The 144,179-nt window shown below is 36.1% G+C and overlaps 3 protein-coding genes across 6 annotated transcripts in view; all 3 read right to left on the bottom strand.

Annotated features, from left to right (window-relative positions):
* Positions 1 to 7,872, bottom strand: part of LOC125646686 (Na(+)/citrate cotransporter-like) — a 22,471-nt gene extending 14,599 nt beyond the window's left edge. For both annotated transcript variants that reach the window (XM_048873184.2, XM_048873186.2), the window contains exons 1-3: positions 7,690 to 7,872; positions 5,628 to 5,777; positions 832 to 947 (exon numbers count right to left, since the gene is read on the bottom strand). In XM_048873184.2, coding sequence (XP_048729141.2) covers positions 832 to 947; positions 5,628 to 5,777; positions 7,690 to 7,800 — 377 coding nt within the window. In that variant the 5' untranslated portion in view covers positions 7,801 to 7,872. The remainder of the gene's footprint in view (positions 1 to 831; positions 948 to 5,627; positions 5,778 to 7,689) is intronic.
* Positions 7,873 to 48,371: 40,499 nt separating this feature from the next.
* LOC125648284 (uncharacterized) lies at positions 48,372 to 89,071 on the bottom strand. 2 transcript variants are annotated; one of them, XM_056142338.1, is made up of 3 exons: positions 80,866 to 89,071; positions 67,242 to 67,495; positions 48,372 to 49,395 (listed from the first exon to the last, which is right to left on the bottom strand). In XM_056142338.1, the coding sequence occupies exons 2-3, from the start codon at positions 67,354 to 67,356 to the stop codon at positions 48,719 to 48,721; spliced, it is 792 nt and encodes a 263-aa protein (XP_055998313.1). In that variant the 5' UTR covers positions 67,357 to 67,495; positions 80,866 to 89,071; the 3' UTR covers positions 48,372 to 48,718. The 2 variants fall into 2 exon arrangements, with proteins under 2 accessions (XP_055998313.1, XP_048731217.2); XM_048875260.2 differs by lacking the exon at positions 80,866 to 89,071 and having other exon boundaries at positions 67,242 to 67,726.
* Positions 89,072 to 89,133: 62 nt separating this feature from the next.
* On the bottom strand, positions 89,134 to 127,813 carry LOC125645999 (D-beta-hydroxybutyrate dehydrogenase-like). Of its 2 annotated transcripts, none has more exons than XM_048872083.2 (9): positions 127,668 to 127,813; positions 121,749 to 121,917; positions 118,118 to 118,239; positions 112,752 to 112,877; positions 101,085 to 101,188; positions 94,782 to 94,854; positions 91,738 to 91,799; positions 91,049 to 91,099; positions 89,134 to 89,366 (listed from the first exon to the last, which is right to left on the bottom strand). In XM_048872083.2, exons 1-9 carry the CDS (start codon positions 127,696 to 127,698, stop codon positions 89,274 to 89,276), a joined length of 831 nt encoding a protein of 276 aa, XP_048728040.1. In that variant the 5' UTR covers positions 127,699 to 127,813; the 3' UTR covers positions 89,134 to 89,273. The 2 variants fall into 2 exon arrangements, with proteins under 2 accessions (XP_048728040.1, XP_048728041.1); XM_048872084.2 differs by having other exon boundaries at positions 89,205 to 89,366; positions 121,749 to 121,928; positions 127,668 to 127,786.
* Between the last annotated feature and the right edge of the window lie 16,366 nt (positions 127,814 to 144,179).

Here is a 144,179-nt window from a genome sequence, read left to right as displayed (position 1 = left end):
TTGTTATCTTCACTTTCTTTTCACCTAAAGACAGGTTATATTTGCAAATACGAATTTCACTCTCCATTATAAAGTTACGAAAAAGATTAAAGTTCTTCAGATAAATCAAAACTAAATGTTGCATATACAAAATAAATGCACTTACTTATAACCAAATTGTATAAAAGTTTCCTTTACTGCCACCCCCTCCCCACTTCTTTCGTAATTGAGAGTCGCCACGAGTGTTCCATTTCCCATATGTAATATTATTACACTTCACCTCATACTTAGATATTTTATTAAATGTAGATATTAACGGCAAACTAACAACTTTATGACAAACGGGTTGATTTCGGTGTTTATATCTCTTAACTGATTCGATACGCAAGAGATTGTTCTGCGTATGATGAGTTTTTAAATCGAGGCAAGCTACACATGTGCTGACAAACAAGTTGATGGTGTAGAGGTTTTAACAGTCTCGTTTAAAGTTAGAATTTCGGAAATTCTATGGTCGATGTAACGATGTAGTTTGCCAATACAACCTATCACTGGGTCAACTGCTGTCTGACGTGTTTCATACGATTGTTCGACCGTACTTGGTACACTAATTTTGACTACGGATGACTCCGTTTACCTGATCAAGATATAGGGCTCATGGCGGGTGTGACCGGTCGACAGGGGATGTTTACTCCTTCTAAGCACATGATCCTACCTTTGGTGTGTCCAGGGGTCCGTGTTTGCCCAACTCTCTATTTTGTATTTCTTGTAGGAGTTCGGTCACTGTTTGTTATCATCAGCTCTCATTACATATCATCCCCAATCTATATCTTTTCTAAAGTTAAGACAACTTACCACTTCGGTTCTGATCCTACCATTAAAAGGGCTCGCAGAGCTATTCTTTTGTGTAAGTTCCACTTTTCTACAGCAATAGCGATCATCAAACCTCCCAATCCAAACATAGACGATTCCTTCAATTTAAAAAATATTCATACACGTTTATACATATACCATGTAGAAATCTATTGTAATCAGGTGAAGATTATTCCGGGACATGGCATATTTTTCTGAATATATTTGCTAGGTATTGATTGATTTCTTCCGCCCCTATTTTCTAAGTATAATCCACTGTATCGCCATAATTACAAATCTACGCTTCTGATTCCCATTGCAGTTATGGCTCAGACAAGATGACCTACGGAAGACAACATATACTATTTTGTATTGCTTATAGGAGTTATGAGATTGATCACTGTTCGTCATCTTCACCTTACATATAGCAAAGATACGGGAATGGTGACTGATGTATATAAACTATCTGTATAATGTACTAAAATGTATATGTGCATTACTTTGTTTATAACATGGACAAATTAAAGAGCAATACAGATTAAGTACATTTTAATTGATTTATCCCCGACCAGACTGGGGATTCATGAATTTTACAATTACAGACGTTAGTATAGTGTAACTGTAGTTGAAGGGCCACAAATTCAGACCTTTGTAACGTCCAGGACCGTATATTTTCTTGCAAAGATACTCAATTCGACTTTTAAAGTCTCATTCAAAAGCGCGGTGGTCTAGAGGTAGAGCATTCGCCAGGCATGTGGAAGGTCGGGGTTCGAATCCCGGCTACGACAGACCTAACTTCTCAAAACAAGTAGTGACAGCTCGGCATCAGGTGTGAATGTCAGGTATAATCGGAGATGACCTTAAAAACGAATGTTTCGTGTCACAGTAGGTATGACACGCTAAAGAACCCTCACTGCTCAATGGCCATTTACGCCGAGCATAGGCCTAAATTTGAAGTCCTTTACCAGAATTGGTGACGTCTCCACATGAGTGAAAAATTCTCGAGAGGGACGTTAAGCAATATACAATGAACTCACAACCTTCTAGTCACGAAGTGAATGCTTTAACCACTGCCTTACCGCAGCTGGTCTAAACAATCGATTTTCGCAAACTGTTCCATAACCTTTTATGGGTCGTAGTGACTCGGCGATTAAAGCACCCACTTCATGACCATGATGTTTCGAGTTCTAGCAAACTTTGTTAACTACTGCATGAAAAGGCGAAGACAACGAACAGTGATCTTGTAACTCCTAGCAGGAATACAAAATAAAAAGCTGGGTAATCACATACCCTAGGACATATCGGAGGTGGGATCAGGTGCCTATTAAAAGTAAGCATGTCCTGTCGACCGGTCACACCCGCCGTGAGCCCTATATCTTGATCAGGTAAACGGATTTATCCATAGTTAAAGTCAGTGTGCCGAGAACGGCTTAACAATCAGTATGAAACACGTCAGACAGCATTTGACCCAATGATAGGTTGCATTGGCAAACTAGATCGTTACAACAACCATATAGTTAGCGAAAAGCTGATTTTAAACGAGACTGTTGAAACCTCTGCACCATCAACTTGTTTGTCCGTAGCCTGCCTCGATTTAAATCCTGACCATGCGCAGAACAAGCTCTTGCGTATCAAATCAGTTTAGATATATAAACAACATATGCAGATGATAATGGAATATTGCTACATGTACATGAATATGGGAAGTTGACGACGAAGAAGCTGAAATCATCCCGTTTGTCATAAAGTTGAGTTGTTAATTATCCATTATTATCTACTTCAATAAAATATGTAAGTATGAAGCAGAAGTCGACGACTCTGTGGTGTCTTTTATTTCGAGTTCACAATGATATATCGAATCGACATATGAATGAAAGTTATCATTGTTAATAAATAAAATGTCTATATATCTAAATGTTGAATTGAGGGCCACAGGAAGAGCTATTTTCTTCTCACGTAAAAGTTTGTGAATAAATTGTATTTCATAGGAATATAAAAACAGGTCAGCTAACAAAGGAGCACAATTTGTGCCCATGGGAATTCCATCGACCATGGAATTTTCGAAATGCTAACTTCAAACAGGAATGTTAAAACCACTGTAGCATCAACCTATTTTCAGCAGCTTGTCCCTATTTAGAAAATGAATAATTCGGATGTCTAAATATTTATAAAGACAAAATGGTTTGTCAATCGTATACCCCATTTGGTAACATAGTCTGCGATGTTCATTCCTTATGACTCGCACCACTTTAAAGGCCTTCTCTCATGATTGACAGTAATCTCTATACATGTATGTAAAACTTATACGGTACCAATTTTGATGCACCACATTGTTATGATTATGACAGTAACCTTTACACATGTATATCACGTGTAGTGTGTCTCTAATCATGGTCACTGGGTCGATAGGCATGGTACAATATGCACAGTTGGAGAAGCCATTATGATGATTCCATTGAAATGTAGCCTTCTCACTTACCTTTCAAAAGTTAAAAGCAATGTTGTAAGTTGTGACAGTGGAACAAAAGTCAGATACTTGCACTGTTGAAAGACTTGTTATAATGAGCACACCTTATAAATATCCAAACTCTCTAACCTCTCCAGTGCAATAGTTATAGACAAAGTTTCTGCTACAGATATGGTCAGGTGATAAATATGTTCTTGAAATTTAGATTCCGGAGTATAAAAGAAAATCTAATCACTATTTTCAAAATTACTGAACATTCCTTCGACATATAGAGTATTGATATTAAACCAAGTAGAACGAATTTCTCGGTAGCCATCATGGCTTATAATTAGAAAATGTTCATGCGGTAGTAATAAATAATACGCCATAGTACTGCATTATTCCTCTGTCAATGTTTAGGATCGGATAAATAATCAATATTGAACCTTGTAACATTCTTTAGATTTCATTCCTATGACAATATCAATCTTATAGATCAAATTCGTATAGCCGATTAACATGATTAATAAACTCAATACGTGGAAATATCAGACCTGCCCATCCATGTAATAGTTGTATGATTTGGTGTTAGCTGTTGATCGTAAAGTCGTCTATATTACCATGATCAACTGGATCATCCTGTAGACTGAATTTTATTCAATACCTTTGTTAAATGAAGTTTTTTCTCTGGTTGGCAATCACAAAACTTTCTTTTTCAAATCAACATCAAAATGTATGGCTTTTCAACACTTTATATCACCATTTCTCACTTTTTGAGATCACAGACAATCGCTTTTTCATTAAAAATGGAAAAATAATATTCATATTTTCTGATCAGTCATCAAAAATATTACTTTGTTAAACACCTCTCTGATTAAAGGAACAAGTACTCTGAAGTTGATATTGAAAAGATACTGGAGTTCCTAATTGACAATATCTTCCTAGTCTTTGGTGATCAAGTCTTCCAACAGTCTGTTAGAATTCCCAAGGGCACGGGTGGTTAAACCGTTTTTTACGTACTGATTTTAACTACGAATTACTTCGTTTACTTGATCAATGTATGGGCTCAGGGCAGATGTGACCGGTCGACAGGGAATGCGTATTCCTCTAAGACATTTGATCCCATTTCTGGCGTGTCCAGGGGTCCTTTTTCGCCATATCCTTGACTTTGTGTTCTTTTTGAGAAATATAAAGTTGATCACTGTCTATTATTTTTACTCTTTGTTGATTATTTTTTAAGTGTCTTATGCTTCATAATTACAAATATCTTGTATGGTACGAAACAAAAGTGTTATGGATATATCTAATCCCTAAAACTTCCTTTCAGTGTTAATATCTTATGCTATCCAATAACATGAAAGGTGAAGATAACCAACAGTGACCAATCTCACATCTCCTTCAGTTGTATAAACAATACAAAATAGATAATTGGGCAAACACGGGCCCCTGGATACACCAATGGTGAAACCGGGTCCCTAGAAGGAGTTCGCATCCCCTGTCGACCGGTTACATCTGCCGTGTCTGCTATATCCCGATCAGGTAAACGGAGTTATCCGTAGTCAAAATCAGTGTGCCAAGAAGGGCCTAGCAATCGGTATGAAACAAGTCAGACACCATTTGACCCAATGATAGGGTGTTTCGGGTTTCTCGCATAGTTACCAGACTATATCTGTGAACTTAGTCCCTCCGCCTAACCTATGGATCAGCCGAGGGTTTTTTTAAAAAAGCGACATGCACAGTAAACAAGACCACATTGTTCACATTGGTAACCGTAAAGGTAACTTAAATTGAAGCATGGAGAAAATATGTTCATCTATCTTATCAGATGAAAAACCGTCCGTAAAGAAAGTGGTGTCAACATGAATCCCTCAAAATACTTAATAGCATATATACATGTACGTCGTGTGTAATAGGTTGCTAGGCTTTTTCGTAAATAAAACAGGATTTAATTAGGAAACAAACTTGAGAAACAGGCTAATCTCACAGGATTTTCGAGCGGATCCAGAAGTCCAGTGAACATAGATTGATATAGCATATGGTATGTAAAAATTTTAGTAAGTAGAGATCGACTGATTGTATATTGATTAACGTCCCACTCGAGAATTTTTACTCATATGGAAACATCACCATTGCCAGCGAAGGGCTGCAAAATTTACGCCTACGCTCGGCGCTTACGGCCTTTGAGGAGGGCGGGATATTTCTCGTGCCACACCTGCTGTGACCCAGGGCCTCGGTTTTTGCGATCTCATCCGAAGGACCACCACAATTAGTCGGCTCTTACGACAAGCAAGGGGATACTGAGGACCTATTCTAATCCGGATCCCCACGGAATTGTAAATAGAGGAAGATTAACCTTAATGTAGTTACTGCTTAGTTCAGACGCTTTCATCACACCAAGCAGTGGAAATATGAGCACCGGAAGTAATGCTGTGGCCGCCAGTGGAAGTGCTTCTGTTACCCAGTAAATTGCCATCAGTAAGAGTCCGTAGGCACATTTTCCCTCCTAAACGAAATAAAACATTTAAGAGTTAATGACACTTTAAAGATTTAATGTAATAAGTGTATTCTCCACGATTTTGGAGATAAAACACATCATAAAGTTATTTGGTTAGCGGGATTCTTGTCATGTTATCTGATAAAATGTAGAATTGCTTGAAAAGTACTTCTAAGGAGATTTTGAAGAATTTATTACCATGTTTCTCGTCACATAGAAATGTCTTTTGTGTAGATATATACATGTATACAGTGTTTAAAAATGTTCAAGGTTAGTAACGTAGGTATTTTACGGTAACTTATTTTTTTTTTTTTATTATCATTGACATTGTTTTTCGAAGGAAAGTAAAACAAACAAATTGCTAAATCATAAGATCCTTGAGTTAAGTGGATTTAGAAATGAAAATGTGTGCGTGCGTGGTTGTGAAACATGAAGCTTGTAGACACTTTAGAAGCTGCTTGTTTTGCTCGATTTATTTTTTAAAAACTTCACATCTTACTTTGTTATCTAGATTCTATTGATATTAGGCCAAGGGTCAAGGTCAATCGATAATCTAGAGACTGCAATTTTCGATTGAATTCAATCTTCACATAGAACTTTCTTATCAAGAAAGGGAAAACTCTATTGATTTTGAGATCTAAGGACATAAGGGGGCTTAAGAAAAAAAAGTTTGTAGACACTCTACAAGCCACATAGTTCAACAAATCTGCATTTACCTAGATGCATATATTTACTGATGGTCCACCTTGCGAAGCTCTTATTTCTTATCGAGTACTTTAACTGTAAAGGCCAAATCCGTTTATTTTTCAAAGTTTGAAAGATGCAATTATTGTTCCAAGACCCTGCAGGTCTTCTGGTACATGCTTGTAGTTGTGAAATACTCAGGTAATACCATTAACAGGTTATACCATTACCATTAACGGCCATGTGTTTAATTATTGTATCATAATGTTCTAATGAAAATGAAAAGCAACGTATTTTGTAATTTCTTAGTAAGACACACTGGTATACAAAAATATTTATGTTAAAATTTTCTCTTACTCCAAGGCAACATTGCAGCTGTTTGTTTCCATGTAAATCATAACAGAAAAACATGTTAGGTGTAAAAGATTGTCATTTATTAGAAACGACGAAAAATGTGAGTCCTAAAAATACGGAACGAAATTGGCTGGGAGACATACCCGCATCTTGACTAGAAATGCAATAGATAAAAGTAATACACAACATCGTTCTCCCAACCACAGCTTTGTTACAACAACAACAAAAAACACCAAACAAATGCGATAAAATACAATATCATTTTATTGCATTTCTAGTCAAGATACGGTTATGTCTCCTAGCCAATTTCGTTCTGTATTTATAGGACTCGCATTTTTCGTCATTTTTAATAAATGACAATCTTTTACACAATTTTTTTCTTTGTAAAAAGAAATACGCAGGACTAATGATTTCTATGAAATATTTTATTAAATATTAGCCCTATATCATACGGTCCTCGCATTGAGTACCTATCAATACATGTAATATTAAACTCTTTCTCGATCTTCATGTGATCGTTGTCTCTTATATCGGAAATGAAAACGTGATTTTTTCAAAGGTGATAACTTTCCTAGATGTGTTACACTTTCTTACTTCACTATGTAAACGCCACTCCCCTCAATCATGCATGCATGTCTGACATGCCTACTGAGAATGACAAATGCATGACTATGCGTTACCGTGTTGACTTCATTATTTAATAAAGATGAGTTAAGTGTTGCAAGCACTTTTCCGTGTCATTCTATCAAAATTAAGGCACACCAAGCATGAGAAAGCAATTTTGTCTGGTTGTATCCGAAGCAATTATATCAGACTGTATTGATATATGTAAACATATGTCAATGTCAACTCCAAATATCAGAGACGATTTATTTTAACTTACCGTAGTATTCCATGTTGTCGGTACCACAATTAGAATTAATGGCGTAATAAGCACAATCAATGTTTTGTAAACTGCGAGTAAGTCTCGCAGGATTCTCGTAAGTGACGGCATTATGTTTGTTACCGGACAAGGTCGACCAGCGTCTAGCGGGTGATGTTTACACTTTGTGGTTTTATTGCAGTCTATCCGCTATTATTACCTTCATGTCGTAATTTGTCACCAGGAATTTTCCCGTCAAACTGCACCTAACAAACCAAGCGAAAGAAAAATTTACTTTATAAAAAATATACTAAGTTAAAACTATTTCTGGTATACAATCCCATATGAATCTCCCTTATGGTGATTATAGAGTCGTTAGTGTCTTCGTATTCAACATTTTCGTATTGAAATACATGATGTTACACCTTGTTAGTTTTTGTTCGATTTCAGTTTTATTAATCGTTTGATATGGATATTTTTGTATTGGTTGCTGTGGGTATTTTTGTATTGGTTGCTGTGGGTATTTTTGCATTGGTTGCTGTGGGTATTTTGTATTGGTTGCTGTGAGTATTTATATATTGGTTACTGTGGGTATTTATGTATTGGTTGCTGTGGGTATTTATACATGTATTCGCTGTTGTGGATATTTTGTATAGGCTGTTGAAGGTATTTATGTATTGGTTGTAGGTGTTTTGTATTGGTTGCTGTGGGTATTTTTATTTTTGTTTTGGCTCCTGGTATGGACATAACGCGAATATACAATTCTTTGAAATCTTCATATTAACATGATTTCATAACCGGCTCTTGCTACATAGTTCGTGGTTATTACTTTCTTGAAAAGATGAAAATATGCCTTTCCTTTATGTTAGCGACTCTGTGACACAATTTTATTTTTTTTTTGGAATATTGTTTCATTCACTTTCTTGAAAACAAATGCCAGAACCAATATCCGATATCCTAGAAATGCGTTTAACTTTATTAGGTTATTGTTAGGTGACCTATTTAAGCTACAATTACTACAAACTGTATAAATTTACTCGAAATGATTTTCATCGTGTCAACACCGATCGTGTTTTTATACTCGTTTAATACATGGTATATAGTTGACTTTCACATATAGTACTGCGCGACAAGGTACGGGAAAAAGACCTTACTTCGTCATAAATCACAAGTCTGTTTGTTAAAATTACCCTAACATCTCCAGGACAAGAGTACCGCAAACGGTACAATATGCGCCCGTCGGACATTGAGTCTTTGACTAAATATCAGGGCAATATATGTATCCGTAATGAAAAAAAAGCCTGGAAAACTGTCTGACCTATTTTAAGTCCAAAAGTAGGGCATAAATGGACCAATCCAGCTGATATGCAAACTGAACTTGTATCCCTCTAAGAGGAAACCTTTGATTAAATATCAGGGCAATATCTGTATCCGTAATGGGGAAAAAACCGGAAACTGTTTGAACTATTTTTTTTCCAAATTTCAGTGCAATAACTGTATCCGTGATGAAAAAAAGTCCGGAAAACTGTCTAACCTATTTTTACCAAAACGTAGGTCAAGGATGGACCAATCCAGCTGAAATACAAACGGATTTTGTATTCCTCTGAGAGGAAGCCTTTGACTAAATATCAGGGCAATATTTGTATCTGTAATGAAAAAAAGCCCGGAAAACAGTTTGACCTATTTTTTTTCCAAAAAGTAGGTCAAGGATGGACCAATCCAGCTGAAATGCAAAGTGAACTTGTATTCCTCTGAGAGGAAGTCTATGACTAAATATCAGTGCAATATCTGTATCCGTAATGAAAAAAAAGCCCAGAAAACTGTCTTACCTATTTATAGCTTAAAAGTAGGTCATGGATGGAACAATCCAGTTGAAATGTAAACAGAACTTGTATTCCTTCAAAAGAAAGCCTCCGACTAAATTTCAGGGTAATATCTGTATTCATAATGAAAATAAGCCCGGAAAACTATTTGACCTACTTTTAGTCTTAATGTAGGTCACGGACGGACAGACCAATCCAGCTGAAATGTACACTGAACTTGTATTTGTCTCAAAGGAGGTTTATGTGTAAATTTGAGGGCAATATCTGTATATGTAACGAAAAAAAGTCTGGAAAACTGTTTGACCTACTTATAGCCCTAAAGTAAGTCAAGGATGGACCAATCCAGCTGAAATGCAAACTCACTTTTACAATTCTTGAGGGAGATATTATGACTAAATTTCAAAGTTGTGCATGCATCCGTTACGGAAAAAAGTCCGGAAAACATGACCTGGGACGGACGGTAGGTAGGACGCACGGACAGCGCCATAACATAATATGTCCCGTCTAATATAAAAACATTAGATTGTCATTCTTATGCTTTGAACTTGTGGTCTAACGATAAGTTAAAAAATATCTTCTGATTTGGACAGTGCATACCTGTAATTTGTCATTGTTTCATTCAGTCCTAGGGCTATTAATTTAAAAATATGTACTGCTGCCGATGTGTTTGTAAGTAACACTTCATTCATGTTTGTGATTCTCGATGAATACACATCAGATGGTTGTGATATTTAAACTTGATACAAAGACAAATGATTATGGGATCCAAACATAGCTTTATAGTTTTAGATAGTTAATTTTTCTATCGTTGTAATAAATATTTTAAATTGTGTTGTCAGTTTACACTATCATAAAGTGTTCATAAAGTTGATTACTACCGTTCTATAAAATTTTATAGTAGGCTACATATACAAGTAGCAGTCATCCTTTTAAATAAGTACACGTTCGTCAAATTTATATAGACGTGTAAAGTCACGTTAGTTAAAACCATGAGTGAGCGTAGAATCGCAACAGAATTCATATATTTAACCAACCCTGATGAACGGTTTGCATTATGGTATGGTGCAATGTTTTTTCGTATCTGTATGTTATCTGCCTGCTAACCCATCATGGTGTAAGTAGAAGAAGGCTATTACTAAGGCTGAGATAATGAACCTGTTACACATGCTCCTCGTGATGAGAGGAATATACCTAGCACTAATAAGGCAAAGATCATCAAACTTCGTGAAGATATTCCCCAAGGTGTTTATACCAAGTATGTTTTGACAAGTAATAATTTTTGCCTTTCAAGTTATACTTTATTAGAGTGAAATATTTCATCAATTTTATATCTAACACAGAAATCTATCGGAGCTAAAATATTAACAATACGTTCCGGTTTCAGAGAAAATGTATGCGGAACACTATCAGAATAATGTTTTGAACAACGATAGGTTTATTTGGATGTTATTCCTTCCTTTGATTATACAATATTGGTAATGTTAAATATATTGGACATTTTGTGTTTGCAGCGTGGGCGTTTGTCTTACAAACATTGTGAAGTATTTTCCTCTTTAAAGATAACAATCAGGAGCAGACAATGTCCTATATTATAGGACATAGGAAATCATAACAGTTTTCTAAAATCAACATCATGAAAACGTACTACATTTCAAAACTTTGCATCACCATCCCTCACAATGAATCAAAGGATAGGCTTTTTGACTTCTAGACAGATACTTCTTCAATAAATATGGAATTCATAAATATTCATTTCTAATGCTCACTCATCCAAAAAATTACTTTGTTAAGGTCGGTCCATAGTCCTGGATTTTTTGGGGTTTAGGTAGCATTTTTTTGTGTTTGGAATCAATAAATTAACATTCAGAATAATGCAAAAAGGCAAAACAGTTAAGGATTTCCATATTGATTTTCATTACAGATATTAACGATGTCATGTACCCCTACGTAGATTTTTAAGAAATTCATTGGAAACAATTTTTTGTTGTTACTTTCAAATAAAAACAACAAATTATTTTTAAAATTACATTTATTTATCAGGAAACATTTCAATAACTAAAACACGTCATTTTCAATATGTTCCTCAAGTTTTAGAATAATATGTGCAAAATTATTGAATTAGCGTTATTCTCCAAAATGTTTAAAAAAACCAAACAAATATGGACACGTTTTCCTTATAGCATGGTTTACATATCATTTTTCTGTTTATATTAGTAGATGTACATCTGTTATAGTTATTTATGAAAAAAATCTTTACCTTTCCTTAATAATTTCAAATGTATAGCTTCCAGAGTATGTATAATCCCTCATTGAAAAAACAACAACACGAAGCCTGGCACCATGCAGTTGATATATAATTTAATAAAATCATAATCATTGTCCTTGGATTAAATATTTTGAAACATATCATTGATTATTCAAATATAACTAAGACTTTTAAAACATTTTATGGCTAACAAGATGTTTTACAATAAGTATTGAAAAAGACGCTAACAGAATTTATGTTCCAGTCATGCATAAATCTTATTAAATTATTGACTTTGCAAAATTTTATGACGTCGCAGGAGGGTGTAACTACGTTAAACGCAACTCTGATTCCACGCACAAGTATTCTGAAGTTGAAATAAAAATATGATACAGTTCTTCATTGACAATATCTTTGGTGATCCGGTCTTCTAACAGTCTGTTGAAATTCTCATGGGCACGAATTGTGCTCCTTTGATAGCTGGCTGTTTTTATATTCATATGAAGCAGAATTTATTCAGAAACTTCTTCCTGAGAAGAAACAATCTCTTGTTGTGGCCGTCAATTCGACATTAATATATATCGACAATGTTTTATCTATTAACAATAATAGCTCGAAATAAAAGACGCCACAGAGTCGTCCGCTTCTGCTTCAAACTTAGATATCTTATTGAATGTAGATATTAACGGCAAACTAACAACTCATCTTTATGAGAAACGGGTTGATTTCAGCTTCTCCATCGTCAACTTCCCGTATCTATGTAGCAATATTCCATTATCACCTGCATATGGTGTTTATATCTCTCAACTGATTCGATACGCAAGACCTTGTTCTGCATATGGTCAGGTTTTAAATCGAGACAAGCTACTGCCAAACAAGTTGATGGTGCAGGGGTTTCAACACTCTCGCTTAAAGTCAGCCTTTCGCAAATTCTATGGTCGTTATAACGATATACTTTGCCAATACAACTTATCATAGGGTCAAATGCTGTCTGACGTGTTTCATACCGATTGTTAGACCGTTCGTGGGACACTGATTTTGCCTACGGATAACTCCGTTTACCTGATCAAGATATAGGGCTCACGGCGGATGTGACCGGTCGACAGGAGATGCTTACTCCTCTTAGGCACCTGATCCTACCTCTGGTGTATCCAGAGGTCCGTGTTTGCCCAACTATCTATTTTGTATTGCTTATGGGATTCGTGAGATTGATTACTGTTCGTTATCGTCACTTTTCATTGAAAAGAATTCTCATTGGCCATCCCTTGTTATGGCTTTCAAGTCTAGATGCATTGGCAATTTTATCTATCAACAATATTCATCTTCATTCACATATCGAATCGATGTAGCCCAGTAATCTCAAAATAAAATATACCACAGTCTTCCATATTTGCTTCAAATATGAATGTTTTACTGAACTTATGCGTTAATGGCAAACTAACAACTCAACTTTATGACAAACGGGATGACCTCAGCTTATACAATGTCAGATTTCCATATTTATGTGGCAAAAGTTCATTATTACTTGCACATGGTGTTTATATCTCATTGAATTTGATACGTGAAAGCATAACTTGTGTATAATCAAATTCGAAAGCGAGACAGACTTCCGACAAATACGCTGGTCAGCAATTCGCAAAATATATGGTCTTTATAATCATCTTAAATTTACAAATACAAACTTGTCATTAGACCAAATGCTATTTAGATTTCTCCTTACAAACTTGTTTTAAGAAAAATATTTTATAATGCCTTGTGGAGTTTTCAAGAACATCCCTGAACAAATGAACATGCCGGAGAAAAAAAAGAAATAGAGTAAAATCAATACGTTCCCAAACTTCGTGTGCGGAACATAATTAAGTGGTAAAAATTACAACCACTGGGGAAGTGTTGGAATCATTTCTGGACTAGTGGAGTACGGTTTGCAATAATCACAATACCATTATGATAATATTATTTCCAAGAAACCACAAATAAATAAACATTAATAATAGAATTGGCTACATGACCATGATCTGGCCTGAGGCATCTCATAATTAACTGGAAAACTAATTTGACTGTAATGTATATATGTAGACAGCACATCCAGCTGTGAGACATTTGGCCTACTGCCTGCATTGAATGTGACCTTCACCTACATGTGTAATGTGATAAATTAATCAAGTAGGTATGTCCACACTTAGCTGGCTACCCTTGTACTCCTTGATAAGCTGCTTTGCAGGAGGATTAAGAAAAGTGATCCAAGTTGAATATTTTTGAAATCATCAGAAACAGGATGCAACAATAACATACATGGTGGAAAAGTTCGCATACAAACTGTTTGTGGGGACCTGGGGAGGCGACTAGTGTACCAGTTTAACTACCAAAGTAGGGGTAACACCGGGGGCCTTATGTGAACATTGGTGCCCAGCCTGAACGGGTGACCACCTTCTAAGGGGGTAGAGATCTCTGCGCATCCCACCTGTTGCCTTCGTGCTATCTGGTTTATTTAGCAAGTGCGGTCCAAGCTGTAGACCCTCCTACAGTTGTCACAACATGCACCAACCTGTAGCGCTCCCCTCTCGTGGTGGGAGGTGGATGTGGCCCCACCTATGAACTAGCTGAGAACCTCACGAAATAAACTTTACCAACTTATTCAAGAAATTACTATTTTCATGAAAAGTGAAGACGACGAACAGTGATCAATCTCATTACTCCTATAAGTAATACAAAATAGAGAGCTGGGCAAACACGGATCTCTGGATATACATGTACCAGAGATGGGATCAGGTGCTTAGGAGAAGTAATCATCTTCTGTCGACCGGTCAAACACGCCGTGAGTCCTATATCTTGATCAGGTACAAGGAGTTATCCGTAGTCAAAATCAGTGTGGCAAGAACGACCTAACAATCGGTATGAAACAAGGCAGACAGTATTTGACATTATGATAATTTGTATTGGCAAACTAGATCGTTATAACGATGTATTTATTTTTCTTACTGATGTGCCATTGTAGAAAGGAAGATTATTGAAAATGCGTACAAGTTTTCTCCACTCCACGCTTAAGTCTTGGGGTTGCAGGCCTGAAAGTCGAAAATCCTGAATCTCAAAAGTCTAAACCTGGACCTAAACCTGAGAGTTTACTAAAATTTTGATTGCTCAAATAGGACAAAACTCAAACTTAAGTTTGAGATTATGTTTAGATATCCAAGCCTGGAGTCATGATATTTAGATTTCAAGCCCCCCCCCCCCCCCACACACACACACCTATGTTACAAAGATGTTTTATACCAAATTTGAAAAGCATTGGAACCCCAGTTCAGTTAAAAAATGTTTACTTGTTAACGCACAAAGGAGGACGCAGGACAGCGCTGGCGCAGACCAATACATGTAGCAATAGGTCACATGAGTGACTCATGTGACCTAAAATCACTTCATTCGTCTCAGCCACATGTATGAATACGCATTAACTGTACACAAATAACTCTATGATTATTTAATATTATTTTTCAAATGCGATCGTTTGTCACTTAACGTATTCGTGTTTGTGACAATAGAATATTATTGGATCACATAAAATATTCAATCTGACTAACGTCAGACCTTTGTTTATCCTTTCAGGCTTTAATAAGATTGTAATATTATTCTGAAGCAGCTTATAATCGGGGAACAAACTATCAAAATTACTTGCATCTTCAGTTTAGATACTACTATTAGTATTTCTAGGATCCCTAAAAAACAGTAAAAAACAAAAACAAAACAACAGTATATCAAATTTCATCAATATCACACATAATATCTCAATAGTACATATCCTCTTAACAGCAAATCATATACATTGTATGAAATATCCAGAGAGCTCCGAACGACTATTGAATTATTAAGTAAATCTATACAATGACTGTGATTTTACCCTATTGTTTATCAGTAATTCTAAAGCTTGCATTGTCGCATGAATTTCGACCATTCCGTTTTTATTTCAAGGAACCCACTGTTTTACATCATAGGTAATATCGTTAACGTTTTGTAATGAAATCTACGGTTTCATTTGAAGTCTGGTGTACCTTTGATATACACGGTTTGCTTCTAGACATTTGCACTATATATAAATACAGGAAATAATAAGTAGTATCTAATACGTGTCAAGCGCACCAAGAACAAATTCTTCAGTCAATGTCCTCAAGGGACCTGTACTCTAGTCATTTGCATTTGAGAAATCTAATATTCCATTCTCTTACATTTTATGTCGGACTGAATAGTTCTCTGCCATTGTTTTTACCTCCGCAAACCGATCTCTTATATATTTATCCGTTTAATACATTCTATTACAGCATTCGAGTTGTTTTTCAAAGACTGGATATGTTCTCTCGGTATTAAGGTCACTTGGTACTACTTCATTGAAACTCCTCTGCAAACGACTCCCTGACAATTGAACCGCTAATCTGCGTGTATAATAATGATCACAGGTGTCTCTACTAAAGTTTTGTAACGGTGAAGATAACACACAGGAAACAAGAACTCCTGAATGCAAGGTGAAGATAACGAACAGTGATCAATCTCATGACTCCTACAAGCAATACAAAATAGATAGTTGGGCAAACACGGACCCCTGGACACACCAGAGACGGGATCAAGTGCCTAGGAGGAGTAAGCATCCCCTGTTGACCGGTCACACCCGCCGTGAGCCCCATATCCTGATCAGGTAAACGGAGTTATCCTCAGTCAAATCAGTGTGCCAAGAACGGCTTAACAATCGGTATGAAACACGTCAGACAGCATTTGACCCAATGCGAGGTTGTATTGACGAACTAGATCGTTATAACGACCATAGAATTTGCGAAATGCTGACTTCAATCGAGACTTCAATTGAGACTTCAATCGATATTCATTCGAATATGTCAAAGGTGGAATCAAGTGTCAAGGAGAAAGCATCCCCTGACGACTGATCACGTTCGCAGCAAGCCTTTCATATCGAACGGGTCAACGACCTTAATTTGTATGAAACATGTCAGACAGCATTTTACCAATGACAAGTTGTATGGGTAAATTAGATCGCAAGATTTGCGAAATGCTGATGAGACTCTTGAAACCCCTGTATTATAAACTTAGTTGTTAGTAGCCTCCCTCAATTTCAAATTGACTATACCCAAAATAAGCTCTTGCATATCGAAGCAGTTTAAAGACATAAACACCATATGTAGGTGATAATGAAATAGTGTTACATAAATATGGGAAGTTGACGATGGCATAGCTGAAATAATCCTGTTTGTCATAAGGTTGAGTTGTTAGTTTGTCGTTATTATCTACATTCAATAAGATATATAAGTACGAAGCAGATGTGGAAGACTTTGTGTTGTCTTTTATATCGAGTTCACATGAATACAAATGATTCTTGTTATTAGACATAACGTCGATATATCTAATGTCAAGTTGAAGGGGTAGCAAGAGTATTTTTGTCCTATCATATAGAATGAGCTTTTGAATAAATTCTGCCTCGTAAGGATATAAAAACAAATCAACTAATAAAGGAGCACAATTCGTGCCCATGGAAATTCCAATAGACTGTTGAAAGATCGCATCACCAAAGACTACGAAGATATTGTCATGGAGGAACTCTAGCATCTTTTCAATATCAACTTTAGAGTACTTTTATATAGAATCGGAGTAGAAAATTGTTTGTTCAATAAGAATAAGAAAGGGAAATGTTCAAAAATTGTGATCAGTCATTTAGAAAATCTCGAGTTTAGCGTGAGGAATGGTCGTGCAAAGTGTTGAATTTGTTTTTCGATGTTGTTAATTTAAAGAAAGTTTTGCGATTTCTTTTAAAAGATCTTTATAATTTTGGAAAATATACGTTTGATTTTCACTACTTCTGGGTTATAATGTAAATATTATACGGTACCAATTTTGTTGCACCAGATGCGCATTTCGACAAATAATGTCTCTTCAATGATGCTCAACCGAAATCTTTGAAATACGAAGTAACTATGAAGTTTTAGAGCTAAATATAGCCAAAAACAGCGTGCCAAAAAGTTATGTCGTGGCACAATACGGTTGACATTTCTCCTTCACATCAGTTGATATTTTCATGAGTAGCGAAAATAGGGCTTGGACCAGTGTTCAAGTGGCAGGATGTGACACTTGTGAATCGTTAGAAATATTCATTATTTCTCCTAAACTTTTCTTGTCTCCGACACATGCAAAATTCATACTGAGTAAACGGTAATAATAAAAAGAGAAGTCATCAAAAGGTATGGAATTCATGTCTAGAGGCAATGTCACAAATCTTTAAGCGTCATGGAAATTCCATTATTAAGTTGGAAAATTGATATGGACTATTAGTTGAAGATCTCGCTCTGTAGATAGCAACTAAAGCTGTATGAAAACTTACCAATATTGTGAAATTCATAACCCCATGGTCATAGACGTTTGGTGCTAGAGTGGGGGTTCTATTGCTCGTTTAGTGAAGATGGAAGACGCCATTCCACAGGACATTCAACAACTGAACAGCGTGAGATATGCAATGAGTCCTAAATTTAACCTATGTTTTATAACCTAAAGATGGGGGATTCATCCCCCGGACATGGGTGCATGGATCAATTCTTATACGCCCGATATTAGACGTGACGTGTTATAGTAAAGCGATGTCTGTCTATCCGTTTGAAAGTTTGTTTCTATTTTTATTTCTCTGTCACATATGAAGCAGAAACTTTTACTGTAGCTTCGTCGTTGGTCAGTCTAGTTATTGTTGCAATTTTTATACATTTAGATCTCTCCAGCAGGAGATTTGTCCCTTTATTTGAAATATAATGCTATATGGACGCCACATAATTGGGTCAAGTATACTATATTGTATTATAGTTGCTGTGGATTTGTAAGTAATGAAAGGTCAGTAAAGGGTCGTTCTTTACATAATAAGTGATATAATTAGTGATCAACTTATACTCCAAGTTACCTATCAAAATTCAAAATTCTTCAAGATCACGCTTCAACTTAAAACACATGTGAAATCCGAGTCAATGGGACGAATATATAAGAGTTACCATACCTATTCCTGGATTGAAATCCTACAAAGTACAAACACATACATTACTGGATTCAGAAAATTTTCTTCCAAGCCCTTATCTTTGCTTCTCCAAGAAATATTAATTGCTTTGAAGGAGGAACGTAGGTATTGTATCACAAGACATGTGAAGAGTAATGTAAATCAAATGTGGATTCTAAAACATTCCAACGGAATTTTAGTACATTTTAAATCGTGAAACTATTCCCATATCAACAGCATCAAAATGTACGACTTACCAACACTTTACACGACCATTAGTCATGATGAACAGTATTAAAAAGTGGGCTTTTTGAAATCATAGACACGTGGGGTTTTTTTCCAATAAAATGGAACACGGAAAAATTCATATCTTATGACCAGCCATTCAAACACTTAATTTGCCACTCTGATTCAACGCACAAATACATATACTCCTTTATAAGCTGACTTAGTTTTCTATATTTTTATGACAGAATTTATTTAAAAGCTGCTATACGAGAGAAAAAATATCTTTGAATAAAATATATTAAAATGTGGCCTTCAACTCAACTCGCAAATAAAATATATCAAAATGTGGCCTTCAACTCAACTCGCCAATTTATGGTCGTTATGATGCTCTTATTTGCAAATATAGCCTGTCTTTAGGTCGAATGCGGTCTGACGTGTTTTGTACTAAGTCGCTCTTTGCAACCTGTGGTTAGGTCAAATGCTGTTTGACGTGTTTTGTGTCAATTCTTAGGGCACTCTTTACATATATTTACGGATTCATCAATTTTTCAGGGCCCAGTTTTCAAACGATGGTTAAGTTTAACACGGTGTTAACTCATTGCTAACTTCTCTGTTAAAGTTAACCATGTGATGAATTTTTTTAAAGGCGAGTTTGCGTTAACACTGTGTTAACGTTATGTTAACTTTAATCCACCTCCAGTACCTGCGTTAAGTCTTAATACCGTGCTTAAAAATGGCCACCGACTTCATTTTCTGTCCGCCTCAGACCAAAAATCATGACAAGTTCGAGGGCTCAGACATTTTGAGGTGTGTACTGCTGCTGAACTCTAGTGGTGTGTTGTTTGTTGTCACGAAGTGGTATATTCGTCAACTCTCATGAAATGTACCTTGGGGGAACAGCTAATGGAAAAACTAGGACAGTTGGATGATGGTGTTGCACTTTTCTGTCAGTGGCAATATCTTGCACGTATCTATATATACTTTCGACATAAACTTTCAATGAAGTCAATAAAACTCGTATCATATTCACTTATAAATAATCGTGTAACAGGACCCACGCTTAAGATGTAATTTTGCGTATTTTCTTCGCTTCCAAATACCAAAGTGCATACAGGCCCTTAGGTCATCTGACAAAAATATCCATTGAAACAACAATAACTTTAAAAACATTATCGTCTGTGCTGGCCTTGACCTTTGGAAAATCCTTTGTATCAAAAACTGATTCAAATGAAGATTTGCATGCATGAAACTTAAATATTCTCGTTTTAAAGGTTATCTAATATAAACAATATTCGATTCAGGCTAATACTGAATAGTTGGTAAAATAAACTCAGGAAGAAGTGCTTTTCATTGTTGATATTCCAGATTAATCTCCCTTAGTAGAAATTGAGTGGTGGATCAGGTATTATGCTTTAAACAAAAAGAATAATAAAATAAATAAATTCATAAAAACCATAGATATAAAATTTTAAAATGATAAGGTAAATTGATTTATCATTTTCTTCATGAATATTTAACTGTTTCGGGGGGAGAGGGGGGGGGGGCTAACAGTATAAAAGAAAAAGAAATTTTAAAAATATTTTTAGAAATTTAGATATTTTTATATCATCGTCGTTAAGCCTCTCCCACAAATTTTATCCGATTATGAATTAAACAAAGTAGAAAACCATATCTTTTATTTGTTATATTGATTTTCAAGACATGTTGCGCCCCTCTTTTTGACAAAGTACGTTTTACTGTTATTTTTACATGCAAAATCGTACACCCCCTTCCCCGTTTTTTTTTTTTAAATCATAGCACTAGTGATTGGTAGTTGAAATGTAAGCTTGAACTGATGAATTGAACCAGTATATTGCACTTATAAAGGATTAATCTTGCCTCCTCCCTCTTCACACAACTTAAGATTTGAGGTTCTGCTCGGACAGATCTAGAACAACTCATTTTAGGGGTATGTGTATATATTATTATTTTTTTGACTTGTCAAGTATTTTCAGACAATTGTGAATTCAACATGTTGCCCGACTCCCTATATACTTCCCATTTTGATGAACTATGCAATGAGCCTGCTTTCTACAACATAAGTACCGTTTTTCTAGGCTTAGGCCTAGTACTAGTATATATCATTATATAACGCTCTAATACTTAATTCAAATTGAATAGACTAATGAATGCATTTCAATTATATGAGCATCAGTGCATAGCCCACAGTCACTGTCATGTATTTCGAAACTAACCAATACGTGAACATTTCAACAGCTACCCCTTAATTCTTATTGTTTACATAGGAAGTAAATGTGCATTATGGGTAATCAAATGATCATCGAGTGGCTAACTCGGTTAACTAACCACTGTGTTAAATTGCTTTTGAAAAACAGAATTTAACCATTGCATTAGCTGATCACTTGGTTAGGAGTTAACACTGTGTTAAAATTAACCACTGTATTAAAGTTAAACAGTTTTTGAAAAACCAGACCTTGGTCAAGATAGAGGAGTTACAACGGGTAAAACTAGTCAGGAAGGTATACTTACTCCTCCAAGGCAACTGATCCCACCTCTGGTATATCAAGGGGACCGTGTTTGCAGGACTCTTACTATAGGAATCATCGCTTTTCGTTATCTTCATTGTTCGTTATCTTCACTTTTCGATTTGTCAAGAGTTTGATCTATTAAGATTTTCATAATTTAATGATGTTGAGACGAAATCGGGTCAACAGTTTAAAAGAAGATAGGAGGTCAAGACGTTATCAGGTCAGCAGGTAATCCAGCCTGTAGGTCGTCGTATATAATGGAAACAGGTCAGCAGGTAAAATCTATTAGGTGTTCAGAAGGGCTGGGGAGCAGGCCGACAGATCTACAGTTGACAGGTCTCTTGGTCAGATGCCAGTAGGTTTGGCTGTTAGAAGGGAAATCAGATTAAGAAAATTGTGGACAAGTACTTGTGCTAATACAAACTCATGAGCAGTTTGTAGATTTAAAAAAAAAACTCCTTTAATGAACGACCAAATATTGATTAATTCATGACGCAATATATTTAAACGTTATGATGACTAGTTAATAATGGAACAAAAAGTTGTAATTCAATGTTTTATTATCCAATATTAGCTATGAATTTGTGATACATATCATCTTTGAATGCCAAGACCAATACATATTCTTTAATGCAAAATCTCTTTCATTGTTTAACTTTAATTCAGATCATTTCCCATTCCCCTTCAGTTTTGTGTATAAACGCTACATCATGATCAATTGATTTAATTTCTTTAGCAAGATGTACTGTTTTATGCACAAATCTCTCAACTAAAAACAACTGTAGGCTGATCAACAATCAAAATGAAAAGTAGACCTCTCTGTAATGATAGACATTAATGCGGCTTTGTTTCTTCTATTCATTACTTCTAGTGTTCTCTTCTCCAATAAAGACCATAATATATTGTCTACCTGTTCCTCTATTGTATGTTTTCGTCTTTCCATACATACTCTCGTCTATTTCAATAACGCCCATGTACTGTACTAGAATAATGGGATTTTTTCTCTCTAAAAGTTTGTGATATTAATTTGTGTACCATTCGATAACTGTTTTATAGATTCTCTTCATTACTTTTTCAACTTCATACATTTAAAAATCTATTCTAAATCAATAAATAATTCCTTCAAAACATCTTGGAATTCTAAAAAAAAAAAAAAAAAAAAAAAAAAAAAGAATACGTTTTATATTGAAAAAAAAAGATAGATAAATATGAATTTTTTATATTTATTAATATATCAATATAAACTTCAAAATATATAATTTCTATAAGGATGCTTTATTCATACAGCGTTGAGGAAATTGATATAAACATCTATTTGAAATATAGATTGTTATTTACAATGAACAAGTTGAAAGACAAAGATTACATTTCCATTACTTTCTTTCCTGAAATATTTTCACTGGATGTTCCATTTATTCCGGAGCTGCGACTTTCGTACTTATTTGATTACAAACGGGATGATTTCACCATCTCTATCGTCAATTTCCCATATTTATGTATCAGTATTCCATTACCACCTGCATATGGTGTTTTCCTCTCAATTGATTTGACACGCAAGCGCTAGTTCTGCGTATGATCAGTTTTTAAGAGGCAAACTACTGATAAACAAGTTGATGGTACAGTCTAGTCTAAAGTCGTAAATTCTATGGTCATTATAAATGATCTAATTTGCCAATATAACCTACCATTGGGTCAAATGCTGTCTGACGTATTTCATACCGGTTGTTAAGCCGTTTATGGTACACTGATTTTGACTACGGATTACTCCGTTTACCTGATCAAGATATAGGGCTAACGGTTGGTGTGACCGGTCGACAGGAGATGCTTACTCCTCCTATGCACCTGATCCCACCGCTGGTATGCCCAAGGGTTCTTGATTGCGCAACCCTCTGCATGTATTTTGTATTCATTTTCGTAGACAACGAGATCACTGGATCAGGAATCTCGGTACTGCATTTCCATATGGATGAAATAATAATATATATGATGTGGGAAATTTGACTAGTTCTCAAGGAAATAACGGGAATGTGATGGGACTCTTTCCTAATATCCAGAGACGGAAACACAGTCATGGACATCGTCCATATAAAAGATTGTCGCAGGCATTAACATAGTAAGTGTTTATGACTAACATGTATACTGTTGTAATACATTCGATTTATAAACAAACGTTCATTATCATTTTCTGTACTTCGAAAAGAAGTGAAACGAAGAAGGGATCTCTGTCCAAGGTATTAAAAGTTGATTACTATTACTAGATTATCTACATGTACATATTTTACATCAATGCGGATAAACACGCTCGCACCCGGCAAGTGCTACACCCAAACGAACTGCACTGGATTTAAATGTTCAAGAATATCTTTGAACTATTCACATACCGGGTACTATGGAAACACATTGAGATATTTAACTATCAAAAAGGATAAAGACCCTAACATCTATGGAGCTATAGTCGGAAAATGTATACATTGATTGATACAAAGACCAAATATAAATGATGTCACGTTTGATTCACTTTTACCTTACGTCAACAGACAATTAGATCCACATCATATTCACACAAAACTCTACTCTTTTCCTTTGAGAGTTTTACATATATGTACGTTATTTGAAAAAGCCACAGTTAGTCTATACTTGGATTTTTAACACCTGCATATTGACTGAACACTATGATTATGGATGTTACAAATCACAGGTTCTTTAAACCACCACGGGTCTTGGATTATATTCCTTTAAAATAATGCCGCCAGTTCCTTAAGCTTACATTTACAAACAAAGGACTAGATGCCGTCAACATAAGCAACATTCTTCGTCATAAAAGAGTTCAGGCTTGTATTCCAACTGATTTCAAGTTCAAATCTACACCCTGTATTTCCTACAAATATACATTTACTATTGCATCCAAACTTTTTAATTATAAACAAACTTTGCAGTGCCTAGATATAGACCATCTCACACCTAATCCACCTAAGTGGTGTTTTTTTCAACTATAGTTGAACTGGACATGTCATTACTGGTGATGTTGATATAGTTGAAAATGAGGGCTTCAAATAACTTTTTCTAAAAAGTCCTAAATACATATAACCTCGGTCTTTTCATTGGTGACAGACCTTCATCTCTTTTATGGATTCTGTCGACGATCATGCCAGACGATGGACTAAATATGAAAAAGAAGAGCTCGATACATTGTCAGAATTGATTAAAAGTGTAAGAGGAATATTAAAATCCCGCATTAGAAACATCAAAACAAAAATATGTACCATCTATCCTTCTATGTTTAGTAAACCAGAAGGGATAAAAGAATTAGATAGGTTACATAAGGAATGCTTTGGTTCCAGCTGACAAAGCTTGTAACAACATTGTCTTTGTAAGGCTCATTATTACGACTGTATTTTAAACGAACTTGGCATTAATTCCACTTTTGGTAATCGTACTCCAACTTCTCTTTCAAAAGATGAAATTCTGCAAATTAAAGCTTCAATTGTCGACGTATTTAATATCCTAGTTCGATAAATATGAGTTACCGTACCTATACTGGATTGATAAACTTCATAAAAACCCTTACAAACAAAGATTCATGACTGAATACAGTAAGTATTTTACCAAGCCTCTATCTTTGCTCTTTACAAAAATATCAACATCTGTGAAGGAGAAACCTCAAACTTAATGTGCGACTACATATGCCAGAAGTGGTGTTAATCAAATGTGGATTCTAAAAAATTCTAAACAACTTTTCGTAAACTTGAAATCGCAAACCTTTTCGCAAATCAACAACATCAAAATGTATGGCTCTTCAACACTTTACACGACCATTCCCTACGATAAATCAAAGAGTAGACTTTTTGACATCATAGACAAAGATGGAAAACGGAAATATTCATATCTAGTTATTAGTCATCCAAAACATTACTTTGTTAAACATCACTCTGATTCCACGCACAAATACTCTCAAGTGTGCTGAAGTTCCTCATTGAAAATACCTTCATAGTCTTGTTTTGCTGTTTTCCGCCAAACTCAAAAATTGTTCAGTTATCTGATGGCGCCCAAAGTTTTTGTTGATGGAAGAGAGAACCCAGATACAATGTACCTGGGAAGAGGCCACCGGTCTTCTGAAAGTAAACTGGGAAACTTCATAGTCTTAGGTGATCCGGTCTTCCAACAGTCTTTTGGAATTCCCGTGGGTACGAATTGTGCTCCTTTGTTAGCTGATCTGTATTTATATCCTTATGAAGCGGAATTAATTCAAAAACCTTTAAGTGAGAAGAAACCTTCGCTTGCTGTGGACATTTAGATATATCGACGACATTTTATCTATTAACAATAATCATTTTCATTCATATGTCGATTCGATATATACCAGTCGAAATGAAAGACACCGCAAGAAACCTTCGCTTGCTGTGGACATTTAGATATATCGACGACATTTTATCTATTAACAATAATCATTTTCATTCATATGTCGATTCGATATATACCAGTCGAAATGAAAGAAACCGCAAAGCCTTCCACTTCTGCTTCATACTTAGATATTCTATTGAAAATAGATATTAACGGAAAACTAACAACTCAACTTTATAATAAACGGGATGCTTATTTCCATCATCAACTTCCCATGTCGATCTGGCAATGTTATCACCTGCATATGGTGTTTATATCTCTACACTGATTTGATTTACAAGAGCTTGTTCTGCGTATGATCAGGTTTTAAATAGAGGCAAGCTACTGACAAACACGTTGATGGTACAGGGGTTTCCAGAGTCTCGTTTAATGATTTGCAAATTCTATGGTCGTTATAACAATCTAGTTTACCAATACAATCTATCATTGTGTCAAATGCTGTCTGACTTGTTTCATACCGATTGTTAGGCCTCTCTTAGTACACAGATTTTGACTACGGATAAGTCCGTTTACCTGATTAAGATAGGGGATGTTAAGTCCCTTGGCACCTGCTCCCACCTCCGGACATATCTAGGGTTCCGTGTTTGCCCAACTCTCTATTTTGCATTGCTCATAGGAGTTATGAGATGGATTACTGTTCGTGATCTTCATAATTCATAGGAGTTATGAGATTGATCACTGTTCGTTATCCTAAGCTTTCATTATTGAAAAGAACTTGGTACTTTGTCAGAATGGATAAAAAGTATAAGAAAAATATCAATATCACGTATTAGACACATTAACGATCTAGTTCGTCAATACAACCTCACATTGGGTCAAATGCTGTCTGACGTGTTTCATACCGATTGTTAAGCCGTTCTTGGCACACTGATTTTGACTGCGGATAACTCCGTTTACCTGATCAGGATATAGGGCTCACGGCAGGTGTGACCGGTCAACAGGGGATGCTTATTCCTCCTAAGCACCTGATCCCACCTCTGATGTGTCCAGGGGTCCGTGTTTGCCCAACTATCTATTTTGTATTGCTTGTAGGAGTTATGAGATTGATCACTGTTCGTTATCTTCACCTTGCATTAACACAAAATTGCGCATCATCTTTCCCTCTGTGTTTAGTAAACCAGAAATGACAAAAGAATTGGATAGATTATATGAGAAATATGGTTTGGTGGCAGCTGATAAGCTTGTCAACATATTGTGTTTGGAAGGCTCGTGATGGAATATATTTTTCACACTGCAGCTTGAGTTATTTCCCTTTGAATACAGGGGGCGCACAACACGTTGCAGTCATCTATCCATTGCGTCATCATAAGGAATTGATAGAGAGCTTCCTATTTCTGATTGTAATCAAGTATCAGTTATGGAATTTGTGTAAAAATGAAGTGCGATTACTGACAACTGATTTGACTACAATTTTAATCATATATTATATCTATTTGTCCCTTGTGTGATTTTTCGCATTCCTCAACATCTTTAAATTAGGTTAAGAATGTTTTTAGGATAACAGCAATTGTTCATTATTACTTTTTATTAATATTTTCGACGACCAAAACAGAATATATATATATCCAAGAAATTGCATTTGCGACGAACGCATGCAATCATTAACTTGTATTCATTTCACACTGCGCATAAAAATATGTCCATTAGGTGTCAATAAACGGAACATGATAATTATCTCTGATGTAATTTTCGTGTTGAAATCTGTTTACTCACGTGTGGTTCAATATTTAGAATAAACAATGTTTGTGTAAATCAGCTTACTCAAATCTACACAAAAATAATTATCAAGAACGTATCAATGGAGGTGGATGCCCCCTTTTCTTCCTGGTTCCCCCTTCTTAAAACAGTAGTACATGTATATCTAGTTAACTATATTAGTGAAAAGAGAACGCTCATTGCTGCAAGATGTGGGGATGGAAAGGTGGACGCCTCCACCATAGTTTCCGGAAGTAGAGCATTTGGAATAACAACGATTCTTGTTTATTTATAGATAATCAACCGTTGATGCAGGAATGAGTATGACTTGGTGGAATTGGGGGTCTCATTGATATATGGATATTATGACAGATTAAGACTGACTTTGACTACGGATTACTCTGTTTACACGATCGAGATAACCGTTCTAGGGATCACGGCGGGTGTGACCAGTCGATAGTACTTACTTTTCCTAGGCACCTGATCCCACCTCTGGTAGGTCCAGTAGTCCGTATATGTCCTACTCTTAATTTTGTAGTCCTTATGAGGAGTTATGAGATTAGTCACTGCCAGTAATCTTCACCTTCTCGAGTTACGGATGACTATCATACCGCCCGTTCCTTATATTTAAATTTAGAAACAAACCATTAGATGCCGTCACCATAAGCAACACTCTTCATCACAAAAAAATCCAGTCTTGTATTACATCATATTTAAGTTTTAGGATACACCTTGTATCTACTATAAATTTACTTCTATTTCGTCTGAGCTTTTTAATTGCAACAGACAGTTGATGGTAAAATTGTTTCCAAAAAAGGGAACATCATGTCAAAGGAAACCGATTACGGTTCCCTACAAAAACTATTGGGTGAAATTAACAAAGATATCCTGCGAGCTGCAAAGCCAAAACCTCAGTGGCGATCTATCGTCTGATGAGTTGATGGCATAAATAGATTGTTCTAAAATATAGAAGTGAAATTCATATCATGCATTTACCATATCATTCTTTGCGGTATCTGATTGTCTCAAAGAAGCACAAATATTATATTTCATGAGTGTCAACCCTACCATCCAATACATTTTTTCCGGTATCTGATTGTCTCAAAGAAGTATTATATTTCATCCAATACAGGAACAAACTGAACCTTTTTTGTTAGCAAGTAAGATATTTGACATTGGCTTAAAATTGGCGACTTGGAAGTTTCTCGAAGCCGGTTACGGAAAGGGTCCTGCAGATGGTATTGCAATATCATAAAGTGGTCAACTGACATATATTTGTTATCTCAGAGAGTGCAAACAGACACAAGCAATACGTGTTTGTATATTGTATTTGGTGATAAAGGGCACGGCTGATTAAAGTATCAAAAGCAAACCAATTAAATTCAAATTGTGGGCTGCCTCACACAAATGGCAATCCCAAAAGCATCATATCAAAGTCAACATCAATTAGGGATGACCTTGACCCTGGGGGATGCAGAGGTCAAGGTCGAGATTCAAACACATCAAACAAACATGGCCTTAAGCCTGGGAAGAGCAGAAATCAAGGCCGAATTTTCAAATCAAATGTCATATTTTTCACATGTACATAATAAGCCGCTCGTTGGGCAATGTGCTCATCCGTCACACCAAAGTCATTGTTTCTGTATCAGCCGCACCGACATTTATTTGGGAGAGTGTAACCTGAAAGATAATGCAAGCACAAGCAGTATCCTGGTTTCAGAAGAAAAAGCAAAGACAACAGAACAATTCAGGGTGGGTGGGTTTTGGTTTTGAAAATTCAGATATTAAATACAAATTCTTGTGAAATAGGAGAACACCAACCTGTGTGTAGCAGTTATAAATGGAAAAGGTTGATTTATTCCGGGGCACTTAATTTATATATGCCCAAGGGAAGTAATTGGAGAGCAATGAAAGACAACTCAAATGGTTTGCAGCCTTCGATTACAGCATCCTATGTGAACATGCGTATCACATAGATGCCATATTATCTCAGAGAGTGCAAACAGACTCAAGTAATACGTGTTTATATATTTTATTTGGCGATAAAGGGCACGGCTGATTAAAGCAAACAAATCAAGTTCAAATTGTGGTCTGCCTCACACAAATGGCAAGCCCCAAAAGCATCATATCAAAGTCAACATCAATTAGGGATGACCTTGACCCTGGGAGATGCAGAGGTCAAGGTCAAATTCAGAAACAAATTCAACATATGACCTTGACCCTGGGAGATGCAGAGGTCAAGGTTGAGATTCAAACACATCTAACAAACATGGCCTTAAGCTTGGGAGGAGCAGAAATCAAGGCCGAATTTTCAAATCAAACGTCATATTTTTCACATGTACATAATAAGCCGCTCGTTGGGCCAAAAGATTCAACTGCAAGAGCTTTGTACCAAAGCCCTTTCAGTTGGGTCTCCGCCACCGATTGGGTGGGGGTAAGAGTGGCAGTCGTGCCCCGTCAGGTTACGTGTGGGAAAACTTATAGTGGAGGGTAAACTCGGGCCTTGAATTGCATGATAGATTCCAGCCCACCTTGCAAGGTATTCAAGAATATTTGATTGCCCAATTGCGATAAATGTACCCCATCATATTGAAATAATTGAGGATGGTCGGATATGTCAGGGTAGTGAATGATGGAACTCTCAACCTCACACACTCTACTCTGAATAAAGGAATTAATTCGTTTTCTAGCATTCTCCATAGCTTTTGTGTTTTGTGTGTATCGCCAGGCAATTCTGGGCAAAACAAGAGACAATATGATGTGTGCATTACAAAATTCTTGTCTTAGATAATGAATCAATTGATTTATTGCCAATCTTAATTTTCTCACAGAAGTTTTACCCAAGTCGTTACCGCCACAGTGGATTAACAAGGCGGTAGGGGAAGAGCCTACTTGCCGTACGATCTTTATCTTGTTAATCGCTTTGATCAATTCGAGTCCTCCATAACCCTTCCACCACAATGAAACTTTTATTCTTTCTAAATTGAGATTGGTCCCAACAGGCCTATGTAATGACTCTACATGTGCACGTTTTATGATAGACGACCCAAACATCCAAATGAACTGTTCATCTGAAATTACATGATACTGATTTTAAAATGTTGGTATGCGTATATAAGTTTTATAACAATTTGATACCCATCTTCCTGAGGATTGTATAACACTGGGTGGAAACCCTCTAAACTGCCAATTCCGTGCTGGCCCCTATTCTAAAGGAATGAGATTTATAGGCTTTTGTATCCAATTTGACAGCTGATATTGCCGTTTCCAAGACAGATGTAAATTGATACCTAGTAACAGGGGAACCACAAAAATGACAAAAAGTGGACCTTTATGATTTGGCCTCATCATCAAGAACTTTGTGAGAATTTTGTAAGGGCATGCAATATCACCTGTGCTTTGGATGTGTAAAGTTGTTTCCCTGCCAGCTTGGTCAGTTTTGGAAAATTTTACTTCGAGCTGCAGACATGAATTGATATGATCAATATGTAGATTTTCCCTCAGTAAGACCCTTTGATTGTTTTTGTGTGATACAACTACTTCACTAACTCTCAAGAACCCATGACAGGCAGTAGTGAAGGCAGCAGAAACAATAGTGTTTCACAGTTGTTTGTGCATACAATGGGCAGTATTGCTATAATATCTTGCAAAAGTTGCTTTGTAATGGGCAATCTGCAATCCTGCGTATGGGCAATACGTTTTAGACCTTGCAATAACTTAGTTACCAGGAATTGGTTGGTTGGATGTTGATAGCCATGCAATTTTACAAAGTGGGATAAACCTGCTAGGTAGGAACGCACCGTTGCATATTGGTAAGACCATTAAGTGACAAGTATGCTACAAACTGAACTACTGAATCGAGAGAGGGCGGCCATGGGGAATTATGACCATGTCAACTGCAGAAACTATAATAAGTCTGGAGACCAGTTTGGTATACCTTGTGCGTATTTCAAGAGAGGGCTACATGAAGAAGTTTGCCTACTTTAGCTTGGAGATGAGAGACTGGAAACTGTCTAGAACGCTCAATGGTGAGGTCTGTGCATGAGGCGCGACCTGGTGGAAGCGTTACCACTGTTTACGAGATATTGAATCAGGAATTTCATTATATTTTGTATTTATGTATACTGCCCTGAACAACACGTTGTTCAACATAATTTTTTTTATGAAAGGACGGAGCAAACTCATCACTCTCTTTGATTTGGATGTTTGCTTGTTGAGAATCGTGACCAGTGCCTGGTTATCAATGTGAAACAGTAATTTCCTATTTTCAAGATTTCTCCCCCATAGTCTTATGGCTAATACCCCTGGGATCAACTCAAGTGTTGTCATGTCTGAAAGGATGTATGATCTATCCCAACCCGAAGGCCAAGGAAAGTAGCACCATTCCCCTTGAAAGTATGCCCCACAGCCAAGATCCTTAGCACCTGAGCTGTCTGTAAACAAGTCTAGCACCAAGTTGGAAGACCACTCCGACTCACAAAAGTACTTTCCCGTTAAACTCTTGCAAAAATCTTAACCATAAGTGCATATCTTCCTTCCTTTCTTGATTCAATTTCACCGAGTGGTGTGGCTGCCGCACACCAATGGTTGCATCATGCATTCGTCTAACAGAAGCCCTACCTGGTGCAATAGCTTTAGTACAGAAATTGAGCTTCCCTAACAATGACTCTAATTGTCGTACCGTTACCCGCTTTCTGCTTACAAGTTGTTTTAGCAATAGACTAAGTTCTAAGCACTTTGCAGTTGGAACCCGTACCATCATGTCAACAGTATCAATTTCTAGCGACGAAAATATGATTGACCCGATTTTTGTCCATGAGGTGTGTAGAACTGGGGCTTATTTGGATTGCAATTAACTTGCGGGTGCAGGCCACTACAACGAGTGCACGAATGAGAATAATGGCATTGCATTTTTGTGCAAATGCCCTTGAAGTTGTAGTCGAAGCACCTTTTTGTTGTTTGTGATGGAATGTAGGGCTTAGGTGACATATAAAGTAGCCATAATTCTGTATCGACTTCCCCCAGGAGCTGACTGGATTGATGGCCTTGCGAAGTCTGTATTGGGTGTCATAATCAAACCAACTTACTGCCCCTCTTGCTGCCCCTAGCCTTACTGTATGGATGTACTTTAGTAACTCAGATGATTTAGAAGGGTGCGAGGCCAGATATATTGATGCAAATATTAGCATTGCATCGGTCCATTTATCAATGGAGTCAATCTTTTTTGTAGCCTCTTTGGTGATTATCTCCCCTGCACTAGTGAGTACCAAATTCCTTTGACTTGTATTAGCACCATGACCCCCAATAGATGGAATGAGAGATTGAAGTTCGATAAATTTCCTTTGCACTATATTGTGCCTAACTGACTCGCTAATATGCATGCCTAAATTATGCACTGATTGCATAGGTACAACATCATTAGCTTCTGCTGGCTGCTGTACCCCTGGTGGACTCTGCTGTGGGGGAAGTGAAATTGTCTGTACATGTATATGCTGCTGTGGAATCTGCAATTTTGTTGGTCCTCTGCACCCTGCAGCGGGGCCGGTAAACTTAACTGGGAATGAGAAGGGTACTGTGGTGTCTCCGTAGATTGTTGACTTTTACCCTTGGCAGGTTGTGAATCAGGCGGTGGCAAGGCTTGGCCGTCTCCCCCTTTTCGGTGGTTGGTCTGTTGTCTGTCGTTTGCGTGGCATGACAGTTGACCGCCTTGTGCAATGATTCCCTCAATGAAAATTCAACTCATTTAAATCATATACAAACGGGATGATTTCAGCTTCTCCATCGTCAACTTCCCATATTTGTGTAGCAATATTCCATTATCACCTGCATATGGTGTTTATATATCTCAACTGATTCGATATGCAAGAGCTTGTTCTGAGTATAGTCAGTTTTTAAATCGAGGTAAGCTACTGACAAGCAAGTTGATGGTACAGGGATTTCAACAGTCTCGATTGACGTCAGCATTTCGCAAATTCTATGGTCATTATAACGATCTAGTTCGTCAATACAACCTCACATTGGGTCAAATGCTGTCTGACGTGTTTCATACCGATTGTTAAGCTGTTCTTGGCACACTGATTTTGACTGCGGATAACTCCGTTTACCTGATCAGGATATAGGGCTCACGGCTGGTGTGACCGGTCAACAGGGGATGCTTACTCCACCTAGGCACCTGATCCCACCTCTGGTGTGTCCAGGAGTCCGTGTTTGCCCAACTATCTATTTTGTATTGCTTGTAGGAGTTATGAGATTGACCACTGTTCGTTATCTTCACCTTGCATACATGTACCTACATAAATCGGTAAATGAACATCGAATAATACAGATCTCTAGCTTTTGGTTTGGGGTAATGAATATTGCTTATTGGAAAGAATTGACCGAAATCCCGTATCTGCTAGCGGCTATGTATATACTTGGTAAATCAGCTTAAGACTTTGATTACCACAGAAACAGATATAAGAGTTTCTAGTCTAGGTCACTGCACCCGGGTATTAATTGAATCTAGATGACTAGGCATGCAAAGGTAAAAAATACTCAACTTGTTATCCATGAAAACCCCCGTAGCTAAAAAAAAATTCGCATTTCGATCCTGATTTGAATTTATGACGTCAGTCGCCAAGGCATGCGAGTGTAGCTCGCGCGTAAATATCGTGTTGTGACCACGATATAACCATTGCATTGTACAGAAATTTAAGTCTGACTAAAGCCAGTCGCTACTAATTCGCTTCTTGTAGGGATAATTTTGATTAATATATCTGTAATAGTTTGCATGCGAACAAAAGGAATTAATAAATTTTTAAAAGTATATATTTTCCTCTGTTATAGTATCAATAAATTACAATTGATATTCAAATGAAGATCAATCTGTTCATATTTTGTTACGTAGATAATTGTGTTCCAAGAAGAGGAATCATCATCCATAGCCCTTTGTCTGGCTTTTGTGCCCACCCAGCCCTTCGTCAGGGCTTCAGACCAGACACGTATTGTTTTGGGGTTTTTTCCAACTGGTTTAGTTTGATTTAATTATTAAACTCTTAGCTTTCTTGCAAATATCTGCCAGATGGAATTATTTGATATTCATCAACAAACTAACTTTTTCCTATTAGAATTGATATATTTTATTTCAGACGTAAGCTGCACAATCTTTACTCACAACAAGCAGTGAGAAAGTGTACATGGTAAGCTCACATACGACCCTGGTGGAGCTTCGTAATATTGTTGAGGTGGACAAGAATCTAATTTCAAAGTACTGTGATACGAAGTATGATGTCAAAGGTTATCCAAGCCTTGTAAGTTTATGAGGGTAAAGAACTTGAAGTCTAGACAGTGTATAGGGTTGGTCGCAACAGATTCTTTTGGCCTATGATGGATGATGTATCCAAAGGAAAATATCCCAATTCTTAACAATTCACCCAAACCAGTAACCAAAAGGTGTGTAGAAATTGAAACAAGATATCTGGGAGCATGTTAAAAAGAGGGAAAATGAACAACTTAGAATTAAATTCATTCCCAGTATAAACTTAATCAAATTGATCAAATTAACAATTTTTGATTAACTAAAATCGTTTCTTGTTTCAGTATAACTTATTGAAAATGCATAAGAACAAGAATTGTTTCAAAACATGTATCCCCTGTGGTGCAAAATTGAAAAGGCTATACACAATGACAATATATGCCTATATCCAGAGTGGATTGACCTTTGATCATGTGACCTCAACACATAAATAGGGGTCATGTAGTTCTTAGGATGTACAAGTGTGGTATCAATCTAGCAAATGATTTTTAAAATATAGGAGACTAGTCCAATACGGAAGTTCCGAGTTCCCCAAGAGTTATTTCCCTTTGTCGAACTCTTCCGTAAATTATGACGTAAAATATGATGACAGTGGGTACATTTGCTAATTACTATCGTTGTATTATTTCTTAAAAGATGATATCCAGAGTTTCTGAGACCATCCTATCTCAGGGAAAAGGCAACTTTAGTGAGTTTTTGAGTATTGAATAACAAAATGGCTGAAACAAATATTGTTAATAGCCATCTTTCTTTGATAAAAGCGTCATTCATGTAGAAGAGGAAACGAATAATGATTCAATAGCCAATTTGATGATCTTATTCAAACAGATTATGCTTGATATGGCCAGAATATGCGTACCAGTTATTGATATAAACAAAAGTTACGCTTTTATTACATTAATCGTACGTAATCGGTATGTACAATGCCAGTCTACGATATAATGTATGCATTGTGTACCCAGCATACGTCATAAAATGCGAAAGAGTTCGACAAAGGGAAATAACTTTTTGGGTAACTCGGAACTTGCGTATTGATATTTGACCATGTGAACTCAAAATTAGTTGAGGTCATGTACTCGTTAAGATGTACCTTTTTACTACGTTCGATGTCTGTCACGCAAAGGGTTCTCAAGATATTGAGTGGACGATATCTTTCTATGTCCAGAGTGGATTGACCTTTGATAATGTGACCTCAAAGTCAATAGGGGTAATCTACACCTTAAGATGTACCAATGTACAATCAGTTTTTATACTGTATCGGCAAACTTAAAGAAGCCCTTCAAATCATAAAGACAACGATCACTAATAATAATTTTGACTCCACCCTCAAACCAAATTCTTACACCCGGATCATGAAATTTACAAATTTAATAAAGGACTTCCTACACCTGCTAAATAATTATTTAGTTTCAATTTAGTACCAATAACATTAAAGCAGATATCCTTCACATGCACATATACACTATATATAGCAAGTTTGACCCGTGACCCTGATGTCAGAACCTCTACAAAAAGGATCATGAAATTTACAATTTTGGTAGAGGCCTTCTTGCTTTATATCACATATCACATGGATCTATATATGCAGCTGTACAGAAGAATGTCGAAAATTGGTGCATTTTTGGCAGTTTTTATCCAAGCCCAAAGGGTGCAGGAGTCCTGAAATTTACATTTTCTGTCCCCCTTCTCACAAAGATGCTTGATACGAATTTGAAAGAAATTGGAATGGTAGTTACCAAGAAGTTAGAAATGTTCAATTTTTCACACACTTCAGAATTGACCATTTTGGTCCCTCCCTGATATCGAAATTCCTACCCCTGGGATCATCAAATTTACAATTTTGACAAAGGGCTACCTGCACTTTCTAAATATCCATTAGTTTCAACTTAGTAGCAATAGCACTAGAGAAAATGTTACTTAAGTGTTTTACACATAAACACTACATGCCAAGTTTGGTTCTGGCCCTGGAGTCAACCTCTAACAGGGGGGTCATGAAATTTACAATTTTGGTAGAAGACTTCCTGCTCTACATCACGATGCACTTAGTTTTCTTACACGTGTGCGGTTGTAGAGGCTGAGCATAAGAGTTTGTAAAAATTGTCACTTTTTGCATGGTCCCAGGGGTGCTGGGGTCCTGAAATCTACAAATTATGTTCCACTTGTCCTAAAGATGCTTCATATAATTTTTTTGAAAAGAATTGGAATGGTTATTATAAAGAAGTTAAAATGTACAGTTGTTAATGCGCGATGACGACGGACGTAGACTGATTACAATGGGTCACCTGAGTTTACTCAGGTGATTTAAAAAAATAAATTATGATAAAAAACAGATTTATTCTTTTTTGTATTTTGGATGTAATAGAAATTGTGATAAAGTTAACGTTTTAAAACCATCAAGCATTTATTAATTTTAATAATTGTTTGGGTACATCCCTAAACATGCGCCAAGGAATATGACATTTGGTTGACTGTTGATTCTTGGGAAGACGACTGACCGCATTTACCCAGTATGTAGTCAGAGGTAAAACATTTTGTTGTTTAAAACTTCCCACAAGATGGTAAATCAAACAATCAAACCTTCAATGGCACGTAACGAGTATAAAAAAGTAGAATAGATGTTTGGCGAATTACAGATCATCTTCTTGTTACGAGAAAGGGGATTGTACCAGTCGACATTCTGATATTTCCGTGATACTATGAAGATTAAACGAATGATTCAGATCAATGTAATTATTCATTGTTTGTTTTAATGAGAAATAAATCTCAAGATCTAAGGACGGCACTAAACTTTGCCCAGAAGACAAGAAATACAGATGGAATTTATTGGCATTTCAAAAATAATCAATAGCATTTTTTAGTATAATTTAACATTGGTTTATTTACTTAGCCTAGTCATATAGGTGTCATTTAGTAGGTGGTTTTAAATACATGTATACTGGATGAGTCTTTATAGAAAAATTACAATATGCTAGTAATTATGTTAACGTTTTTGTCAAATCTTAATTTTTCTGTTAAGGACAAACTGGATTATGAGATTGGTCAATGGGTTCAACTAGGGTATACAAATAAATCGTTCCTTCTAACCAATCTACACCTTCCGAGTTCAAAGTTGCATGACAAATTCTTTGCCTTAATTTTACAACCCTTATAGAAAACATGTTTATCATTGCGCATTAATCTATTACGTGTGAAAAAATAAGCTATATACAGAACTACATATCCGTATACCCTTGTTGAGCCAATTACACGTATTGTTCGATATCTGCACTTCCTTGAAACAATGATAAGAAATATTGATATAATGAGCTGTATGCATATATGATAATATCTTTATTACGCCTTAGAACTGACAGTCATGAGTTCAATTTTAAAATGTGATTTGCAGCGGAATCCTGACGCTTTTGTTTGTGTAGGATTTTGAGTCGAAGCGGTGATATGCCATCTATGTATCGTCTTTAAAATTACCTCGCCCACTGTGGCGAGAATTTCATCGTCATCGAAAGCAAGTGTTCTGATTTTTTGACTAGCCAAGATGGTCTAGCGCGCAACGCTTCGTTCCCCAAGTCGCGAGTTCAATCAACCCTGAGTAGGTGCTGAAGTGGGTGACCATTTATAGTGAATATCTCTGCCATTTATATTAACATTTCTTCACTTAGGGCAAGTATGTTTATTCAAGAATTCATTGCAATCTCTGTGCTTTATAATATATTTCAAAGACAGTATCGTGTATGTTCCTCTCACAGTTACGTCAGATGATAGTGTGGTGAGAATTTCATTGTCATCGAAAGCAAGTTTTTAATCGCCTACCGGTAGATGTTCGAGCGGTCTAGTTAGTTACACTCTGTTAGGAGATTTGATTCCTCCGCAGGTCGCTAGTCAACCACGGGTTGGGACGGAAGTGAGTATCCATTTATAATCAATTTATCTGTGCTTTGCACATTAACGTATGAATATACAGGGTTATTTTACTCCTAAACTCGCAACCGGTTTCGCCCTGTTGTCAATTCCCCCATATACAGTTGTGTTAAGAGAGGGTTACGAATTAGAATTTCACTAGCATCGAAGACAAAGGGGCAAAAATAACATTGGGGCAAAATACCCCTGTATGCAACAATCATGAGATCGGTAAAGTTGGCTACTAGTAACCAGCTACTAGTAACTGGCTACTTAAAAAGAGAAAAGTTGGCTACTAGTAGCCAGCTACTTGAACCAGGAAAAGTTAGCTACTAGTAGCCAGTTACTAGTAGCCAGCTACTAAAAGTATGAAAAGTTAGCTACTCGTAGCCAGCTACTACAAAATATAAAAGTTATAATTACTGAGTGATAGCTCGCTACCAGATAAAAGTTAATGAGTTTGAAAATTATTATCTATCAGATTTATTTCTAAAGAGGACGAGGAGTCGTATGAAATTTCATGCTCAATTATCCCCAATTACATAACATTGCAATGCAAAATACGAATAAACTTTTTCAACTGAGTGTTTACTTTAAAAGTGATACGGATTGAATTCAGACCTTCAATCATTTGATATACCATCCATTTTGAGATATCTGCTACTTTTACAATTTGATTCGAGTTACCCTGAAATTTCAACATAAGTGTGAATACCGTAAGAAACTTTATGTTTGACTTTATGTTTGTATTAGATATCTGACGAATTTACGACTATACATATGGCAAGAAGTGATAGATGGTGTTTTGGTACTCCACGAATTTTCAGATATCGCTCTTTAGGAAATCAGTTACTTATACATTTTGATTATCGGTACAATGAAATTTCAAGATCCGTGTGAATACCTTAAGGAACTCCGTGTTTATATCATAAATTTAACTAACTTACAACGATACGTATGGCAAGTAGTGATATTGGGTATCGTGATATGTCATCAATTTTCAGATATCACGCTTAAGGAAGTCAGCTACATGTACCTTTTGATGGCAGGTAAACTGAAATTTCAAGTTTTTCGCAAATATCTTGAGGAACTCTGAGTTTGTATTAGATATCTGACGAATTTACAATTATCAAAGTGAAGAAGAGTGATATTAGGTATCTTGACATGCCATAAATTTCCAGATATCACGCTTAAGGAAGTCAGCTACTTATACCTTTTGATTCCTGGTATCCTGAAATTTCACGTTTTTCATAAATATCTTAAAGAACCCTGTGCTTGCATTAGATATCTGACGAGTTTACAACTATCCATGTGAAGTGGAGTGGTACTAGGTATCTTGATATGCCATTCATTTTGAGATACCACGCTTAAGGAAGTCAACTACTTATACCTTTTGATTGCAGGTAACCTGAAAATTAAACTTTTTAGAAAATATATTAAGGAACTCCGTCTTTGTTTGAAATATCTGATTAATTTACCAATGCACATATGACAAAATCTGATACTAGGTATTTTGATATGCCATCATTTTTCAGATATCACTCTTAAGGAAGTCAGCTACATATACCTTTTGATTGTAGGTAAACTGAAATTTCAAGTTTTTCGCAAATATCTTAAGGAACTCTGTATTTGTATTAGATATCTGACTAATTTAAAACTACCCACGTGAAGTGGTGTGATATTAGATATCTTGATATGCCAACAATTTTCGGATATCATACTTAACGAAGTCAGCTACTTATACCTTTTGATTCCAGGTAACCTGAAATTTCAAGTTTTCCGTAGATATCTTAAAGAACGCCTTGTTTGTATTAGATATCTGACTAATTTATAACTATCCATGTGAAGTGGAATGGTATTAGGTATCTTGACATGCCATCAATTTTCAGATATCACCCTTAAGGAAGTCAGCTACTTATACCTTTTGATTGCAGGTAACATGAAATTTCAAGTTTTCTACCAATATTTTAAGGAACTCTGGGTTTGTATTAGATATCTGACGAATTTACAATTATCAAAGTGAAGAAGAGTGATATTAGGTATCTTGACATGCCATAAATTTCCAGATATCACGCTTTAGGAAGTCAGCTACTTATACCTTTTGATTCCTGGTATCCTGAAATTTCACGTTTTTCATAAATATCTTAAAGAACTCTGTGTTTGTTTTAGATATCTGACTAGTTTACAACTGTCCATGTGAAGTGGAGTGGTACTAGGTATCTTGATATGCCATAAATTTCTAAATATCACGCTTAAGGAAGTCAGCTACTTATACCTTTTGATTCCTGGTAACCTGAAATTTCAAGTTTTTCATAAATATCTTAAAGAACTCCTTGTTTGTATTAGATATCTGACAAATTTACAACTATCCATGTGAAGTGGAATGGTATTAGATATCTTGATATGCCATCAATTTTGAGATATCACCCTTAAGGAAGTCAGCTACTTATACCTTTTGATTACAGGTAACCTGAAATTTCAGGTTTTTCATAAATATCTTAAAGAACGCCTTGTTTGTATTAGATATCTGACTAATTTACAACTATCCATATGAAGTGGAGTGGTATTAGGTATCTTTATATGCCATCAATTTTCAAATATCACCCTTGAGGAAGTTAGCTACTTATACTTTTTGATTCTAAGTAACCTGAAATTTGAAGTTTTCCGTAAATATCTTGAGGATCTCTGCGTTTGTATTAGATATCTGACTAACTTACAACCACCCACGTGAAGAAGAGTGATATTAGGTATCTTGATACCTATTATCATACCTCTTCACGTAGATAGTAGTTTACAATTAATATAAAGCTCTGTAATATCGGCAAAGATAAATTAGTCAAGTATCTAACATATCTATCTGACAATTGATTGCATTTCAAGATACCTAATACCACTCCTCTTCAGGTTGAAAGTAGATAATTAGTCTGATATCTAATACAAACACACAGTTCCTTAAAATATATCTACAAAACATTTGAAATTTCAGGTAACCAGGAATCAAAAGGTCTAAGTAGCTAACTTCCTTAAGCGTGATATCTGAAAATTGATATCATAATAAGATACTTAATATCACTCCTTGTCATATGTGAGATGGTAAATTAGTGATATATCTAATATAAACGCAGAGTTCCTTAAGATATGTACGGAAAACTTGAAATTTCAGTCTACCTAGAATCAAATGGTATAAGTAGCTGACTTCCTTAAACGTGATATTAGAAAATTGATGTCATATCAAAATACCTAATATCACATCTTGTCATGTGTGCATTGGTAAATTAATCAAATATCTAAAACAAACACGGAGCTCCTTAAAATATTTTCTAAAAACTTGAAATTTCAGGTTACGTGCAATCAAAATGTACAAGTAGCTGACTTCATTAAGCGTGATATCTCAAAATTGAAGGCATATCAAGATACTTAATATAACTCCCTGTCATATGTGCATTGGTAAATTAATCAGATATCTAAAACAAAAACGGAAATCCTCAAAATATTTACTAAACACTTGAAATTTCAGTTTACCTGCAATCAAAATGTACAAGTAGCTGACTTCCTTAAGGGTGATATCTGAAAATTAATTGTATATCAAGATACCTAATATCACTCCTCTTCATGTGCATAGTTGTAAGTTAGTCAGATATCTAATACAAAAGCAGAGTTACTTAAGATATTTATGAAAAAGTTGAAATTTTAGGTGTCGAGGAGTCAAAAGGTATAAGTAGCTGACTTCCTTAAGGGTTATATCTGAAAATTGATGGCATATCAAGATCCCTAATATCACTCCTCTTCACGTGGATAGTTGGAACTTGGTCAGATATCGAATATAAACGCAGAGTTCCTTAAGATATCTACGGAAAACTTGAAATTTTAGGTTACCTGCAATCAAAAAGTATAAGTAGCCGACTTCCTTAAGCGTGATATCTCAAAATTGTTGGCATATGAATATACCTAATATCACACCTCTTCACGTGTATAGTTGTAAATTAGTCAGATATCTAATACAAATACAGAGTTCTTTAAGATATTTATGAAAAACTTGAAATTTGAGTTTACCTGCAATCAAAAGGTATAAGTAGCTGACTTCCTTAAGCGTGATATCTAAAAATTGATGGTATATCAAGACACCTAATATCAGTCTTCTTCACGTGGTTAATTGTAAATTAGTCAGATGTCTAGTACAAACACAGAGTTCTTTGAGAAATTTATGAAAAACTTGAAATTTCAGGTTACCTGCAATCAAAAGGTATAAGTAGCTGACTTCCTTAAGGGTGATATCTGAAAATTGATGGCATATCAAGATACCTAGTACCACTCCACTTCACATGGATAGTTGTAAACTCGTCAGATATCTAATACAAGCACAGGGTTCTTTAAGATATTTATGAAAAACTTGAAATTTCAGGATACCAGGAATCAAAAGGTATAAGTAGCTGACTTCCTTAAGGATGATATCTGAAAATTGATGGCATATCAAGATACCTAATACCATTCCACTTCACATGGATAGTTATAAATTAGTCAGATATCTAATACAAACAAGGCGTTCTTTAAGATATCTACGGAAAACTTGAAATTTCAGGTTACCTGGAATCAAAAGGTATAAGTAGCTGACTTTGTTAAGTATGATATCCGAAAATTGTTGGCATATCAAGATATCTAATATCACACCACTTCACGTGGGTAGTTGTAAATTAGTCAGATATCTAATACAAATACAGAGTTCCTTAAGATATTTGCGAAAAACTTGAAATTTCAGTTTACCTGCCATCAAAAGGTATATGTAGCTGACTTCCTTAAGAGTGATATCTGAAAAATGATGGCATATCAAGATACCTAGTATCAGATTTTGTCATATGTGCATTGGTAAATTAATCAGATATTTCAAACAAAGACGGAGTTCCTTAATATATTTTCTAAAAAGTTTAATTTTCAGGTTACTTGCAATCAAAAGGTATAAGTAGTTGACTTCCTTAAGCGTGGTATCTCAAAATGAATGGCATATCAAGATACCTAGTACCACTCCACTTCACATGGATAGTTGTAAACTCGTCAGATATCTAATACAAGCACAGGGTTCTTTAAGATATTTATGAAAAACTTGAAATTTCAGGATACCAGGAATCAAAAGGTATAAGTAGCTGACTTCCTTAAGCGTGATATCTGGAAATTTATGGCATGTCAAGATACCTAATATCACTCTTCTTCACTTTGATAATTGTAAATTCGTCAGATATCTAATACAAACCCAGAGTTCCTTAAAATATTGGTAGAAAACTTGAAATTTCATGTTACCTGCAATCAAAAGGTATAAGTAGCTGACTTCCTTAAGGGTGATATCTGAAAATTGATGGCATGTCAAGATACCTAATACCATTCCACTTCACATGGATAGTTATAAATTAGTCAGATATCTAATACAAACAAGGCGTTCTTTAAGATATCTACGGAAAACTTGAAATTTCAGGTTACCTGGAATCAAAAGGTATAAGTAGCTGACTTCGTTAAGTATGATATCCGAAAATTGTTGGCATATCAAGATATCTAATATCACACCACTTCACGTGGGTAGTTTTAAATTAGTCAGATATCTAATACAAATACAGAGTTCCTTAAGATATTTGCGAAAAACTTGAAATTTCAGTTTACCTACAATCAAAAGGTATATGTAGCTGACTTCCTTAAGAGTGATATCTGAAAAATGATGGCATATCAAAATACCTAGTATCAGATTTTGTCATATGTGCATTGGTAAATTAATCAGATATTTCAAACAAAGACGGAGTTCCTTAATATATTTTCTAAAAAGTTTAATTTTCAGGTTACCTGCAATCAAAAGGTATAAGTAGTTGACTTCCTTAAGCGTGGTATCTCAAAATGAATGGCATATCAAGATACCTAGTACCACTCCACTTCACATGGATAGTTGTAAACTCGTCAGATATCTAATGCAAGCACAGGGTTCTTTAAGATATTTATGAAAAACGTGAAATTTCAGGATACCAGGAATCAAAAGGTATAAGTAGCTGACTTCCTTAAGCGTGATATCTGGAAATTTATGGCATGTCAAGATACCTAATATCACTCTTCTTCACTTTGATAATTGTAAATTCGTCAGATATCTAATACAAACTCAGAGTTCCTCAAGATATTTGCGAAAAACTTGAAATTTCAGTTTACCTGCCATCAAAAGGTACATGTAGCTGACTTCCTTAAGCGTGATATCTGAAAATTGATGACATATCACGATACCCAATATCACTACTTGCCATACGTATCGTTGTAAGTTAGTTAAATTTATGATATAAACACGGAGTTCCTTAAGGTATTCACACGGATCTTGAAATTTCATTGTACCGATAATCAAAATGTATAAGTAACTGATTTCCTAAAGAGCGATATCTGAAAATTCGTGGAGTACCAAAACACCATCTATCACTTCTTGCCATATGTATAGTCGTAAATTCGTCAGATATCTAATACAAACATAAAGTCAAACATAAAGTTTCTTACGGTATTCACACTTATGTTGAAATTTCAGGGTAACTCGAATCAAATTGTAAAAGTAGCAGATATCTCAAAATGGATGGTATATCAAATGATTGAAGGTCTGAATTCAATCCGTATCACTTTTAAAGTAAACACTCAGTTGAAAAAGTTTATTCGTATTTTGCATTGCAATGTTATGTAATTGGGGATAATTGAGCATGAAATTTCATACGACTCCTCGTCCTCTTTAGAAATAAATCTGTAGATAATAATTTTCAAACTCATTAACTTTTATCTGGTAGCGAGCTATCACTCAGTAATTATAACTTTTATATTTTGTAGTAGCTGGCTACGAGTAGCTAACTTTTCATACTTTTAGTAGCTGGCTACTAGTAACTGGCTACTAGTAGCTAACTTTTCCTGGTTCAAGTAGCTGGCTACTAGTAGCCAACTTTTCTCTTTTTAAGTAGCCAGTTACTAGTAGCTGGTTACTAGTAGCCAACTTTACCGATCTCAATCATGTCTGTTCTTTGTTGCGTTACATAAGCCAATTGCAAGGGTCTCCCTCTGTGCGTGTGTAAAGTGTATGTTTAAAAAGATTTATGGACCTTAACACTCACCTACGGATAACACAGTAAACACCTAAGCAATGTTTTATGTTGATGATATATGCGTGCATCTTTAAGATACTGGATGTTACCAGGTTGTTTTCTTTTTGTCCAAAGTATTGGTCATTACTTGTAATGTTTGATAAGTCTTCATTTTGGCCAAATGACCATGGTCCAAGGTCATGATTTCTCATTACTAACTTCTAATATCTCTCCAGAAAGTTCTGAAAAAAACATTCCTCTTGTTTTGACCTTGTTTGATGCTTACACCCCCTAGGTACCTGATCCCGATTCTGGTGTTTTCAGGGGACCGTTCCGTGTTTGTCATACTCTCGATTTTGGATTTATGAGATTGACCACCTTTTATTATTTTTACTATTCATTCTGTGTAAATATAATGAAATCGGCATGGTTTGAATGCGAGTAAAAGCTCTTGTGATATTAATAAATGTTCATTTGCAGTACTTACAACGTTCACTAAGTTTAGATAAGCTAGTTTCCGAGTTATGGCTATGCTAAAGGTAGTCAATGATGGGTCCCTATACCGGTATTGTATAACACGTTATCTGACTTTACGCAACCTCTGTGATAGGTAAGACTGTACATAATTACTTTCTCATTTCAAAGTCTAGTGTAGACACAAAGTGGAATGAAATGATAGAAGAGAGGCAGACGAACATAATTTCTCTACATATCCTCCAGACTAAGATTGCAAGGTTACTAACAATGCACCCAGTTTACCTGCTGACTAAATATTCTGGAGTAAAGAATATATTTCGAATTGCAATACGTTTTAAGGATACACCGGCTAATCAGCATTATCAACAGCGTACAAAGACCGCAAATCTCCACCTATGCTTTCCAGTTCCCTCTCGTCTGTTCGTATTCACGGATGGCTCTCGAAATTTAATCGCCTCACGCTTCTTTCTTGTCCGTCATCAAATATTATATCTTTGGTGATTTGTAGATGGCGTTGTCATACATGTAGGGGTCACGACCCCTCCCTCCCTTCGCTTCATTTCTGCACGGAACCTTGGATCGATTTTAAGGCATCATCCTGAAAGGCCTGTGATTCCCACTTTCAAATGTTGAGCGTTTGGCAAAGAAACAATCACTACCTATTTTTGTGTGTGAAGCTTGACGCGGTGAATGTGAACGCACGACAGAGGCTCGGACCCACAATCTCTCGATGCTCTAGCCAATAAGTTACCGCAACTTTTTATTTCTGCCTTCGTGGTGTTTTGTAATACTTGTATCGATGACGTATATTTTTCTGCTAAACAAACTTTTAGACTAATGTGATAATTAAATTTCAATGTTCAAGCGATACACTCTAACCCTAGAATACACAGAGATACAGTTCTCTATATCATTTTAGTATAGATATTTTCATAACACAATTTAGCATGCTATATATATTTAAAAAATTTCTTACTGCTGGGTATTTTGCTTTCAACTTAATCTCAATGTAATTAAACGTAGTAACTTTTTAATTTACAAATTCAAAATTCATAAAGATAATGGCATCCCGTGGTCATCGTCATTCTGACATGAAGTAAATTTACCTCAGTTTAGGTGTGTGTGTGTGTGTGTGTGTGTTGTTTTTTTTTTTTTTGGTTGGTTGGTTTTTTTTATTTGTTGTTGTTGTTGCTTTTTTGCGAGGCAAACTCCATACATTTACGTCATCAATTAATCAGTAAATTACGGAAAATTCGGAATTGTTCATCTAAAGCTGTGCTCTGTTTATCGTACATCTTTTGGATTTCACCTCAACATGAGTAAAATTAAGAAATAGAGTCGATGTTGGTGTTGTGTACTTCAATTGCTTGTAAACGTAAAACGTCATTGAACTCCTCTGTTTTAAGTTTTGTTTAGCTTCTTTACGACTTCAAAACGATTTTATTCAACGTAATGTACTTCTTCATGAAAAAGTGAAGATAACGAAGTTATCAATACCATAAATCCTACAAAGAATACGAAATTGAGAATAGGGCAAACAAAGACCCCCTGGAAACACCAGATACGGGATCCGGTGTTAAGAGGAGTGAGCATCCCATTGGCTGGTCATGCCGTGAGCCCACGTGCACTATCTCGTGAAGGTATAATACATAATTAGCCAAAAGCCATTTACTTATAGAGGAAAACGAGATACCAAAATGCCTGATTTTATATTAAAGGATATAAACAAAGAAAATGAAATTTTGAAAGAAAAAAAACGTATACAGTGTACATGTACATTAAAGATATTATCAAATAATTTAGCATTGAACCCCATGGAAAATAAATGATTTTGACATAGAAATGAAGATTTTACAAGAAAGTTCTTGGTGGAAAAATGCATCAAATTACTCTTTATTATGATTTATATTTTTTAAAAAATAATAAGTATGCATATGATGAAATTTTTCTTTCTCATTCTTAGTATGGGGAGATAATTCTTATTGAATATTATGTATAAAATAAGTTAATTCTAGGCATTTAGTAAATATCTTTAATACCTCACACCTGATTTCTTCACAGACGAAGTTTCAGGAAAAACCCTCGTACAAAGTATTAAGAGAAATTTAAACAAAGAAAATTAGAAATTCAAAAATACTTTACATTACGTATGTAATACAAGAAGGATTCAGAGCATTACGAATTGAACACAGAACTTGGACTCGTTGCCGTTATCTCAAGATATTTCTGGATTGATGAGGCATGTAGTATATGTGGAGTTAATTTAAAATATGTAAAACAGATGTCCGCCCAATTTAAGCTGTCAAACATCGTAAGAGGAAACAATCCTTGGTATTATTTATTTCAATGTAGATGATATTGGTCATCATATGTACGTGTTGGCTGCAATGCTGTCCGCACATTCCACGAGCGTAGTCGGGTCTGGACACAATGAGGTCAGAGCCCGGAAGTCCATATCATTATCTTTAATCGATGCCATCCTTTTCCCGATGTTCCGAAACTCAACTCCGAGTCGTTTCCCGATACTTCGGAAATCAGCTGCATAACTTCTTTTACCAATATTTCTAAAATCTGCATTGAAACCCCGTTTGCCCATACTCCTAAAATCAGTTGCATAACCCCTTTTGCCAATATTTCGGAAGTCAGCAGGAAGTCTTTTCCCGATATTTCTCCAATCCGCAGCATAGAACCTTTTACCAATATTTCTAAAATCGGCACCAAGACTTCGTCGACCAATACTTCTAAAATCAGCAGCTGCGCTCTTCTTGCCAATACTTCGAAAATCACTTGCTGCCTTCTTAATCAAACCATCATACAAGCTATTCAGCTGATCCAACCGTGGCTGTGCCTTTTCATCAGAGTCCGAATAACTATTTGCGCGTTTCCCAATGTTACGCAGATCGACTGGATCTTTCACAGCTCGGTGCATGAGTCTGAATCTGTTTGAGAAATACGCCCGGATACACTGAAGAACGTTGGGGTGTCCTTTACATGATCGAACGGATCGTTTTGTTTTTGGAATGTCATCGATAATATCATCACCTATAAAAGATTTTGATAACATCATGAATTTGTAAAAATAGTATGATCTAGAACAATTTTGCAGTCCGAATTGCATGCATTGAATCAAATCACATTTATACGAAGAACAAAGGCCTTTTGTACTGTGAATTGATGGCGTATATTTTTTATTTATAATACAAAATTGCAGTTTTATGAAACCCTTCCCAATATAGTTGAGGTCCATCTGGTGAGAATTTGAAGTACGATCCGTCCAATTAGCAATGATGTATGTTTCAAAACATTTATATCTCAAAATAGAATTGATTACAAAATAAATGTGTCATCAATAGCAGAGTGGAGAATTCAGGTATTTCTTTCGTGATTCTAACATAGACGTCTCCATTATACTTCACCCATACTCTTGCATTCGGATCAATTTTCAGGTTTCTGAATGATGCTTTGTCCATCGAAAATACATTAACAGCATAATAGCAAATCAATCACGCAGTCTCTCGGTTAATAACTATCATATGAAATTATGGCGATTATATCAGATCTCTGATCGGTGTTGATTTGTTACATCTTAACCTCTTCAAAGTTGATTTTATTCCTTGTTCTGTCTAATTGGTTTGATGATTTTAAGTGCAGTTCTGTTTACGGAGGCATTAGTTTCCGTCACGGTTGGATGAATGCAGACTAAATTAAGGCCTGATTGGTTGTTATAGAGATGTCTCCAAACTATGTTGTAAAATTGTAAAATATTACAGTGTGGAATAAAAATATCATTACTGATCTAAGAGTAGTGGTGTTTTCTATTTACCTCCGTATAGGGGTTATACACATATTTCCTATACAACAAAAAAGAAATATACATGACCGCTCGCGGTTGTCTAGTAGCTAAGGAGCTTGCAATCGGGAAATTCAGGGTTCGATTGTCGATCACGGCACTGTATCAAACTGAGAAGTTTAACATAGGTAAAAGTAGGGTTTCCTCATCAAGAGCCGGCATTGAAAGTGAAAGTAACGGGTCCTGAAAAACGGAGATCACATGCCACGGTAGGGGCATGCAACAACATTTGTGTTATCTTCTCTACAGCTGGTGACGTCTCAGACTTCTTGTGTGAGAAACCACTGAACAGAACGTGAAATAACAAAAACATTTGAAACATTCCCTTTGAAGACAAATTCTCTCATTGGCTAATGGTGTCCCGGCACTTAAAATACTCTTCCATTTCAGAGACTCTCACAATATTACAAATTGAATAAAGAAATCGGGACTGGCCAAGAAGTAACGGTGCGACTTTTCTTTTATCTGACCTAAATATCAAGACGTCTTCATATGTCACAAATGAAATTTAAATCTGTTTGCATGACAAATCAAGAAGCATTCAAGCGAACAGTGTATGTTCTTTTTCGTAGTCCATAACCGATTCCAGCTACCAGTAAATCCGGATTATACAGTCAATGGAATGAAATGGGACAGGAAGTAGGATGTTTAATATAACAGGCAAAGGATATCCGTATTGTCAGAGAGAGAGATAGAGAGAGCGAGAGAGAGAGGGGGGGTACTACGTGTACACATGTACCCACTCAAGACAAAATGGATTGCACAATTAAAACGACAGTCAATTTCAGGAAAGCTTGAAATACATGTCGTGTGTGAATGTCATGGTCGAATAGAAACAATACATTGAATGATTGATAGTTCGTGTCACTTCCAGCCATCTTCAGTACGCCACATACGATACAGTTTTGAACATTCGGGAGCGTGTGCAAAGGTCATTGATTAAAACTGGGACGTCATCAATATTTGAAATTTAACACATTAAAGATGACCGTATATCATACTTTGAACCAGCTCATGAACAACCTATGATCATCCTATGAAATTAAGTTCATTCCTGTCAAATTTATCATTGTTGCAATTAAATTTGCTATATACAAATATACGATTTTTCATCTAAAAGACCCGCAACCCATATTTCTAAACACCTGGCGTCTGGCAAAAGAGCAATCACAATATATTTTTTACGCATTTAGATTTGAATCGAACCCACGAAGTTCCGGTTAGGACGCTACTCCAACGTAGAAGGCCTTGCTGTTCAGTTTCACTTGATGAAAGACGACTTTAGATAATAGTGCTACTTACAAAACTACATACCCTTCTGATGTCTATTGAGATAGTCCCATTGTATGATGTGTATTCCACATAGGCGACAGACCTAAGTCGTTAAAACCACAGGGGATAAGCCCATTTTGGGTCCGAACTCTGTGATACCATAAATATAGAAAGGGGTCTAACTCTGACACAGATAAAAAACTAACCACTCGCTTCAAATGCCTAAAAAATCTTAAACTAGGTCAGTTATGCGTAGTTTGTCGTTTTCCTTGCATAGATTAATGTTTTAACTACTTGCATGCCCAATTTCAAGTCACTGGTTCTTAAAATAACAAACTTCTTTAAAGTTTCGGGTATTTAGTGTATTCATTAAAATGGCAGATCTTGTCAACAGTTGATGCTGCTGAGGAAAAATAAGTCGTGTAACGTCTACACAAAGAACGTTATTAAAGTATGAGGAAGTAAGTAGCGTATAATTGATGTGAAATTTTAATTGACAGATCCAAAATCTTCCATACTAGTCTGAATTTCGCTGCTGTCATAGGCGAGAAACGACTCCGTGACCTGGACCGGTAAATGTCCTAGTAAAAATAAACAAGTGAAATCGAGAGAACGATGACGTATATCTTTGTTATTTTAAGAACCAGTGACTTGAAATTTGACATGCAAGTAGTTAAAACATTAATCTATGCAAAGAAAACGACAAATTACGCATAGCTTACCTAGTTTAAGATTTTTTAGGCATTTGAAGCGAGTGGTTAGTTTTTTATCTGTGTCAGAGTTAGACCCCTTTCTATATTTATGGTATCACAGAGTTCGGGCCCAAAACGGGCTTAGCCCCTGTACCTTCACCGGTCTTGGTGACGTCTCCATATGTGTGAAAAATTCTCGAGCGAGACGTTAAACAAGATCCAATCAACCAATCAATATTCCACATAGTTTCATTGATCGAATGTAAGTAAACAAAACACTAGTGTTAGTTCAAATAACCCTGAAGATATTCAACAAGTATTTGTAGGAAAACCAATCATGAATGCTAATTAATATTCCAAAAACTTTGAATGAGTATGTTTTTATTCCTCTGTCGATATACATGTATACAATACAATTGAATGAACTAAATAACGTGATTTTGTGTTGTGGTGTCACTTTCATAGACAATGGGATACGTTTCTCACAGTGCAACACGAGTTATTTCCCCTGAATACAGGGGACACACAACACGCTGGGATCCTCAAGTGATTGCGTCATTATAAGGAATAAATAGAACATTTATTATTTCTGATTGTAATTAAGTGCCAGTTAAGGAATTTTTGTAAAAATTAAGTATAATTACTGTCAATGATATGACTGTACAAAATCCTTAGTCATTTTTTATATCTATGTATGCAGTATGTGATGTTTCGCAGTCATCAACATCTTTAGATCAAGTTAAGGATGTCTTTACATGTAGCAAGTCAGCAATTCTTCGTTATTACTTTTTATCAATATTTCCCACGACAAAAAACATAATGAATATGCCAGAAATTACATGTGCAACCAAGTCATGCTATTATTAACTTGTAATCCTTTCACACTGCGGACAACAATTTGTGCATCTGGTGTCAATGAACGGAACATTAATTATATCGAATCCGTATCTCTAATGTAATGTTTCTGTTGAAATCTGTTTTCTTACGTACGTGAGTGATTCAATCTGAAAGAGAAGGGGACTGTCCTTTTCCCCTTACAATATACTTTTTCTGTTATCATTGCGTGCCAAGTTGGTTATAATTATAAGTAAAGTTTGATCTGAAAGTGGCCCCCTTTGGTATAGTAATATTAACTTATTAGTAATATTTAAGGAACCAATGAATTGAATTGTAGGACCAACCTCTTCCCTTCCTCCCCCACCCCACCCCTTCCTCCCCCACGATTTAGGATTTGGGGCTTTTGGGGTTTTGTTATAGTTGCATGTTTGCTTTTGCTTGTCGAAAATTTTCAATCAATTGTGAAGTCAACGTTACCCTGCCTCGCCCTTGTTTGAAAACAATGTTACCCGAATATATCTATATTATCATATGGTTTCATCGTGCGTTTGTTTCCAGGTGTCTGTTATTCATTATTGATTTACAGATTACTATTGGAAGGTTTGGTATTAAATGTATCATAACTTGGACGGAATTAAACACTGGAAATAGTTCTCTCTCTCTCTCTCTCTTTCTCTCTCTCTCTCTCTCTCTCTCTCTCTCCTCATCTCTTCAATTTGATGGAAATGTAAACCGGTATTCTAAAAAGTATTCTTCATAGAATCGTTATTATAAAAGATATGATATAACCTGTTAAAACTCAGTCCAATAACAGAGAATGTGGTACCGTAAGCTTTACAATACCCTATTTGTTACTATTTTATCTTAAGCTCAAGACTCCGTCGGTACTCACGCCCCCTACGTTTGGTGTAATGGCAGTAACTGCATAAATGAAGACCATTATTTTGTGAAAAAGATGAAGATGACGAATAGTGATCAATTTCATAAATCCTATAAAGAATACAAAATTGAAAGCAGGACAAACACGGACCCCCAAAACACTAGAGGTGAGATTAGGTGCCCAGAAAGAGTGAGGTTCCCCCCGTTTTTTCTTCTGAAGTTGAATTTGTTTCTTAAATTTCTTTACTATGTTAATAGCAAATCTCCTTGTAACGTTTTATAAATGATGATTATTTTACAAAATTGCCTATGGTACTCATCTCTATGACACAAATGTATTATGTTACATCTGTTATTTAGAAGATACAGATGTAACTTGAAGAGGGTATTTATGCATGCAGTTAATTATTTTCGCTGCTACATGGTATAAATCCTTTACTAAATTCGTTGATAAAATGGGTGTAGTAAATCCATGTAAAATCATATAACAGGTGGCTAATGATACTGTAGAGTCCACAAACGTTCCATGGGTCTGAATTGTATACTCCCGTTATATAATGTCTGACCATATATTTTCTTAACATGTAAATATGAAAATTGAATAAGAAATATAAGTGCAAGATAATTTACTATCTGACGCTTCCTGCACAGACAGGATATTTTACGCCGTTTAATGTCCCGTACCGTGTGGATCCTGGGTGTTCCAACTATTCTCCTTAAAGGGATATTGGCTTTCTACAAGTATGACCATAAATGTGTCATAAAATTCCACGCGCTGGATTACGGTTTGCCCTTTTTCGTTATTTCCTTGCTATTGATGACGATCTGATTATTTCAGAATCAACACGAGTATTGATAGTGTCTTTAATTGCTTTCCTTATTATTAACATAAATCGAAATGACCACAGCAGTGTGCGTCTTACCTGCTCCGATGGTTTCAGCTAGTCAAGTTTATTTTTGATTTAAAATGTGGAACTTTTCACCTACTAGCAACTTCTTTTTCATGTTATCAATTATAAATTGGCGCAGCCAACATGCAAGTGGTGAACTCTTAAAGTCAGTGGAAGCAATCAATTCGTTTTCCTTAATCCTTATTTCCAACGATCTAATGCAACTACAGCGTGCTTTAATAATGCATATTAATATACTTCTACATATACAAGATCATGTGCTTTCTAGAATGCATTCTTTCTTTAAAAGAAGAGGTTTAGTTTGAGCACTAAATTATTTCGATAACTTTTCACCTAAATATGTATAGCTAGAATGAATTTGACAGTAATAAAAGAAATTGCTTTATGGCTCATTTGTGCTATTTTCTCATATAAACCTGGAGAATATCTGAAAATAAACACCAGTTATTGCGGAGTAAGTGCCGTGCTCGTTGATAGTTAACCTATTTTGAAGAGTTGTGTAGTCTAGGTCACCTACACGCTTGTGACTTGCGTGACCTATACCAGAGTTAAGTGATTTTTGTAGCTATTCTTTTTGTTGTTGTAATTTTGAGGTTATCCCCCCTCTCAATTGCTGTTATTGACCCGATAAGCCTTTAATTATTTGTCAGTCAGTGATTTCTAACGCAATTAATTTCTGCCCTTGCCGCAAGGACGGAAGAAAAGGTCATTCTGTTAAATGTATTGCATATAATAACGAAAAAAACAGTCCAACTGTTTAATAGATTGGAAAACGCCAATCTTGTCTTGAGCGATTTGTATTGAAAACGATTTTCTACGTAGAATAAATAAGTCTAGTCAAGATAAGGAATGCTTTCCTATTTATCCTCATACAAAATGACTACTTTCAGATCAAAAGTGCAGATACATTTATTTGAAAAGGAAGTGGATGGAGGATGTGTAATTAACATGTATTAATGGCCGCTAAATAAATGTGACGCGAGGACAAAGAGAATAAATACTCCAACAAAGCCGTTTTGCTAACTTTATTTGAGGATACTAGAAAAATAGTTAATAAAGGTGATTATAACCATACAAGATTCGACTGATTAATAACCCCTATGACATATAACAAATAATGATGAACGATGAAAGCGTCATACCATTCGTGCTCATCAACACGTGGACAACATGTACCAGCTTCCTTTCCCGCATAAATCTTGGGTTTCACATGAAGTTATCATTTTTAAGAATGATTTTCTAGATGCCTTGGAAGTATTTTTTGTGTTGTATATAAAAAAAACAATGAGTGAACTGAATATACCTTCGGATCTATATTTTGTTATCGTAGATGGCATTAACGCGGATTACGGGCATCGAACTGAAATAAGACTGTTTCAGAAGCCCTTTGAAGTTTACACTTGATAGCCAAAACATAATATCATGCAGAGAACAAATACAGTAACGGCTAATCATTGTTTTGTAGGATTAACTCTGAGTGTTTATAATAAGGGATGATTCTACATGAATTAACCCCCATTAAGAGGTTTTATAATCGATGTATTTAAATTTCTGTAAATTTTTGTGGGTTTACACCGAAAATCTTTCAATCGCAATAAATACGCCTTAATTATGCCATATAAAATGAGCATTGATTTTGTCATCAAAGAATGTTAGCTTGGTCTGAATAGAGATAAGTACAGTACAAAAACCCTTGATCATTTGGTTTGTTGGCTTCAGATGCCAGGACACCGTCAATATTCGAAGGAAATTCATTTCCCCCGTTCATCATTTGCTTAAAGAGTCATTGTTGTGTATTTATGAATTTAGAGGAACGACGCCTACAAACAAATAGAACATAGCGAAGCCCGGATGTATTTTGTCCTGGTAATGTCTTAAACTGTTAAAAAAAGATATATAGGAGTATTTCATAAAGTCATCAATGGCAATCATGGCGGCTTAATAATCCTCGCTCGAAAGACTTCTGTACCGTGCTATTGAGTGCCTAAGAGACCATTCATAATGGGAATCATTAACTAATAGCCATTCTTACATATTGTATGCAAACGAAATGCGGTTGTAATAGGTCTGGGCGCGGAATGATAAGGGGAAGGACTAGTTTCCATACACTGTGTAATGCCCTTCAATCCAATTCATTAACAACGATTTTAGATATTGCTGCCAAGAGAAGCTGGACGGGAAAATTAATAAAAATCGGGGGAGTTGTCCCTTTTCAGAGTATCCATATTTTGAAAACATCGAGAAATTGCGCCGAATGTAAATCTTTAATATGTTTTCTTGTTAATTTCCGAAGTAGTTTCCTTCATATCAATCGGCATAAATTTAAAGAACAATCCGATCATAATAGTCATGAGACGTCGGAAATGACATTTATCGAGACGTTATATTTCATTTTAGTACCTCAATCAAACATGATTCAAATGTTGATGATATTTCCCCCTATAAAAAAGAAAAACTACAAAATTGATCATAAAATAAATCACATTATGTCATATCTCTTGATAGAAATTAAACAATCTAAATTCAGATATGCGTCGTCAAATTTTATAATGTTCCGTATGAATAGCACAAAGCCGAGGAAACACAATTTTGAGTCGGGTTATGAAATGGCATTGCCGTCTCATTATTTCACCTGAGAGGTAAGATGTACTGTGAACGCCTCAAAGATACCAGAGGTTTTGGAACTGGACAGAAAATAGTATAACATTGATAACCACAATACTCAGAATTAGAGATGGCTATTACAGTATTTAAAAATCCAGTTCCAGATGAACAGCATACTAGATTGATATTAATAAAAACAATACATTCAAACTTTTATAAACGAAAATGTTGCTTGAGTTTGCCTCTATCACTTCCAAAAACAAGACAATATATCATAATTTTGCATACTGCGATTTAAAACATAATGGCAAGGACAAATTCTCAAATTTTATCAGTAACCTCGGTCTTGGTCAAACGACCGGGGATCATAATAACAAACTGTCTACAAATATAATCAAGATTTCTGCAAAGCAAGTGCTTCACCTGTTTGCCCGGACAATCTTAAGTTACAGGTATCTTGTGAAACCAAAGATACTACCTTGTTTGACTGAGAGATATAACAAGTGATAAATTCTATATAAGACAGAACTAAATTGAGAATAAGGTAAACACAGACCCCTGTAAACACCAGAGGTGGGATCAGTTGTATATGAGGAATTCGCATCTCCTGTTGTCCGATGGCACGGTGAACCCTATATTTTGTCCAGGTAAACGGAGTAATCCGTAGTCAAAATCAGTATGTAAAGAAGGCCTAACTAGGCCTATTGGTATTCACCACGCCAGACAACATTCCACTTAATGGCAGGTTGTTATGCCACACTGAAGGACCGTAATTACCTCCAAGCTTGAATTCCGTAATTATTCTCCAAGCTTATATAATTAAGAATGAAAGTTTATTATTCCTCCAGTGTGTGCGACAATGTTTCTAAATGAGCGGGGAAAAGATGTCAAATAAATTACATGCCTTAAATAAAAAAAAAACCAAGCCGCTCTTTTACATCCACTTGGTTAAAAAGATATAGCCAAGGTTGAAGTTTTTCAAAAGTCGTTAAAAGAAAGGTCTTGAGGTTGCAAGTTTTGGTACCAAATAAAAGGCCTGGTCACGGAGCACCTATTAGTACATACATGTGTCTCTTCAGACATTCGGCCCTGTGAGCTGAAGTGATGTAAAAAGTATTTCTTGCGTGCAAAATATAATCCAGCTAAGCAAATGTTTTCCAGTGAGGAACATCTAGATAGGGCGAATTTTCTACTCAACAGGCCATTCTTTATGCCGTATTTATACATGAATATTCATTTAACCCATTTTTGTCGTATCGATATGTTCTTCATCTACAAAATAGACATATGGTGAACTTGGTTAGACATTGAATGTTCTACCGGACACATAGTGATCCAATGGTGAGCCTGGTTAGAATAGGTCCTCAGTACCCCTTGCTTGTCGTAAGAGGCGACTAAATGGGGCGGTCCTTCGAATGAGACCTCGAAAACTGAGGTCCCGTGTTACAGCAGGTGTGGCACGATAAAGATCCCTCACTGCTCACAGACCGTAAGAGCCGAGCATAGGCCTACATTTTGCAGCCTCTCACCGGTAATGGTGATGTCTCCATATGAGTGAAACATTTTTGAGTGGGGCGTTAAACAGCACACAATCAATCAGACATATAGTGAACTTAGTTAAATATTGGTTTTGGTTTGTTTTACGTCCCACTAAAATAAATTCACTCAAAAGTACCACAAATTTACATCTAGGCTTAGTGCTCAGATTCTTTAATAGGTGCCAGCGCCTGCTGCGACATTTTTAAAGGCATATCGGTGATTGTCGAACGTTTGGCGAAGGAGCAATCACTACCTATGTTTACGTCTTAGCGGGTCCAACTCACTGGTGTTGTTAAAAGTTATATCGGCGGTTTGTACTTTTATATATCAATCACTAGAATTAAGAAATAAAAATTCCATGTAGGTGCAATAAATGGGTAAATTTCTTACATCTATTGCATGTTATATGCGAGTATATATGTATGTGTATATTGTTTCTAATCTGTTCATTTGTTTGCTTGACCCGTATGGGTGTATTCTGCAATAAAGTATTATCATATCAATTTGAAATAATTTTGTCAACAATTTTCCCTAAACTTTAAGAATTTTTTTTTTAAATTGATTTTTTTAAGCTGTTAATCGAACTTTGTATTTTAAAGATGATATTGAATTTGAGGGATTTTAGTTCTACACCTCGTATAATATATACATAATATGTATCGCATCAAATTTTTAAGCATACGAGTCCAGTGTGTATAAAAGCTTTGCCTTATTTAGGATCGATGTACGTAACGTGAAAGGTCGTACATGTACCGGTATCCTGCGGATATGTGTTGAACTCAAAGTGATATAGTGGAAATAAAACAATTTCAACAGAATCAATATATACCAAGATGAAGTTTATGACCCAAGTGAGAGGAATTAACAGATTTATTTCATGATATATGAAATAACTGAAAGGCTAACAAAGAGTTTATGTTTGAATTGAAATATCATCAGGTAATCTCATTATTAATCTATAACAAGATGACGATAGTTAGATTAGAAATCAACTGGTTTACGTTTTCGCCTATTCTGTATTGGGAGTGATGTGGTCACACAGTCTCTTAGCTACAAAATAATAAATCAGACACGAGATGTTCAACTTTTTGTCTTAACAAGATAATGAATTATCGTTGTATGACCTTATTGTAGAATGTTAAATATATTTATCAGTCCATGAACAATTTAAGCATATACTGTAGTATGTGTAAATCCATGTGCGTTAAAGACGTTTTGCCACGTGGGAAAGGGGGGGGGGTGTTCTTTCCATTCTCTAACCTCTGCTCACTAACACTTGTCAATAACAAAATTAAAAGAGTCTTGCGTTCGAGAATTATTTACTCTGATGGAGAACCATTGCTGGTGAAGGGCTGTAAAATTTAGCCCTATGCTCGGCGCTTATGGCCTTTGAATAGTGAGGGATCTTTGTTGTGATACGGAGCCTCGGTTTTTGCGGTCTCATCCGGAGGACCGCCCTATTTAGTCGCCTCTTATGACAAGCAAGGGAAACTGAGGACTTATTCTAACCCGTAATTAACCTTCAAACTTTTTAATTATGAAGTTTTATCAATCGTCTAAAACGTCTGTAAATGAGTGAAATAAAGTCTTTAATGGGGTACTACTAAACGAGTACGCTAGAGTACCTTAGAGTACTTTATAGAGTACGCTGGTAAAATTTCCAAATCTAATGCAATTTAAGTGTTTATTTGTATGTATACTGCTTAAATAAGCATGATTATAAAATAATATTGCAATATTTGTCACAAGTACTTGGTTTTAAGCGATATTTTGACCAGAAAACATTAAATTTATTGAAGATTTACGGCATCTCAATCCCGATTATTAGTATTTTGTTTGGAGAAAGTTTTGGAGGAATGTGACATATTACACCAGTATTAAACCCAAATACCAATGATTTATTTTCAAGGAATTCTTTGTTCAGTTGACAATAAAAAGACTTAATACTTCAAAAATAAGATAAAGGCGTAATCTAGGAAATTTAGATGTAATGCCCTAGTATTAAATAATGTAAATATGTAGTTAAATTTGATCGGGATCGGGATCAAACGGCAAACTGTAACTTGAAATAATCCCTAAACTAATGAAAACAAACACAATATATTCCAGATATACATTTATTAGGTTAAATTAAAGTATAAACATCTACGAACAACGGTTAAATTGCATTAAATTATGAAATTTTACCAGCGTACTCTAAAGTACCCTAGCGTACTTTGTTTAGTAGGACAGCTTTAATTGTACTCAAATTAATTACGAACAACATTTTCGTCCATTTTGCAAAACCTTTATCCTTGGTTATACTTGTGTCTTTTGAACCAAAAAGGAATAAGACTTTGGTATCTAACATATAAATGTTCGCCTTTCGTTTGGAACCAAGAATTGTAACTTTGTGACGTTTGACTTGGACTTTGAAAGATTTTCAATAACTCTCGTCTTGACCATATCTTTTGAACCAAGGGGGATAGGATTTTATTTTTCACATACAGAGGTTTCATGAACAGGCCTTTTTGTTTGGATACCAAGACTTTAGACTTAGTGACCTTGGGCTTTAACCTGATTATATTCGTGTTTTTTTTTTTTTTAAATCTTGACTATATCTCTCGAACCAAAAGGAACATGGCTTCACTTTGTAATATGTACATGTACTAAGACGTTTAACCTAGTAACTTTGGACTTTGACCTATTTTCTAAAACATTAACATTGGAAGTATCGTTTTAATCAAGGGGAACATGACAAGTACGATTACTCTTCCCGCCAGTTACATCTGTACGCTGTCAACTCTTCTTGAGATTGTACCCCCATCCTCCGGAATCCCACACTTATCACACCTAAACGGTGGAAAATTCTCCTAATTACAAGAAAAAAAATATTTATAATTTAGAGTGTGTTAATTACACATATCCTCTGCCGCAGAAGACTTAAACTCTGGATGTCATTACAAAAGCTAATTGAAGTATTTTAATCTTTTTCACATAAACATGTATACTCATGCATAAAAGATTGAATAATTTGTGAAAGTTTAGGCGTATCTAATACAGATCAATATTCCCCTTCCACGAATGAGAGCATACCAGATAAACTTAACAAAAATAAAATGTTCAAGTCAAAGACCAACACCGTAGAACTAGAATCACTGGGGCCGGTCAAACACAAGTTTGGTAGAGGTCACCCTGCACACCACAGCTATTCACTCACTGTGGTAGATTTCTTTGTCCCGGAGGAGAGATGGTTTTCCAAGATTGCATATTTTTTTTTAAAAGGAGTTAAAAGCCAAGAAATGCACACTTTTAATTTCCCTTACATTATAATGATACATGTAGCAGTATTTTGAAATATTGACGACGGACAAAACCCAAATCGTATTGGGTCACTTGGGCATACCGAAGAGCAACAGCACAATTATAATTACATTGCTACGCTTCTGATTGATTTCGATGTTGACATCATTTAATTGGTTACATGGTATTGTGTTCATCCCTGTAAGTTATTTACGCATTCGTCCTCAATAACCAAGGACCTCCGACGCTTTCACAAAGTCACGAACAGGTTTACACAGTAGCATACACGCGCCAAACAAAACCTTACATAACAAAGCACAATTCATGGGGCATGTAACCGACTCGCATAATTACTGCATATTGATATGTACGGTGCACATCTTTTATGTACACTGGTCCGGTCGCGTAGCCTAGTACTAGCCGATTTAGAGCGCTCAATTCGCAGTCGGGGGGTGGGTGGGTCGAATTCAATTCTGGAGTAGTGGCTGTACGGCAAGGGTTGTGAACATGATAGCACACCACATGAAATTCTGCATACATGTACATGCAAGTATTTTGGTTGATATTCACATCATTTCCAAGAAGGTTTTACCAAATGTAGGTGAAGTCGCACACATAAGACACTTCCTAAACGCTCAGGATTATAAGGATCTAGTTTGCCAATACAACCTGTCATTGGGTCAAATGCTGTCGACATATTTCATACCGATTGTTAGGCCGTTTTTGGCACACTGATTTTGACTACGGATAACTCCGTTTACCTGATTAAGATTTAGGGCTCACGGCGTGTGTGTGACCGGTCGACAGGGGATGCTTACTCCTCCTAGGCACCTGACCCCAGCTTTGGTATGTCAAGAGGTTCGTGTTTGACCAACTATTTATTTTGTATTATTTTTGGGATTTAAGAGATTGATCACTGTTCGTTATTTTCACCTTTCACGGCTATAGCAGTGATGATTCTTTATCTTCCTGTTAAGGTCTCATCTAAAAGACCCGTCACTACGAGTGAAAGGTGAAGATAACGGACAGTGATCAAACTCATAACTCCTATAAGCAATACAAAATAGATACGAGTAGTTGAGCAAACACGGACCCCTGGATATACCAAAGGTGAGATCGGGTGTCTAGGAGGAGTAAGCATCCCCTGTTGACCGGTCACACCCGCCGTGAGCCTTATATCTTGATCAGGTAAACGGAGTTATCCTTAGTCAAAGTAAGTGTGCCAGGAACGGCCTAACAATCGGTATAAACACGTCATACAGCAGTTGACCCAATGATAGGTTGTACTGGTAAACTCGATCGTTATAACTACCATGATAGAATTTGCGAAATGCTGACTTTAAACGAGACTATTGAAACCCCTGCACCATCAAACTTGTATGTCAGTAGTCTGCCTCGATTTAAAAACTGATCATACGCAGAACAAGCTCTTGCGTATCGAATCAGTTAAGAGATATAAATACCATATCCAGTTGATAATGGAATATTGCGACATAAATATGGGAAGCTGACGATGAAGAAGCTGAAATCATCCCGTTTGTCATAAAGTTGAGTTGTTATTTTGCCGTTAACATCTACTTTCAATAAAATATATAAGTATGTTCAGCAAAAGTGGACGACTTTGTGGTACCTTTTATTTGAAATTCACTGGGATATATCGAATCGACATATGAATGAAGTGTTATTGTTAATAGATAATACGCCGCCGATATATCTTAATGTCAACGAAGAAGCAATCACTAAGATATCCCAAATTTAGGTCTTAGTTTTGATATGTCACCATGACACTAGTGGGGCTCGAACTCCTGATCCCACGGTCACGAAGTTAGCGCTCTAACTACTGTGTCTGGCCTCATCTCTATATGGTTGAATAACTTCCATGGAGACGTAAAACACCATACAACCTATCGCCACTATCTGGAGGTTACGCTGATATTCTAGCGATTTCTTTTAAAGCTGCACTAAACACACGATTTTAGCAGCACTTTTCCGGCACACTACTTATTCAAGTTTTCAATCTACTCGTCAGTATCACGCGACTTCTAATACTTGCGACTTGATGTTGACTTAGGCTGTATTGTCACCAACATCAGAGGAAAGTTCAATCAAGCTGTGAATTGCAACTTGTCTTTTTTCAAGTTCAAAGAAGCAAGATATTATATTGTACAATGATGAATTAGAAACATCATATCGAAAGGTCATGTAAATACAAGCATTGGTTTTTGTAGCAAACGATGCTGATAATCCACTACGGTGTCCACACAATACTTCATAATGCGCACTATCCATTTCCTCTATTTACCGTTGCGTATTATTAGGGGCGTAAAGAGGATAGGAATTATCATAGACATTTTAAGGTAAACATGAGTATTAATTGATGATCGATACAGAGGTAAAGGAATTATTCAAATGGGTATTTCCATTTCTTAATGTGAGTTTGAACCCCGCTTGTGCCATCTAAGACCTAGACATTGGTAGTGATTGCTCCTTCGTCAAACCCTCGGTCTTTAGAAGTGAAAATCAACTTTTGGATATGACCATATATATAAATGAAGGTCCCATTACGCGGCAAGCGTTTGCACATTAAAGAACCCTCACTGCTACGGCCCTGAGCGCAAAACACAGGTCTAAATTTGTGGTACTTCACCTACAGATGGTTTAACCTTTCAATATGATTGAACAATTCTCGATGGGACGTAAAACAAACAGGTGCGAGAGAAAGATTATTGCGATTCAATATCAGTCACTCAAGTATGTTTTTGTTCAGATATCAGATGACAACAAAAAGCTGCGGTGAGCAGAGAGTTGAGTAACGGGAGCTTGTAAACATAAAGATTATTACGATTTAATGCAAGACCACCGTAGTCATTTTTAACTGTTATCTGCTCTTAATGAAGGTGAAAAACAAGATTGATCAAAATTTGCCTAGTGACCTAAATTTCCATTTGCTGCTTTTAGTTTTCTTGCCATGTTACCGATAAATTAGTTTTGAATGGTCCATTTTAAAATTCATGTGTCAAAAACAGAAGTTCCCCTTAGGGGTTAGTATTAAATTGATACAGTAATACTCTAAAGCTCTTCATCAATCATTATCTGACTATGCCCTTCAAAATAATAAATGTATTAGGTGTTTTCTACCGATGAAACCCTTTAACGTTATCTATACAATACAATTATAATATGATTATGATAACATGTGTATACAGTATGCTTTAACTACACATGTACATGTAGTTATGCCTATTAATCATCATTGGAAGATTGTAGGGATGTCGACGCAAGCTTCAGTAGGTGGAAAATAGAACGTTTTTATCAAATGTGTGAATTTGTTTGTCTCCTTTCTGTATGAATTTGGTTTTTTTATGAGAACGAAAGGGTTTTAAGACGCCACATGTCTCGCACACTGGAGGTAACAAATCTAGTGTTTATTACATCGAAGGTTCTCCTCGTATATTATGAAACGTTAAATGTACTTTGTTTTGAAAGAAATTAATTTATTACAGGTGTTGTTTTGTACCATTTTTCCTTTAATCTTTAGTGGAACATCAACAGATGTATAGTAGAATTATTAAATAGTGGAAGATAAGCATTTATGGACGTAGAGATTTCCCTGAAAGGTAGTCTTAATTTGCCAGTTCTCCAGGGGGGGGGGGGGACAAAGTATTCAAGAAAACATTTTTACACTTAAATTTTTAAGTTTACAATAACCAACTTTTTATCTAAAATCAGAGGGGATGAGCGTCTTTCCCCTCCACAGAGTCTGCGCTTAGATATGCATTTCAATAAAACCGAATAAATCCAACGAATACACGTAGTTTTAGCCTCGATCTCCCCGGCTGTCATACACAGAGGTGCTCTTAGTTCATGGTACTTTTTCGTTAAATACCAAGCAAACAATGCTTAAGGATGTAACATTACTCATTCTCAAATGAACAAATAAGTAACAAGGTATTAAGGTAAATTTTAGCGGATACCTATGATTACAATGTTCATACGGAAAGCAAGCTAGATAGACGCACGAAAGGAGCATATCTAGTAGTAGACTCACGGTTTCTGAACATACATGTAAATATCCTAATAACAGGCGAATCGTTTAATTCCACGGTCGAACATGCTTTCTGGGAATGTAGTTTCAACACCCACAAATTAAAATTATATTAATTTGTACATCAGTAGAACTGACCTATGTGGTGAGGGTGATGCTGTATAAAATGTAAAACTGGAGGGAGCTATATACCAGACACGTGGACAAGTGTTCGTTAAGTGGAAATAATGGAACTCGCAAGGGTTTCTAGGATCGCGGGGTTTGGTAGCTATAGGAAATAGAGTAATTTTATATCAGTTGAAAATCCTAAATTTTAGCATTGAATATACTTACATTATTTGTCGTTGTACAATGCATGTACTAAACATGTTTGTTGATCGGAAATGTTTGATTCCAGTGTGTCTATAATTGTAGTTCACAAAAAATGCATTATGGCGATGAACAATTCAATACTTGAAAACTTCTCAGAATGTGACTTGACTGAATACATTTAAGATTAAATATTAGATCGTTTTCCCAAGATCTAAATCGCAAGTCTCCAATAATACATGGGGTTCAGGGCATTCGTTAATAATAGGCTGAAAATTTTATATTGGGTTTTTCTTAATCATATTTTTCATACATCATAAATACTAATTATTTCTGCAATTTTATATTGTCGGTGGGACTCATCCTATCCATTGGATTGTAATTAAGGAAGACAAAACCGTTGTGTATTAAAGCAATACTTTACATGTTTTTTTTCTCTCTTTCCCCTTTTCATCCTTGTGTCAATGAAAACTTGTAAAAATTAGAATATGACGTTTTGTCTATCGGCACACTTTCTGAGAAAACAAACTTCAGCGAGTGTCTTTGTAAATGTTCTTGCATATAACTCAGCAAAGGAAATGACAAAATACACGTAACAATTTAAGAATATGAGAATATTTATATCATCTTCCCTATTCATTTTTTTTTTTTTAAAATAAAGTACTCACTTGTGTATTCTTGAAAACTTCTGACCGGCTCAATAGGAACAGGGGTGCACAGCGTACAAAACGAACACACACAGACACACAGCAGCCATAAGTTCAGAACGCACACATACGACATGATTACTTCTGTCCTAACGTTTCTATCTCAAACGCCAATTTCATCTCATATTTATTTCACACACTCCAGGTAGGCGTTCAGCACATTGTATGCCATCCACCCCGTGATCACTTGCGCTTGTAACAAACCAATGAAATACCTGGAAATAGATATTCAATTACTATGTCGATATCTGTTAAGAAGAGCACTGTGTTTTCTTTATTCTTGATGTTAAGTCGATACATAGGCGCGGTGATCAACTATAACTCAATCGGAGTTGTAAAGGAATTATTGTCTTTCGATTTTTGATTGTTCCTATACCGTGATATATTATAGATCAAAGTGAAAGTTTAACAAGAAGACACCCACCGATTTTCTGATATTTAATAGCATCACGTCGTTTTGATAACCGGGATATTTCCGCAAGACGTCCGACATTGAGGGTCATCGCCGATGTTTACAAATTTGACAGTAAAATGGTTTGATTTGACGTTACAACTTCATCAAGAGGCGTTTAGGGATAGAAATGCACCATTGTTATTCGTGGTAATTAGGATATAAATCCTTTTGAGAAAAATACTATTACATCATTGTCGGAAGGTGAAATTCCAACACCATTATGTGAACGAAAATTCGATACCTCGGTGGAGGTTTTACATCACCAACGCAAACTGATAAAAACTTTTGAACATTTTTAGATAGAGCACGATAAGTCTGAGACTTGAATAGACCAATGTCGTAAAACACCAACTGCCTGAGTATGTCCTTCATATTTCTCTTTATTTAGTTTTCTTAGAATACATGAATCGGTTTTTGATATTGAAATAAAATATTTAGGAGCTGTGCGAGTATAACCATTTGTAATGCTTATAACCTTCTGTTAATCACGGTACTGAAGATCAGGTTGCAGTCTGCCTTATCAGACTATCTCGAAAGGAGCAAGCATTATTTCTATCATTCCATTTTATTTAGACAACCATCCGAAAGTAGTGTGACGTTGAAATTATTTACAACTGCATACACAAACGCAGAAACAAGACAACCGAACCCGGTGAGCACTACCGAAATTTGAGAGAATATATATTACGTAATAATATGAAACAAAGAAGGTATGATAAGGCTCACATATGCCCCTCATTTAGAGCAGTCATCATGAACATAGACGCAGATTATCAGTTAGTAACCGGCAGGGGTATACATGTACATTAACTTTCAAATACAACTGTGTAAATACAAATATCCAGATCAGCTGATCCCGCTGTATTTCATACTAATTAGTTATACTGTGCTATTTAAAAAAAAAAAAAAAAAAAAAAAAAAAAACCATTGGCGTTCAATAAAGGTCCAGGCATTGCAAAATGAAACTCTTCAGAAGTTAGTAACATTTCATTACTAACAATTTATTACCTATATAAAGAATATAAATGTTGTGTTAGGAACCATATTAATCCGCAGTTTCATTTCTATCTCGTAAGACATTGTGGTTGTTTAGATACTGAGTTCGTGATAAAAGTATAAATTCAAATAGGTCCAATCTAATTAAAATCAGATCTTCTTTAACCGTTATACTGGAGAAGGATCTGGCAGCATTTCGTTTGAGGTCATGCTATTTCACCTTTCACACTCGACCAATCAAATGACAGTTTTCGCTATCATGAGCATTTGCTATTGTATCGGAACATATTTGTTATTTATCATACGGATGTCAATAATGACCACGAAGCACGGGAGAATATTCGAAGAAGATGGCGGAAGCCATGAGCGATTTTAGAACGTCACAGTAAATATATTTTAACGATAATGCATGTACAATATACATGTTTATTGTATATTTGTTATATAATACAGGATTTATGTATCCCTGATATGAACACAGGCACGTGCCCTTTATCACACACCCTGTATCAGAACCTTTTATTTTACTCTTTATTTCACCCCTCACCGTACGTTTCTGGAACACCTCTGTAGTTTTCATTCAGGGTACTTAGGAATTTTTCCACTAGGAAGCAGACGATATAATTTGTAAACAAATGGAGAAAGATAGAAATGGGAGAGAGAAAGTTGGAATTGTTAGCGAGGTGAATTGGAGAACTTGACTGAGGAATAGATAGTGTTTGTCAAAACGTAACGATAATTTTTAGGAAATAGTAATTTTAAACTATAAAGAATTGAAACAATATATTTAAATTGCTATCTTATGTCATATACCGATACATGTATCGTAAATCATTAAAAATAGTAATCGTTGTTTTTAACTTTCATCTGTTAATGAGCCTTTAGAATTCACTATTTTCAAATATATAATAAAAATAACAATACATGACAAAATCTGTGTCAAGATATGGAGTGTGATAGAGATTTTGCCATGTATTATTCTGTATATAATCCTTTCACGCTGATATTTGGAATTTGTTTAAACTTCCCATCGATCGACATCAAATTGTGAACTTACAAGCAGAATACGCTTCAGTAAAACGATTGTTAATTGGTCCTTGATTCTTTGTCAAACTATTGTTATTGGTCGAATATTTATTTAATTATTCATGAGACTGAGGTCAATAATATGACCTCAAATGCAATGCTTTCAGATCCTTCTCCAGTGTAACGGTTAGAGAAGATCTGATTCTAATTAGATTATAATAGGTCTTAAATAAAAATACCAATCCGAACCACTCTGAGCCAATGAAGAAAACATTTCTGAAACGTGAACATCCATACAATTTATAATTTTGCATGAGACAAACTTATACAATACGAGTTTTATGAATTGGCATTATTGTATGTCAACATAATCACGTTTTAATTTTAGTAGAGAGGCCTCTTTACTCAGTATTGCTATCAATTCAATTTGTCTATAGTCCGTTTATCTACTAAGTGTTCAGGGGTAGAGAAAATGTTTAATGCAATTCACAAATGATCCACAGAGCTCCGGCCTGCAGCCTAAACCTTAAGCCCGCGTCATTGATTTCACTTTTCTTTATGACTAAAAGTGTTACCTGTATATAACAGCTCGATGTTCAGCAGTGGAGAATATTTAGATAATTATCAAGGCGGATTCCAACAATATCAGCATAGATGTCTCATGCAACCACTATGCTATTCCTAGCTTACGAGGGGTATTCCTTAACTGATGTCACTTGCATTGCTTCTCCTATACTACAAATACATTTATTTTGCGCTTCATAAGACTCCCCACCTATCTGAATACACGTTTTGAGCCGTTCAACCCACATTTCGAAGCACAATGCACACTCTTCAATGGGACCACTCTTCCGATACTGATAAACAACAGATGTAAGGGCATTTCCTACCAGATAGATGTTTACTTACATGTGTGTCTCCCTTTCCCGGAAGGGGGGGGGGGTTGTTCGGACATTACTTTTATGTCTTTTGACATAGGCCTTTTACATTTGGTATGTAGGTATACCATGTTCAGTCTGTGTCGCGTGTCACTGTTGATGACCTTTGACCATAACCTTTTATGTAAAGGTCAAATAATATATTTTGGGGGTTGGGCTTTTAATATTTGGTATGCCATAATAAGACAGTGTGTCGCATGTCATTTTTGATTACCTTTCATGGCCGGACCATAACTTTTCTGTCCTTTCAGTGGCGTAGCTGCACAGTAGCACTTTATGCACGTGCTTACAAATATTTTCGTTAAATTTTTATTATATATTACGAAAAATGTGCTCAGCTTCTGGGGGGCGGCAGCCCCCCAGATCCCCATCTTACAAATATTTCAAACATAGCTACGCCACTGCATTTGACTTAGGCCTTTCATATTTGTTATGTTGGTAAGTTTCATTTACCATCGTATATTCATAACACTGTTCCTTGGTGGAAGTACATATACATATAGGTGACTGTTATGTACCGTAACTCTTTAATTTTCTATTTTAAAGATTATCCTTAAAAATGTGTTTTTAATATGGAAAAGGGGAGGGGAGACATTAGGTTTAATGTGCTAAAACAATTCAGCCTAGTTGAGTTTAGTGAATACGGAGGATGGGAGGTAACTTTCATTCTAATAATTCATTCTAGTTGAGTTTAGTGAATACGGAGGATGGGAGGTAACTTTCATTTTAATAATTCATTCTAGTTGAGTTTTGTGAATACGGAGGATGGGAGGTAACTTTCATTCTAACAACTCATTCTAGTTGAGTTTAGTGAATACGGAGGATGGGAGGTAACTTTCATTCTAACAACTCATTCTAGTTGAGTTTAGTGAATACGGAGGATGGAAGGTAACTTTCATTCTAATAATTCGGTTATAATGCGTGCCTTGTGAGCGGGTGCATTACGAATCTCGCGGAAATCGTGCAGTGTTAACTCGTTCTATAAAAACGTTGTTCTGAAACAATACACAAGTACCGAGATGGCAGCTCTTCTGTGACGGAGGTACGTTCAGTATTCTATTGAACGCTTGGATGGGTACAAGATGTATACATGCATGTACATGTATATTATAGACTAGCTATGTAAATAACAATAATAGTTCTGAAAGCGTAAAGTTTGTGTATATCAACCGTTGGTATACATTAAACTGACCATATGAAGAAATATGTTTGTTTGAATTAGACAATTAAATTAGATATTAATTTATTTCTTATTTTTTCTTCTGCATGAGTGATAGTGATACTTTAATCAAAGAAAGATGGTGATTATCGATTTTTGTTTGAACTATTTTATTTTCAAGTAATCATAAACTTACTAAAATTGTGTGCACCAGCAGATTGTGTGGTCGCAGGATGTCTGATAATCATCCTTTAGGTAATATGCAAAGGCAGCGATAAGCATTTGTACCCACCGCGTGTTGACGAAAGTATGCCTTGTGTCTGACTGTGCGTAAGAGTTCTACAAAGGTAAAGAACTATTGGGCAACTCGGAAATTGCGTATTGAAGACCTACTACAGAATTCACCACCCGAGAGAGGAACTCCGGTAATCTGACTTTAGTTTGATTATGCACCCATCCATAAGACACTCATATTTGGAGTAAGAGCAGGTTACAGTCCTCCATCCTCTGTATTCACCAAATTTGAGACCCTGTGACTATTTTCTGTTTCTCAACCGTCATCTATCTTGAGAAAGAGACACCATTCTAGATCTGTTGTCTCTCAGTATCTCAATAGTGTGTCATTATTTTGGGAACAACCTTCTTACAGTTGTAACTTCTAAGGGCTGCAGTGAGATAATGGAACAGTGTGTCATTATTTTGGGAACAACCTTCTTACAGTTGTAACTTCTAAGGACTGCAGTGAGATAATGGAACATAAACTATTTGGGTCTGATACTTTAATTGAAAGGAGCGGTGTAGGTAAATGGTGAACAGTGATAATATCAAATTCATCTTCCCATTGAAAGTACTCACTCGAGTATTTCAAATCACTGTATTCCCGTGGGAATCCGGTGTAGAATAGATCCTCAGTACCCCTTGCTTGTCCTAAGAAGCGACTAAATGGGGCGGTCCTTTGGATGAATCCGCAAAAATCAAGGCCCTGCTTAAAGGCCGTAAGGGCCGAGCTTCGACCTAAATCTTTCTATCCTTCACCGGCAATGGTGACGTCTCCATATGAGTGAAAAATTCTCGAGAGGCACGATTTACAACCAACCAACGAAGAGAATATTTTCAAAACAGGTCTTACTTGACAAAAGTAAGAGTTAAAAAAAACTGTATGCTATTTTAAAAGATATAGACCATTTATATTCATTTTGCCAATTCTAAAAACAAATTTTGTTACTACAATTGTATGTTAACCTAAGTTTTAGTATTATTTCATGCCTTTATTACTATTCGATATCTTTTCTTTCCTGTAACAGGCGTCCCCCCCCCCCCCCTCTTAAAAAAATGTGTTAATAGTTCTCTAGTAGTGAAACCGAAGGTGATTGTAGATTTCCTTTTCATCTGTCTGTCAGTCCGTTTATCCCACTTGATTTTCCGCACTTTTTTGTCCCCCACGCGGAAGGGGAGATGGAAATATCGGTGTCCGTGCGTCCGTCCCACTTAACTTTGTGGACACAACTCCTCCGAAACCGATCGACGGGTTTTGTTCAAATTTTGATGTAGTCGATTATATTGCACCGCCGTTTTGATTCGGTAAATTTCACAGGAGTTATGGGACTTTGTTGAATTTGCAAATGCCACACTACAGGAACACCTTGTGGACGCAACTCTTGAGAAACCGTTCAACGGATTTTCTTCAAATTTTGTAGGATTTGTCACCATATGTAGTTGATCATATTGCGCGGCCATTTTAATTCAGCAAAATTTACAGATTATTGTAATATCAAGTTTAAGTTTCGTTACAGCTGACTGATTTTCACGATATATGAAACTTTGCGTCAAATTTAAATTTCCAGACTTTTTTCAATATCCTTTAACAGAGGAATCTGAATTTGATGTGGTTAGATCACAATATACAACATCACAATCGAGGTTTGTCATGAGGGTTCGACTGCGGAGCGATACACGATAAAGATCCCTCCCTGCTCATTGGCCATAAGCGCCGAGCATAGGCCTAAATTTTGCAGCCCTTCACCGGCAGTGGTGACGTCTCCATATGAGTGAAATATTCTCGAGAGGAACGTTAAGCAACATTTAATCAATCAATCTTCCATTTTGTTTCCCGAATTTTTTATGCCTTTGATTGATTGATATTTTCCGCCATACTCAACAAGTTTTCAGTTATTTGGTGGCGCCCAGTTTTTATTGGTGGAAGAGAGAACCCAAATACAATGTACCTGGGAAGAGACCACCAACCTTCCGAAAGTAAACTGGGAAACTTTCTCACTTACTGGGGATTCGAACCCACGCCGACATAGGTGAGAGGCAGTGTGATTTTGAGCGCGGTGTTCTAACCACTCGGCCACGGAGGCTCTTTTTATGCCTTTGAAAAAGAGGGATCATATTGTTTTACACTTGTCTGTCGCAGATCGGATAGTTGGTCTTTTCCGCTCAATAACTAACGAACCCATTGCTTGATAGCTACCAAACGTAGTACAGTGCTTCTCCCACTAGAGTAAATGATCCCTATCGATTTTGAGGTCACAATTACAATGGTAAATCCACTCTGGACATAGGTAGATACGCCCCTCTCAATATCATCAAACATGGTACACTGGTTCCACCTAAGAAGCAAATGACCGCTATTATTGATTATAAGGTCAAACTCTACATAGTACGATATTGTCTGCTCTATACCTTGAGAACCGTTTGCTTGAAAAACATCAAACTTTGTAAAAATGCTACATTCTAAGGAGTATATACATGTACAGTGTAGCTCCTATTGCTTTTGAAGTTACAAAGTCAATGGTCAAGTGTCATGCTGGACATGGGAATATATTGTCCGCTTAATATCTTTTGAACCATTTGATCGAATACATAAACTGTGGCACAATGTTGACCGTTAACGAGTTGATGACCCCAATGGTTTTCAAGTCACAAGGTCAATTGTCTTAATTCACATGACTGCTTATTTTGAAGAACACAACTTTATGGCAAACGAGATGACTTCAGTCTCCCCATCGTCAACTTCACTTTATATATTTCAAGTGATTCGAGGCGTAAAAACATGTTCTACGTATGATCAATTTAAAAATCGAGATAAACTACTGAAAAATTATATTAAATATATTGAAATGAATTGTTTTACAGTGGTTTCAATAGTCTTGTTTAAAGTAAGCATTTTGCAAATTCTTTGGTCATCATGATGATCTAAAATGCATGTACTAACTATGAAAGGTGAAGATAACGAACAGTGATCATTCTCATAACTCCTATATGCAATACAAAATAGATAGTTGGGCAAACACGGACCCCTGGACACACCAGAGGTGGGATCAGATGCCTCGGGGGAGTAAGCACCCCCTGTCGACCGGTCACACCCACCATGAGCCCTATATCTTGATCAGGTAAACAGAGTTATCCATAGTCAAAATCAATTTCAATTCAATTTATTCACTCAAACCATGTTAAACGGTACATACGGTACAAGAAATATAATACATGCAAAAAAAATCGTCAGCGATTCATATATGGAACAATGCAACTTTCTTAGATACCAGAGGGACACTGTGTGTATAAATAAACATAATAGTAATACGTTTAAGAGGTAGGAGAAGAACAATTACGAAGAATAACAGACAATCTCAAAAATATGAGAAATAAAAACAGATTTCTTCATATTTTCCTATCTTGAGTTGACAATAGATTAGAAAACTTCAGAATATTTGATCTTTCATTAAAAAAATTGTATTTTTTTCTTAAGAATTCATTTCCTATTTCTCCTTTATTATAAAACGTACATAGTCTTTCATTCTGGGAAATACCATGAATTATATAATACTGGCATACACTGTGCTCCACGATATATGTACATTATAAATGCAACAAGGATAGTCAACTTCCCCCTGTATTAGGCATGCTACTGGTCATGATGATTTGCATTTTCAGTCTATCTACAAACACAGGACACCACTGTCTTTGCCATTTTCAAGGCCGCTATATCAATTCTATGAACTCAGTGTTTAAAGTAATTGGTTTATGGATTTTAGATAAGGACGTCACAATCATACACCAATTTTTACGTTATTTGGGACAAAATCAATCATTTTATTAATCTTTGGATAAAGCGTATGAGTATTTTATGTAACGCGGGACATCAAAAAATGACGACATCTGCGTGTATATAACTCCGTTATTGCTCATGGAATGCGTGTAAATTATATTTTATATAAGCTATTGTCATTATTCATATATTTTCCTTGCCATTGATGTATAAGACTTTAATAATCCACAAAATATATACATCTGTGTAAACACAGCGGAAGCATTTTCTTAAATGCACGTATGAAAGTAACACCAGTACCGTGCGCGACGTCCATACCATTTTCCTGTCTCTATGGGTAAACGGTGATTTGATGTGCGAAATTTCATAAATGAATTTCTTAATTTTACAGGCAAAGTAATTACAAATTTCTCTAAACCAAAACAATGTTTGAAAAGTTTATAAACCTGGCCCTTAGAAGAGTCAGCAACATCAGAAGACCACTTCTGAATAAATTGATCTTTCAAAAGCATGTTAACTGTTGTAGATAACCATTTATCATTTACGCAATAACCTTGCTCATTCCAAATATTTGAAAGTCTACAGATGTTTAAAATTTTTGAACACAGTCAATCCAAGGGTTTTTATATCCATCTTTATCATATTGGGTACAAAAATGTCTATAAACAATATTAACAATTTTATTTTCTGAGTATAACAATTTTGTCCAGTACGTAATCATTCTAGTATAAACCATGATATACATGTACATCGGAAAACGCCCAGATTCTCCATATATCATATGATTAGGAGCTGAGCTTTTAGAATTAAAAACATTTTTCAGAAATTTTAAATGTACACGTTCAATTATATCTAGATTTTCATAACCCCACATTTTACATCCATAAAGTAAAACAGGTACAACCACTTTATCAAATAGATCAAGTTGACATTCTACAGATCAATTAAATTGTCTAATTTTTCGTATCACATCATACATAGCTTTTTGCGCTTGTTCACATAATTACTGTTTAACTTTACAAAATGTTCCGCTCCTTGTTAGTATAATCCCTGAATATTTAAATTCTTTTACATTTTCAATACTAGTATTATTATAATAAAACTTCTTTAGCAATGGACCTTTGGAAAAAAAATCAATATTTTTACCCCCCCCCCCCCCCCCCCCCCCCCGCGAACGAAGTTCAGGGGGGGATATAGGAATCTGTCTGTCCGTCTCTCTGCAGGGCACACATGTGGATCACCATGATACGATGTGTCGAGTACCTTCATGACCTCTATATGGCCTTGACCCTTGACCTCAAGGTCAAAATTAAAGGTTTTTTTGTTGTTGTTTTTTTACAATGGATTCGTGTCCGGGCCATAACGTCTTTGTTCTTTGACATAGGCATACCATATTTGACACATGAGTGTATCACCGTGAGACGATGTGTCTGGTACTTTCATGACCTCCATATGACCTTGACCTCAAGGTCAAAATTAAAGGTTTTTACAATCCGTTTTTGTTTCTGTGAAACCGATTATATCAATTATCATACACTCTGTAGCTCGAAATAAAGTCAGTAATTTCCGGATGGTTTAAACGTTGTTTAATTCCACAAACATTGAGTGAAAGTAGTTTCAAATGATAATCATCACAGTCAGATCTCGGAAATCGTTCTCCTGCGCGCCCCTAGTCCATTGATCCCTACCGTTGACTCTTTTGTCCTGTGGAAGTATTTTGCTGCGTGCGTGGGAATATATTCCCGGTCCTTGAAATAAGTGAAATTCTGACACGGATGTTCCTAGGATATGCGCTGTTTTCTTTCCAATTCGATGTATTCGTTCGAAAGGTAACTCGTAGTCGATCTTGTACTTCTGGATGAAGTTCTGTAGGATTTGCTCTGTGTTTTTTGTGTCTATCTTCTGGCAATCCAGAAAATATAAGGTTATCTCTCATGGATGGCGTTTTCAAGTCGACCACACAGTTTTGAAGATTGTCGTTAGAATCTCTGACGGATATTAGCTCTTTTTCTAACGATTTCATCCCGTGGGGATCCGGATAGAATAGATCCCCAGTACCCCCTTGCTTGTCGTAAGAGGCGACTAAATGGGGCGGTCCTTCGGATCAGACCGCAAAAACCGAGGTCCCGTGTCACAGCAGGTGTGGCAGGATAGAGATTCCTCCCTGCTCAATGGCCATAAGCGCCGAGCATAGGCCTAAATTTAGCAGCCCATCACCGGCAGTGGTGACGTCTCCATAAGAGTGAAATATTCTCGAGAGGGACGTTAAACAATAATCAATCAATCAATCTAAAGATTTGAGGTCTTTGACACACTGTTGTGTTTGTTTTCTGTTACTTACAATAGCCGTTTTATTCATTTCCGGTGTCTCCCTCACAGAATTAAAGACGCTACTTAGTGCAGTGGCATTGTTTTCTAATGGCCCTGTCACACTACATCACGACCTCACTACGTTCTATAATTTTTTTTAGATCGTGGTGAGATCGTAGTGCGAACGGCATGAATTTGTAATTTTGTCTGTCTTCACGATGTTACGGCGTCCTCACTACGCTCTTATCACGACTCCACTACGATTAAACTACGGCCTTGTTACTATTTCACCACGTTCTCACTACGTTCATCAAGTTCTTACTACGCTCCCACTACGTCCATCACGTTCTAACTACGCTCTCACCACGACTCCCACGACTGCAACACGAGTTTCCTACGCTTCTGCCACGATTGTACCACGATCTTACTACGATTCTACCACGATCTTACTACGGTTCTACCACGTTTCCGCGCCGATGTCGCCACGCTTTGCAGCAGCTGAATCAGATCCAGATTCAGTATAAATACAGCTCAGAACCTTCAGGACTGTTGATCCTCCATCCTCAATTCATTCATCAGTTGATCATAATGGCCAAACTGAAGTCTTTCAACAGAAAGCCAAGGTCGTACCCAGCAAGATCTACGCTGCCTTACGATTCTCCTCCTCCTTCGCCTTAGTAACAATATAGCAGCTTGGTCGTTAAGTGCCATATACTGAATATGCATCAACATCTCCATCAATATTTCTTGGTCTGGCCTTTCCATGATTCCAAAGAAGCAATGGTCATATGCAACTTTTGTTCAGTTTTTATACCAGTGTGTGGGGGAGAACAGAACGTGATTCGGTCGTGGCTTGCGCGCAGTGAAATCGTAGTGAGGACGTAATAAGGACGGGATGATCTTGGTAGAAACTTACTACAGTCTTCAACAACATAGTATGGACGTGCCGTGATCGTAGCGGAAGCGTGAAGAAAACGTAGTGCAAACGGGATGATCGTAATGAGAACGTAGTGAAAACGGGATGGTCGTATAGAGAGCGTAGTGGAATCGCAGTGCAGTCGGTTTCTTCTGCATCACGATCCCATTACGATGCTACTACGACCATGCCGATCTAAATACGATCTTAGTACGTCCTTACTACGCTTCCACTACGATCAAATTTGACCACGACCGCACTACGTTTGTTTTGAGCATGTTCAAAGTTGCTCCACGACCATCACGACCATAAAGACCTTACTACGTTCTTACTACGACCTTACTACGACGTACCCGATCGCACTACGATCATCAATTTTTACATGGTCGTAGTGCGAACGTGGCCTAGTGTGATGGGGGTATTAGTCTGTTACTTCTCTCGTGAGGACTGATACTTCTTCATCCAATTTGGCCACATGAGTTTGAACTGAATCTAAGTATCTCATCTACATATGCACATGCTCATAAATGTGGATAAACTTGAAATTTTGCAAGAAAAAAACCCCCTGGAGCCTTCGATGGTGCGGCTTGCCGGCTCAATGACCTCTGACCTCTCGTCAGTGTGCCAAGAACGGTCTAGCAATCGGTATGTAACACGTCAGACAGCATCTGACCCAATGATATGTTTTATCATATAGCTAATAGTCTGTAATAAAATCTGCGTGAAATCTAGAGAATGATATGTTAGCGTTCAATATCCTGAGAATTTATTGAACGCTAACTTTGCACTGCGTAAATTGTGAGCGCCCGAAACATTCTGAGTATGAGCGTTCAATATTGACGTTACCTTAACGACGTAAACAGGCCAAAATGGCAGACGATGGTCCTCCGAATCTGACAGAGCCGGTATTTGATATGATATTCATTATATTATTGGTTCACGACGGGTATGACCGGTCAACAGGGGATGCTTACTCCTCCTAGGCACCTGATCCCACATCTGGTGTGTCCAGGGGTCCGTGTTTGTCCAACTATCTATTTTGTATTGCTTATAGGAGTTATGAGATTGATCACTGTTGGTTATCTTCACCTTGCATTTAAACAAAATGTTTTACTGTACATAAATTATGATGTCCCCATTCACAAAATCAGTTTGCTTCATGCATTAATGATGGGTTTAATATTGAACACTTACGAAATGCATGCTGATATTGCACACCTTCACCTTAGATGCCAATATTGATGAATTCTCGTCCATTTTGGAGTATTTTGAGTGAAAAGGACAAATACTTTAACTATATAATAAAAGGGTTATTGAAGTTATTTTGGTGAATATTGGCACGAGTTGGCTGTCAAAATGCAATCGCAAGCTCGTGCATTTTCACAGCCAACTAGTGCCAATATTTACCAATATAACTTCAATAACCTTATAGTATTGGCAAACTAGGATGTTATAATGACCATAAAATTTGCGAAATGCTGACTTTAAACGAGACTGTTGAAACCCCTGCACCATCGACCTATTTGTCAGTAGCCTGCCTCGATTTAAAAACTGACCATACGCAGAGCAAGCTCTTGCGTATCGAATCAGTTGAGAGATATAAACACCATATGCAGGTGATAATAAAATATTGCTACATAATATATCACTTGATCTAATGCTGTCTAACGTATTTCATACCAATTATTAACCCGTCCATTACATACTGACTTTTGCTATGACTGACTCCGTTTACCTGATCTCGGCGCGTGTTATCGGTCAACAATGGTTACTCCTTGGCATCTGGTCCCACCTCTTCTACACCCAGGGATCCATTCTTGTCCTTCTATTAATTTTGCACTCTTTATAGGTCTTATTATATGAATGCTCGGTATCTCCACTAGTACAAGGGAAGCTGAAATCAATGAGAGATATGTAACATTCCCGTGGCATACCGGATGACCCTCAGTTCCATCGTGTAATAGGAGACCAACTGATTAAAAAAAATGTGCCATATCGGGAGACCTCGAACTTAGTGTTACAAGAATACACAGCAGCACATGAGTGAAAGCAAAACAATTTTCAATGTCATTTGTGATATCATGTACAACAAAGGTTACACAGAAATTATCTTCAGGTATTGGATTACCTACCACAAATTTTTAACTTATATTCGCCCGAGTCTTCAGCATAAAATAATAGGTTAATCATGGTAAGCAAAGTTGCGAAAATGATAGAATGGCTTACCGTATCAGCAGAATATTTAGCGAGGATTTAATTTTGGCATTATTATATTTTTAGCGATAGTGCTTAGATCGCTAAAATTGAATATCGCTAACAATTTATTCCATATTGGAGATCATAGTTTAGTTATCTTGCCTGGAATTATAAAATCGCTCAGATTAGCTCTCGCTAAATATTTGTACCAAATTTTATGGAAAAATCGCTAAATCTATGTATCGTTAAATACCATTTATGCGGTATATGTATAAGGTCCATGACGTGACAATGCGCTATTTCTTTAAACCCTCCTGACTCCTGGAAATCAGACTGGGGATACCCGCCATGATAACTGTTGTCTAAATTGAGAAATTCATTGTTCAGGGAATCTGATGCAGGGATCAAACCCTTAAAAAATCATGATACGGAAATGGTACGTAATACGTCCACCTCCTAGGAGCTTATGCAGGGCGTGTTGTTGCACTTCAATTAAGTTAATATTAGCCATCATGGAGCAGCGACTTATTTTTTTCATCATCGAATTTTTCAGTTATCTGGTGGCGCCCAGTTTTTATTGGTGGAAGAGTGAACCCAGATACAATGTACCTGGTCTCCACCGACCTTCCGAAAGTAAACTGGGAAAATGTCTTCCTTACCGGCGCTAGCGGGATTCGAACCCGCGCCGACAGAGGTGAGAGGCCGTGTGATTTTGAGCGCTATGCTCTAACCAATCGAAATGAATAGTCCTGCATGTAACTTAAAAACTTTGACATGAGGTAAATAGACAAATCATGAGCTCTGTGTGTAAAATATCTTCCCAAATTTTACAAAGCTCAACAGCCTGATTTTTTTTTCAAACATCAATGAAAATTGAGAAATTGTTGGGTTTGTTGTATATTATTTAACGTCCCGCTCGAAAAAATTTCACTCATGTGGATATGTCACCATTACCGATGAAGGGCTGCAAAATTTAGGCCTATGTTCGGCGCTTACAGCATTTGAAGATGGAGGGATTTTTATCGTGCCACACTTGCTGTGACCTGGGTTCCGTTTATTGCGGTCTCATCCTAAGAGCGCCCCATTTAGTCGCCTCTTACGACCCGCAAGGAGTACTGAGGACCTATTTTATCCCGGATCTCCTTTGAGGAAAGACGTATTGTTTTTCTAAGTGCTCTTCTGGTATTTTTCTAGCTGCAGAACTGTAGCTCTCTGAAAAGATATTGTGCCGAAATAGAGCTACATATGTACAGATCCACCCCTTATAAAAATAAGCGCACGGTTGAGGCCTGATATCGTTGTATTCTTGTGTTGCTGTCTCCTAAATTTAATATTAAAAAAAATTCGAAACACATTTTCCTACTACACATGTGGCCAAACATACCTACAAATATTCATTAAAGCCCCATACGACCTGAAAACTCACAACTTCAAATGATTTTGATCGTTGTCTTTGTATAAAATAAACAAGCTGATTATTATTTTAGATTTGCACTCCTCTTGCAAAACCCTGAAAATTACTTCCGAATTTGGGGGGTAGAGATTCAGATTTAGTCTTCATTTGGAATAATACATAACTAAAAGATTGAACTCAAAGAGCGGGATGAATCTTGTATCATGAAATGAAAGAACATGACCTTATTTTATTGGTACAGGCAGATTTTCATCTTGTAATTACATGTATTTGTTCTTCAAACTATCCCATTCAATGGAGTGAAAATTCGTAAAAGACGTGCGTGCTATATTGATATTGCCGTATTGTATTTATTTTTAAGTCTTTACTCTTTTGTTTTTAATATCGTTCTATTGAGCTCACCAGCAGATTGTTGAGGTTTTTGCTAACGATTTACAGTTCCGGAAGTTATTAATAATAACAAAATGTTTTACAAATAAAAGACGCCCATATCAATTTGGAACAGAAACTGCCATTTGGAACAGAAGCTGCCATTTAGCAAGTTAAATGCCACATAAGCTTTCTACGAAAAGTCATTTAAAGATCAAAATTTTTTGCTAAGAAAGTTAAAGAATCTGCGCAATTTACACATTAAGGAAAATCAATAAGTGTAATTTTTCATTAAAATCTAATCAAGAGGTATCTGTGCTTCTTGCGACAAGATTTACTTTTCAAAGCGATTGGGGATTTTGAGACTACGTAAAGCCGTATTCGGCACCATGTGATGATATTTGGCAACATATACTCCAAGCAAAGTTGTTGTTTTACTTCATTTCTGAGAATATTCCATACAAAAAAATGTGGATACGTGCCAGATTTATACTAGTATTTATAGAATAGGAGACGTTGAAACAACTACGCTTGTTAAGCACGATATTTCGCATATATGTTCGTCTATTTTGAGTTTTAGGTCACCCGAATCATAATCCTTGGCTAGTTAAATTCGGCGTATGAAAATTTATCACATGTATCGGGCTCGATATTTCACCGGAAGTCACAAGTGGTGAATTCACGCGCAACATCGTGTGCCTCAATTTTCTAAATGAAATTTCAAAAAATCTTTTTAAAATGCAATTTATAAATTGCTGAAACGTTGGTTCTTGGTGAGGATGCAATTGAGGTTCAGGGTTTGCATGGATATATTGTAAAGAACAGTGCGCCAATGCATAATTTAAATGCATTCTTATATAGGGCAAATCCAGGCCAGTTTATCTGAAACTTCATTCCACTCTTCCAGATATATTATGTATCAGGGTCCTATACATGACTTAATATGAAATTTTGAAGCGATTTTGTCACATAAAAGGGGGAGGCAGGCGACGGTAGACAAGGTTGGTTGATTGTATGCTTATCGTCCCGCTCGAAAAATTTTCACTCATATGGAGACGTCACCATTGCCGGTGAAGGGTGCAAAATTTAGTTCTATGCTCGGCGTTTACGGCCTTTGAGCAGAGAGGGATCTTTATGGTGTCACACCTGCTGTAACACGGGGCCTTGGGTTTTTTTGCGGTCTCATCCGAAGGACTGCCCCATATGGTCGCCTCTTACGACAAGCAAGGGTACTGAGGACTTATTCTAGCCCAGATCCCCACGGGATCAGGAGGTAAGGTACAAACTGTTACATAATTATATTTATCTAGCAATTGCAGGATAAACTAGCTCTAATTGCCAATATTTGTCAGTTATTTCTCCTATTTCAAATATAGGTGGCGGTATATAAGATTTATGACTCTGAGAGTCTAAGCTCTTTGTTGTGTGCCGGAATGATCGGCCCACAAAGGAGGGTGGGGGTGGCCGATGGTATGCTTCCCGAGAAATGAAGCTTTAGAAAGAGTATTGGTTTATTGCCATCAAATGTAACAGCTACAACGATCGTTTCAAGTTTCAGGCAACGCCGTGCGCCAGAGACACTTCAGTCCGACTTCACAGATGACGACTTTTGTTGCAGAAAGTATTTAAGGTGGGTTGAATATTTGCTCTGTAGAAAAAAAATTTCTGCATTAATGTTTTATGGTGAAATTTTAGTTATTCTTAGTGGTACAGTCATAAATGATCCTATAATTTTGACTCGAATCACCCTCTTTATAGACTGGATCTAATCTCATAGGGGAAATTTGTGTCATAAATCATATATGAACGGAATATGGTACACAATATATTCAAGATTTCAATTAAAAATTAATTTTAGAGTTAATCAAGATTGTCAAAATATGAATGGACACGGTTGCTGACAGCAGTCTGCCCCCTCTCCGTTTGTCACTCAGTGATCAGGTCTTAAAACAGTTTGTTGGAATTCCCATGGGCACGAATTGTGCTCCTTTTTAGGTGACCTGTTTTTATATTCATATGAAGCAGAATGTATTTAAAAACTTCTACGTGAGAAGAAAAAATTACCTTTAATTCGACATTTAGATATAACTTTCATTCATACATGTATGTCGTTCGATATATCCCTCCCTGTGAGTTCGAAATAAAATAAACCACAGAGTCCCCCACTTCTGCTTCATACTCATATATTTTATTGAAACATAGTACATTGTCAGAGTGGATTAAAATTATAAGAGGAATATTATAATCCCGCATTAAACATATTAAAACAAAAGTACGTACCATCTATCCTTCTGTGTTTAGTAAACCAGAAGTGATAGAAGAATTCGATAGGTTACATGAGGAATATGTTTTGGTTCCAGCGGACAAAGCTTGTAACAACAATGTCTTTGTAGGGCTCATTATTACAACTGTATTTTAAACTTAGCATTAATTCCACTTTTGGTAATAGTTTTTATACTCCAACTGCCTTTTCAAAAGACGAAATTCTTCAAAACCAATGCTCTAGTTTTAGACACATAGATGTTCTACCAAGCTTTGCTCTTTGCTCCTCACGAACAACCATCCAAAATTACTTTGTTAAACACCACTCAGATTCCACGCACAAGTACTCTGAAGTTGAAATAGAAAATATGCTGAGTTCCTCATTGACAATATCTTCGTGGTCTTTGGTGATCAGGTCTTCCAACAGTTTGTTTGAATTCCCACGGGCACAAATTGTGCTCCTTTGTTAGCTGACCTGTTTTTATATTCCTATGAAGCAGAATTTATTAAAAAAAACCTTCAACGTGAGAAGAAAACATCTCTTGCTGTGGCCTTCAATTCGACATTTAGATATATCAACGACGTATTATCTATTAACAATAATTCATATGTCGATTCGATATATCCCAGTGAACTCGAAATAAAAGACACCACAGAGTCGTCCACTTCTGCTTCATACTTGGATATTTTATTGAAAGTAGATATTAACGGCAAACTGACAACTAACAACAAATTGTGTTTGCCCAGCTATCTATTTTGTATTGCTTATAGGAGTTACATGTATGATATTGATCTCTGTTCGTTATTTTCACCTTTCATTTAGCAAAAGCACAAGAAATAATTAGAAAAAGTAAACATGGGCACCGTCATTATTACTGGTAAATTGGGGGGGGGGGGATAAACTTAAACAAAATTTTATGTAATATACTAATTTTACGCGGTTTATAATAATTTCATATCCCAGAATTCTCATTCATATGGCAAGGGGTAGGAACTATTTGACTAATCCTTTAAACTTTTCACGTTTTTATTTTATCTAATATGCTGAAGTTCTGCGATTTATAATAATTTGGCATTCATATGACAGGGAATAGAAATTATTGGGCCAATAATCTTTCAGAGTTTGCGCGTTTTAAATAAACTTGGTAAATTTTAAAGAAGAAGAACACTCAAGATATGTGCACACATTTATATGTGCATCATATTTGTACCTGTACCATTATCCAGTTCATCGTACACCTGGGTAACACTACCCGCATGACTACTACAAGAAGTCAAATATCTAACATACATTTTAAAAATTCCGGTCTGTGGTAAGGATACAATACCAATGATTCCACTCCATAACGGACCGACAGAGTGCTTGTGCACTGGCTCTTTCCCAACGAACGAACTTGACCAAGGGGAACAGTCCTCCTATCAAGTTTCCATTCAATAACAGAACACACGTCCAACTTATCAACTGGATATGTTCTAAACAAATTCCGATACAGGAATGAATGCCTTTGTCTCAGGATTCCAAGAAGGCGCAATACAAGCCGATTTCAACTCCGACTCGCAAATATCGTTATGTTTAAGAAATTCATTCCATTTACTAACATGAACTTTGTGATAAGAATGAAATGATTATCGATATTAAGTTTTCGACAGTTTTCGTTCTGTGCGTTACTCGTCAAAATTATGGGTGGCTTACTGTGTTATGTCACGTGCGAACGTTCTAGATTCGAATGTTACGACCCCAACATCAGCCATTGTGAGTTTACCGATATCTTGCTTTGATTTTGACGCACAGTCAGGATCATTCTTAGTCTGAAATATAGCAGTATTTTCCAGTACTTTATTCTGTTCATTGACAGCGCACAAATCAAGAGGGACTTGGATTTCTCTACGAATAACGGCTCTTACAGATTTTGTATTAACTGGTATATCGAAATCACATAAATGTTCTTTTGAAAATACGCATTTGCTCAATAAAATCTTCGAACTCGACAGCAAATGCAATGGCTTCATCTAAAGATGGAAATCCTATCCTGGTCACGGTCGACCAAATGATGTAGCAGGTCTGGGGTTCGTATAATCTGTACTTCGCGTTGTGTTTGTTTTCAGTTTATAGTTGCGACTTCGAAACGACCTACATGTGTAACTACACTATGATTAGAAACTTGAATAAACAAACTCAATATAAATGAAAATAAGATTACAACACTTTAAGAATACTGTGGAATCACTTTAATTCGTGGGGGTCAATGCTCGTGGGTAAGCAAAATTTTGCTGGTTCGTGGGGACGTAATTTCGTGGGTAAGCGATACGTTGTTACTAGGAGAGATAACTCTACTTGTTTAAAAAAAAAAGGGTCGACGACAGGTAAATTCGTGGGTAAGAGTGAGCCACGAACATCAATCCCCCACGAACAATGGTGATTCCACAGTATATTACCAACACACACCCCTAAAGCCTAGAATTTAGCCTATAAACTATATTATATGGAAATTTCCCAACCCTTAAGATAATACTGTAAATTAGTAAGTAAAAAGGGATAAAACAGACGAAGAACACGTGATTTCAGTATAGGAAAAAATGGAAGTGTAGCTAGCAATGTCAACTGTCTCGCATCGACGAATTGTCCACTGCATGGCTTTACATAGTAACTTGGACATAAGAAACATCAATTAAAGTTCTTGGCTGAGAGATGAAGTGGATGTGGTAAAATAAAATGGATGAATAATTTACATCAAAATAGAAATTCAGAACTAAAAGTTGAACTGAAAATACCACAATTAGAATTTAATTTAGATATTCAGATTGCAAATGTTATATAAATTGGAAAGCCATTGGGACTAGAGATTCTTTTGACTAATTCTCAGGTGATCGATAATGTTCATGGGCCTCTTGTTAATGACACATGTATACAATACATTCTTGATATAAGTTTAACATTTCCCCAACCTGGGTCTCAATCCAGGTAGCATGGTTTTCTAAGATTTCGTAGAGCAAAGAGGGCTCATTGCAAAGTCAATGTTATAGTTATGCAAACAGTTTGACTACTAGTTACTCAGAAATAATGACCATTTTAATACATAATGCATCTTCAATATAACAACCTAGACCCACCAGTGACGGAACCCATGGCAAATGATTTTCAACAGTTTTAAAAGAGGTCTCATTGCTTATTATAATAATGAAAAAGTGAAGATAACGAACATTAATCAATCTCATAACTCCTATAACGAAACACCAGCGGTGATAACAGGTGTCTAAGAGGAGTAAGCATCCCCTGTCGATCGGTCACTCCCGCCACGAGCGATGAAGTAAATAGAGAACTTCCCTCCCTTTTCAAAGGCCGTAAGCGCCGAGCATAGGCGCTTAGAACACCCGTAATGGTGACGTCTCCTTATGAGTGTAAAATTCTCGAGCATTTAAACAATATACAACAAAATAACTACTTATCTGTGTATTTTGGATCCACACCGGGGATATATACATCCAAGTACAAGAATTATAGACGCCCTAAATTTATCAAATTTCATGTTGGTTGTATTTGGTCCGCTAATCAGTGTTTTCTTGGGAGAGAATTATGACCCATCCTATTCGTTCAATGGACTGATCTCTCTCTCTCTCTCTCTCTCTCTCTCTCTCTCTCCTTTAAGAACATCAAGATGAGTTGTTTGGTTTTTTGTTCAAGCGATCCGACTGTCTTTTTCTAAAGAAAAAAATATATGTGTCATTAAGATATTATCATTAAATTACTTCATTTCCGAAACAAAGAGTGTAAGGTTTAATTATACATGACCATTTAATATATGTACATGCAGCATGTCTCCCAAATTACACACCACAAGCCTGTGTATTAATAGGTATTTTCACCGGAACATTCATTCAAGCAGTGTTGATAATGTATATTTTCACATAGCGTTGAACCCTCCGTCCATTGACGTCGACGTTCCAGTCATGTTGTCAGCACCGGGAGAACACAGGTATAATATGAACGATGCAACCTATCAATAGATAAAAGAAGCTGTTAGCAGGTTTATCTACCTTGAATAGCAATGGTTTTTCAGATACACCAAGAAAGGGACCCATTGGTCACAACTAGCCTGGGACAGTATACATGTAACAGCTTAAAACTTTAAACTTCTCACCAAGAGCTGGTGGCGCTTTTACATTTTTGAATGGGACGTAAAACGAACTCTATAATTGCACTTCACCTAAACCTGGCGATGTCTCTACAAGAGTGAACAATTTGCTAATGGAACGTTAAACAACACACTGTAGACTTGTGATTCCTGAGAATAATGCACCAACACATTACCACATCAACCTTTACACCTCAACTGTCCCTAGCCTCCAATTACACAAAGGTGCAGTATATAAATTTAAATATGGTCGGATATTCGGGGACATACAAAAAGTTATAAAACACAAACTCAATTCATGTACACGCTCATGCTCATGCATGAACATACTCGCGAAAATGCATTCACAAGTTCCAAATATATTTAATTTAGATGAAACCTCTGGATACCCTAAAAGGATTCCTCCGCAGCGGTCACTTCCCAAGATCATCCGCAAACAAACAAAAAAGTCCGCATAAATAAGAGACAGAGTAAACCAAGCATGATTTTCGACCACCATTTAAGAAATGTAACTACTTGATAAGAATGTAATATGAATTTTAAAATACTCGCAGGCCTACATTACATCTCAACGATAAAACGAAGTTTTGTTAATGGGTTTAATGGGGCATTCTGACCTCGCAATCATGATATAATTTTAGTGGTTGGTATTCTGGGCATTAATGATAAAATCATATTTATTCATTTACAGGTATATCACTATGTATATATATTATAGGGTTATTGAACTTATATTGGTGAATATTGGCACGAGTTGGTTGTTAAAATGCACGAGCTTGCGAGTGCATTGTGACAGCCAATGAGTGCCAATATTCACCTATATAAGTTCAATAACCCTTTTATTATATATCTAAAGTACTAAGTTGTTAAATTATATCCCCTTTCACTCAAACTACTCCAAAATAGACGAGGATTCATCAATATTGGCAGTGTGCAATAACAGCATGCATTTCTTAACTGTTCAATATTTAACCATGCATGAAGCAAACTGATTTTGTAAATGGGGACATCATAATTTATGTACAGTAAAACATTTTGCTTAAGTAAATATCAAATACCGGCTATTTCAGATTCCGTCAGATTCGGAGGACCGTCGTCTGCCATTTTGGCTTGTTTACGTCGTTACGGTAACGTCAACATTGAACGCTCATACTCGGAATGTTTCGGGCACATACAATTTACGCAGTGCAAAGTTAGCGTTCAATAAATTCTCAGGATATTGAACGCTAACATTCTCTAGATTTTACGCAGATTTTATATTAGACTATTTATTAGCTATATAATATTATAGGGTTATTGAACTTATATTGGTGAATATTGGCACGAGTTGGCTGTGAAAATGCACGAGCTTGCGATATATATATATATATATCGATCTTTAATAGCTGTTTCAGATTTGTGATGGGATAGTTTTTGCCGCACAACTTTTGTTTTCAATGATTTTTCCCCAGAGATCTAATATATCTCCATGCCTCTCTCATTGTGTAACAAAATAAATCGTAGTGTATAACTATTGATATTATTAGTATTTAATGTGCACTAACCTGTGTAGAACTGGAAAATTTCTTCGTAGGAAGATATGTCTTCATCAATTGCTGAAATAGTGGAAATGGATTAATATTGATATAGTATATCATATATGATGGAAGAATTGTAAACTGTGGATCAACAGTAAAAATTTTAGCATTGTTCATTGGTTGTACCCTTATAGATTATGGATTGAATATTGGGAAATGAGCCTGCCTGAGATCGTTGCGGGGTAAAGCGGTCTGAGCTTGCGAGGTCCAATTCCGCAAAACGAACAAGGGGCGGGCATATTTCCCGTTATTCAGTTAATACCTTTTTTATTACATTTGTAGATATTTGTCAAATTCGTATTCTGTGTCCTTCTAATTCTACACGCACACTTTCGTTTGTATGTTTGAGAACTGACGGAATGTTTTCGTCCATTCTTATTTGTAGACAAATGTGATGTCATAATTGCGTTAAAGTAGTCTTGGAGAATTTACATGTGGGCTTAGCATCAAATATCAAAATACGTAAAAAAAAAAAAAAAAAAAAAAAAATTAGCTTATGTCCAAGGAGATTAGTTCATTCTGGTTAGTACATTTTTAGCACTAGGAGCTTGGTAGAGAGGCGGTCACAGCATGTTACATACATTGTACATTAAACTTCTTATCTATATTTCAAATTAAAAAAAAAATTATGCTTCCACTTTACACGTACACTTTACCTTTGCATCTTGGATTGATATTTTCCTGTCCACCGCATGAGTTTTGAAAACATCGTCAATGACTAGCAAACAAAAAGAAAACAGATTTCCATTTTGAATATTGTGTAAGAGATGAGTAGCAAGCGAGGGAATTCATGTGATATAAAACTATCATTATTCTTTATGAAATATCCTAATTCAAGAATAGAAACTGTTTTGTTTCGAGCTATGATGATTTTTAAAGTAACGAGAGAATTAAAATGATATGATTCTACATCAAGTTTCAATGTAAGTTATTGATGAACAGGAATATTGATGCATCAACAAAATTCATTATTTTTTATACTTAAGACTAAATCATATTATTGTTGGTTTCATCTATGCAACTCAATATTATTACATATACATTCTCTGTAAATGTAGTAAGAAGATGATAAGAAAATGAACAAATCACATTTACATTTGTAAATATTTTAGAAATAGTGTTTACAAATTTTATATTATAGAGAAAAGGTGTATATTGTATATTTTGCCAGCTTGCATAGTTTTAAGAGCAAAAATATAATCATATGCATAAAAACAACCCTGATGATAAAGTGAAGATGACGAATGATCGGGAACGACAATGCTTTTCCGCAAATGAGTGTTTTGTTTGATCTATTCATGACATGCATATACCTATATATCTACCTTTAACATTTGAAAACAAATATGCTGTGTATAAATATATATATATATATATATATAAGCACAAAAACTCAACAACACCCTACTTTCTTAAAGTGTCGGATCTGAGAAGATACAAGGCCAGTAAAGAAATTTATAAAAGCACTGAAATGGCCACGACACTGTTATTTATTTAAAACTCAAATTTTCGACGCAACCTGCGTCTTTATCAAGAGACAGATATTAAATAAATAATTAACACGCAAAAACCACAAGTATCGATAAACTACATTGGTGACAAGAGTGATACACTGTTGTACTGAGTGATAAAAATGGTGGTGGTTTCGTTGTAAAGCATGTTTACTGACTATGGTTTAGAGAGTTTGCACCATGGTCGAGTCGGGATGAAAATAGAATTATTCTTGAAAATTATAGAAATCAGATAAATTTAGAGGGAAAACTTACAAAACAATGTGATTATGGAATAAAATGGTGGGAAGATAATGATATGGAGTGATTAAGTTCAAAACAATTGTATATATAATTTTCTGACTAAGCTTGTGACCTCTTAATGCTGAAACAATTCATGATTCAGGTGTTATCTTCTCTCTTTCTTCGCTTTGAAATTATACTGAAGTATCCTTATGGGAGGAATTTTACATAGTTACATCACCAGCTACAGGGTGTAGATTGTCGAAGTGACAGGAAGGAGCTCATGGTAGGATTTATAGGTCACCTGAGTAAACCCAGGTGACCCATTGCAATGGGTCTCCGTCCATCGTCGGTCGTGCGTTAACAATTGAACATTTTTAGTTTCTTGGTAACTACCATTCCAATTCTTTTCAAAGATATGAAGCATCTTTGGGACAAAAGGGGACATAAATTGTAATTTTCAGGACTCCTGCATCCCTGGCGCCTTAGGGACAGGGCAATAATTGGAAAAAATCGACCAATTTTCGAAAATCTTCTCTACAACTGCATATCTTAAAAAAAAAACTAAATCGATAGTGATATAGAGCAGGAAGGCCGCTACCAAAATTGTAAAGTTAATTATCCTCGTAATAGAGGTTCTCACCCCAGGGTGGGGCCAGAGTTGGTATATATAGTGTATATGTGCAAAATATGTAAATGATATCTACTTGAATGTTATTGAAACTAAATGGATATATCGAGGAAGTCGGTAGTCCTTTACCAAAATTATAAATTTCATGATCCTAGGGGGTAAGGGTTTAGTTTAAGGATGGGGCCAAAATTATTATGATGATTATTGTCTTTATGATTTCTGATACAGTATAAAAACAAAATGCATACTTAGGAAAAGTAGAAAAGGATGTTAAAAAATGGGGAATTTCGCAAATTTCGTTGACTTTAGGGTGGGTCCTGATTAGTGATATCGTTCAATGATAATATATAAGTCATATCATGTAAAGCCTTTCATCAGTGTATTCACTGTCGAGGGCATTGAAGTTTTAAGAACACATCTTGTTTTATACTGTTGCTGAATATTAGAATTTAGCTTGGATATTCGGAACAGGATTTTTTTTCCAGATTATTAGCCCTTGAAACTAGCGGTACTTTTAACTACCGCCTTTCTTTTAACTAGTACTCGGGTGACCGATAAGGCATGTGAGCCTCTTATTAATATATTTCACCGGTAAGGATATGTTTGATTAAGAAAGCATTCCTTTATATTAAAAAAAAACCCATTTGAATCCATCAAATACCTCCGATGATATATATATATATATATATATTTTCTTGAATTAGTTGTCATATGCGAATTGTACACCGATGCAATATATATATATATATATATATATATATATATATATATATATATCTTAATTTTAGATTAAAGACATGTTTTTGGTTTTGTATTTTGTTCACATTACAAATAAAATCGCGGGTACTGATTGCTTTCAATAGGAAGTCCATCCAATAAAAATCTAGCGTGGTATTATTGATAAAAAAAATGAATAGAAAATTTTAAAATAATTTCTACGATAATTTTCAATTTTTAATAGGTCCTTTATACATTTATCTAGAGGTATTTCCTGAAAACCTATTCCTTCTTGTGACAATGGAACTTTGTTTTGTAAGATTCATAGCTAAGGAACTCTCACAACTTCTATGAAACGTCTCTGATTAGATGTGGCGCTGGGGTGGAGAATTAAACTCAGAAAACCTCGATTGGGAAGCGAACATCCTACATGTTACTACAGGGAAACCCTGATCGGTCTGCTATATTTTGTAAAATGCAATTTTCTCATCGACTTGGCTTAAAACTTCTGTAATAGTTATCTATCATTAAGTCATGGATTTGATGAGTCACAACAGGAAGAAAAGACAGGTTAATTTACTAAATCATACAACACCAACTAAGCACTTAGTCTACTAACACCCGTTATCCATTGGTCCGGGACAAACCGCGTTGACTGTTACTCCCATTTCAGCTGACTCCACTGCCACAGCCTGATAAAATAATACAATGTCTTTGTGAAACACATCTTCCATGTCAACAGTGAAACACATGCAACACTGGAAAGACGCTGCCAAAAGGAGTACACTCTCTAAATATGAAAAGTTTGTGATGTTTATGTAATGACGTCTTCCATAAATGGGTATATGACCGATGTTTAAAAACTCAAGGTCATTGGGTGACATAAGATATATAATTACTGTATATAACTCTTAGAAGTGGTTTCCCGTTGATTTCTATGAAACAACTGTTACAATACACGGAGATTCTAAGGTCAACGTCATTGAATCACTTATATATGTACATAGTATTTAATTATATCCGTTCGTACTTGTATATGATACGAAATAGACATCTAGCATAATTCTGCTTCAGCTTTATCGATGCAATTACATATGAAACGCTTCCAAGAATTAAGAGGCCGCCCAAGGAGATATCAGGCAGTCGCTATAATATTGCTGTCTCATGTTATTCCCAACAATTTGATTTACAATGTATACTCAATAAAAGTTAAGATCATACGCCAATTTTATCGTATATAATGTAAATTTCTCGAGAAAACATTGTTTAGAACCAAAACTTGGCCTATTTCAGGGGTCCGTGTTTGCCCAACTATCTATTTTGTAATGCTTATAGGAGTTATATGAGATTGATCACTGTTCGTCTTCACCTTTCATTCATCTGAGCATCCCATATAATCTATAGAAAACGATCATTTTGGAAAATTAAATAAAATCCAATATAATAAATTTTTTTTAGAAAGTACAACCAATATATGAGGAAAATCCCTCAATAATTACATGTAAGATAGAATAAAATTGCTGGGAAATCATGATACCGTTGAGTATTTGCCGATAAAATTGCTGGGAAATCATGATACCGTTGAGTATTTACCGATAAAATTGCTGGGAAATCATGATACCGTTGAGTATTTACCGATAGATGTAACCAGAGCCAATAATTGAGTTACCCTTCTTTGCGTAAAAAATACTAAATGACCAAAAACTTTCATAAATTGTAATTTTTACAGAAAAGAATATTTATTTAAAATATATTTCACTTATCTCGATATGTTTTATATCAATTGTAAACGTATAAAGTTTTTGTTTCATTCTATGGTCAAAAATAAATATTCAGCCAGAATCTTATCAAGGTTTCGCGGGTAAACAAACATTGCTGACTAGTGATGGAAAATATAGTTTTTCTGGCAGTGGTCCTTGTTTCGGGGACTCAACACCCCTTACTAGTTGTTATAAAAATATAATTGGGCATTTAAGATATCAGAAAGTTGGAATGTTTAGTAATTCAACCGATATTGACCTCCTGCGGTACAGATCGGAGTATTTTGACGTAGAGCTATGATCGTGCAGACGACTTTTACTAGTATGCTGCAGTCATCGTGATTCCTTGGGGATTTACTGGAAGCAACCCATTATCAAATGCTGTTATCCATTACACAAAGGAAAATGTAAGCTGACAAAGCAGTGACAGTTTCTAGGGAAACATTTTTCCTATTCCAAGAAGTTGTTCAAGTTGGAAGTGGTAAATATCAGTGCGCCTTTTTGTTTTCTTCTTAAGGTGAAAGTCACTGGAAACATACGGGACTACAACTGGTGATGTTTCAATATGAATGATAAATTCTCGAAGGGACGTAAAACAACAAACTCATATAAAGACGTTACCATATGTAGTTGAAGTACCATAAAGTTTTACCTTTAATTTGCACTCTACCTCCGTTACTTTTACTTATCTCTGTTTTAGGTTATATCTGAGAGGGGTACATGTAAAGTGCGAAACGAAATCTACCGAAACGAAACGAAACAGATCGTATAACCGAACAAGAGGCCCATGGGCCACATCGCTCACCTGAGTCACCTTGGCCCATATCTGAAGACTTTCCATATATATTTGCATGTAAAACCTTGGTCCCTATTATGGCCCAAACTACCCTTTGCAAACTTGAATCTACACTATGTCAGAAAGCTTTCATGTAAATGTCAACTTCTTTGGCCCAATGGTTTTTTAAAGCTTTTTTCTATATTTGTATGTAAAACTTTGACCCCCCCCCCCCACTTGTGGCCCCATCCTACCCCCCGGGGACCATGATTTGAACAAACTTGAATCTGCACTATGTCAGAAAGTTTTCTTGTAAATATCAGCTTTTCTGACTCAGTGGTTATTGAAAAAAAGATTTTAACTATATATTTGTATGTAAAACTTTGATCCCCCTTGTGGCCCCATCCTACCCCCGGATCCCATGATTTGAAGAAACTTGAATCTGCACTACGTCAGAAAGTTTTCATGTAAAAATCAGTTTTTCTGGCTCAGTGGTTCTTGAGAAGAAGATTTTTCCTATATATTTGTATGTAAAACTTTGATCCCCTATTGTGGCCCCATCCAACCCCCGGAGCCCATGATTTGAACAAACTTGAATTTGCATTATTAGGTCACCTGAATTCATTCAGGTGACCTATTGCTATCTGTTTTTGTCCGTCGTCGTGCGTCGTGCGACGTGCGTCGTGCGTTAACATTTGAACATTTTCAGCTTCTTCTCTGAAACCCCCGAACCAATTTCAACCAATTTTGGCATATAGCATCTGTGGGTGGAGGGGAACAAAAATTGTGAAATTCGTGGTCCCTGCCCCCCTGGGGCCTGAGGGGTGGGGCAAAAACCATCAAAATGAGTGTAATTTTAAAAAATCTTCTTCTTTACTCCTGGACATCAAGAAGCCAAACTGTGGGTATAATTATAATGAGCGTTGAGCCCTCTACCAAAATTGTGAAATTCATGGCCCCTGGGGCAGGGGTTCTTGTGTTAGGGTGGGGCTCTATTGGTCATATAGTGAAAGTGTAGAAATTCTTTGAAAATCTTCTTCTCTGTCTCTGGGTATTAAGTAGACAAACTGTGGGCATAATTATAATGAGCGTTGAGCCCTCTACCAAAATTGTGAAATTCATGGCCCCTGGGGCAGGGGTTATTGTGTTAGGGTGGGGCTCTATTGGTCATATAGTGAAAGTGTAGAAATTCTTTGAAAATCTTCTTCTCTGTCTCTGGGTATTAAATAGACAAACTAATAGCATGGTAATGATGAGCAAGGATGCCTCTTTATACCCCCTGCAACAAGTTGTGGGGGGGGGGGGGGTACTGGAATCGGGTTGTCCGTCTGTCCGTCCGTCCGTCCGTCTGTAGACGCAATGGTTTCCGGGCTTTAAAGCATTATCCTTTCCACATACCGTCACCATATCATATATATGGACTACCCATGGGATGAAGATGTTCCCTATCGATTTTGGGGTCAAAAGGTCAAAGGTCAAGCACACTGGACATCAAAGTAGCAATATGGTTTCCGGGCTCTAAAGTGTTATCCTTTCCACCTACCGTCACCATATCATATATATGGACTACCCATGGGATGAAGATGATCCCTATCGATTTTGGGGTCAAAAGGTCAAAGGTCACGCGCACTGGACATTGAAGTAGCAATATGGTTTCCGGGCTCTAAAGCGTTATCCTTTCCACCTACAGTCACCATATCATACATATGGACTACCCATGGGATGAAGATGTTCCCTATCGATTTTGGGGTCAAAAGGTCAAAGGTCATGCGCACTGGACATCGAAGTAGCAACACTCAGAAAAGAGGTAGTTTATACCTATTACCAACACCCTTTGGGAGATTGGGGTAAGCGGGGGGTATTCTTAGTGAGCATTGCTCACAGTACCTCTTGTTAAAAATTGTGAAATTCATGGCCCCTGGATCAGGGGTTCTGGTGCTAGGGTGGGGCTCTATAAGTCATATAGTGAAAATGCATTATTTCTTTGAAAATCTTCTTCTCTGTCCTTGGGTATTAAGTAGACAAACCAATAGCATGGTTATGATGAGCAAGGATGCCTCTTTCAAAATTATGAAATTCATGGCCCCTGGGTCAGGGGTTCTGGTATTAGGGTGGGGCCCTATTGATCATATAGTGAAAATGCATTTTATTTCTTTGAAAATCTTCTCCTCTGCTGCTGGGTATTAAGCAGACAAACTAATAGTATGATAATGATGATCAAGGATGCTTCTTTCAAAACTGAAATTTATGGCCCCTGGGTCAGGGGTTCTGGTGCAAAGGCGGGGCTGACCACATAGCTATTCAATGTTTCTTCCATCCAAAAGTAAAATTCTTATATTTAAACACAAACCTAATTCAAACATTGGACGGTTGTTACATGATACTCAGGTGACCTATAAGGCCCCTGGGCCTCTTGTGTTAGGAAGCTTTCATGTACATCTCAGCTTTTCTGGCTTAGTGGTTCTTGAGAAGAAGATTTTTAAAGTTTTTCCCTATATATTTGTGTGTAAAACTTTGATCCCCCCCTTGGGGCCCCATCTTATCCCCGGGGGCCATGATTTGAACAAACTTGAATCTGCACTATGTCAGAAAGTTTTCATGTAAAAATCAGCTTTTCTGGCTCAGTGGTTCTTGAGAAGAAGATTTTTCCTATATATTTGTATGTAAAACTTTGATCCCCTATTGTGGCCCCATCCAACCCCAGGGGCCCATGATTTGAACAAACTTGAATCTGCATTATGTCAGGAAGCTTTCATGTAAATCTCAGCTTTTCTGGCTTAGTGGTTCTTGAGAAGAAGATTTTTAAAGTTTTCCCCTATATATTTGTATGTAAAACTTTGATCCCCCCTTGTGGCCCCATCCTACCACCGGGGGCTATGATTTGAACAAACTTGAATCTGCAATATGTCAGGAAGCTTTCAGGTAAATTTCAGCTCTTCTGGCCCAGTGGTTCTTGAGAAGAAGGTTTTTAAATGACCCCACCCTATTTTTGCATTTTTGTGATTATCTCCCCTTTGAAAGGGACATGGCCCTTCATTTGAACAAACTTGAAAGCCCTTCACCCAAGTATGCTTTTGGCCAAGTTAGGTTGAAATTGGCCCAGTGGTTCTGGAGAAGAAGTCGAAAATGTGAAAAGTTTACAGACAGACAGACGGATGCCGGACAAAATGTGATCAGAATAGCTCACTTGAACCTTCGGTTCGGGTGAGCTAAAAATGCTTAAATACCTTACTTATGGAAAAAATTAAATAGTATACCTTATTATATAAATGCAATTCGGTAAGATATATATACATGTATTATTAAGAATTATTATTGATATGTAGTGAGTCTAAAGATAACTCTATACATATGGGTTATTGCTAAGACGGAGAATTGAAAAGGGACGGAAAACGGATTTTTTTAATGCAATAATATCAGGAGGAGGTCAGCATTTTGTAAAATCAAAAGGCTTATAAACAAGAGAAGCAGAAATTACAAAGAGAACGGGAGGACATAATCAGAATCCACCGTCTGATACACAATATCTACATGTACATGTATACATAGATTTGTCTATAGAGCCAAAAATACTGAAACATGTATTTATGTCCAAAGGCGAATCCAACGATAGCGATCCCGCCCCTCGTTTAGTGTGTTTCCCCAGACCTCTGACCTGTGGGACTGCAACCCTTATTTCTGAAATTTATGGACCCAAAACTAATTGCACATGGTATTTAATCAACTTCGGATATGAACTTTATGCTTACTCACCCCCTTTCAACTTTTAAAGCTTTGTATCAGTCAAGCCGAAAGCCTACATCAATGGGGAGGCGAATTTTATTTATATGTGGTAACTTTCACAGGGACCTAAGATACCATTTTTAATTATTATAATTAAAAGAGTTCGGTTATACAATCTGTTTCGTTTCGGTATATTTCGTTTCGCACTTTACAGGTACCCTATCCGAGAGACCCGTGACTCTGACTTCTAATACCAAGGGCTTGGCAAAAGAACGGTGTTAAACGTAAAAGGCTTAAGATACGACATGGCATCTGGATCGTTCAGTTTACTTTATTCACTCACACCATATTATGGTACATGAGGTGAAAGAAGAACTGATAAAGACGCAAAATGTAATAAACTAGCCCTGGTGACGGAACTGCCAACGTAAGTGTTTCCAGACAAGCGCTGAAGAGTAGGATACGATTCATCAGTAGGGATATGGTTATAAACCCCCATCATTTGAGTTGCGCTGGGTAGTAAGTTGTGTACTTTTACCTTATCTACGACAAGTCACTGCCAGCCTTACGCAAGACCGAATCACCTGCAACCTTCCCTGATCAAGGCCCCGTTCATGAAATTTTTATATTTCTCACCCAATTCAACTGGATAAATGGGGCTTACCCTTGTGAGACCCAGAAGGCCTGCTTTAGATGCGATGTATGCTGAGGCCTTTGGTATCGCCGTTAATCCCAGCTGAGAGGAAACATATATGATACGTCCCCAACCTGTGGAGAAAGGAAACTATATGTTTAAAAACGATTACATGTATGTAAATCGACGAAGTGGTTGGTTAGTTGTGTATTATTGTTTAACAACGATATTGGCTTTTTTAGTTGGATATTTAATCAATTCTTTATCGGTATACTATTATTGACATGTTTATCGTTTCTTTCGGCAGACTAGCTGAAAGCAATTGCATTGCAGTCAAGTTTTACATGCATATCTCGCAGTCCCGTGTTAATGAATAAGAAACACGTTTTCTTCCATAGCAGTTTTATTAATAAAGTTATATGCGCAAATTAGTTTTCATGATAAAGCACACATCTGTAAAACTACATGTTCAACTTTAGTCGCATATCCTACTCGGTTCCGGAATGGAGAACAATGGCCTCGTCGACTTCTTTTGGTCGTCCCCATTGCACACTGTACGTCTCCCCATCAGAAATAAGAGAATCTGCATCACACTTGAAATAAGCACGACTTCGCACTTGCAAATCATCGTCACACAAATAACGCACAATGAAATGTGAATCCTATCGCATGGTACGCGGTGCTAGTTTTCTAGACATGATGACCAACTTGAAATTGACACTGATTACGCTCTGTTCACTTTGGAAACGTTGGCAAAACTAATCTCATCTGGACATCACCAATTCATTATCATTATCAAAGTGATTGTTACAACATGTCCGTGCTCGTAATTACATGTACAACTACATGATCAAGGTGCTCATAATTACAATTTCAAAGCAAGTGGCAAAACTAACGATGCCGCCTTTTTCAAACATTGACAGTTTGTTTAATTGAGAGCTGGTTTATACAATTGATAATTTTATCTTTTTGAAAAACACCGCAGATTTGAGAGTTTAATTACGTTAAATTGATAACTTGATCTGGGATTTCAGTTCCCATTTCAACTGTTTTAAAAAAGAATATTTCTATGTAAATGGCATTCAGCTCATAAAATGATAAATATGACGATATATTAATAATGTCATAATATGAAGAAGATTAATAAATTTGTCAATATAGAAAATAATCATAATAAACACGAAAGCCTTGAATTCAGAAATAACATTGGGGAGATAACTCGTATTTGTTTACGGTAAAAACCCGATAGAATTTTCAACCAATATTACCGCGACGGGGACAGGTAGCTGATAGTCATCCCACGATGACAACGCGGTTTACCTGAGTTACCTGTAAAATACCGCGTTGGATTTTTACCGTCGCGGGAACGCGGAAAATAAGCAATCCGCGTTGGCTGTACTGTAGGTGAAAGCATGTACGAGGGCTGTTCGATATGTAATATGTTTTGTACCACAGCGCGATAACGCTTTACACGATTTGGTGGATGATGATACTCTTACATAGCTCTATTCAATACTTTTCTAACAGTATAAACACGAGCCTTCAGCTCTACATAGTTTTAAACTTATAATCATTTCAATAGAGCCAGTCGTTGACTACTGTTGTAAAATGGTTGGGAATCAGGTTGAGTATATTGAAGAAATTAGAGCATATATAATAGTTCGCACAAAACTCGGTTATTCGGTAAATGCAGATTTTTACTGAATTGGGGGAAGTTAATGGGTCTGATAAGGTATCTTATGAAACAGTTCGAAGGTGGAGAAAGAAATTTCTGACTGGCACAGAGTCCTTCAAAGATGCAGCAAAATCTAGCCGACCTGTGACTGTAACAGGCAAGGCAAATGTCTCAAAAGTCAGGGAAATAATTGAAAGTGATGGCAGATACACGATTCGTGATATTGCCAAAGCTGTTGGCATTATGCTATCGCGGGTGCATTTCATTTTGAAACGTATTTTGAAATTACGAAAGATTTCTGCCAGAGAGATACCTCATATATTGACAGATGACCCAAAACGGGTACAAGTACAAACCGCAAAGCAATTGCTCAAAATGTTTCCCAAATTCAATCAAAGACTATTTGCAAACATTGTTACTAGTGACGAAAAATGGGTTCACTATTTCGAACCAGTAAGAAAAATTGGAAATAAAATATGGCTAACTAAACACGGTAGAAGGCCTGTAGTTGCCAAAAGAACCATAAGCACAAAGAAGGTTCTTTATTGCTTATTCTTCTCATGTGATGGTATAGCCGTACAAATTCAGATGCCGAAGAGCGAATGTGTTCCAGGTTGGTATTACCGAGATGTTAAACTAAAAAAAATCCAAAACTATTATCATAAACGACGCTTTGTGTCAGGATTTAGGCATATTCGTCTACTTCATGATAATGCTCCATCACATACATCTGAGCTTGTGAAGCAATTTTTGAAGTCGAAGAAGGTTACCGTCTTGCCACACCCACCATACTCTCCATATCTAGCCCCATGCGACTTTTTCCTATTTCCAAAACTTAAAATGTTTTTATTTGGTCGTCGTTATAAGTCCCGACAAGCCCTTGGCTCAACCATCAGTCAGTGCCTCAAAGGCCTACCTAAATCAGCGTACCGTGACGCAATTCAGAAATGGATTCAGAGATTGAAATTATGTATTTCAAACCGCAGAGAATATTTTGAAGGGATGTGATGTTCATTTCAATATTTGAGTCGAATGATTTGAGACATAGTACTATACACATTGCATAGAACAGCCCTCGTACATCACCAGTATTGACCTCTGAATATTGAATTAACCATTTAACGAAATATTGTTTGGTTCTCAGTATCCTCTCTACTTTCAACACATCGTCTTCCCTCGCATTCACATTTTAGAACTGCTGTTGGTAAAAAGGCCCTCCGAGTTTGTATATTGAAAATATGGGGCACAAAATTACATGTAGCATAAAATCAAATACTGTAAGATGTAAACTTAAACGGTACCAATTTTGATGCACCTGATGCGCATTTCGACAAATAATGTCTCTTCAGTGATGCTCAACCGATATTTTTGAAATCCGAAATAAAAATAAACTTGTAAGAGCTATTTTAGGGAAAAACAGAGTGCCAAAAAGTGGAGTCAAATTCGTATAAGGATAAGAGCTATGCATGAGAGAGATAATCCTTAATTTTGAAATGAATTTCTATATTTTATCACAGCAATTAAATATATATCCGTATTATATCTTTAATCATTTGAAGCGCGCAACAATTCGAATAAAGATATCTTCAAATAAGTCATGATATCTTCAATTCTGAATTATTACGCGAATCAATTGAATACTTCTCATTACCAGCTCGTTGGAGTTATCGCGCTTTGATGACTCTTGTGCGTCATTGGTAAGAAAATGCACAAATCTCGCGAGCAAGTGCGAGATTACTGGGACATAAACGGAACGAAATGTACATAGCACCCCACCCCACCCCCCTTTTTAAGAGTTAAAATACATGGTGTATTTTTAAATAAAATTACCATTAATCAAATGCATTTTTCAAATATTCTAACACTATCTTATTAAAGATGTTACATGTTTTTTTAAACTCCACCACACCTATTTTAAAAATTCCAAACGACGATCTTCTCTGGACATCCAAGTCCATCAATATTTTGTAATTTTCAAATTAGCTTAGATGCAGTTTGGAAACGCATTAGGTGTGTTAATTAGTGTTATAAACGTCTTTAAAAAATGCAGTTTGGCATATATATGTATACATGTATAACTTGTTCTAAAATATGGAGATTGACGGGGGGGGGGGGGGGGGGGGGGGGGTACGTGTACGATTACAAAGTCCATGCCATATGAACCTGTCCTAATTGTATGATAAAATAGAATATCTTCATAGTCTGACAGAATAACTTTAAAAACATTGAGCATATTAATTACAAGAAAATTTCTTGTGTTGGATGTGCATATAGGTTTTTCCCTTTACAGTTCTTCTTGAGATTGATGCTTTATATCGCACGGTCAGATTTGGCAAATCTTGTAGCTTCTCTCTCTCACATACTTTAATAAGTTCGTCTGTTTTCTTGTAAGAATAATCAATTCCTAAATTTGACTTCAGAATTTTAATCAGTGTTGTGGTTTGCAGTCGGTTATAATATGTATTCAATACCATAATTCATATTACTATGCCTAAGTAATGTATTTACATTATGTTGTCCCGGTAGCACGACTTTACGCGCCTTTAATTTGAAGAGTTCCACTAATGGAAATGATAAGTATTGTTGATAACATTAATTATTCTTCTGAATTAATGAGCGCTATTATAAATGATTTGTTGCTCTCTTCAAATGATTGATGGTATCAAAAATGGAATTGATGCGTGTTACAATTCAATTAAAGAAAGCAATAAATTAATGCAGGCATGAAATCAATTATTGCTCTCATCATTAAATTAATGCGCACATTAAATCAGTCTTCAATTATTTGAGTTTATGTTAATTTGGCGCTCCATACAAAAAATCCTCTCAAGCGTATGGTACGTCATGTGTGTATTTATTCCTTTATAACGATATCTTTTATGATTTATGAGATATTTTCTATTTCAATAAGATATCTAATTAATTTATAAAATATCTCATATAATTTTACAGTTAATAAGATATATAATAAAATATATACTATATCGTATAAACTGTATGATATCTAAAACGTTTATAAGATATCTTATAGATTAAACCAGATATCTTATAAAGTTTATGAGATATCCTATAAAAAATAGAAGATATCCTATACGTTTATCTTATTTATATATCTTATATGTTTTATAAGATAACTCATAAATGATTTTTGTAAGATATCTCATCAACTTTATAAGATATTTTATACCCTTTTACGCTCATTCAAACCTAAATTTAGATAGTTGCGTCTGAGTTATGTACGCCATGTTGGATTTCTCCTCATGTGCATGAGGTTATTTAGCGGACAGCACTTCGAATCGGCGAGAAATGATACGTTTGAACAACGAAGGGAGAAGAGAGTTCGGATAGCAGAATTCACTGGATATGATTCATCTGTATACTTGACCCCATGCTTTACTATTTTAAAATCATACGCATGCGCAGGAGTTCCCATCACGAACGGCAAATATATTTATGGATTCCTACTATTTTTACTTTTAAAATAATCTTTTCGCTGTATTCTTTTACATGCAAATGTTTTCAGGCATGTTATTATGGGAAAGTTAATAACTTTCAAAAGTAATTTAAATGTAACTGCATTAAAATACATGTAATTATGTACAGTTTGAAAAACAAACCCACACAGATGAACATTAAATCATGCAGTTTTAAACGTGTTTTAGAGATATGTTCAGCTTAAGTATGAAATTCAAGTAATTCTCTTGCTAGCGGTCCATGGCTTTTTTTTTTTTTAAAACAATTACGTCATCAAGGGGAATCCTTAAAAGGAGCTAAGGTAGGTTTGTTGGCACGACCTTGTTATTGGGTATACTTCAAATAGAAGTCTCTTTTCAATCATGAAGTTACTCTGAAGCAGTGAAGAATACATACAGGTTCCCTCTTGTGAAAAAACCCACGTATTTTACATTTAGCAACTATGTAATGTCTTTATTTGCTTATTATTTGAAAATAAACTATTGCATGATAACAAAATCGTGAAAAAGAGAGAAGAACATTGTAAAACATGCCATAGAAGATGCCATACGTCACGAATAGTGATCAATGTCGTAAACCCTAATATCAAAAATACAAATTAGAGAAGGGCAAATACGTACCCCTGAGCATAAGACCACGAAACATTAATTGGCAAGATTGGAAATACACAGCGATCATGACTGAGCATGCCAACGTTTACAATAAAAACACTTGGTTTCACAAATCAAAAGGGCAAGAACGATTCAGCGCGGACGACCGTGCAAACATTAGATTGGAATTGTAGCTTTTAAAGTGAATCTCAATCAACTTTGTAAGTACATACATGTATATCATAATTATTCATAGCCAATATAATTGGTACATGTATTAGGCCTAAACATGTGATATCTTCTTAAACACATTGACTTTATATTATGCTCACAAAACAATTTTTGGTAACATTTGGTTTTTACTCTGTTATTATTATTATAACGGAAAACTTTATTTTTTCTCTATCATTTTTATTTCTTCTGAAAAATTTGTCAAATTTCGTCACATTTTCAGGGATGATAAATATTCACTTCAACTCGATACACTTCTTTTCGATTTTGATTGTCATTTATCACGTAAGAAATTCATAATTGTCGGAAATGTAGGGGGCCATTTTGTCAAAGAATGTTCTCGGAAATTGTTCAAGATATCAACTTCAAATTTTCAACGATTATAAAGTTGATTTCATAGATGCAAGGTGAAGATAGCGAACAGCGATCAATCTCATAACTCCTATAAGCAATACAAAATAGATAGTTGGGCAAACACGGACCCCTGGACACACCAGAGGTGGGATCAGGTGTCTAGGAGGAGTAAGCATCCCCTGTTGACCGGTCACATCCGCCGTGAGCCCTATATCTCGATCAGGTAAACGGAGTTATCCACAGTCAAAATCAGTGTGCCAAGAACGGCTTAACAATCGGTATGAAACACGTCAGACAGCATTTGACCCAATGCGAGGTTGTACTGACGAACTAGATCGTTACAACGACCATAGAACTTGCGAAATGCTGACTTCAATCGAGACTGTTGAAACCCCTGTACCATCAACTTGTTTGTCAGTAGTTTACCTCGATTTAAAAACTGACTATACGCAGAACAAGCTCTTGCATATCGAATCAGTTGAGATATATAAACACCATATGCAGGTGATAATGGAATATTGCTACATAAATATGGGAAGTTGACGATGAAGAAGCTGAAATCATCCCGTTTGTCATACAGTTGAGTTGTCCGTTTGCCGTTAATGTCTACTTTCAATAAAATATCTAAGTATGAAGCAGAAGTGGACGACTCTGTGGTGTCCTTTATTTCGAGCTCACAGGGATATATCAAATCGACATATGAATGAAAGCTATTATTGTTAATACACAAAACGTCATCGATATATCTAAATGTCGAATTGAAGGCCACAGCGAGAGATTTTTTCTTCTCGCGTAGAAGTTTTTGAAAAAATTCTGCTTCATATGAATATAGAAACAGGTCAGCTAACAAAGGAGCACAATTCTTGCCCATGGGAATCCCAACAGACTGTTGGAAGACCTGATCACCAAAGACCACGAAGATATTGTCAATGAGGAACTCTAGCATATTTTTCATTTCAACTTCAGAGTACTTGTGCGTGGATTCAGAGTGGTGTTTAACAAAGTAAGTTTTTGAATGACTGATCACTAGATATGAATATTTCCGTTTTCCGTTTTTGTTGAAGAAGCAACTGTCTATGATGTCAAAAAGTCTAGTCTTTAATTTATAGATGTATCAAATAACGTTGTTTAAAAAGCTCCTGAGATCATGAGCTCAGAAAGCGCCAAACATTTTCCCTGCAATTTCGAAGATATTTTCGTCAATCTCATATAATTTGAAAAGACTTATAGAACAAATTTTGTAGATAATGACAAGACCTATAAGACGATGTCAAGTTTTAGAGAAAGGTGAAGATGACGAACGGTGATCAATCTCATAACTCCTATACGAATACAAAATAAATAGTTGGGTAAACAGGGACGCCGGGACAGAGGTCAGTCCTTTAAATATAGGACCGATAGGGTCCATTTTCTGAAATCTATGAATTTGTGAAGTATCATATATTTGTAATTGATTGATTGTATATTGTTTAACGTCCCTCTCGAGAATTTTTCACTCATATGGAGACGTCACCATTGCCGGTGAAGGGCTGCAAAATTTAGGCCTATGCTCGGCGCTTATGTTTTTGATCAGGGAGGGTTCTCCATCATGCCACACCTGCTGTGACACGGGACCTCAAGTTTTGTGGTCTTATCCAAAGGACCGCCCAATTTAGTCGCCTTGTACGACATGCAAGGGGTACTGAGAACTTATTCTAAACCGGATTTCCACGGGGCATATATAATTGAAGCAAAGTTATTTCTTTTAACGTTCTGGAACTACATGTACTGGTGTCAGCAAATCTGATAATTCTCATTATTTTTTAAAGTCCAAGAGCGAATGATTCCTGATTGGTCCTTGATTCTTTGTGAAGCGTTTGTTATTGGTTGAATGTTTATTAAATTATTCATGAGACTTGAGTCAATAACATGACTTCAAATGAAATGTCAGATCCTTCTCCAGTGTAACGGTTAGAGAAGATCTTATTTTAATTAGATTGAATCTTTATCGTGCAACACCTGCTGTGACACGGGGTCTCGTTTTCTGTGGTCTCATCCGAAGAACTGCCCCCATTTAGTCGACTCTTACGAAAAGCAAGGGGTTTTGAGGAACTATTTGAGATCGAATCAAGTGCTTAGGAGGAGTGGTCACACTAGCTATGAGTCCTATATCGTGATTTGGTAAATGGAGTAATCCGTAGCTAACATTAGTGTGTAAAGAACGGCCTAATAATTCGTACGAAACACATCAGACAGTATTAGACCCATTTCCAGGTGTGTTTTTTTTAAAAACAAGATTGTTATAACGACCATAGAATTTGCAAAATGCTGACTTCAAACGATACGGTTGAAACCTCTGTAACATCCGTTTGTTTGTAAGTAGCTTGCCCGATTTAAAAACTAATCATACGAAGAACAGGTCTTTGAGTGTCGATTTCGTTGAGAGACATAAACACCATATACAGGTGATAATGGGATATTACAATAAGAATAAGGAAAGTTGACGATGGAGAAGTTGAAATCATCCCGATTGTCACAAAGTTGAGTTGGTACATATGTATTTTGCCGTTAATATCTATTTTCAATACATGATTGATTGATTGATTGATTGTATATTGCTTAATGTCCCTTTCGAGAATCTTTCACTCATATATAGACGTCACTATTACCGGTGAAGGGGTGCAAAATTTAAGCCTATGTTAGGTGTTTATGGCCTTTGAGCAGGATCTTTATCATGTCACACTTGCTGTGACACTGGGCCTCGGTTTTTGTGTTCTCATCCAAAGGCCTCCGTGACCGAGTGGTTAGAGCATCGCGCTCAAAATCACACGGCCTCTCACCTCTGTCGGCGCGGGTTCGAATCCTGTTCGCACCGGTAAGTGAGAAAGTTTCCCAGTTTACTTTCGGAAGCTCGGTGGTCTCTTCCCAGGTATATTGTATTTGAGTTCTCTCTTCCACCAATAAAAACTGGGCGCCACCAGATAACTAAATTATTGTTGAGTGTGGCGGAAAACATCAATCAATCCAAAGGCATAAAAAATCCATTTAGTCGCTTCTTACGACACGCAAGGGGGTACTAAGGATCTATTCTAACCCCGATTCGCACGGGATCAATACAACATATAAAATATATAAGTACGAAGCAGATGTGAAGGACTCTATAGTGTCGTTTAGTTCAAGTTCACCGGGATATACCGAATCGGCATATGAATGAAAATTATATTTGTCAATAGAGAAAACGTCTTTGATATATCTGAATGTCGATTTGAAAGCCATAGTATGATATTTTTTCTTTTCACGTAAAAGTTTCTGAATAAATTCTGCTTCATATGAATATAAAACGGGTCAGTAACAAAGGAACACAATTCTTAATTTCAACTTCAGAGTACTTTGCGTGGAATGAGTGGTGTTTAACAAAGTATTTTGGATGACTAGATATGAATATTTGTTGACGAAACAACTGTCTAGTCTTTAATTCATTGTGATGAATAGTGATGTAACGTGTTGATAAGTCATACGTTTTGATGTTGTTGATTTGCGAAAGGTCTTTCAATTTCAAATTTACTGAAAGTTCTTTAGAATTATTTTCAGAATCCATATTTGATTTACAACACTTCTGGTGTGTGTAGTGGCACAGTATGTTTGAAGTTTCTCCTTCACAGCTTTTAATGTTTTCATGAGAAGCAAATATAGGGGCTTGGTAGAACATTTACTTGATCCAGGAATGTATCTTTATTTGTAGGGGTTTTGGTGAAGTTTAGGAAATAAGTATATGTATTATAGGTATGGTAACTCATATTCATTCGTCCCATTGACTGGGATATTAAATATGTTTAAAACTGAAGCGTGATTTTAAAGAATGTCCTCTTTTGAAAAGGCTGTTGAAGTTTAGTAGGATTAACAAATTTAGAATTAATGCCGAGTTCGTTTAAAATGCATTTGTTATAATCAGCCTTATAACGACAATGTTAGTATAAACTTTGTCATCTAGAACCAAAATATACTCCTCATGCGACTTACTTAATTCTTTTATCACTTCCCATTTACTAAACACAGAATAATAGATGGTACACAATTTTATTTTGATTTGCCCAATACGTGAACTTAATATTCCTTTTATACTTTTTATCTATTTTGACAAGGGGCCTACGTGGTTCGAATCCCGCTCGAGCCGGTAAGTGAGAAAGTTTCCCAGTTTACTTTCGAAAGATCGTTGGCCTCTTCCCAGGTACATTGTATCTGGGTTCTCTCTTCCACTGGGCGCCACAAAATAAACCAATCAAGCTCTTCTTTTTCATGTGTATCCCATTGTCTAGCATTTTTTCATGTTTATGCCATTGTCTTGCATAATCTTCGACATAATTCGTTATGATATATCTAACTGCAAAGTGTATTGAAACTACAATTTCAATCCAACGTTTTTATGTTGTCTGTGCTGAATGGTACATACCCTTTTCATTTATGGTGTCAAGTGCTTTGACTGTAACATGACAGTCACGAACGTTGATATTCCGTGGTTTAACTTGTGGTGGGATCAGGCGTTAAGAAGGAATACACACTCCCGCCATGATCCATTTATCTTGGTCAGGTAAATAGTGCAATTTGTAGTCAAAATCATTATATAAAGAACGGCCTCACAATTGTTATGAAACATGTCAGAGAGCGTTCGACCCTTAGCTTGTATTTGCAAGTTAGAGCATCATCATAACGACCATAGAATTTGCGAAATGCTGATTTTAAACGAGACTGTTGAACCCCCTGTAATATCAACATATTTGCTAGTAGTATGCCTCTATTTTTAATCATACGCTGAACATGCTCTTCTCGTATGAAATCATTTGAGAGACATAAAACCATATGCAAGTGATAATGGAATATTGTTAATCAAAGATACGGGAAGTCGTCGAGAAATTTGGAGTAATGTTGATCATAAACATGTATACATCTTATCTAAACGTTTTATAAATTAAATGCAGAATTCCGCAAAAAGTAACGTAGCAAGTAAAGTAAACAGTCATCGCACAATCACAAAGGCTTACTCTGAATAAAGTCATACTTCTCTATGTACGCGATTGCAAAGGTCTGGCATTAGGCACACTGCTTATAGGAGTTATGAAATTAATCACTGTTCGATAACTTCGCCTTTCATTGGCATACAATTAAATCATAATGAAAATTCACGATGCACACACATTCATGAACGATAACGCACTTTGCTCGAACGTTTGCACACGATATATTTACCAAGAATAACATTGTAGGCACTGTCATTAAAAATTGTAATACTGTAAGTGTTGTCATATTGATGAGTATTTTTCCAAACATCTAGTATATCAAACAGCACAATTGAAATACATTCACATACTGTTTTAATTTTTGAAATACTTTTGATACCTTTATCTTTCATTTTAGGAATGACGTATTGCGTGATCATAAAGGCTGATGTGAGATTGATGGATATCTCCCTACACCAATCGTCCAGGGATATGTCTTCTACGAGGGATCCGAAACAAAGCGTCCCTGAAAAAGTAACAATTCAATTAAATACCAATATGAAAAATGCTTTACGATGACTTACAGGTCGTCAATAGAGTTAAATCCCTTCTTAAAACATAAAATACTGAAAATTACTTCCCTTAGAAAGCGTTTTCAAATTCATTTTAGGTTCTGGAGATATCAACAGATGTAGGTGAAGGGCCATCAATTTAGCTGGACGCTCATGGGCCCGTATCAGTGAGATGCGTTATCTTGCCTACGCCCGCCGTGACGTCGGATTTTAAGGTCATCTGCGACAGACCCACGTCTTTCACGTCTAAATGCCGAGGATTAGACGAAGATCAGTCAATACCTAATCAAAATTGTAAATGCCCTTCGGGAATCACATTGTCGACCTGACCTTCATCACTTTCGTTGTGACACGAGTTCTCAACATTATTAAGTTTTAATAGTTTATATAGATTTCAAGATGAAAGATTATAAGGTCAAAATTACAATATACCTTCCATTGTTAACTTTGCAATGCTGTCATTGTGACACTGAAGCTGAAAAGAATTGAACACGTCATAGTCATGGGGTCAAAGGTCAAAACAGACATTCATTTGGTGTTTTATAGACTTTGCAGGATACATCAGTCTGAAAACAAATTCAACGTACAAATTCCATATTCTGTAGAAAGGTACGTGTAGTTGTTTATCAAAATAAAACACCTATACATTGTGAACGAGTGTCCCAGACTGAATATTTGTCAGTTATCCCTTTCGGTATGACACGGTATCTTGAATATTTTTTTAACGAATAACCGTTTCATTTACAAACATACTTTTAATGATCAACTTTAATATTTGAATGAACATTTTCACTGAAAAACTTTATACATCAAACTTTATTGGTGCAATTATGTGCATGCATGTATGTTGGCAAGTCCAATGTACATGAAAAGGTGAATATTGCGAACAACGATCAATCTCATAACTCCTATAAGGCATACGAAATAGAGTTGAGAAAACACGGACCCCTTGATATACCAGAGGTGGGATCAGGTGCCTAGGAGGAGCAAGTATCACCTGTTGACCGGTCACACCCGCCGTGAGCCCTATATCTTGTTCTGAAAGACGTCAAACAGAATCTGTCCCAGCGACAGGTTGTATTGACAAACTAGATCGTTATAACGACCATATAATTGCAAAATGCTGACTTTAAACGAGACTGATGAAACTCCTGTACCATCAACTTATTTGTCAGGAGTCTACTTCGATTTTAAAACTGATCTTACGCAGAACAAGCTCTTGTGTATCGAATCAGTTGATATATAAACACCATATGCAGGTGACCAAGGTATATTGCTACATAAATATGGGAAGTTGACGATAGAAAAGCTGAAATCATCTCGTTTATCATAAAGTTGAGTTATTAGTTTGCCGTTAATATTTTTATAAATATCTAAGTATCAAGCAGAAGGGGGCGACACTGGGTTTTTTTTAATTTCAAGTTCACAGGGATATATCAAATCAACAAGTACATATCAATGAAAATTATTGTTAATAGAGAAAACGTCGATATATCTAAATCTTGCATTGATGGACACAGCAAGGTATTTTTTCTTTTCACGTAGAAGTTTTTGAGTAAATTCTGCTTGGTAAGAATATAAGAACAGGTCAACTAACAAAGGAACACAATTCGTGCCCATGGGAATTCCAACAGACTGTTGGAAGACCTGAACAGCAAAGACTATGAAGATATCGTCAGTGAGGAATATAAAAAGCTAGCACTAAATCTACAAATGCACACGTACATGTGACAATGATAGCTTTCATTCATATGTCGATTTGATACATAATGTATATCCCTGTGAGCTCGAAATAAAGGACACCACAGAGTCCTCCACTTCTGTTTCATACTTAGATATTTTATTGAAAGTAGACATTAACGGCAAACGGACAACTCAACTGTATGACAAACTGGATGATTTCAGCTTCTCCATCATCAACTTCCCATATTTGTGTAGCAATATTCCATTATCACCTGCATGTGGTGTTTATATATCTCAACTGATTCGATATGCAAGAGCTTGTTCTGGGTATAGTCAGTTTTTAAATCGAGGTAAGCTGCTGACAAACAGGTTGATGGTACAGGGATTTCGACAGTCTCGATTGAAGTCAGCATTTCGCAAATTCTATGGCCGTTATAACGATCTAGTTCGTCAATACAACCTCGCATTGGGTCAAATGTTGTCTGACGTGTTTCATACCGATTGTTAAGCCGTTCTTGGCACACTGATTTTGACTGCTGATAACTCCGTTTAGCTGATCAGGATATAGGGCTCATGGCGGGTGTAACCGGTCAACAGGGGATGCTTACTCCTCCTAGGCACCTGATCCCACCTCTGGTCTGTCCAGGGGTCCGTCTTTGCCCAACTATCTATTTTGTATTGCTTATAGGAGTTATGAGATTGATCACTGTTCGTTATCTTCACCTTGCACGTGTATACACTGCAAATCACATGTTTATTGTTTTAGTTTCCTTATCAATGTGTACTATGGGCTGATCCGCAACGCACAAAGCCTTAATCGGTGACGTAATTATGCTAGTTGTGTCCAGCGCGCCCATGTGTCACAATGTTCTCACTTATTCATCAATCATACGTATCGGGCTCTATATTCCACCACAAGTCGCACGTGGTGGGGTCAAAATACGGTAGTTTGATATATACACAGGCACTTTGGGCATAGATCGTACAGCACGCCCCACCTTATTTTTTCTGATCTGGAACTTTTACACTTTTTTGTTTATGATTTGTAAATATACACATCATCTAAAAATGTATTTTTTTCATCTCTGTTGTGTATCTAATTTAGTAAATATCTTGTTTCACCGATTGTAAAATGAACTAGAAAACCGCTGAGAATTATTAGAGGAAAGCGATATCTGTATTTGATATTGCAATGTTTGGGGCTGGTATATATGTTAAAATCAATAATATTCAAAGATACACTGGAATGAAAATTTGTCAGAAAGAAATCATGAAACATATTTATGAGAGATTGATGCAAATATAAATTACTTCTATTTGGCACACACTCATCTACTAAAACACAACAGAGTGCAACTAAATCCCATTGTAAGGGGATTCAAAATGGACAACTGGTACAAAATGTGATACATACTATCCGAAAAGAATTATGAATTTGACATACTGATGTCTATGAAAAGGAAACTTTGACACAGGGCGTCTAAGCGTTTTCAAACACATCTGAGCTTTAGCTTACCTGTTTTTAAATTCATATGAAGCAGGATTTATTCAGAAACTTCTACATGAGAAGAAAAAATATCTTACTGTGGCCTTCAATTCGACATTTATATATATCGAAGACGTTTTATCTATTAACAATAAAAACTTTCATTCATATGTCGATTCGATATATCCTTGCGAGCTCGAAATAAAAGACACCGCAGAGTCGTCCACTTCTGCTTCATACTTAGATATTTTATTGAAAGTAGATATTAACGGCAAACTAACAACTCAACTTTATGACAAACGGGATGATTTCAGCTTCTCCATCGTCAACTTCCCATATTTATATTCCACTATCAACTTCATATGGAGTTTATATCTCTCAGCTGATTCGATACACAAGAGCTTGGTCTGCGTATGATCAGTTTTTAAATCGAGGCAAGCTACTGACAAGCAAGTTGATGGTACAGGGGTTTCAACAGTCTCGTTTGAAGTCAACATTTCTCAAATTCTATGGTCTTTGTAACGATCTAATTTGCCAATACAACCTATCAATGGGTCAAATGCTGTCTGACGTGTTTCATACCGATTGTTAGACCGTTTGTGGCACACTGATTTTGACTACGAATAACTCCGTTTACCTGATTAAGATATACGGCCCACGGCGGGTGTGACCGGTCAACAGGGTATGCTTACTCGTCCTAGGTGTGTCCAGGGGCCCGTGTTTGCCCAACTATCTATTTTGTATTGCTTATGGGATTTATGAGATTGATCATTGTTCGTTATCTTCACTTTTCATAGAAGTGTGCTACATTTTTGAAAACAAATACTTTTAGGAAAATAACTAGCTGGATCCGCCTCTCCTGATACTATGCACATCTACAAATAGCAATGAAGCATTGTACAAAGTCTATCCGATAAGTCAAATAGGAGGAGAATCGTTCACATGATGTTGTGACAGACAGACAGACGGACGGACGGACGGAAAGTACAAAAACAATGTCTACCCCTGAAAGAGGGGGACAAAATGACATACAGATAGATAGAGAAAGTGACATGACAGCAAAGTATATAGGTGTCTCCCTCTTATTGTAAATTATTTCTGTACAAAATTTGAAAACTTCACAACGAAAACTGTTTTCAAGAGTCATCGTGTCACAAAGTGTTGACGGACAGACGGACGATGTGATTACTATAGGGCTCCCCGCATTTCATGCGGGGCTCTAAATATATCACTGATAACGAGTGATCATATAATATACGAAGAAATAAATTGCTGTGATTCCCGCGGGGATCCAGTTTCGCGGTACCCCTTGCTTGTCGTAAAAGACAAGGCCCTTGCTTGTCTTAATATGAGACTAAACGGACGGTCCTTCGGATAAGATCGCAAAAAATGAAGCCCCGTGTCATAGCAGGTGTAGCACGATAAAAATCCCTCTCTTCTCAAAGGCCCTAGGCGCCGAGCGTAGGCCTAAATTTTGTAGCTCTTCATCGGTAATGGTGACGTCTCCATATGAGTGAAAAATTCTCGAGAGGGATGTTGGACAATATACAATAAATTGCTGTGAGTTGCGTAGGAATAATATGACAATTTTGATGGTGCAGATTTGAGAAAAAACATATCACCCTTATCTGTCATTACCAACATTATTATGAATGAACTATATGCCATTAACACTAGGTCTAGTACATGTAGCCTGATATTTGACTTGTTATCTTGGACCTTGTCAATCTAATTAAAATTGGATGTTGGATCCGCTCGCATACTCGCTACACAAACGTTTGTGTAGCGAGTATGCAAGCGGATCCAACATCTAATTTCAATTAGATTGGGACCTTGACTGCGCAAGTTTTCTATTTACGTCTTAGGCTTGACGCGGAAAATGTACGAAAGGGTTTCGAACCCACCACGATATCCCGGTCATGAAGCGAACTTAAGATGAGGCTCGCTTCAGATTTATTCAAAAGTGCCCCATGTCCACATTGCATAAAGACTTGAAACGTGTATATTCAATTACTTCACAAATACCTGCAACATTGACAAAAATGTCTACGCCCTCTGGATGTTCTTTGTCTATTTCCTTGAACAGTTTTTCGATGTCTTCTGTTAAAGCTAAATCACATGAGATATACGTCATATGTGTACCAGATCTGAAATAACAATGGTAGTACTAGTCTTAAGTGGGCTCTGAAAACTACATCTGAAATTATATACGGGAAACTAAACACAAAAAGAGCAGTGCTATACTGCTTGTATCAATAGCATATGCATATGTATACAGTACAATGAAATCCTAAGGTTAACGAAAGATTAATTGATTATATATTGGTTAACGCCCCTCTCGAGAATTTTCACTAATATAGAGACGTCACCATTGCCGGTGAAGGACTGAAAAATTTAGGCCCTCGACGTTTTCCTTCTATGAAATATTCAATTTGGTAGAGGCCTTCCTGCTCTACATCACTATGCATTTAGTTTTTCATACAGATGTGGAGTTGTAGAGGAATGTTTTGAAAATTGGTTAATATTTGACAGTTTACCCGGTAAGGTCCCAGTGGTGCAGGATTCCTGTAATTTACAATTTATGCCCCCTTGTCCCAAAGAAACGTTGTGCTTAAAGCATGGAATGGTAGCCATCAAGAAGTGAAAAGTGTTCTATTGTTAACGCATGACAACAGAAGCTGACCAATTGCAATTGGTCACTAAAGTTACTCAGGTGACATAAAAATTCATATTAGGATCTTTTGCAGCAAATTCTGGAATGCAACTTGCTTTTCACAGTGTGTGTATGTGTCTCTGTGTTTCAAGTATTTAGGATTAAATCAATAAATTCAGGGATACTTCATCTTGCGATAATGAAATGACACTGCATTAAAACGTCTGTAGTCTAGAACACCAGTGTGATTGGATTTCTAATGGATTTTATAATGAAAGAACAACCACTCAGATTCTAACTCTAAAGCTCGAGAGACTTTTTGGGGACAAATGTCAAGCAGTTATTTACGACTTTTTTCTTTTCCCCTTCCTTATTTCTTTCATAAAGCGTCTCGTGGGGATCCTGGTTAGAATAGGTCCTCAGTACCCCTTGCTTGTCTTAAGAGGCGACTAAATGGGGCAGTCATTCGGATGAAGTCACAAAACCTGAAGTCCCGAGTCACAGCAGGTGTGGCTCGATAAAACCCCTCCCTGCTTAATGGTCACAAGTTCCGAGCATAGGCCTTCATCGGCAATGGTGACGTCTCCATGAGTGAAAGATTCTCGAGAGGGACGTTAAACAATATACAATAAGTCAATTATTCATCAAGTCATTCATCATATAAAGTAGTTCATTAGTGGCATGTACTTCGGGGATCATTCATCAGTTTTACTGATTTTCTTTTTACATGCTGATATTCTGACTACGGATTATTCCGTTTACCAGATCATCATGGGTCACGGCGGTTGACCAGTTGACAGGGGATGCTCACTCCTGTTGGTATGTCCAGGGATCCGTGTTTGCCGTTCTCTTAATTATGTGTTCTTTGTAGGAACTATGAGATTAATAACTGTTCGTTATCTTTACCTTTTCACCGATTAGTGTCATCAAAATTACTTGCAAACACGTGGAAGTACGTGCGTTTAATTTATATATACATGTATATACGTGTATATATATATATAAATAAATATATATATATATATATATATATATATATATATATATATATATATATATATATATAATTATAAGATCGTTTAGATCCTAGGGGTAAACGTAAAGTTGGGTGTTATAATTGTTTGTTTGTGCTTTATATATATATATATATATATATATATATATATATATATATATATATATATATATATATCGTGAATGAGAAAAATGGAATTATAGTTTTGACATCAAATGTATATATCAAAGAACTTACAATATAAGGTTGGTTGTTTGTTTTACATCTCTTCAAGAAGTTTTCACTCATATTGAGACGTCACCAACTTAGCTAAAGTACCACAAATTCAGACCTATTATCAGCGCTCAGGTCTTTAATAATGAGGGTTCTTTAACGTGGCAACGCCTGTTGCGACACGGTGCCTCCGTTTGTAAGGTCAGAAACGAAAGATCTGTGATTCTCACTTCTAAATGTCGTGTAACGTCTCCATATCAGTGAAAAATTATCGAGCGGGAGTAAAACAATATACAATCAATAAATCTATTAAACAATTACTACCCCCATATACATATACCGTATAGCAGGTTTTTTCTGCGGGGTATTGAATTTGGCTTATTTTAACGGTTAGACAGCTTTCCGTCAAAATTTTACTCGCAAAATATGTACCCAGTTGCGACTTCAGTATTTGCAAGAGAGATAACTCTTCTCCGTTCGCCAAAATTTATTCCACTAAAATCTTTAGCATACATTTGACCCAGTTAATCGCCAAATTTTAGACCCGCAGAAAAAAAAACCGTATACGGTATATATGTTATATGTAAGGTATATGTATGTTGGATTTATTCTAATTGGATAATGCTTTAACATACATGTATTACATGTACATGTACATAGCTTTCCAATAAATGAGGGAAAGAAGGTGAGATTATTACTGTGCATAATACACATGCAAGTGTCTACTGAACGATTCAATGGGCTTTACTACATTAAAACAAATAGTACCACCCTTTAATCAGGAAGACGTTTGGAGAACATTTATAATGGTTCCCGTTATAATTAGAACTAGATAACTACAAAGTTTCATGAATTCAATTCAGATGTTCCAGAGGAATTGCGCTGACAAGGACAGGACTGAAAGGTCAAAAGCATTACACCCTCTACAACTCCTCACGTGGAGTATACGGAATGTGTGTATATAATTGTGAAACTTAAAAAAAAAAACTAAGAATGCTTGTACAGTCAGATTTAGAAATGTTTTAATATCTAATTTATTCCTCTAAGGTGGCTAACTACACCCAGAAATAGTTTCTCAAATCAGTACGAATTGATTTAATTATAAAAGATGTAAAACTTATACGGTACCAATTTTGATGCACCAGATGCGTATTTCGACAAATAGTGTCTGTTCAGTGATGCTCAAGCCGAAATTGTGGAAAATCGAAATAACAATAAACTTGTAGGAGCTAAACGCAAAACGAAGACATGATGATATACATTAAGTATATATGCTATAAAGGCAAAAAATATACAAATTTGGATAAAAACATTATTTAAAAAAAAATCATTTCAACATATATGAAGAAGATTCTGGCGGATTGAACCCGAGATCTGCGATTCACCAGCCCAATGCTTTAACCACTGAGCAACGATGGTAGACAAACAAATCGATTGATACAAATATAATTTCACAAAACATTTAAATCGCCATATTGTGACGTGGTGTCATACAGAGTACAAGCTTTAGTGTAGTGAGCAACCTTAAATCTTCAAAACCGTATTTCAAGCTAAACTAAATAGTTGCTTCATATACCCTTATGTGACCAATTCGTCCCAATTCAAAAGTGTTTTCGTGCATTTTTTAAATCTCAATTTGAGACGGAAATTCGTAGTTTCTTAGCAAACGAGTCGTCTATACTAATATATAGTCTATTAAGAAGAACATTTGAACGCCTTGCGTATAAACATTCGCTCATCTGCTACATGGCTTAAAAGAAATTTGTAATACTTACACAAGATTTAATTCGTCAAAGACGCTGTCGACTGCGTACTTTGGGACCTGATCTGTTCCTATAATGAAACATCCGGCCTCTGCCAATCCCTTGATAACTTCTTTACCGAGAGTGCCTGTGGAGCCTGTCACAAGAGCCGTTTTTCCAGTCAGACAAAGCGACATGTTCTCTAAAGAGAAGCTGTAAAATGAGTGCTGATGATACCGTAAGCGGATCAGATTTTTTTTATAGAAAGCCCATAAGACTAATTGCCTTGATAGAATTTAAGATAAACTAACGACCAATGTATGCGTCCAATTAAAATTGGAAGTTACGTCAAAAGAGTCAAATTGTGGTAATTGCAGGATGGCAGAAAAAGGTAAGAAACACGGTCAGAGACAACATGGTCTATATTTCTCAAATGATACCTTTATATGAATTAAAGTTACCTGAGCACACATTTCAGCCTGATCTCAAAGACAAAAGTAATTCAATCAAGATGATTTTCCTGATAACGACGTCTGGATTTCATCAATGAAACCAGTAATCTCAACCACCCCGGCTTCATTAAGCCAAGCGAAATATCCATACCCTTTGAAGATCAATTCCTACGTCGGAAATTTTCATTTAGACCGTCCAGTGGTATTGATTACCTTATTAATTCATTACTCCCCGAATCCAACCATTTTTCTTCGGATTAAGTAAATGGTGTTGCGTTTCTTCGTTTTATTACCTTCTGTTTACAGGAGGTTCGCAATTGCCTACTGAGAACATAACCTAATTCTCGAGTTTTTTTGGTTAAATTTGAAAAAACTTAGCAATTCAAGTTATAGTACACACGGGATACATGAATAAAAATACGGGGGAAAAAATTGTGGTTTTTCTTCTCTAGATCTAAAGGTCTGATGCTCACCTGTTATTTTTTTCAAAGTGTACAGAATTACATGTACCTTATTGCAGCTGAATTTGTTATAAAGGTTATTTACTTTCCCTTATCTACATGCTTGAAAGCATTTGCATGTAAAAGAAAACAGTGAGAAGACAATTCGAAAAGTAAATATAGTGGGAACCCATTACATTTTGTAATACATTTGCCACTCGTGGTGGGAACTCCTGGGCATGCGTATCATATTCGATTCAAATAGCTAGTATATAGATGGATCACATCCAGTTAATTCTGCCATCTCAACCTTTTTTTCGCCCTTCCGTGTTCCAACGTATGATCTGCTCGTTTAGGACGGGTATCATTTCTCGCCAATTCGAAGCCATGTCTGATACGCGCATGAGGGGAATTCCAACATGACGTACATGTACATGACCCAGACGCAGTTGTCTAAATTTAGATTCTAAAGAGCGTAAATAACGAAGATATTGCCCAGTGGTCCTAAATTCCCTAAAATATTCATTTTGTTTAGTTTTCCTAAGATTTCTTTAAAATGTTGAATTCAAGGAGAAATCATTTTTTCAACCCTAATTTTTCATGTCCATTCCTTTTTTCTTCATATTTCTTCTCTAACATTTTTTTTGAAAATGCATTCTACTCAATGTGTCTTAAAGTAGTTTGCAGATCTTATTCAGATTATACAGTGAAAGACAGTTGTTGACCAGTGGAGCCATGTGTCAACTTGATTTGTGACTATAAAAATAGCAATACTTTTAAGCAATATTTCCAACAGAAGATTGTCTGAGGGATAAGTTCATGTTCCATCACTGAAAGTGTAGCATGCAGTAGACATATTTAGATATATATTCATAAAGAGCAATATTTCCTTTTTTACTTTAGTAAAACCATTATTTGTGTACAATTACATGTGCAAATGCATTCAAAATTTCCAATAAACACTGTTCTAAGCAGGGTTTTTTTTGTTTACTTGATAATTTTGACTTGTAAAAATTGTACAAATGCCAGCAAGCTTAACATGTTTACAAGTTGAAAACTTAATTTTCACTGCAATGATTCAGGGCACAATTTAACAAAAGTTTAATTTAAAAAAATAATGATGAGAGATGGCGGCTAGATGGAGGCCAAATCAATTACGCACTGATTGTTCTTAAAATATACAGCTACAGGACTATTTCTATGACATGTAGTTAGAATGTAGTTCTCTCAATAGGAAAATAATTTCATCAACTTTATGACAAACGGGATGACATCAGCTTCTCTATCGTCAACTTCCCATATTTATGTAGCAATATTTACAGGGGATGCTTACTCCTCCTAGGCACCTGATCCCACCTCTGATGTGTTCAGGGCTCCGTGTTTGCCCAACCATCAATTTTGTATTGCTTATAGGAGTTATGAGATTGATCACTGTTCGTTATATCCACCTTTTATCATTCTGTATCTTTCCAATGATAGTCAATAGCTGAAATAATGGAATCCTGAAAGACTCCTTCCTGCACGTAAAGTATTTTAGTGAGTCTTGTATTGTCAAATACGCAAAGGTAAACCAATGTCTAAAACTACCCTATACTGTAGTTATATAATTCCAAAATTTTCTTATTTTATCCCTATAATTAGTCCCTATCTTTAGTCAACAAGTGCTGGACAGTCTGTATTCAGGGATTAATAACTAAAGAGATAATTTCATATTTTTATTTCTCTTACACGAAAACGTGAAACATTTATGGTACGGTATTATAGTGACAAAACACACAGCTTTACACCGATGGTCTTACCTCTGGAAGTCTACACTGTACACGTGACTGTCACGTGATGTATGTTCGTAATATGCATTAGAAGTTGGGTGACCGTTGTTTGTAAACACAAATTCAAAAAATAAAATAATTCTGGTTAAAGAAGTTCGCACCTGACATTTGGAGTAATGTCAATGTTTTGGGAAGTGTATTTAATATTTCTATGTTGAAGGAGAATTAGGAAATTGAAAAGAAAAACTAGGGTCGCAATGCTTGTTATTGAGCTACAGTGTTCTAATCTTGACCTTTTTGCACTTAAAATTTAATCAATTAAACCTGATTTGTCTGTTGGTGTCAACACAATATAAGCAACAGAAATCAATCATTACATGAAATAGATACATAATCATGTCTTCGAACAATACAGATAAAAAAAAGTTTAATACAAGTAATGGAAATAAATAATGACCTTTTTGCACTTGGGATATAAAAAAAAATTCATATGATATCAAATTTGAGAGTTTAAAAAGACATGTTAGGAGTAATGTCAATTTCTAGAATTTCACATAATTTTCAAGGTCTTGTCTTAAAAATTTGAAATGGAACTTTAAAAAGTGGGGGCGGGAGATCAAAATTGTATTTAAATTATTGCCGAAAATATCGAATTTTTATACAAAAGAGGGTGTTGCACCGAAGCAGGAATGTTCCCTAATCGGAGCTCTGTGTCGGCATTCGTGACGTAGAACTGACCTTCATTCATATTTATACTCATTGTGTATTTGCCATTTAAATACCTTAAGGATTCCCCACTAGGGACAAGTCTAATACATTTTATGTGTCAATACATTATACATGTAGTCTAAAGATAATTTTTGAAATCGTGAAAATTAAATTGTCTTATTTTTTTCTGAGTATCAGATACAATGTATACGGTTCCATGTTACGAGAGTATCAAATATTTAATATTCTATACTACTACAGTCCAAAAGCTCTTATACTCGTATGTATTATTTTCTACAACCAACAATTGGCAACTGTATATGACTCTGACCACAAAACAAAATATAGGAATTCAATACCCATTATAATAAAGTTCAACATTATTCGAAGTACATGCACCTGTAAAATTGATTCAATATAGCAATTTGCTACTGGAATACATATAAACTCAAACTGTTTAACGGTTATATACCTTGTTTGGCCTTAAGGTTTTTCTTCCGAAGCTTTGCATAGTTCACAACGGTTTTTCGTAAAAGGCACCATGCCTTTGTCAACAACTTTCATTCAGAAAAACATACAAGTTCTCGTTAGCATCCTTGACTATTAAAACACAGGTACTGCATGCTGTGTTCGGCGTGTTTGTTGAGAGTTCTATTCACAAACTAAACAGTGTCCAGGTTGGAAGCTTATTTCAAACTCGGCACATGGTAATAAACAGAGATTTGACATGAAACATATATATAAAAACTAATAATAAAACGTGCAACACCTTCTTTCGAGTAAATTAATTTAAACTTTTTAAAAGAATCGGTGTTCTATTTGGAAAAATATAACAACCAAATTAATAAATTACAACATTTGATCTAGTTCCAAGTCTGAACTACTTGTATCATAAATTATAAAACTGAAATACAGGTATAGGAGTATAAAAATAGAAGATATATTAGATGAACCAGAAACTGTAATATTACGCAGATTTAGAAGATTTTGATTAATGAATCCTTCCATCACAAAATATAGTCCTTGCAAACCCTTTCAAAATTTGAATTGACACAAATTTTTTCAACTTATTAGGGTTCAGTAATAGTTTTGTAATATGTTTGCACCAATGGGATCAGTATTGAACCAGTGAATACTTAGTTGTAGCATCCTGCGCAGTTGTATTCAAAAGCTAAGGAGCTAACGTCCTTAAAACAGGTGAAATAATGTATGGCATGTCGTACAGCCATATAAATGTGTACGTGCGATAATTTAAATGCAAGGTGATTTACAAGGTGGACAAACTTTATCGAAAGTACGACCACACAACTTCAAATAATAAGCTTGTGCAACTTCATATCTGGATGATATGCTTCTCTATTAGGTTGATGACCTCACTGAAAGGCTATTTTGTATTATGCATGTAATGAAGGCAATGTGTCATTTTTGTTTTGATGCCCCCCATTGGATAATTTTTCCTATTCAAATAGACACATCACCATCCGTGGGTGAGGTGCCATGAATTTTGACCTTTGCATGACGATCGAATGAAACTGAAACTCTAATTCTAAAGGCTTGAGAGCATTTTCCACATCGTCATTGTGTGTTTATTTTAACACATCAAGATTATATATTAAACACACACAAACATGTTTAAATCAATTGTTAAACCAAAACTATGGAGTTTAGATTAAATATTAAAATACAAAAATATACAATAAAACAAAAGTTTTAAGATAAGATAAACTTATAAACGAAAATATATATTTGAAACAGAAAAAAAATGTTAAAATGAAATTGTTAAAACAAAATTATAGAATAAGGATTAAATACTGTAAAGGGCTTTAATTTAGTGGGGCTAAAATTTCGCGAGTTTTATTGTTCGAGTTTTCACGATGGTTTAAATTTCACGGATAAACCCCTCTCATGTATGAACTCATACCCCAAATACTTTTAACAACACTTTGCGATGGTTTTATTTCAAGATACAATAGTCAAAACAAAGATGTAGAAAACGGATTAAAAATCAAATAAAAACAAAAATGTTAGAATAAGGTAACCTTGTAAAAATAAAATTAATACAAAAATGTAGAATTAAACATAAAAACATGAAATGAAATTAAAAACCAAACTGATAAGATATCATTGTGGCACCGATATACCTCCATACACACCATCCGTGGAAACATTAATGCTTATAGACCTCTAGTAATGTTCATTTTAATGACTGCGTTTCAAGCAAAACATCCGTTTACTGACAAGAACAGCGCCGACGTCCTCGGAAAAAAAATTCAAAATGTCAATCGATCGACATTGCTGGATGTTGGCTTCTATTTTTTTTATATCAAAAATCACCTGCAGGTTTTTTTTTGTTTTTTTTTTTTTTTTTTGGTGTGATTTAAATTCAGTTCTAAACTCAACAACTCTATATCTGTTTAAGTGTAAGGAAGTGGAAAATATCTGAAACATAAAGTGTGTACGTGCTATTTTAGAAATTAATAAAACACACATACACCATTCACATTATACTGTAGCTGTAAGCGCCGTGTACCAAATCACATAATGCAAATGACTCAAATTATAGAAAGAAAGATAGTTTTTTACCTTTGTGCAAATTTGTCTGAAGAATAACCATGTGAACTGATAAAAGTAAATCCTATACTGTATCCCTCACTCCGCGTGCCTTGTTTGTCGACTTCATTTTACGAGAAATGGAGCATGACGCTGTATCGGAGAGGGCTTTTCAGTACGTGTGTTTTGTCTTCGTCATATTTATTTTTGTAAACAGGAACTGCCTTTGAATTATTGAATGCCTACGTTGGTGTCAACTTTTGTAACTCTCATTCATTCAGTTATTAATTTTGTTAAGAAAAATAAGCGAATACATGTGTTGGGTACATATGTACATATTGTATAGTGAATAAAATTGTGACTAAATTCTGCCGATTTTCCGATGACTTCTTTGCAGACGGTGTAGACCACATTTTGCAATTTACTGGTATGTTATATGCATTTTATTTAATGTTTACATTCAAAGTAGTAATCGTTTCGTGCTACATCTTTATATCAACTTGAAAGATGCATGTATTACAATGTGGATAAGTAAAATAATGCGAGGATTATATTTTGTTCGTTTTACCTGTAACAGTGCGACATTTAACTCTGGACACGACAAAAGTCCAGAGTTTCGCCAACCCTTTTATTAAGAATACAAATAAACCCTTTACAAAAAATTATGGGATTTTGTTCACAAGACATGCACCAAATTTTACACTTGTAACTATTGTAGTTTTTAAGATATTTCACCTGAAATTAAAAAAAAATGGGATTTTCACTCCCATCAGTGTTCCCACTAAAAATCCCATGGGAGAAAAAAAAATCCAATTTCTCCCATAGGATTTTAACTTCCAATTTTAAACTTAATATGGAATACAATGTCCCATAGGAGAAAATGTGCCATAATGAACATCATGTGGGAGTAAATATCCTATTTGAACATGAATAGGAATGAATATCCCAAACATATCAGTATAAACTTGGACGGGACTATATTATTGCAGTTAGAACCCTGTGAACTACTCATTCACACGCATTTGCTCACATTCACTATTAACGACCCTTCACAGGTCGGCAGGTGTAAATATGTTCACAGAGACGTCTATTTCGGTTCACTAAACAACTTAGCATCAACTAGCAGAGTTCATCTTTCACCGTAAGCATTTGACAACTAATTATAATTTATTATAAACAAGTCGTAAGCTATTCCAAAATTCAACAACACATCACAGGAACTGGTAATTTAGTCAGTAATAATGCATGATAGTAGGGGTCTATACCCCCCCCCCCAATAAAAACAAAGGGATTACTGAACCAGAAAGAAAATTGGGGTGGGTGACGATAAAAGCAGAATTTTCGAACCATTTTGAAGCGAAGTTTTGAGTAAAATTTGTTTCATTCCTTGTGGGTTTTTTTTATTAGGGGATGGTACCGTAGGGTACCATACTATTATTACTACAGACAAAATTACCGGTTCCTGTGAATTTTAACACCTGACGACCTTTGAATGGTTGTAAATAGTGAATGTGAGTAACTGCATGTGAATGAGTATTTTATAGTGTTCTAGCTGCAATAATATAGTCCCGTCCAATTTTATACTGATATTTTTGTGCAAGGGTTATATGTATACAATTAAGATTGCATGGGAAAGAGTTTAGTAATGCAGAGCTCTAAAATCATTTAATTTCTCATGTTGTTTAGACATTTATACCTACATTTAGGAGCTTAATTACTACAAATAAAGTTAATGCCATTCCTTAGCTTGTAAGGTTAAATACATTTTTAAGAATCATGACAAACAACACTATTTAAGATACAATTTTTTTGCTATATTTATGAGATAAAATCCTCACCCTGTGTTTTATTTGGGATATTTATTCTCATTCATGCTCAAATAGAATATTTACCCCCATTTCATGTTCATTATGGTACATTTTCTCCTATGGGACATTGTATCCCATATTAAGTTTTAAAATGGGAGTTAAAATTCTATGGGAGAAATTGGATTTTTTCTCTCCCTTATCCAGAACGTGTAAACCATATGAGTGTTAGAGCATTTCTGTGCTATGTGAATTCATTTTCAGTTATGTTATGATCCTTTGGGGCCACAATAAGCGGAAAAAAATTTCGTGGTAAGAAAGATTGATAATTAAACATCTTTTAAAAACCACGAAAGTTTAAAGCTGTATGACCCGATGTTCATCTATTATTTTTGTACATAATTACTTTAAAGCAGATTAATTACTTTATAAAGTTATTAACTTTTCCTTAATTACATGCTTGAAAACATCTGCATGTAAAAGAAAACAGTGAGAATATTGTTTAGAAAGTAAATAAGTGTGGTACATATATAAATCATCCCATAATAGACGTCTATAAATAGACCCACGCGCGTCAGGGGAATCCCAACATGATGTATTACCTCATACGCAACTGTCTAGTTTTAAGGCTGATAGAGCGTAAAACAATGAATTACTAAGAGGTATTTGATATTTTTATTTCTATTAAACTTATGACACGGTACTGTTGTAACAAAATACACAGCTTTACACAGATAAGACCACCGATGATCTGAAAGTTTGAACTGGTCATGTGACTGTCACTTGAAATGGCAGAGTGACGCGGTTATTTGTAAACATCGATTTAAAATCAAATAATTTAGGTTAAAACAGGTGAAATATTGTATGATATGTCACACAGCCTCATAACTACATACGTGCGATGATTTAATTGCGTTTTTACGAGATGAAAAAAAATATTGTAATTCGGACCATACAGCTTTAACAATGACAGGGCCAATGTGACTCAGGTGAGTGATGTGGCCCATGGGCCTATTGTTTTTGTTTTGCAGAATTTATTGAATAAAACCCACACTTTTGATTAAAAAATATTCTGTTATAGCAACTCCAGAGAAAATGTGATAACACTTTTATTTGATCGTCCTGGAAGATAATATAAACTGAAAATGATGGTTTTATTTAAGATTTAAACAGTATTTTATTATGTACATTATGTATAACATAATAGGATCAGACAGCAGTGTTGGTTTTATATCACAAGATTTGTAAACTATTATTGTGAGATGTTTAACATTTACTTACATTGATCACTGTATGTTATCTTCACATTTTCATTGGGGAAATACGCTCAAAGAATTGTGTTTCAGTTTTAGCATTTCTAATTTTTCTCTTACGACTTTTTTCTCACACGACTACATCCCATGGGGATCCGGGTTAGAACAGGTCCTCAGTACCCCTTGCTTATCGTATGAGGCGACGAAATAGGGCGGTCCTTCGGATGAGACTGCAAAAACCGAGGTTCCGTGTCACAGCAGGTGTAGCACGATAAAGATCCTTCCCTGCTCAAAGGTCGTAAGCGCCGAGTATAGGCCTAAATTTTGCAGCCCTTCATCGACAGTCGTGGCGTCTCCATATGAGTGAAACATTCTCGCGCGTGACGTCAAACAATATACAACCAACCTTACGATAGATGTCTGATTTCCCCTGAATCTCTTGAATAACACATATTTTATTAAGGGCGCTCGCTTTGCAGCTGGAAGGCCCGGATTTGATTGTCGACTCCGGTGCCGCAACAAGATATAGATTCTTTGAATTAGTACGAGGGTTTTGTAACGACGACCAGATAAGAACTTGTTAAGTTTTGGAAAAAGGAAAAGTCGCATGGGGCTAGATCTGGAGAGTATGGTGGGTGTGGCAAGACGGTAACCTTCTCCGACTTCAAAAATTTCTTCACAAGCTCAGATGTATGTGATGGAGCATTATCATGAAGTAAACGAACCTGCCTAAATCCTGACACAGGGCGTCGTTTATGATAATATGTCTTGAGCTTTTTTAGTATAACATCTCGGTAACACCGACCTGTAACACTTTTGCCCTTCGGCACCGGAATTTGTACGGCTATACCATCACTTGAGAAGAATAAGCAATAAAGAACCTTCTTAATTTGTGTTTATGTTTCTTTTGGCAACTATAGGCCTTCTACCATGTTTAGTTAGCCATATTTTGTTTCCAATTTTACTGGTTCGAAATAGTGAACCTATGTTTCGTCACCAGTAACAATGTTTGCAAATTGTATTTGATTGAATTTGGGAAACATTTAAGCAATGGCTTAGCGGTTTGTACTCGTACCCGTTTTTGGTCATTTGTCAATATATGCTGTATCCATCTGGCAGAAATCTTTCGTGCTTTCAAAATACGCTTCAAAATGAAATGCACCCACGATAGCGATATGCCAACAGCTTTGGCAATATCACGAATCGTGTATCTGCCATCACTTTCAATTATTTCCCTGACTTTTGAGACATTTGCCTTGCCTGTTACAGTCACAGGTCAGCCAGATTTTGCTGCATCTTTGACGGACTCTATGCCAGTCAGTTTCTTTCTCCAACTACGAACTGTCTCATAAGATACCTTATCAGACCCATAAACTTCCCCTAATTCAGTAAAAATCTGCATTACCGAATGACCGACTTTTGTGCGAAGTGTGAAATGAATATACGTTTAAAACTATGTGGAGCTGAAGGCTCGTGTGTATACTGTTGGAAAGGTATTGAATTGAGCTATGCAAGAGTATCATCATCCATGAAATCGTGCAAAGCGTATATCGCGCTGTGGTACAATACACATTACTTATCGAACAGCCCTTGTACAACTATCTAAATCATTGATTAAAGAAAACTGTTTTCAAAAAGTATTTTATTAATGGAGATTACGGTCATGTGTATTTTCTGCTGTATAATTTGAGATTTAAGTTTCGGGAAAAGATTAAATATATTTGATATCCTGGATCCACCCCTACATTCCTGTTGTAAGCAATACTAGAAAATCGAAAGATCTGCATTCAGTACAGTATTCAGTTGGTTGTCGTCCGCTGTCGTGCGTTGTGTGCTAACAATTGAACATTTTAACTTCTTCTTGATAACTACCATTCCAATTTATTTCAACTTTAGTATGAAGCATTATGGGAACAGAGGGACATAAATTTAAATTATAGGACCCCTGGGGCAAAAACTACTAAAATTTGACCAATTTCAATATTTTCCTCTATACAACCGCACAGATGTAAGAAAACTAAAGACATAGTGATATAGAGTAGGACGGCCTCTACCAAAATGGTAATTTTCATGATCTCATGGGTAGAGGTCCTGACCCTAAGGTTAGGCCAAACTTGGTACATAGCGTTTATATGTAAAACATTTAAATAACATTTAAATAGTATATTGTGTTCATGTGTAAAACACATTGGTGCAATTGATACTAACTTAAAACTAAATGGATATTTAAGAAGAGCAGGTAGTCCTTTACCAAAATTGTAAATTTGATGACTCCAGGGGTAGGGGTTTTGGTATCAGGGTGGGGCCAAAATGGTCAATTGTTTAATAACTATAATTTCAATTATATTCAAACTTGGTATGAAGCATCGTTGGGACAAGGGGAAGGCTTAAATTATACATTTCTGGATTCCCGGGGCCTTTGGGGCATGACAAAAATTGACCAATTTTGAAAAAAAAAATTTACAACCGCACATGTGTAAGAAAACCTAAATGCATAGTGAGGTAAAGCAGGAAGGTATCTACCAAAATTGTAATTTCATGATCCCTGGGGTAGAGGTTCTGACTTCAGGGAGGGGCCAAACTTAGTATATACACTGTATTTGTGTAAAAAATTTAGACGCTACCTTTTTAATGCTATTGATACTAAATTGAAACTAAATAGATATTTAGATGGGATAGATAGTGCTTTACCAAAATTGTAAATGTCATGATCCTAGGGGATAAGGGTTTGGTTCAAGGGTTGAGCCAAATTTATAATTGTGATTATATTTCTTTATCATTTGAAATACTTCTTGAAGTTTGCTGATATGGTACCAAACTTGTGAACTTCGCAACCCTAGGGTATTGACTCTGGGGTGATTCCAAATTAGCCGTATTGTGTTAAGGTTACATATATTATATTATGTAAAGCCTTTCATCAGTATAAGCACTTTCGAGGGCATTTAAAAAAAAAGATGTGATCTTAAAAGTCGTACATGTACTTTTGTTGAATATTAGTATTCGAGACAGCAATTTGTTTTCTAGATTTCGTAGGCCTTGGGACTTGTGATACAAGTCTTACATGTATAACTAATGCGTATATTTTCTGTTTCAGAACACATTCAATCACTAAAACACATTATCTGGTGTTCATCATGAAAATTTTGATTTATGACGGGCATGGACACACTTTTCCTTTTTTAATGCGTACAATGCTAAACTAAGGTATTTATAATGGTCAGCAAAATTTCAATGCGAGTTGTTGAATTACAAGTGAGATACAGCGCTAACAATTCTTTGTTATGTAAACAAGGCTCGTGCCATGTTTTTGTTTACATATAGATTGATGTTCAAAATAAAATAAGATGTGACAAACACTAGAATCTATTTAATTGTGTTCATACTAAACTTGCAATTTAAAAAATCTGCTTTAAAGAAAACTTTTACTTGTATATTTAACCTTAGTAAACAAAACATGGCACGAACCTTGTTTACATTACAAAGAATTGTAAATGCTGTATCATTCTTGTAACTCGATAACAGACATTCAAATTTTGTTGACCATTATAAATATCTTAGTGAAGCATCGTAAACATTAAAAATGGAATAATAAAATTAGAAAAAAATTCAACTCAAATCGTGTCTATGTTCCTTTGAAGCAAAGTCTTTCGAATTGTGTGTGGAAAAGGTGCTGGTAAGAACCGAAACACCGTCCGGATTTCCATGTGTTACAGGAAAGCCACAAGCACTCCGAACATCAGGGTGCCTGATTTCTATGTGTTACAGGAAAGCCACAAGCACTCCGAACATCAGGGTGCCGGATTCCCATGTGTTACAGGAAAGCCACAAGCACTCTGAACACCAGGGTGCAGTTGATATGTATAGCAGTGAAAGGCTAGGGACTCTTATTATACGGTACCCAATTCGGCGATTATTTGAAAATAATTAAATAAAAACATCTTATACTACATTGTTTAGCTTTGGACTTATGCATGTAGCTCATCACCATATTTCCAAAAATCTAAGCACTTCCTGAAAGATTCGAGAATGGTGTCGTTTCCATATGAGTGAAAAATTCTCGAAAGGGGTGTTAGAAGACCTACAGAAATTCAAAGAGCGATAACTTGCTTTTGCTTGAGTACAATATATGAGCCTGATCAAACTATGAGTGTATTCTCAAATTGTAATTGTCACAATATACACAATCGTCATTATGTATCCTTGATATCATGCAATTTCATGTATTTTATTTACCTCATGTTTTCAGAAAACTTTCGCGTTGTATATCGTTTTTTCCTGTTGCACACGTTTTGACTAGTGTTGCATGATTTACGTTGAACAGGTACTTCTATTACGTACAGTTTGGTCTTAACTTCTCTATTTTTCGAACATATTAATTACCTTTCAAAAAGTTTAGGTATATTATTAGAAATCCTATTCTTTTTTTTTAATTTTTTTTTTTAGAAAGTTATAACGAATTCAATGGAATATGCCTACAAAGGTGTATGTGTTATTCTAGCAAGTGAAATATACGTGTACTTGTGTTGGTTTATTGAATTAGTAGTGGCTTTTAATTTTAATTCGGACAACCAATGCTGGGTCACCGAATTTCCACTGATGCAGAATCTGCAGCTCTAATTTTACATCCTAGTACCCATCTGGGAATTAAAAGTGTCTAAATTGAACAAGGATGACGCGTCACTTCATTAGCCAAGGGCTATCACTACACTTGATGCTAAGTGCAGAGAATACTCAGTCGTTGAAAGCAATCGTAAAAAATTATAATCATTCGTAGCGAAATCTGTTAATTACCTAATGTGAGAAAACCAAAAGTAGACATTGAAGTCACATAGCACCGAAATTACTAGGTTTTGAAATAAATGTGGTACCAGGTAATATATCCATTTCACTTGAATTTAGAACCATTTGGAAATATATCGAGATTCATTTGGCATACATTTTCAAGGGTGTAGCTAGCACTGATTTGAAGTGTATGCAGTTTCATAAAACAAGAAGTTTCACTCAGAGGCGAAGCACCAAATGGAGGTTCGGGGTCACCAAGAAATTCTTGAACAAAAAAGGACTGGTTTATTTTAATCTGATCATCATAAAAGGTGTAAACTATCATGTAGCTTTCAAAGGTTTTATAAGCTGTTTATTTGGGTTTTATATAAGCGGGATGAACAGGCCAGGCACATCGATTAAGATCTCACAAGGTAAGTCATATCGGTGGCATGGATTTGTCTTTCGAATCAGAATGTTCAAATAAAACAATATGTGCAAAACCAAAAGCAGAGTATAGCATCCAGTGATGGTCTCTCAACCAAGCTGACATGAAACGACACACACAGAAGCTTGTACAGAAGTTCCCAAGTTCCATTCTTAGGAATACGCACCCACTTTTACAATTATTTTGTACATATGAGGCCCCATATTGTGATTGGCTCGCTTCGTTCTAGAAATTTCAATAAGGCTGATTTAAGACTAAAATCACGGATTGAGAAAACGAACAGGCATATTTTATCTATTCAACAATCAAAACATTTCTTAAATACGATCAAAATTAAGCATCGATAAACAATGGATTTACTTTATATCGTGTTATCATGAAGTTGTCATTTTTGAAAGAAAAGAAAAAAAAAAGAAAACTGGCTGATCCACTAAGAATATCCGCCACTCTACTCTCATTTTTGCTATTTCGAGGTAGTTTATCGAAAACGAAAGTAGGGTTTTAATCAATTTAACGATATTTACTAATCAAGTAAGATTCTATTATACGTAGCTTACGGACTTGACCTCACATATGAAACAATAATAAAGGTACAAGCAGTAACTCTGGAGCAATCGTGTCGGAGTTTATTGGCAAATATTGTTAATTTATAAGTATATAAGATTCGTTGTTTGCACAACATAGAGAACATATTAAACATGCATTCAAAAACAATATTCACGCATGCACAAGTAATTCAAATAAATATATATCACAATCTTTATAATAAATAATTACATTAATAGACTACTGCATGTTACCCGGGTGGCTAACTCTCTGCAATTGTATGCATTTATAAATACACAATTTTAAAAGTAAGTTTTCGTTGTTGGATGCAAATAGATTATGAAATTTGAAAACATTAGGTCTAGTATAAAATATTTTTGGTATTTAATGTCGCCTAATATCATTCAAAGCAGGACAAATAAGAATATAATGCATCTCATCTCCAATATCAGAACTGCAAATATTACATTTTCTTTGTTTTGATCTATACCTAGCCACCTTCTCGCTTCTATATGTAATTTATGATTTGTGATTCTAAACCTAAGTAAGCTGTGACAGTCGGATAAAAGGATAGAAGGACAGGCGGATAAAAGGAGAGACGGATGGAAAGACAGACGCATAGGACAGATAGATAGAAGGGCAGACAGATAAAAGGACAGACGGATGAAAGGACAGGCGGATATGACTGACAGATAAAAAGACAGGCGGATGGAAGGACAGGCGGATAGGACAAACGGATGAAAGGACAGGCGGATGGAATAACAGACGGATAAAAGGACAGACGGATAGAAAGACAAACGGATGGAAAGACAGACGGATGGAAGGACATGCGGATAAAAGAACAGACGGATGAAAGGACAGATGGATAGAAGGACAGACGGATTGAAGGACAAGCAGATAGAAGGACAAACAGATTGAAGGACAGGCAGATAGAAGGGCAGACGGATGGGATGACAGACAGATAGAAGGACTTGTGGATAAAAGGATAGACGGATAGAAGGACAGATGGATGGAATGACAGACGGATAGGACAGGCGGATATGACAGATAGATAGAAGGACAGACGGATAGAAGGAGAGAGATGGAAGGACAGGTGGATAGATGGACAGATGGATGGAATGACAAACAGATGAAAGGACTTGCAGATAAAAGGACAGGCGGATAGAAGGACAGATAGATAGAAGGATGGAAGGACAGACGAATAAAATGACAGACGGATAGAAGGAGAGAGATGGAAGGACAAGTAGATAGATGGACAGACAGATAGGGCAGGCGGGTAGATGGACAGACGGATGGAATGACAGGCAGATAGAAGGACAGACGGATGGAAGGACAGGCGGAAAGAAGGACAGACAGATGAAAGGACTTGCAGATAAAAGGACAGGCGGATGGAAGGACAGGCGGATAGAAGGACAGATAGATAGAAGGACAGACGGATAGGAGACAGATAGAAGGACAGGCGGATTGATGGACAGACGGATGGAATAACAGATAGAAGGACATACGGATGAAAGGACAGACGGATGGAAGGACAGACGGATGGAAGGACAGGCGAATAAAATGACAGGCGGATGGAAGGACAGTCGGATAGAAGGACAGACGGATGGAAGGACAGGCGAATAAAAGGACAGACGGATGGAAGGACAGGTGGATAGAAGGACAGACAGATAGAAGGAGAAACGGATGAAAGGACATGCAGATAGAAGGACAAACGGATAGAAGGAAAGACAGATAGAAGGATAGACGGATAGAAGGAGAGAGAGATGGAAGGACAATCGGATAGATGGACAAACGGATAGAAGGACAGGCGGACAGAAGGAGAGAGAGATGGAAGGACAATCGGATAGACGGACAAACGGATAGAAGGACAGGCGGACAGAAGGAGAGAGAGATGGAAGGACAATCGGATAGATGGACAAACGGATAGAAGGACAGGCGGACAGAAGGACAGGCGGATAGAAGGGCGGACGGATAGATGGACAGGAGGATTGATGGACAGACGGATGGAATGACAGATAGAAGGACATACGGATGAAAGGACAGACGAATGGAAGGACAGGCGGATAAAAGGACAGACGGATGGAAGGACAGGCGGATAAAAGGACAGACGGATGGAAGGACAAGGCGGATAAAAGGACAGACGGATGGAAGGACAGGCGGATAGAAGGACAGACGGATGGAAGGACAGGCGGATAGAAGGACAGACGGATGGAAGGACAGGTGGATAGAAGGGTAGACGGATAGAACAGACAGATAGAAGTTTAGACAGATAGAAGGACAGAGTGATTGAAGGACAGACGGATAGAAGGGTAGACGGATAGGACAGACAGATAGGAGTTTAGACAGATAGAAGTGCAGGTGGATGAAAGGACAGGCGGATAGAAGGACGGACGGATAGAAGGACAGACAGATGGAAGGACAGACAGATGGAAGGACAGGCGGATAGAAGGACAGACGGATGAAAGGACAGGCGGATGGAATGACAGGCGGATAGAAGGACAGACAGATGGAAGGACAGACAGATAGAAGGACAGACAGATAGAAGGACAGACGGATGAAAGGACAGGCGGATGGAATGACCGATAGAAGGACAGACGGATAGGACAGACAGACAGAAGGATAGGACTGACAGATAAAAGGACATGCAGACGGATGAAATGACAGGCGGATAGAAGGACAGGCGGATAGAAGAACAGACGGATGAAAGGACTGACAGATAGAAGGACAGACGGATGAAAGGACATGCGGATAGAAGGACAGATGGAAGGACAGACAGATGGAAGGACAGGCGGATAGAAGGATAGACGGATGAAAGGACAGGCGGATAGAAAAACAGAAGGATGAAAGCAGAGGCGGATAAAAGGACAGACGGATAGAAGGACAGACGGATGGAAGGACAGGCGGATAGAAGGACAGACGGATGGAAGGACAGGCGGATAGAAGGACAGACGGATGAAAGGACAGGCGGATGGAATGACAGATAGAAGGACAGACGGATAGAAGGAGGGATGGATAGTAGGACAGGCGGATAGAAGGACAGGCAGATAAGACAGACAGATAGAAGGACAAACAGTTAGAAGGACAGGCGGATAGAAGGACAGAGGGATGGAAGGACAGACAAATAGGACAGGCGGATATGACAGACAGATAGAAGGACAGACAGATGGAAGGACAGGCGGATAAGAGGATAGAAGAACAGACGGATGAAAGGACAGGCGGATAAAAGGACAGACAGATAGAAGGACAGGTGGATGAAAGGACAGAGTGCAAACCAGTAGCCCCAAATCAGTTCCGTCAGTAGATGACTTAAAATGAAGTGGATGATTCCAGAATCATTCAAGTGACTGACATTCCAAGCTGTCAGAATACGTTACAATAGCAGACACAACATAAAATTCGATCAACAATGCATTTCTGTCGTATGTTTGCTGACTAGACAGAATAAATACATTCTCACAGTCTGCACCGAATGAATCAAGTACAGTGTATTGGCTAATGTGAAACATTTTACCAGCCACTGCATGAATATGATTTATGATTGATTGATTGTTTTTACATCTCGTCGAGAAATTTTCACTCTCATTAAAACGTCACCAGCTATAGGTAAAGTACCAAAAATTTACACCTATGCTTAGCGCTCAGGGCCCATATAAACTAAAGTTCGTAGACGCAAACGTAGCGTAAATCTAGACGTAGCGTACGTTTACGTGTGGGACGGTATTCACTAACAGTCGTAGACGTAGATTTACGTCAGAAATAAACGTAACTCTACGTGTGCTATACTAGTACACGTAAGCTGATCGTAACATAAAAATAAACAAAGCAAATGGCGACTTGTCATTTTTTATCGATAATTTCTTGCGTAAAGACCTTACAAACCCTTTAGGTGCATACATGTATTAGCTTGTTAGTAATACACAAATTAATTGTATTTATCCAGATTATCGTTTTCTTTGAGATTATCTGCAATTTTGTGACAATTCTAAAAATTTTGAGCCCGATCTAATTTACCTTGTGGCGGATCTCAGTCTGATTTAAAATCAAACCTTTCACTTCGCTCGATATACGGACAGTCGCTGCGTGCTCCTAGGCAGCGACTGTCCGTATATCGAGCGAAGTGAGAGGTTTGATTTTAATCAGACTGGGTAGATCTAACCTTGCCTTTAAAAATATTGGGAAGCTTTTTATTTTACTCATGCAGGATATTGTAAAAAAAAAAAAAAAAAAAAAATATTTGCCATTTATCTTATTATATATCTAGCATCTTTCAGGGAAATACATTTTTTTAATTTTCCAAACTTGGTGGAATTAATGTATACATGCAATGTTCTAGATTTGAAAAGAAGAGAGTCACTGCGTGCCTGTACAAGAATACATAGTGATCGACAGCTGTAGAAAAACTATTTCTACTTGATAGATAGGTGATCTTTACTTTGTGGTCATAAGCAAATACTGGTAGTTCAAATAATTATTTGTTACATTGTAACTTACACAACAGGAAAATGAGCCTCTAAATAAATATTTTAAAAAAGATATGCATTTCATTCTAACAATACAATTCGGTGAAATTTGTTTCAGAGAGCAACTGTGATGCCTACTAGTTTAGTCATGTGTAGACTTTCAATCTTTCAGAGTGTCATTTCCTATTAACTATAATCCTACATGAGTCAAACCTTCATTGATAATACATCTATGAATCTTTCTACCATTCACGATCTGTATGTAATTGGCCTTTATATGTGATCAGTTAGGTAAAAGTCTTTGCAGTATATATTACCAACTCCAAGGATGATACCTTCAACATACATATTTTTTGTAGAAGTCCCCCCCCCCCAATTTACAAAAATCCCACTGATAAAAGTTCATTCTGAAGGCTTCTCACATTAATCCGACATATGCACTAATGCTCCTCTTTACAAATTTTAACCCACCAGACAACTTTGTTGACAAATATTTAAGATTTATTTATTATGTCATCTTTTTAAAATCAAGATGTTAAAATCATTCTAGAAATGGAAGTAATACATGTACATGTCAATATCAATAACAACATGAAAATTCATCTAAAAATTTATTTATTAACAAATATAATTACATGTACATGACTGTATGCATATACTTAGTTTCTTCAACATGTATTGTAACAAATTCTATTTTGGTGAATATCAAACTTCTTTTTTTATTTTACTGTCAAATGTCCATATGATATAAATGAATAAATAAATATATAAGATGACATCAATGTAGCAGATGGACCATCAGCATGGATTGGTCAGTGGGTAGAGTACCAGACTATGGGTCATGGGTTGGATTCTCAATCCTGCCATATATTTTTGAATCATTCCTCTGCTCGTCCTTTCATACAATCATGTCAATGGAAGATGAGCCTTTCTCGGTTTCACAAAAGATTTTTCAGGCCATTACAGCATTGTACCCATAGACCTAAAAAATAATAGTATTACATTGATTTAAACAACTGTCATTAGACTGCAATCAAATTTCATAAGGCTTGAAAAATACATGCAACATAATGTTAGTTAAATGAACTGTAAAATTGTGATAATACTGATTTTATTGTATATATATCACCATATCTGGAAAGATATCAGCAAATATCACCTACAATTTCTAATTTCAATAATTTATAACCCAAGAGCCCATGTTAAGAAAAAGACATGACTCGAAATTAACATATGCCCGTCAGTCTGTGACTGGTTAAAAGTAATATGGTGGACTGACTGACATTTGTATTAGTCAGTCCGATGGGACTGGTTTATTTTCTAAAGCATCATTTTAAAACTACATTTAATAACCGCTTTTAGTGTAAAGAAAAGAATTATTGGCTTGCAAGATAATAATTATCTAATCACCAAAATTACATATTCATTTGCCTGCTTAGAGATTAAAAGGTGATTGAAATAATTGAATACTTGTGTTATTACTGAAATATATAATATAGAGCAATTTTTATTGAATTCAATATTTGGTGACAAAATTACAGCTATTGAATGCCCCTTTAAAATTACTTTGGAAATCATGCAAGAATTCTTCATATTGAGGAGATGAAAAAATAATTTCAGAGAAACATAACGTATGTCCTTAAATTGGTTAAATCTCTATTTGCCATAAAGGTGAAGAAATGCTAGACAGACAGGCACAAAACATGCAAAATAGACAAAATATGATCATAAAAACTCATAAATAATGTTCTTATAAGTCTTTGCCTAAGATTTTAATCACCAACAGCTGATCAATGCATTAAGAAAATCATTATATGTACCATAATTGATTTTGATTTTTTAAAACTTTGTAAGTACAGAAATGATTATGTGTACAAACAGTGGATATCCTTACATCATATAGATATATACTGTACATCCTGCATCCCAATCCTAACCCCGAGACATCATGGAAAAACTCGCAGGAGAGGACATGAAGAGAAATGCATCTAAATCGAGGAATGCTGCTGTCTGTTGGCAATTTATTTCCTGACCACTTTTATGACCCTTTGAAAAATAAAAGAAGTCAGCTAACTTGGATATCTAGTGCATGCTACATGTATAACACACTTAATATCTCCAATTAATATATAGTCAGTTATTCTAAATCAAATAAATCAACATTGACTTCAACTGTATTTGAATGTGATTTTGTTTCACATTATTTTCTAAATGTTTTGCACATGAATGTGCACATACGATAATTGAAATGATGCTAAAAGAGACTATAACTGTTCTCATCTGGTATCGGGTCCATTCACCCTATCTACCTGTTCACCCAGAGTATATATTGTTAAAAAGCGATAATAATTTTCATATTTTATAACCAATGGAGGGGCATGTACAAATCACACATTTTAGAATTAGTGTCTGTATATCAATTTTTTATTTTTTAGATTCATTTCCCACCAATATTCTTGTTTTTCTTTTTGCAAAATGATGTGAAAGCATGTGCGTACTTGTGTACAGGTAGCTATGCTACTGCTTTGATGTTGTCCAAGTCATGAATTAAAAAAAAATGGGATAAATAATTTTGAATTTCAATTATGGTATTGTCAAAAGTTTGAAGTTACCATGTACACAAATGAGCTTGTGTCTTAATGTGTAATTAGTGGGCACATATAAAATTGTAAATAACTAACACATATGTATATGTGCTCACTATTTAGAAATTAAGGTCCAAGCATTATAGCAGCTACATAGGTGGAGAACAAAATAGATAAGGGACTGTATTCCAAGCAAATGTGTGTCATGTACTGAATCCGTTTGAAGTCAATTTAACAGTTTTACATTATTTAGGGGCCTAGTGACAAGTAGTCAGTGGTAAAACAAAGGTAATTTCTACACAAACAACTTAATTTACTTGTCAGTCCATGCCGACTTCTTTTTGAACACGTACAGCATCCCAGATCCATGCACAAGTCAAATGCGTTAAATTTGATGAACCTTCCATTTGAATTTGTAAACAACACTGAATAACGGTACAGTTGATCGACATGCCGTAGGCAGGCATACGTGTACGTTGAAATTCGTTGCGTTCTCACAAGGTTCTGTGTTCTTTTTGTCATAATGTGGCGGTAGCGCAGGCGATTCAAAGTAGATGAGCAAATTCACACTTTTTACGCTTCGAAGTGAAAATAGCCACTGCGCACGCGTAAGTGCCATCGTACATTTAAGAAATTCGTAAGTTACGTTTGCGGCTACGAACCGTTTTGTGAATGCCATTTTACGAG

This window comes from Ostrea edulis, chromosome 6, assembly GCF_947568905.1.
Source record: "Ostrea edulis chromosome 6, xbOstEdul1.1, whole genome shotgun sequence".
Classification (NCBI taxonomy): domain Eukaryota; kingdom Metazoa; phylum Mollusca; class Bivalvia; order Ostreida; family Ostreidae; genus Ostrea; species Ostrea edulis.
Note: the sequence above shows the minus strand (reverse complement) of the source record. Positions and strands in the feature narration are given on the sequence as shown.

What these genes read in the sequence shown, in the direction of transcription:
- LOC125645999 (XM_048872083.2), bottom strand. Translation starts at nt 127,698, where the DNA reads ATGGTTATTCTTCAGACAAATTTGCACAAAG. An exon ending in TCAGACAAATTTGCACAAAG is followed by an intron (nt 121,918 to 127,667) that starts GTAAAAAACTAT and finishes GCTTCTCTTTAG; the next exon opens with AGAACATGTCGCTTTGTCTG. An exon ending in CGGACCAATGGATAACGGGT is followed by an intron (nt 91,800 to 94,781) that starts GTTAGTAGACTA and finishes TTTGTTTGCTAG; the next exon opens with TCATTGACGATGTTTTCAAA.
- LOC125648284 (XM_056142338.1), bottom strand. Translation starts at nt 67,356, where the DNA reads ATGTCGTATGTGTGCGTTCTGAACTTATGGCTGCTGTGTGTCTGTGTG. An exon ending in AAGTTTTCAAGAATACACAA is followed by an intron (nt 49,396 to 67,241) that starts GTGAGTACTTTA and finishes AATCTTTTATAG; the next exon opens with GTGATGATATTATCGATGAC.